General features: G+C 44.0%; 4 protein-coding genes across 5 annotated transcripts; 2 read left to right on the plus strand and 2 right to left on the minus strand.

Moving 5' to 3' along the window:
* Window positions 1–2,408: 2,408 nt before the first annotated feature.
* LOC148502697 (uncharacterized) lies at window positions 2,409–24,406 on the minus strand. The gene is made up of 3 exons (XM_088449438.1): window positions 24,377–24,406; window positions 3,041–3,129; window positions 2,409–2,855 (listed from the first exon to the last, which is right to left on the minus strand). The coding sequence occupies exon 3, from the start codon at window positions 2,775–2,777 to the stop codon at window positions 2,409–2,411; it is 369 nt and encodes a 122-aa protein (XP_088305564.1). The 5' UTR covers window positions 2,778–2,855; window positions 3,041–3,129; window positions 24,377–24,406.
* Window positions 24,407–24,454: 48 nt separating this feature from the next.
* Window positions 24,455–33,880, plus strand: TMEM97 (transmembrane protein 97). Its single transcript, XM_088449446.1, has 3 exons — window positions 24,455–24,691; window positions 28,966–29,110; window positions 29,908–33,880. Exons 1-3 carry the CDS (start codon window positions 24,572–24,574, stop codon window positions 30,156–30,158), a joined length of 516 nt encoding a protein of 171 aa, XP_088305572.1. The 5' UTR covers window positions 24,455–24,571; the 3' UTR covers window positions 30,159–33,880.
* A 4,734-nt stretch (window positions 33,881–38,614) lies between these two features.
* Window positions 38,615–57,637, minus strand: IFT20 (intraflagellar transport 20). The gene is made up of 5 exons (XM_088449447.1): window positions 57,546–57,637; window positions 51,379–51,506; window positions 48,678–48,763; window positions 42,846–42,949; window positions 38,615–40,330 (listed from the first exon to the last, which is right to left on the minus strand). The coding sequence occupies exons 2-5, from the start codon at window positions 51,503–51,505 to the stop codon at window positions 40,249–40,251; spliced, it is 399 nt and encodes a 132-aa protein (XP_088305573.1). The 5' UTR covers window position 51,506; window positions 57,546–57,637; the 3' UTR covers window positions 38,615–40,248.
* A 429-nt stretch (window positions 57,638–58,066) lies between these two features.
* On the plus strand, window positions 58,067–80,246 carry TNFAIP1 (TNF alpha induced protein 1). Of its 2 annotated transcripts, XM_088449448.1 has the most exons (8): window positions 58,071–58,152; window positions 65,035–65,185; window positions 65,983–66,324; window positions 68,891–69,060; window positions 72,287–72,376; window positions 76,089–76,141; window positions 77,366–77,561; window positions 78,903–80,246. In XM_088449448.1, the coding sequence occupies exons 3-8, from the start codon at window positions 66,111–66,113 to the stop codon at window positions 79,137–79,139; spliced, it is 960 nt and encodes a 319-aa protein (XP_088305574.1). In that variant the 5' UTR covers window positions 58,071–58,152; window positions 65,035–65,185; window positions 65,983–66,110; the 3' UTR covers window positions 79,140–80,246. The 2 variants fall into 2 exon arrangements, with proteins under 2 accessions (XP_088305575.1, XP_088305574.1); XM_088449449.1 differs by lacking the exon at window positions 65,035–65,185 and having other exon boundaries at window positions 58,067–58,152.
* The last annotated feature ends 63,933 nt before the right edge of the window (window positions 80,247–144,179 follow it).

Raw genomic sequence — 144,179 nt, forward strand, 5'->3', positions numbered from 1 at the left:
CGGGTAGCCACGTCTGTCTGAAAGGTACCTACTCGAGAACACGTTCCCGGGTAGCCGCCCCTGCAATCGACCAGGGTTTTTCCTGGGACTTAAGTCCCGGTAAATTACCCTGCTCTTGTGTGAATGGTGCTACCCGGGAATTTACTCCCGGACTTAACCAAAAAGCTCCTGATTGGCCTGGACGTGGCTGCCTGTTGATGAGATCATCAGCAGCAGCCGGACAGTGGAGGGCAGACGCACACATAGCAGCTGCAGAGAGACCCGCAACACTACGAGGTGACAGAGGAGAGAGTGCAGTACCAGGTGGTTGGAGAGTGGTGCCAGGTGTGTAAAATTACTGTTTTATTACCTTATTAAAAGAGCTTGTTTCTGTTATTATATATGGCATATATTTTAAAATACTGAAATACATTATTAATACACCATACAAGAGATTTATTTTTTATTCATTTGCTTATTTATTTATTATCTAAATTTTCTGGGTTTTCTTTAGCGCGGTAATCTTTCTTTTTTCTGTGTACAGGTGGTTGCTGACCATGGCACATTGGAAGGACGAGGAGGTCCGTGAGCTCTTACATGTGAGGGGAGAGGAGGAACTAAAAGCTCAAATCACAGTCACTGTTAAAGATGCCATGATCTATTGCAACATTGCCAAAATCCTGGCCAGCCGGAGTATTGTGAAGACACAGCAGCAAGTCCTTAATAAGCTAAAGAGCCTAAAGAAACAATACACAAAGGTCCATGACCACAATCGTAATCGCAGTGGTGTGGGAAGGATGGAGTGGCCCTTATACGATTTATGCACTTCTGCTTTTGGGCATACAGCACTATGCAACCCCATTGCTCTATCTTCTTCAAGTGATGCTGGCACACTGTCTGCCACAACGATAGGCATGCCTTCAACAACTCCTGAGAGCAGCCAGCCGAGCCCGGCATTATCGCAGGTCCTATTTGATGACGCAGATGAGGACTCATCTAATACCATCATCATTGAACCAAGCACTGGCACAGATGTGATCTCTCCAATGCAAAGGCAAAATTCTGAGTCTGAGCCACAGACCCAGGGAGACAAGCCCACCCTACGCAGTAACAGTAAGTTTAATTCAAATAACTTATGTTCTGCTGCATTAATCTATGTAATGTTGTAGTTCAATTTCTAGTATATAGTAGAAACCGTATTGTTTCTGCGTTTATCTTGTAGTGGAGGATGGGCACCGCATGCAAACAGATGTGCTGCTTTTTGAATTTGGACCATTTATTGTTTTGTATTTCAAATATTTTTTACATGTGTTGCTCAATGTTTTCTCTCTTTTACTTTCAGTTTTCACAGTGCCAACACCTAAAAAGTAGAGCAAAATTGAGGTTGCTACCAAAGCCATGACAAATATTCTATGTGAACAACTACGCGACCTAGATTCGGAATGGCAGACACAAGAGGATGCCAGACTGCAGCGGTTCATGGCCAATGAGAGAGAAATGCAGAGTAATTTGCTAAAGGAAATGATAGCTATGCAGGAAAGGCTTAGTCGCGATAACCACAAACTTTTTACTCAAATCTTGAGCACAATCCACTACAAAACACCACATGTTCCACCACCCACCCATTTTGGGAACCAAGCTAATTATCCAAACTCATTTGGGGAACCATCCCAATATGTGGAACAACCTCAGTCTCCCACCTCATTTGAGCATACATCACAGTATGACCAGCACGCTAATTTCCCCACAGCATTTGGGCAAACTACATACAAGTATGCTCAACAAGCAAAGCCCCCCCCCCCCCCCCCCCCCCCCCCCCAGCATTTGGCCAAACATCCCAGTATGCGCAACAACTAAAGTCCCCCACAGCATTTGGCCAAACTACATCCCATATATCCAAGCATCCGCAAACACCTCAGTCATCCTCAACATTTACAGATAATACATTAGATAATATACTCGAAGGTCAATTTAAAGATACTTTGCCAGCTAATACTCTGTCACAGGAACTTACTCTTGTCAAAAACCCAGAGTTTACAGTTTACTGAAATATTTAACTGTGGTAATCAAGTATACAGTATCTAGTGATGTTAACTAGACATATCCGCATCATGATGTTGAAAATGTTATGGTTACTGCTTGTCGTTTTTTTGTTTCAATGCCTCACAGCTATATGCGCACTTAACATTGTTCTCATTGTCTACGCTTCGACAATATCAATCCATACATACATATGGAGTACTTTGGGTTCTGAAGTAAATGTGCACTTTTATTTATTTTTATACTATTGTTTGGTTTTGGTTTTGGTGCAACATTATTTCCTATGTAAGAAATATGGAAATGCTTTCAAACTTCGTGTGCAACTTAAACAAAAGGCCTTTATTAAAATAAAAGATTTTTTGAACAATCCAAAAATTAAGTTTTTGTATTTATTTCAATAACACCATAGAAGTAATGTTTTTTGAAATGGTGGTTCTAATCAATTCTATGTCATTGGTTCGATAAGCAAGTGAGGTCGATGAAAGGGTAGAAGGATCACTCCCAACAGACTCCTCCACGATGTCCCACTCTGGCAGGTATTCTTCTCGCTGTATTTCACAGATGTTATGCAAGATACAGCATGCCGCTACAACATCAGTAATGAGCCGAATGTCCACATCATTTCTTTTTAACAAGCAGCGCCAACGTCCCTTCAGTCTCCCGCATGCATTTTCAACAACCATTCTAGCTGAACTGAGGGTATGGGTGTAGGCGATCTGCTCGTTCGAAAGCACAACCTGTTGGCTGTACCCTTTCATCAACCACCTCCGTAGTGGATACGCAGCATCCCCAATGATGTGGACTGGTATCTCCACTCTATCCGCAAGCTTGGACTTCTGCAAATGGAAACAAATATTACAGTTATTATTAAAGGCTTTACAGGTAACAGTGTTGTATGCAGATACGGTATATCAGAGCAAATTGCAGGTGACATCCCAAAAATCATGTTGTGGTTTGGTATGGAAGATAATACATATCGGTTTTGCAATAAAAAGCATGACATAAATGTGTGTATAGTTACCTCACGAGGAAACAGCCAACCATTCAGCCTCTCCTCCGCAATCTTGTACAGATCAGAATTGGCCAGAACACGAGCGTCATGAGCACGACCTGGCCAGCCAATGAAAACATCAATGAAGCTGTGAGAGCAAGATAATATCCAGTTAAAACTAGACATATAGACCATGTGAAGTAGAATCTGATTGGTTGCTAGGCCCAACATCTCCACTTCAAATAACCCTCACTTTATTAAATATACCCCTAACTTTTAAATACACTACAATATATACATTTATTTATTTCTGATAGAAAGCGTATATAAGATCCGGTTACAACTATACATATAAACTTTTTAAACACACAACATTTTAGATACTTTACTTTTAATGCAGGTCACAATATATATCTAATTAAAAGTAATAAATGTGGCTTACCAATACCGATGGTCAACGACGGCTTGCAGAATGATGGAATGCCATCCCTTTCTGTTATAGTAGTCTGCTGGGCTGTCTGTGGGAGCAATTATGGGGATGTGGGTGCCATCAATTGCCCCAGCACACTGTGGGTAACCGCGGCGCAGAAACCCGGACACTGTCTCATCCAGTCGCTGCCCATGGGGTAGGGCAATAAACCGGTGGTACAAGGTATCCAGGATGGCCTGGGTCACTTCACACACCAAAACACAAACCATGGAGATGCCTACACCAAACAAGCAGGATATTGTGCGGTACTTGCCAGGGGTAGCATACCACCACAAGACGATCGCAAGTCTTCTGCTCGGGGCAATGGGCTGTCTCCATCGAGTAGTGTGCCTGGTAAGTGACGGGGTCAGGAGTTCCAGGATGTAATTAAAGGTGCCTTGCGACATCCTAAAATTTGCAATCCATTGGTTCTCTGTAAACCCCTGTACCATAGCCCAGAAAGCCTCTCCATGTTGTCGATCTCGAGACCATATTGTGCGAGATGACCCTCCGGTCAGTCTCAATATGGATGAGACGCTGGACATTACCAAGGCCCCCCTCGGCGTAGGTAATGTTGGCGCTTGAATGCCCTCTCCACCACAAAATGCTCCCTTCTCCTCAGGATCTCACACTGTACGATTATGAACAGTGTGAGCAGCTACAGCCATGCCTCAGTTGCTGTGTAGCACACCAAATCCACCAGACAATACAAGGTGACCATGCTACACAGATGCTTGGAAATACAGTAATACCTTATAGGTGCCCCTCCCAGTCCCCTTATACCAAATCCCCATCTTTGCATTACCTCATTAATGTGTGCCAGCATAACGTCCACTTAAAATGACAAAACTGTGATTTTCTGTTTAAAAGTCTGAAAAACCCTGCTCTTGTCTGAAAGGGGTCTAACCGGGAATTTCCCGGGTAGACGTTGTAGTGTGAAAGGGGGGTCTTGACCAAATACCCGGGAATTTCCACAGGATAAATACCCGGGTCTGAGCAGGAAAATTCCCGGGTCGTATGTCTGAAAGGGGTATGAATCAGGCTTTAAAGGTTTAGCCTAAATATGACTTGCACCTGCGTGTAATTGGATTGAGCCAATAGCACCTGTTTATGGACTGAACTTTCCGATTCTGGCTGATTAATTCATTTGGAAACTGAACTATCTTCTTTCCCACGTGATTGATCACAATACGTTCTGTTCAGGACATTAGTTACAGTGTACACCACTCCTGAATCACTGTTACATATTTTACAAACACTCAGTATCAACATGTTGCTGTCCTCATTCACCCTAATCATTTGAGGTCAAGGTGACCAATTTCATCATTACTGTGCAATTTATGTTTATTTTATGTGTAATATATGTGTATTTATCTATTTTAATTTTTATATTAAATGTACATGAATTCTATCAGCATGTTTGTTGTTTTTCTTAGCACAGGATCTGTCTTAAGATCGATCCTGTGTCTCACAGGCTCATAAGGCAAACAGTAATTGAAATGACTTGAATTGCTGCACAATGGATCGCATAAACAAAATAAATGGCACGATCTGCACAAGATACGATGGACAAGATGTGCTGCAAGTCTGATCATAAGATCCGATTACACTGCACAACAATGAAAATGTTTCCGATGTGAAAATAGTTACTTCTAATTGATTTCAGCATGCAAAGAATGAATATGACATTTAAAACTCTCAGGTAGCTCTGAGTTCCGAGATATAGCCCATTTATGACGATGTAGGGGTATTCCTAGTGAAGTGGGCAGAATGGAGAGAATCTTACCAGCAATCTGCGTTCCGCGCAGAGGGGGCGGGGCCTAATGACCCAATTAAATGAATCAGTTATTTGTCCCCTCCCCTATTCAAATATATGTGATTCACGGGATTACCCACACAAGATAACTGCGGTGCACTGAGTGACAAGCATAGTGAGCGATTCCACCATGACATTTCAGCAATGGAACAAAGATATCAGGGTAGGTGATCACTACTGTTGGACAGTGACAAGAGATGCCCCAGAAGAGGAATACAAGCGACAAGCAAAGAGAAAGCACCCCCATGAATAGGCCACTATATTAGATAGTACTTTCGTATGCTGTATGTTTGTTTCATATGCTGTATGTTTGTTTCGTTTTGTGTTCTTATTTGTCACTGATTGAATTAAAACAACTGTTATTTATTTTCTATCAAGAAAATATCAATTATTTTAAAATAGCTTTTCACTATGACTATATTACTAATGTACATACAGTATAGTGCAAGTAGTGTAGCTCAAAACAGAGCTAGTAAAAACATTCTGAAATCATTTTAGTTTTTCTTCACCTCAAATTATTAATGTATGACTATTTTTAGAAAGGAAACAAATTAAAAGTATTAATTTGTTGTACAGTGTTATAAGAGCTGTGGGAGCGCGGATCTTATCTTAATAAAATAATACACGATCTTCACAAGATTCATCTTATGACTTATTGAAAATCGGGGCAAACCGGCCCGAAATCGTGCAGGTGTATGGCCAGATTAGTGAGATAAAAATCAATGTCTGGAGAGGGTTGTTTTGATTTTTATCTCATGAACACTGAGACTCTGCGTTAATATTGTCACCCAGCCATTTTTTACTAAGAAAATGTATTCTATATATTTCTTAGAAAGTGTCGTGTTAATTTCCTCATATTTTAACCATATCTGTTAAAGGTTATATTTTAGAGTATACAATTTCTTGTATCACACAAGCCATAAATAATAATCAAATAGTGCCCCCACCAAGGGTTCTTCCTGCTGTTGTTATAGATTCTCCTTTCTACAACTATTTTGCTGAGTATGTACATGTACTGTTGATTACCCAGGGGAGCACCACCAACATGAGTTATAGTGAATACCAAGTAGGTCTATACTAATCACTGAAGTTGGGTCATCTAATTACTTAATACACTTAATTCTTACCTACAAAAATTATTATTATTACCATTTTGTTCTGTGCAAGATACATTTGTTTCCATTGAGTTCCAAAACAAGTTTTCATAATTACAATAACAACCTATGATTTAATTTTTCCATGGTCTACAGAAATATAAATGTTAAAATTTTTATTGGATTATATTCTGTGAATTTATATTTTTTTCTGTTACCTTAATTTTTATAATTCTATTTATACTCTGTTACATAATCTTAGCAATCCTTATATTTTATTATGGGTCTTCTGAACCAGCTGAGAGATCTACTACAAAATTGAAAACCTTGAGCTGTGACATTTGTGATCAGAAACCTGAACCTTACTGTTTTTCAGGGAAGATTTGCTTGCACTGCTAATAAGCAGGTACAGCCAACCCCTCACATGGGTCAGCTTACTAAATGGATGAAGAGAACATTTGTGGATTCCTTCATTACTAAAGCTGGGCATACACATCCAGATAAATGACCTCATTCAGAGTCGGTCGTTGCGGCCGCACGGTCATACGCTACCGATGTTCGCTAAACTGCGCATGCGTAAAGTTCGCAACGCGCGTGCGCAAACTAGCTGCTACGATCAGAAATTTCTCTCTCCTTGAACACAGCCAGGTCGGTAGTTTGAGTGACAGAATGAGGCGTTTGTGGGTGGTAACAGGGGAAGGTGCTTGAAAACGGGGGAGTGGAGATCCGAACGCAGGCGTGCCTAATTATGGGAACGGCGTTTTATGGGAGTGCATACGGTTTATGGGAGTGCATAATTAACAAAGCAGTGTCATGGCACACGTGACATGGGTGGTTTATACACTGACCTGATCGTAGTGCTTAAGAGAGGGTATGGTCAACCTTAAGCTCTACGACCAGTTCCGATGGTTACCGATGGTCTCGATTAATCCTTATATGGCTGGAGATGACGTGTAATGCGTACGAGAAAGGGGCGTATTTTTGGTCTTACGGCCGCATCATCCCCTTGGTCGGCCAGCCAACGATCCGATCTTAAGGACGCAACTTGCGAGTGCATCATTTGCATATCTGGCCCCTTTTCACTTACGACCGTGCGGCCGCAACGACCGACTCTGAATGAGGTCCAAAATGTCTGTGAGACCGACAGACATTTTATCTGGCAGCTTGCCAGCCGCAGATGTCCGCGGCATACACTGTGAGATTACTCACAGTGTATTTGCCCGACATCTGCACTCCGTCCCCAGGGGAGGAGACATTTCCCTGTTCCTTCCATGGGAAGGAGCACAGGAAGTGTCTGTCTGTCGGCCATGGCTGGGCATACACTGCCCGATGCGGCAGACAGTTTACCCCTTAAATATTGCATCGGACCGACATGCTGGACAATCCGGCATGCCCGACCGAGCAATATTTAACACTCGGTCACCCCCCCACAATTATCGGGGCGATCCACGGATATCGAGCGGATAGCCCTGATAATTGTAGCGTGTATGGCCAGCTTAACAAAGATTGAAATCAATTTTTTTTTTAAACAGCGCTACCGGCCATTAGTCAGTGTTGACTAGAGAATGTGAGCCAGGTATACAGCATGTGGGTTCTAAATTAATCTGAATTGTCTGAGGGCTCAGTTCCAGCCTCAAAGGAGTCTAATTACAATGAAGATTTAATAGATAAAATGTTAGGAGATATCTAAAAAGTAATGGACACTGATGAAACTAGAGATGCACAGTCCTTGCAGGAAACGCTGTTTCAGGGATAAAGAAATGCACCCTGCTTGTTTACATTGACCGGTTTGTTAAAGGGATTATTGTGGAAGAGGAAAAACCCAGACAAACACCCCTTTAGCAGATTTGCAGCCATATAGTTGTACTTCACAATGTCTACACCATAGGTTCTCAAACTCAGGGCCTGATTCAGAGCCGGACGCTATTTGCGCTCGCTCGTTCAGAAAAAGGGGCCGTATATGTAAATAGAGTGCTCGCTCTTTGCGGTCTGTTGATGCCTCTATGTCTGAACGAGCGAACGAAACATGCGAACATGTATTTTTTAAAAACGCCCCCCTGGCCGCTCGCATCCTACGTCATCTCCGCTATTTATTAGATTAATCGAGTACATCGAAAGGCGTATGAACTGCTCGCAGTGCTTGTGGTAGGATTTTCCTACCGCAATCATGCGAGCAGTTCAGGCTAAAAGACAACCAAGTGACGTGGTCGATGATGCTGCTTTGTTAATTATACACACCCTTAAAACGCCCGTTTTGACCGTTTGGCACGCCTGCGTTCGGATCTCCACTCCCCGTTTTCAAGCACCTTCCCCTGTTACCACCCACAAACGCCTCATTCTGTCACTCAAATTAGCAGGTATTCGCTATTTTGCGAGCACACAATTTCTGACCGCAATGACTGGTTTGCGCATGCGTATTACAACCCATACGCATGCGCAGTTGTGCGAACATCGCTCAGAGCGAACGAGCGGCCGCTTACGAGCGGCTCTGAATCAGGCCCTCAGTCCTCAGGACCCCAAACAGTGCACATGTCCCAGATCTCCTCATAGAATCACAAGTGTAATAATTAGCTCCACCTGTGGATCTTTTAAAATGTGCCAGTGAGTAATGAGTACACCTGTGCACTTGCTGGGTGACCTGGAAAACGTGAACTGTGTAGGGTCCTGAGGACTCAGTTTGAGAAGCACTGGTCTACACTAATGTTGAATGGCTCTGATTGTCAACATTCAGAATAACTATATTATGAACATATCAGAGTAGTACCACTTTTATACCAATCTGGATCAGACCCGGAATTTACCCCTTTCATACTTTGCAAACACAACATTTAGTAAATCTTCAACTAGACGTATAGAAATCCTGGATTTAAAAAGCAGATAGTTTATATATTTTTAACATCAAAGTCTGCACAGATCCTATTGATCTGTACAGTGTTAAAATGTGCAGTTGATTGACAGCGAATTCTTGTTGGGTTGCAGAAGGAAACTGATGGGCAGCAACTGCGGATTTGTAAATGTCAGTCAAAACTGATGCTTAGTAAATACCATTACTTTAGACACTAAAGCGCCATTGATGCCCATCTGTATCGAGTTGATTGTAGGGAGGCCAATCCCACTTCATTAATCCCAGGATTCGGGATTGAAAAGAATTTCAATCCCGGGATACCCAGGAGTGAGTTAATCAATGCCAAGCGCCCACCACACACAGACTCCAGGGCGGGCGAGCTCAGCTGTACAAGGGGACAGGCTGGTTTGTGGCTGCACAGTGTGACCTCTATGATGTCACATGCAGCCGTGCAGTCACAGGAGGTCTGTGGGCAGCGTCTGAGCCGACGGAACTAGTTTTCAGCACTGCCCCTGGGCTGAAGACGAGCCACGCCAAGTCACACATTTTAATCCCAAAAATTCCAGGGTTTGAGGCACCAATCCTGGGATTGGCTTCCCTAATTGATAGCAAAATCAACACTTAGCAAATTTACCTCATGCTGTCAAAGAAACATAGAACAGAGCCTGACTCAAAAAAAATATCTGATCCACGTAAACCCCTCTTCTTTAGGGACAGTATAATTAGGCAATATTATACCCCTTTTGCACCGGCCTGAAAATCTCGGGTTGATGAACATCAACCCGGGAATTTTGTCACTGTGAATGTATCGACCCGGGGATCCAACTCGGGTAGTTTGCAGGGTTGGCCACCATTGTTCCTGTGCCACCCTGCAGTGTAAACTGCACGATCCGGGTCACTATTGACATCTACACCAAGTGTCCACTGCAATGCCGGAAGAGCCAGGTCACTGCAGACCCGGCTCCGGTGTGAACGGCGCGGACTCAGGAATATCCTAGGTTGGCGCCAAAGTCTGACAGGGGTAAAGCAGGGCATCCACTATACAATTTTCTGTCAGATATCTGTCCAATCTGGCTGGTTGGAATGAAAACCTGGTAATGTATGGGAGCAAGTGACAGTCGTCAACTGGAAAATAGCCAAAAATGGTTGTTCAGACAAATTAGTTAAAACACAAATGTAACCAACTTGAACAATTTTTTTTGTCCTTTTATCAGTGTTTAAAACCATATGATCGGCTGTCATTTGCTCCCATACATTACCAGGTTTTCATTCCAACCAGCCAGATTGGAGAGATATCTGACAGAAAATTGTATAATGGATGCCCAGCTTTAGTTCTGGGTCTGATCCGGAACTTTGATATAAAAGCGGTATTAGTTATATGGTTTTTTAGTTACTTATTTAGTACTTCAGTGAGCCTGTAGAGGGGGAAAATGAGCTGCAAAACACATCATCTGGTTTGTGGACCTGGTAACAAGGTGTTGTCTGAACATTAAAGAAGCATTCTGAGGAGATTGTTTTCCTAATGAAATTGGTCAGATTTATTGCATGATGAAGTAGTTTGTGTCTGAAGAGAATTTACAGTCTAATCAATAGGTTAAACATCTAGATTGCAACTATACTTATTGCTTAGATGTAGAAGCAGAACAGGAATTTCCTCCAGAAAGGTGTATGGATTCAGAGGAGGTGTCATCTCACAGTGAAGGAGAAGATTAAGGAAGAGGTTTTATTTGTAACCTAAAAATTGTTGAGACGTTAATTAAGCATATTAATAAAACTATGGGACACGCCTTCCATATTGATTGCTCAGGAAAATTACACTGGAGAAAAGCAACATAAACATAGTTATTATTCACAGTGATGAATGGTCTCTTAAGAGTGGATTTGACTGGGTAGAGGTCAGTCTAATTTTAAAAGATTGCATAATGGGTTTCCTTTTGCAGATAATGAGAATGCTAATAGGGATTATATACCCTGAGTAGCTTTAGTTGTAGTTTGACTATATATTATTTAAAACAGCTATATGCTTAGAAAGGCTAGAGGAATGTATAATAGTTGCATGTCTCTATTAAAGCAAGTGTGGCAATGAAATTAAGCAATCAGAATTTGGATGATTACCCAATATACTGACACAGTATGCGGTTAATATCCCTGCAATCGAGATGCCGACTGCCAAAATCCTGACCACCGAGAGAACACCGGCGATGGAATCCCGACATGACTAGGAATGCCGACGTCAGAATCCCGACAGCCGGCATCCCGATCGTAAGGAGACCGAGGCAAGGTAAGAATCAGCCGCCGGGGTGGGGGGGGGGGGGTGAGGTTTAGGCACCCAGGGGGACTTAGGGTTAGGCTGCGGGGAAGGGGAGGTTAGGGTTAGGCTCAAGATGGGGGGTTAGGTTTAGGCACCCAGGGGGACTTAGGGTCAGGCTGCGGGAGGGGGGAGGTTCAGGTACCACCGGGGGGAGGTTAGGGGGCGGGATAGGGAGGTTTAGAAAGAGGGTACAAAAAAGGAGAGTTAGGGGATAAATAGGACAAGGGAGCAATACTCACTGTTCTGTTGGGATTACAACCATTGAGATGCTGCTGTCAGTGTACTGACAGCCAACGTCTCCTCCGTCTGTATTTCATACCGATTCCACTGACACACAGGAACAGGGGGGTAGACAGAATCTAATTAAGGAAATGGAAGTTACAAGGTACAGAGTTGATGTTCTTTGAAAAGGTTCTAGTGCTACAATGATGTTGTCAAGAAAGTATATATCATCCGCAGTGATCGCCAGAAGAGGCTTATGGTTATGTTCCTGAAGCAATAACCCGGGTTGTTGCACTTGAACACTCAGCAATCCAGGTTACTGTGCAATGTGAAAGGGTCAGGTTGATATAACCTGGATAGTGCGACCCGGCATTTCAACCTTGGTAACGAGCAGGGTTGAACATGAGATGATCTCATCTCAAAGCACCGGCTCAGCACGTGACGGTGGTGACGTCAAGGGTCGCCAGTCTGAAAGGGGTGTCAGCCAGGTTGCACCCGGTATAGAACTGTGTACAAAATCCCAGGTGCCACCTTGTAATTCGATGTGAAAGGGGTATTAAGTAGCCTCTCTTTACTTCCCTTTGAAAATGGTTTCTATTTGGGAAAAAATACATAAAAAAGCTAATTTCCAGTGCTAATAAGATACCTGTGTTTGCCTCTTCTTCAAAGCAGCAATTCAAGGATGCCAGAACATACCACTCTGAGAAGACAGTATCAAAATAATCTGTCCAGATGTCCTTTCCAATCAAGTCTGATGCAAGAGAAACGCATCTTGAATGGTAAATAGCTATTATTCTGAAACTGATTTGGGTTAATGTCAATAGCTTGAACTCATCAGTTAAATGCACAATAGCCATCCAACATATAAAGTTGTAAGAATGTGGATATCATTCTGCTCTAGGAGACATAGGGCCTGATTCAGAGCCGGTCGCTATTTGCGGTCGTTCGTTCAACAAAAAGGGGTGGCTAATCAAATGAACCGTTTGCTCTTTGCGGTCTGTTGACGCCTCTATGTCTGAACGTTTCAGTTTTTTGTTTGGTGCTCAGCAGGAATAGACGCACCTTTTTTAACAGGGGACTGCTCAGGAAGTCCCAAGCTTTAACTTTTTTTTCATTCTACCTCCGCCGGTGCCGCAACACCAGTAACGTCTCTGGTGATTTCGGCGGGTCACAGCGGAGCTTAGCTAGCAGCGATGCTGGAGGCCTGGACTGCAATCAGACACACGGAGATATCAGATAAGGTGATTCCTTGTTTACAGGGAATCGCGCGTGGCAGTCCTGCAGTGAGGCCCGAGGCTCACTAGACCGTGGCCTTATCGTCTGATGCCGGGGATCGGCAATAGATGCATCTACTGCCATGTTCCTGGCCAGTTGATGCAGCCTAGGTGAGGTAGGCTCTCCCCCGGCAGCTGCTCCCCCGACCCAGAACCTACGGAAGTTTCCCGCGTCTCGGTTGCTCCTCCTGCCCGCCTCGTGTATATGAGATGCTCACAGTCCACTATCAGTGCTCTGCTAAAGCTGTTTTTCTCTTAGAAGGTTTGGGTTTGTCTCCCTGTATACCTCTCCCTTGGGTGTTGGTCAGTTGATTCAGAGGCCATTGCGATTAAATTGCATATGCATTGTATGTGACTTGTGCTAGCTGTTCTTTAATTCTACCTTTTACTTCTGACTGTCAGTTATAACTATCACTGTGTTTCTCCTCATCCCTCTGACAACATGTGCAGGGTTTTCTGTGTACTTCACAAATACTGGTACTTGTGAAGACTGTCGCATTGCATTTATATCTTGTACCTGTTATACATTGATATGTCAAAGGTTAAAGGGAAGCAGAAGGTTGAGGCTTCTGTGCTGGCTTCATGTAAATACTGTTTGGCGGGCCTGTCAGCTCACGATTTCATACAGGATGGTTTGTGTGCTGGCTGTTATAAAGAGCCACCTCTCCAATCCGGTACATCAGCTCCTACACAGGAGCCACCCTGGGTGTCCTGTTGGTCTCAGGTTATGATGCATTTAGTGGACCGGGCAGCAGCTCTAGTACTGCCTCCCACTATGGGGTACCCGTAGCAGTTACATCCTGCTATCTATATGCCGGCCATGCGTCCTTTCTGGATGGATGCCTATGCTCACTCAAGTCAGAGTATGGTTCAACAGTCTACCGCTGCTCAGCAAGTGGTGCAAGTGAATAGACCAGTTACCACCAAATATGGGCATAAGAGTATCCCATCAGGCACAGCCTGGGCATTCTAACACATCATCAGATGAGGATACACATAGTTCCTCTTCTGGGTCTCTCTCAGCTAGTGAAAACCACCAATCCTCCATAGATGTCCCCTCTCTGGTAGGAGCGGTAAGATCAGTCCTTAGCATAGAGGAAGAGGAGGTCCCACCTAAATCTAAGACTCTGGTTTTTAGGCATCAGAAAGTGGTAAAGGATTACTTTTCTCAGTCTGAGCAGCTGACGGACCTCATAGCTTAAGCATGGAGCACTTCAGATAGACGTTTCCATGCTACAAGGAAGTTAACATCTCTGTACCCATTTTCACCTGGTGAATGTACTAAGTGGGAGGTCCCTCCGACTGTAGATGCTCATGTGACACAGTTTATCAGGAGCTCTACATTATCTATTCCATCCGCATCCTCACTCAAGGATGTTACAGACAGAAAACTTGAAACATGTTTAAAATCAGTTTTCTCATTATCTGTAGCTATTACCCGGCTGGCTATGGCTGTAGCCTGGGTAGCCAAGGCTATGGAGGAATGGACGAGAGCACTGGAAGACAGTATGCCACAGACTACCAGAGAACAACTGTCCTATCTTTTCCAAATGCGAGATGCGGGGCTTCTAGAGTATCGGCAACTTTGGTTATTGCTTGCAGAACCCTTTGGTTAAGGTTCTGGAAGGCAGATGCGGGATCCAAGAAAGGTCTCAAATCTTTGCCTTTTGATGGAAAGATACTGTTTGGACCAGAATTGGATAACATAGTGGCTACTTTGGCAGTATCAAAATCTGCAGGATTACCATCTGCGACTACCTCTAAATATAGGCAGTCTTCATTTCAGACCTTTCGCCCGCAAGGATGGGCAAAGGGACAGTCTTTTTCCAGACAAGATAATTCTCGCAGGAAGGCCAAACTGCAAACCAAAAATCATGGTCGGTTAGACATCCAGCTTCCAAGCCAGATGATAAGCCTTCTGCCTGATGGGGTGGGCATCCCCCAGGGGGCTCTCAGGGTGGGAGGCCGACTTCTTCAGTTTTCTTATGCCTGGCATCAAACAATGGATGCTTGGGTTCGAGAAGTGGTCCCAAGGATATGCCCTCACGTTTCTGAGGCATCCCCCTCAGAAATTTTTTTGTACAGCTCCTCCATCAGACCCGATCAAAGCCCTGGCCCTCCAAGAGGCTATTCATGCCCTGCTGAGTTCAGGGGTAATAATCCCCATTCCTTTGGCCCAACAAGCAAGGGCTTATTATTCAAATGTATTCTTGATTCAGAAGCCAAATGTGTCTCATCACCCTATTCTGAATCTGAAATCTCTCAACAGGTTTATCCATGTGCCCAAGTTCAGTATGGAAACCCTACAATCAATTATGCTGGCAATGGAGCCTTGGGATTTTATGGTTTCCCTGGACATACAGAATGCGTATCTGCCACCAAAGGTTTCTGAGGTTTGCTATTTATCAGCAACATTACCAGTTTCAGGCTCTGCCCTTTGGTCTGTCCACAGCCCCTCGGGTGTTTACCAAGATAATGGCAGTCATGATCGCTCATCTCAGACGACAAGGAGTCAAGATACTGCCATATTTGGACAACCTCTTGATATTGGCGCAGCCTCTGGAGATTTTACAATGTCATCTCCAGCTGACCATTGTCTGTCTACAGGAGCATGGCTGGATAGTCAATTTGGAAGAAGTCTTCTCTTTCTCCCTCACAACACATGGTACATCTGGGGGTGCTACTGGATTTCCTGGCACAAAGGATCTTTCTACCGGGGGACAAGATTTCTGCTCTACAATTGCGGATGCGCAAATTGCTCCACAATCAAAGAATATCAGTTCACTCAGCAATGAAGGTCCTGGGGTCCATGGTATCTACCTCCGACATGGTGGCATATGCCCAGTTTCATTCCAGACCCCTGCAGCGATGGATTCTGTCTCAGTGGGATGGTCAGTATCATCCGATAAGATCTCAAACAATCCTCATCTCACCAGAGGTTCGGTTCTCCTTCTCATGGTGGCTACAGACAGCTCATCTGCACAAGGGTCGCCCATTATGGGTCCCGGCCGCATGTCTTAAAGGATGGGGCGTGGTGACAGGTCATCACACCTTTCAGGGAAGATGGACAGCTCAGGAAAGTCACCTGCCCATAAACATTTTGGAGCTTTGTGCAGTGCATAGGGCGCTCATTCTGGCACCGGCCTCTTTCACGGCAGGCCTGTCCAGATTCAGTGCGGCAAAGCGACTACTTTGGACTACATCAACCATCAGGGAGGCACACGAAGTCTGGCAGCCATGAGGGAAGTGGCAAACATTCTGGTTTGGGCAGAATGCCATAATCCAGCAATCTCAGCAATATTCATCCCAGGAGTCCTCAACTGGGAAGCCGACTTCCTAAGTCTTTCAGCTCCTAGTGGACAAGTGGGGACTACCGGACGTAGACCTCATGGCATAACGTCACAACCACAAGGTCCCAGGGTACGGGTCCAGGACAAGAGACCCCTCAGCCACCTTCGTGGACACTCTGGCAGTGAGGTGGGACTTCAGGTTGGCATACCTGTTTCCTCCAATCTCCCTCCTACCAAGGGTCTTCAGAAAATGCAAGCAAGAGGGCAGCAGGGTGATACTAGTAGCTACTGTTTGGCCCAGGCAACATTGGGTTACCGATCTGACATGTCTATACATAGAATCCACTTCCTCTACGGACGGATTTGTTAATGCAGGGTCCCTGCCTACATCCGGACCTACCTCGTCTGGCTCTGACTGCATGGCTCGAGTCTTCCGTCTTAAAAGCAAAAGGCTTTTCTACTTCTGTGATTCAGACGATGTTCAGGGCAAGAAAGTCTTTCTTTTCCCGCATCTATTACAGGATTTGGCATTCTTTTTTTCAATGGTGTTCCCACAGAGAGTATAACCCTAAAGTTTCCAGGATGGAGTAGTCCTTGGTCTTCGCCTGGCTACATTGAGGGTTCAGGTTTCTGTATTGTCAGTGTAGTTCCAGCATAGAATCACCCCCCTGCCAGATATTAGAACATTTTTGCAGGGTGTTCTCCACCTTCAACCACCATTTGTCCCTACGGTGGCACCGTGGGATTTATCCTTGGTTCTCAGGGCGCTGCAGGCTCCTCCCTTTGACCCTTTGGACACAGTTGACTTTAAATGGTTGACAGCAAAGACACTTTTTCTCCTCAGCTCGCAGAGTTTCTGGTTTGACAGCACTTTCGTGTCACTCCCCATTTTTGATTTTTCACCAGAATAGAGCTGTCCTCTGTACACGGGGGGGTTATCTTCTGAAGGTGGTATCCCATTTTCATATGAATGAAGAAATTGTAGTTCTGGCCTTTCAGTCTTCAGACCTTTCTGTAGATGAAGCTTCCCTGGATGTGGTTCGAGCCCTTCGTATCTATGTGGATCGTACCAACTCCATCAGGAAATCAGATGTGCTTTTTGTGTTATATGGTTTTCACAAGTGAGGCTGGCCAGCTAACAAGCACACTCTGGCTCGGTGGCTGCGTATGACTATAACTCAGGTGTATATACAGGCTGATCTCCCTGTTCCTAACATGGTGACAGCACATTAAACTCGGTCTGTGGGACCATCATGGGTGTTTATACATGGCGCCTCTGTGGAACAGTTGTGCCAGGCGGCCACTTGGTCTTCTGTCCACACTTTCATCAAATTTTATGCATTTGATACTTTTGCCTCCCAGGATGCTTCCTTTGGGTGGCGGATTCTCCTTTCTGCTCAGGAACGTCCCCACCCTTAATGGAACTGCTTTAGGACATCCCCAAGAGTTATGGTAGACTTACTTTTGTTAACTCTTTTTCTTCGCGGTCCCTAGGGTCCACAAGGCGCCCACCCTGACGCACCTGGCCTCAGTTGGGATTTGTTCCTTCTTGTCATTGATTCCCTCATCTTTGTGAGAGTGTTTCTAGTGTAATTTGTACTTCCTTCTCAACTTTCCTTCTCCTGCCATTGGGCTTATTTACCAACTGAATGCCTGTGGCTGGGGGTGGGGTATATATGGAGGAGGACCAGGGCATTCTGGGAGCTGAAGCTGTTTGGTGCCTGGATCACTCCAACCACATACCACAACATAGTTCCTGTGGACCCTACAGACCTCAAGAGAAAAAAAAGAGTTAACAAAGGTAAGTCTACCATAACTCTTATTATTGCATCAAGCTCACCAAAAGTTAATGATCACATTTGAACCATAGCTAGTACATTCTGAAGCTCACTCTACATCCTCACATTGATCAGTACTATTTTATAATTCATATTAAATTTAAAAAAAAAGATGATTGGCAACACAGGACCTGATTTGGAGATGGACGCTAGTGCGATCGCAGCGCGATTTTGCACGGAATGCAGCTGCGGAAATATGCTAATGCTTGCCAAAGCACAGCCGGCACAAAGACGCCCACTGCTGCCTTTGCACATGCGTACGATGTTGCTTGCCTGCGTAAATATTGGTAATATCGACGCACATCACGCGGCTGTTTTGTCCTTGCAGGCTAGGTCTGATCTGCCGCAGATTTGACAGCTCTCCTGACACGCAGTGCTCCGTAGGAGATTGCAAGGGCTAATTTATTCGCGCCCATGTAACAGCGTTGAGACGGCCAGACATGCCTGAGTTTTTCTGACCACTCCCTGTTACAATCCCAAATGCTGAGTATCTGTCACTCACTTTGCGATGTACTCGATCGCTGCGCACACGCAGTGCAGCTTAAACGCATGTGCAATACCAAACAATCGCTCGATTTGTGTGAAAATAGCATTGGCGTCCATCTGAATCAGGCCCACAGTCTCCATTTCCAATACCCCATTTATGGCCTCTTTCCCTGATATTTGGAGAGGATTTCTTTTTTTATGAGCACCCAATATTTCAATTGAAATATATATATTTTTATATTAATTGTTATCTTAAATAGTAGGCTTTTATGACAGATATGTCATTTTGTTGCCTAGAGACCTTCGAGCAATGTTCCTCTTTTATATGTCCAAACATTAGCTATCCTGAAATGAGGACTAAGGGGTGTGAGCAATGGCTTGTTAAGGAGAATGGCCACATCATAGTGGATGTGGCCACACCACCAGGAGATGTGCTTGACAGTGACAGAAGTATCTTCCAATCTCCCCTCAAATCTAGATGAAGGTCCTGATAATCGGTGTGTATACAGTGGTTTTTTTTATATATATTTTCTTTACAGTGGGGGTAGAGGTACCAGCGGCCTGCTGGCACTTGTGGTTCTAGAAGTGCCACAGGGCAGGATTGCTGGGACCTATAGTCCCACTGTAAAGAACAATATTATTTCTGTCTTCACCCCATTAACCCTGCAACCACCGCCACCAGGGGTGCGGGGATGAGCCATGGGCTTTTAGCCCAGGGTTGATTGATCCTCGGGAGGGGGGAGGGGTCCCCACTTTCTGAGGATTGCCAAGCCTGGGCTGACCAGTTTGGGGTTGGTGAATGTTTTGGCTAGGGGGACCCCACGTTGGATTTCCTCTTAGGCATTACCACCCTGGCTGGTTTATTTTAGGATGGTTATAAGAAAATAGGGGGAACCCCATGCCGGTCGACCCCCGTCCCCATCCCCGGATACTCGTACCAGAGCAGGCTCAGACGTCTATGGCTGGTTATGCTTTTTGTGGGGAGGGGGTGCGGGTATAGGCCGTTTAAAAAAAAAAAATATGTAACCTTACACCTATAACACAGAAGCACTGCATAGATCACACCGGCAGAACATGCAGCTCACAGGCACTTCTATTCATTTCTTCTCGGCTCTGTGTTGTATCGTGTTTTGAAACACGATTCTTAGTAAATCCGTTAGTTGTATTCCTGTCTATGGAAAGTACTTGCGTGTTGGTTCCATGGTCTATTCACTTCTATTTGCGTGTTTTGCCGTCTATTTCAGTGCGGAATTGTGTTTTTGCACGTGTGTTTCCCTTAGCAAATCTCTGAGTTTAAAAAAGGGAAAACTCGCACAGGAATGCAATCTCAGCCAGACAAGATTGTTAGTAAGTACACCCCTGGGACTTAAAAAATGCCACATATATTCAGAAATACATTATTGTTTCTTAGGTTCACTATGTTACGTGTAGAGTTATTATAGGACTGCAGTATAACAGTGCAGGATCTGCAGTTATCAAACGTTCAGCAAAGCCTAGTAGCAGAGATTTCAAAATAGATATATTTTCATGGTACAAGGTTAGTGTGAAGCCAAAGCTCAACCTCTGACCATGGACCATGAACTGCACCTACAGCCTTTCAAATATATCTCCCAACATTTGGCATAATAAGTGATTACGAGACCTTGTAATGTTTGCACGTTAGATAATAAAGGTTAAACCACGTAAGTGGTTAAAAAGTAACTATAGTCCAAGTGATATTCAAATATTCACTTAAGCTTTTGAAAAATGAGCAGTTTAATATAAACAAAACTTAAAATAGTAAGTAGATGTCATTTCAGTTAAATTGCTTGAGGCTGTGAAATAGTAGCGCACATATAGAAATATGTATGTTATGAATGTAACAAAGAGAAGCAGGCAGCACAGTCATGGCCTGGGGCACAGTGGAGTTACAGAGCTAGCAGGAAATATTCCCAGGAATAAGGGAATTACATTTTTATAAAATTAGAGACCACTAACCTTACACGTCTATTGTCAACTTTTTGAGTTATTAACATGAAACCAAAAGTAAAGAAACACACGTAGAATTACTTTTAATGCTATATATTATGCCTGACCATAGTCCCAAAATTTTAAGTAGCCTACTCAAAATAGTTGTAGCTTGGGTGGATGAAAAACATGTCTTAGGAGGCCTAATTTAAAATACCTCCCAACTGTCTTTAGGAGGTGTCAGTACTGATTTGAGGGCATTGATATGCCTGCTGTTCTCAGACATCCTTCTCTTGACGCCTGGAAAGTTGGGAGGTCTGCATAGCAAAGCCGAAGTGATCGGGTGCAGCATCCATTTGCCAAGTGATGGGCAAAAGCCGTCCCTGGGGCTGCATGCGGCCCTCTAAACCTTAACTTGCAGCTGCTTTCTACTTTGTTGTCCTATTTGTTTGTTATAGTTTTGTAATGCTTGTAGGTGTGTAGGTGGGAGGAACAATTAGTGGAACTGATCTATGCTGTTGGTATCTTGTTGTCTTTGTATATTAGGACTATATTAGGACTCCCCATGTGTAATTTGTAGTGATCCTAAGATGGCTGCCTAGCCTGGTACTTTTGTAAGTGGGATGAATAATCCATGGGACTGATGAGTCTGTGGCCTCTTGTATGTGAATTTCAGATCTTGTATTCACCGGGATGTAGTCATAATCCAAGCTGTCGGGATGCCAGTGTTCAGAATACCGGCGCCAGAATCCCGTTACCAGTCAGAATCATGGTGCCAGCATCCCAATGGTAAGTAGTGGGGTTAGGCATTAGGGGGGGGGGGGGGGTGTTAGGTTTAGGCATTGGGTGGGAGGGGGAGGGAGAGGTGGAGGGTTGGGATAGCTACTGACGGGTGTCGGTATCCTAACCCTGACAGGATGTTGGCATTGGGATTCTGACCGCCGGGATCCCGAACGCAGGCATCCTGTACCCAGCCAGTATACACCCACTGTAACTCTTGTAGCGTGACCAAGATGTCTGCCCCTTTGTAACACGATGTCTTTACAGGAAATGTGATTTGGGGCATATTCAATTGGGCACGTTTTTTTTTCCCCCACGACGCAAGAAATTTTATCTCACTGCAAGTTTTTTTCTATTCAATCTATAAATCAGTTATTTCTATATGAATTAACACAGCTTTTATCTAGCAGCTTCAGAACAGATGTAAAGTTGGGAAAAATAAATATTTTGAGGTAAAAATGGTGGGACTTGGGCCCTGATTCAGAACCGCTCGCTGCCGCAGGCAGCTTGCAGGGTCTGTGGGCGTTTTCTGTTTTGTCTCCAGGCCGCTCGCAAAGCTGTGGGTGTCCACCCACAGCTTGTGCGAGCGTGCTGGAGACCGTCACGATTTTCGCGCCCATCGGGTTTGCGATGCACCCTGGGGTAGGGTCTCGGCTGCCGCAAGCCCGAGTGGACTCCATGCTGTGATAGAGCTAGTGATGTCAGTAGGTCCTCCCACAAACGCCAGGCGTTCCTAAGGGAACGCCTGCATTTGTCAGGCCACCCCCCTACCCGCCTACAAAACGGGGCGTGCTGTCACTCTACATCGACAGCCGCCCTGTCTTGTAGCGAGCCCCGCAGCGACTGAAGTTCAGTCGATCTGCGAGGCTCGCGCATGCGCACGCCGGACGTGGCGAATGCGCAGTGGCCAAACATCGAGCCGCTTGCAAGCGCTGTGCACTCGCGAGCGGCTCTGAATCAGGCCCTTGGTTGAGAACCCCTGGGACACCCTCCTAATGATCAATTAGACATTTTAAATTTGCTTGATTGGGCCAATAATGCTATGTCATTATCGAGGTAAAATTCTGCAAAGTGCACAATAATGGGTTAAAAAATGTGGGACAGGTATATGGGGGTGCTGTATTGATGGGAGTTACAGGTTTTGATTTTTTTTAATTGCTTCAAATTATTAAAAAATCTACTTGTTTGGCATTTTTTTTCACCCCAAATTTAATTATAGCATTTATTTTCACAAAAAATAGGGTTTCTATAATTTTTTTCACTGCTATTAAAAAAATGCACCATTTTAAAAGCACTAAAAGTTTTTCTTAGGGACAGTAATCCAATATTTGTGATTTTTTTTTTAGGATACAGGCTTTCTCCCCATTTTGTTCCTTTTTTCATGCAGGTTTATGTCTCAAAATTTTTTTTCAATTGGTTAGCGCAAGAAACGGGAGCACGCATAGCCATGGTAATCAGAAATTGGTTGTGATAGCCGAGTTTATTTTTGCGGCCAATTGAATATGCCTCTTTGAGTACTCTTGAAATGTGCTATATAAATAAATATTACTATTTTTATTATAATAAAAGACCTGCGGATATATTATTATAGATAGTTGTCTCTTGTATTGATTAAATGTATTCAATTAACTTACTGCTGATATCAAGTGTATCGTGTAGCTCTGTTGAAGGTTAGGGTCATGCAATGTGGCCCCCCTGAGGTGTATTAGGTTGCCTGTACCTGCACATGCCACTGTAGACTGGTGCAGTATCCGGATAGAAAATTGACAATTAATTTGTTTGAAGGTTAATAGGTCGACACCAGATGGTCAGAAGGCAAAAGGTCGACAGATAAATGTTTGGTCGATTGGGTTAAAAGGTCAACATACAAATGGTTGACACGTTTTTTTCAACATTTTTAGGATTAGGCACTGGGGGGGGGTTAGGGTTATCACAAAAAGATGTCAACCATTTTTGTGTTGACCTATTAAACCTGTTGACCTTTGCACCTGCCAACCACCTGGTGTCGACTAATACCCCTTTTACACCGGAGCTAAAACCCGGGTTTTTGAAGGGTTAACCCGGGCAGCTCCCTGGTGTAAAAGGGGAGAGGGTTGGATCGCCGGGTCAAGTGACCCGGCAATCCAAACCAGGTAACTAGCAGGGTTTAACACGGTCACAGCTGTGAAACCCTGCTGTGAGAACAGTGCACTCCAGGTCACGATTACCTGGAGTGCGCTGCTAGCCGGCCGATTGGTCCGGCTTCAGTGGCGCTTGGAGATGACGTTATCTACAAGCGACCACTTTCACTCCGCAAAAGCCGGGTCTATGCAGACCCGACTGTGGTGTGAGCGGCACTGACTCGGGAATATCCCGAGTCGGCGCCGGCAAAGTTCCGGGTCTGATCCGGATAGGAACTTTGTTCCAACTCCGGGTCAGACCCGGAATTTAGGTGGAAAAGGGGTATTATTGACTGTCGAGGGTCGACCTATTTATTGTCATTTGCACCACACCCAGTGGTGCACTTGGTAATGAACTGGTGTTTGGAGGCACTGGGGGAAATGTTCCCAAACTTGGTCCTCAAGGCACCCCAACAGTCAAAGTTTTAAGTATATCCATGCTTGACCACCGGTGACTTAATTAGTATCTCACTCAATTTGATTTAACCAGCTGTACTCAAACATGGATATCTCTAAAACCTGTACTGTTAGGGAGCCTTGAGGACCGCGTTTGGGAACCTCTGCACTGGGGTAAAGTGCAGTCTAGTGCACACCCCCGTGCCCCGCCTCGGATTCAAGGTGCAAAAAAACTGGCAAGGTGTGATGTGATAAGAAATAATGTTTTGCTATGGTTAAAGCGCTTTGTACTGTAGACCTCTACACAGAAACAGTTTTCATAAATGTCTCACAGCCAGCAGCCAGGTTACATAGAATAACTGACAGGCACGGAGGGACTGACAAACGGCAGCTGTTAAAGCTCGAAATTTCCATAATAAAAAGGGAAATAGCTATTTACCTGTCTTAATATTATTTCCTGATTGCCCACAAGAAACATGTCGGAGAAGGGACTGTACCGCGTGATCACGTGATCATCGCGAGCTGCCTGGCCGTGACGTGATTGGCTGGCGGGAGTTAGTGGAGGAGCTTGCAGCCTGGTGTGAGCTTGGTCTTGGTACCTCCCCGCAGTCACTGCTCAGCTCTGCTGGCTGCCATGGCTTCCCTGACTCGGCTGCTGGAGTGGGTCTTCTTCTTGTACTTCTTCTCCCACATTCCCATCACGCTGCTGGTGGACCTGCAAGCCGTGCTCCCCGACAGCTGGTACCCGCAGGAGGTCAGTATCATATCCTACAGGTGCTGCCTGCCCCACTGTGTACTGTACATACCTCCTCACCTATCCTACCATATGGGATACTTACCCACCGAGCCGCCATCTAGTCTATATTATAGCATTCTTATGGATTGATTAGCTACTTTTTCAGGCTGACACTTGATTTATACAACACACATCATTAGTAATGAGTGACTAGAATGATAACTACAGACCTGCACTTTATTATGGTGGTCTGTACTATAAGAAAAATTACATGCCTACTGCAGGTATACAATCGGGGAAACCGGCTGCCTTAATACCGACAGCTGGCTTCCCGACTGTCATATCCTGGCAAGGGTGAAATGCCGGGCGTCTAGATGTAGACGCCTGACATTTCCCCGATGCAGGGCGCCCGGCATCCCGATCGAAGGGATGTCGGGCACGGCGAATGGAGGGTTAGGGTTAGGGTTAGGCTAGGGGGAGGGAGGGTTATGGTTAGGCACCCTCAGGAGGGACTTAGGGTTAGGCAGCGGGGAAGGGGGGGGGGGTTAGGCACTTAGAGGTGGTATTAGGGTTAGGCACTTGGGGGGGAGGTTAGGGTTAGGCACCCCTAAGGAGGGTTAGGGGGTTAGGTTAGTTTATACTTACCTTAGCGACGATCAGGATTTCCAGCGCTGTCGGGCTTCCGCTGCCGGGAACTCTGCATTTGTCGGCCAGGCGCTGTCCGGAATCGAACCGCCGTCCATGTGGCCGGGGAATTTTTTAATACCAATTCCCTACTGCATTCTAATACATATACAGCATTACCATAGACCAGTGGTTCCCAAACTTTTTTGAATCACAGCGCACTAGAGTATCGGGATTGTTTTCACGGCACCTCTAAGCCAAAAGTTTGTCATTGAGAAATTCAGAGAAAACTGTAGTGAAGTAAATTGTGCTTATCTGTCATCCTTAGGTTTGGATATATAGCGGTAGACATGTTTGTGCTTTTGTTTGTGCACATATTTACATTACAGTGACCATAAAGAATTTGATTTGGTGCTGGACCACCAACCTGAGGCACCCCTTGGTGCCGCGGTGCAGTTTGGGAACCACTGCCATAAACATTAACTTCTTGGAAAGCGGGGATGAGAGGTATAAAGAAGACTTTTCCCCTGTCCATGGTCTTGGAATAGTTAATGACTAAACTCTAGTCTGAACTAGAGTCCAGGGGTCTTCAAACTTGGCCCTCCAGCTGCTGTGGAACTACACATCCCAGCATGCACTGCCACCTTTTTGATATAACAGCATGCTAAAACTATGTGCAGTGCATGCTGGGATGGGTAGTTCCACAGCATCTGGAGGGCCAAGTTTGAAGACCCCTGAACTAGACTGTGAGTACTCCTATTCCTGTATAAAGCTGCACTAACACTTAGGGACAGAGAGACACATCAGTAAGATCTTTCACCTAACTTAATGATGGGGAACATTATTATTATAAGGTACAGGATCAGTCTAAAAAAAGATTTGCCTTTATCAAGCATTAAAATGACAGCATAAACTGGGTAGGACCGATAACAGCGGCATCGGTAGGCAGTCGCTGAAGCTAGCAGGAGCACACATTGTCGAGTCATATGTGGGGATTAATTTAGTACACAGTGATCCTGTACCCAGCTTATGGGTGAGCTAACAAAGTCTGAGTTGCTGAAGCAGACAAGGGGTTGGAGCACTGGAAATAAGGATAGTGATAGGGGGAGAATAAGAGGGAAGAGAGCCCTGCTTGTGAGAGAATACATACTTGTGGCCCCCCTGACCTACAGCTGTGGCCCCTGACTACTTTGTACTTTGTATTGAGATTTGTTTGTTATAGTGTGAAAGGCTTGTTTAAAATAGCTGCTAAAATGTCATTATAGATCAGTGTCTTTCTTTGATGAAATATATTGTGTTGACTTATTACTAGTGATTAGGCCATGCACTCTCTGACGCACTGTGCCACCACACACAGCCTGAGTCTGGGGGGAGCAAAATGCTGGGCGCCCAGGCCCCAGGAGGCGTACACTATTTAACCACTTGCCTGGCATGGTCTCATCAGATGTGACCTCACCAGGCTGGGCTGTCCCTGACATGGTGGCATCTGATGCGGCCAGTCAGAAATGCCCAGTGGGTGGCTGTTGGAAGATAATCTTCCAGCAGCCACCCATCTCACAGGGACCTCCTGGCCCCTTTGCACCACCATGTGTGCCGATCATTGCTGGTCACAGTGATCGGCAGCCCCCCACCCGCAGGCAAATCTAGGCTGCCCTCTCACTGTATACCCGATGGCTCCAGAGAGAAGCAGCTGCCAGGTAACAGAACTGACAGCGGCGCCTATCCCAATCACTCTGTACCAAGGGGCAGCCGCCGGGTAAGCCAGACCACTTCCTCTGTGCATAAACATAGTAGTAGTGCCTCTTTCACCCAGTCAGTCCCGATCATTGTTACTATCGATTTTTCTGATACATCAGGAAAATCGGTTTCGTATGGAACGCAATCATTGATGGTTAAACAATCAATGGTTTTATAGCGATGGTTTAAAACCATCACTGATTGATAGTATAGCAGTCGAAAGCCATCTCTACCGTATACCATAAAAATTGCTAGTTTTATGATATCTTTAAAAAAAATATATACACATTTTTTAAAATAAAATTGTGTCGGATAAGTTCTATATAGATGTCCTTGACCTAATTCAATCATGAAAAAAACCCATCAATTTCTGAGTGGTTTTTGGAAAAAAAAAAAAATATTAGCCAGTTAAGTGGTTAAAGACAAAAGGGAGGACTCCTGGAATCCCACACAATGTTGCCGGCAGCACGCCAACTGTGATCCCACACAAGCCAGGAGTCAGAGTCACTGCTGCAATGTAACTGTCAAAAAAGAGTGGGCACACATCATACCCACTGCATTCTTCTATAAAGTATGTACTACTGTATGGCATAGTGTGAATAAGGCTCATTACTCTGTGGCATCCTGTAAATAGTGGGCACTACTGTGCGGTGTAATGTGAATAAAGGGTACGACTGCGGCATAATGTGAATATGGGGCACTACTGTGTGAGTAATGTAATTTGGAAATATGTGGCCTAATGTGATTTGTAGACACTATTGTATGGCATGTGAGTTTTGAGCACTATGAGGAAGATTTATCAAAGCTCGGAGAGAGCTAAAGTACCAACCAATCAGCTCCTGTCATTTTTTGAACACAGCCGTGAAGTGACAGTTGGGAGCTGATTAGTTAGTACTTTATCTCTCTCCAAGCTTTGATAAATCTCCCCCTGTGTGTAATATAATGTGAATTAGGGCATTATATTACAGTACATATAATGTAACATTGATTATATTAATGTTTATGTTCTATCACTGATGTATATGTAACTGTATACATCAACTTTAACAATGTTAATGTGCCCTCAGTGGTCAGCACCCTGCCCAAAAATATCCTTGAGTGAACACTATACAGAGATTATAGATAATTTGCAGCCCACTTGAAGGTTCAGCTCTTAATGTGCTATGTTGCCCATCACTGTCTCAACGGCAGCCTTTGTTCCTGGGACCCTGATGGTTCTGTAACACTGAATTAAGATAACCAGTCAGCAGGAGTATCAGTGCAGTGTGTGATGGGGTCTCCAGCCTTAAAATAAAAAAAAGCACTAAATATAGAACATGGAGTGTTTCGACAGAACCTTAAATGTTTGATGTATTTAACAAATTACTAACAATTGTGAAGTTAAAAAGTTAATAACATAATTGGATACAATAACCCACAGCCACCAATCAGCAACTAGGTTTTATTTATCCATATCAGTTTATATTAAAATGTGTTAAATATATGATTATACAAATACATATAGTGATAATTTGCAGAGTTCTGATTGGCAAGATCATCTTGGGAACTTCCCATTTTGGGGAGTAATGGTGTCTGGCCACATATGTGCCCCTGAAAGTTTCTTTATTCTGACATATACTGTAACAAAGAGCCCTGTTGCCAACAAAATTGGTATTTTTGGTAGCAATTGACTCATTATGGGATCTGAGCATGTCGACAAGCACCATGTCGACATGTTCAGTATTGACATCGGAAATGTCGACATTCTCAGAATTCTGATAGGGTGCGGGGGGAGTTTGGGGTTAGACACTGGGGGGAGGTAGTTATAACCATTATATTTCATACTATGTTAACTTGATATTAGTTAACCCCTTGTGTTTCGCAAGAACTGTAGATGGTTTTCCTTCCTAATTCTGTCCAAATTAACACTTTCTTTTTGTCCTGATCCTCAGTTGCTGGATTTGATGGAGTGGTACACTGTCAGTTTTAAGGACCATCTTATGATGGACCCCCCTCCTTGGTTCAAGAGTTTTGCATATTGTGAAGCCATATTACAACTTCCATTCTTCCCATTTGCTGCATACGCTTTCTATAAAGGTGGGTATTAACTGCACTGAAAATTATTACTGGTTTTATTCAGTTTCCTGGCATGTTTGCATACATTCACAACATTTCTTTCCTACCTAACCTGTACATAAGGCTGAATATACAGGGCCTCCACAGCAGGGGAGTATGAAAGGTACGACAGAAAGGGGCCTGGATTTAAAGGGTCTCTACCAGCTGCAGCCCCATGTCCCCCTTCTCTCAGGTGGCTCGTCTAGCCTCACCTCAGTTTCTATCTGGAGCTATGTACATCCCAGTGTCTTTCTGTGTCCTCCTCTCTTATGGTGCATACACACGGAACGACACATTGTTACGATCTTAACGATATTGTTCAACGATATATCGTTCAGTGTATGCAATGAACAACTAACGATGCGTGCTTCTGCTGGACGATAACGATATAGTCCATCGGGCATGCATGCAGGCCAATCTGGACGATATCATGCATTTTCCATAGGGGTTTGTGGTCATCGTTGGTGATCTTTGGTGTGTGGATGAACATCCAACACACCAGGAATTTCAAGGGAGATCGTTCAGCGATATCATTCGTTGAACAGATCGTCTTACATTTTTGGTTTTATTTCCAAGATGACGTCCTGTACTCTGTGTGCAGACCATGATCAGTATATAGACTTTGATATGGATTTAATGTGTATCTTAGTTTACTGTTTAGTAGGGCAAGTGATATATTTTGCACATTGAACTACCTGCAATTACTTGCTGATGGTAATCAGTGTTTGACTTTGTACTAATAAAGATTAATTCTCGGATGCTCTTTCTGCTGTGTGTAGGTGGCTGCCGGTGGATAAGAATTCCTGCCATTGTCTACTCATCTCATGTAGCTACCACAGTGGTTCCCATCCTCGCACATTTTCTTTATGGCGACTTTCCAAAAACAAACCAATTTGAGCCTCCCACCCTGCAGGAGCGTCTGACTCTAGTATCCGTCTATGCCCCATACCTGGTGATTCCCCTACTTATCCTACTCACCATGTTATTTAGTCCTCTGTATTATAAAGAAGATAAGCGCAAGAAGAAGTAAATTTATGGCATTGAAGACCATGGAATGCACTAAACTGTTCAACTACAACTTAATTTTAGACAATTATAAGTAATGACTGTAAATAAAACAAATGTGATTTATTTTTATTTTTTTTAAAGTTGTGTAAGAAAATAAGTTTTGGGTTTTTTGTTTCCTTCAGGACCAACTTGCAGCCTTTGCTGATCTACGCAGTAATAGAACTCATTGTCCTGTTGTTTTGTAGATCTGTGAGAAAGATGTCACTAGTAAGTAATGTATATAATAATTGTACCAGGTCTGTCCCATCTCCTCAATGCGCGTGCAGCAGAAGCCTGGACATGCAGCCTAATAGCTCCTACCATGAGGGAAACGGGACAGCCTTAGGAGAGGAGGACCGTCTGCCTGGGTTGGTATGGTGGAGGGGTGTAGGATGGATAAGGCAAAGTGGGGGGCAGAGACTGGGATGATCTGGCATATGCCAGCTCCATTATACCAGTTATAGCTTAATTATTTGGTTGGAGAGGTATAGACTAAATGCAATGTGCTACGTTTTTGCTCACTGTGCTCTGTAAATAGAAATAAAATATAAGGGTGGCACCATAAAGTTAGAAAATATCATTCACACGTCTTTATGGACCTTTCCTTCCCGTTATAGGGCCGTATTCAATTTGAAGCGAAAAGCTGTTTTCGCGTGTTTTTGGCAAAAGCTTTTCGGCGATGACGTAATTTTCGCCTGTTTGGGTTTTACTCTGTATTCAATTTGAATAGGCGGAAAGTCAATGCAACATGATAGGCGTAAACGTTTTGCCTATGAATAGCAGGTGGAAAAAAGTGCAGAATTGGGGTTTTGGGGTGCAACATTGCAGGAACCCCTGTGCAGCCTTCAGACAGTCCCCCAAAGGTAATCTGTGTCAAAAAAAACAAAACACTTAAGGACACTCCAAAAAATCAGTTGGAATTTGGGGGCGAAAAAAAAAAATTTGGGAGGACAAAGTTAAAAACTAGCGAACTTGACTCTGGGGGGGTCCCCAAGTATGCCCCAAGTGTTTTTTTGATTGCAGGTGCATGCGGCAGGTGGATTTTTCACAATTTTTTCAACTTAACTTTAAAATATGCTGGCCCCCATTTTCAAGTACCCCAAATTTGCTGGGAAAAATACTCCTGAATGCTATTCTTCACCACGTATACAAAAACGTGATTTAGCAGCTATTGAGCCTGTTTAAAAACATTAAATACCTTCAGCAAGTCAAATGTCAGTGAACCCCCATGTCAGAGCATCTTTTGGGGGGTATCAGGCTGATTTCCCCAAATCTGACAGTACTTTCCGCCTGTTCAAGTTTCACCGGGTCTCGTTTTCGCGTACTTCCATATTGAATACGGAGTTTATCGCGCACGGCCGCAATACTTTTCCGCCTACAAAAAACGCGATGTAGGCGAAAAGTCTGGGAGGTGGAAAAGTATTGCGGATCCGTTCTAATTGAATACGGCTCATAGTGGTAGATTGTACTGCTTGGCTGTCATGCTGTAATGGAAAATGTACATTGAGTTTCTGTCTTCAGGAACAGGCTTTGGCAAAAGTTTTACTGCATGTCCAATAAAGGGTAGGAGTGGAATGGCAGTGTGTGATGAGCATCATTGTCGCACTGTAACATTGTCTCTCTGTGGGGGAAATGTATCAAACCATCTATAAAATGACAGAAGCTGATTAGTTGCTATGGGCAACTTCAACACCATCTCTCAAAGGTTTGATATATCTAACCCCCCTTACCCTGTGTGACTTTCCATCCAACCCCACGAATGGAGGAAAAACAGATCTTTAGCAGCGTACACACTTGGCGATTAGTAAAGACAGTACGATTATAACATCGTAATCGTACAGTCATTCCTGATCCCCTGTAGTGCCTACACTGAACGATTAGTTATTCAGTGTAGGCACCCTCATCCCTGAAGATGGCCAATCTGTCATTATCGGCATATTGACCTGTATGTTCAGGCGATGATAGATGTCGGAAACGAACAGTGGGAGCTGGTCGTTTCCGACATAGTGCACGATTAATGAGCGATTGCGATGTCGCAATCGTTCATTAATATCGGCAAGTGTGTACGCTGCTTTACACCTCGGTACACAGCCCATAGTAACCGATATAGATTGCCATATGTGATTTTTCATTATACCTGATTAGATCAGACAAGAAATCCATCTTAAGCCCATCCATGGATAAGACTTTTTTTTTTTTTTAAATAGCAAAATACATGTGTGGCTTCCTTTAGTGTCTTAAATAAAAAGAACATGTAACATACATAATCATGATTTAACTGATCTTTTCCTAGGCATCTGTTCCTATGGAGCTGCTAATGTATATTTATCTGCTATATTAGCAAGTATGACACACTTTATTGTATGTAACACACATTAACCTCTAAGTACTGCAGTGACCTGTAACACAATCTAGCCTCATAACTACCTATACTAGGATGTATTTTGTGTAAACCGGAGACTTTTTACAACAATTAATGGGACTTATTTAATAACAAGGTGTAATATGCATAACTGTGCAATAACCTATATCAACCAATCCAATTATAGCTGAAAATTTACTAACAGATTAAAGAACAATGAAAGCCATCATGTGATTGGTGATATGCTTTACAGTACATTCGTGCACACCACACTATTAAAACAGAATGTGTGATATAAATAAATATGACTTCATTGTGGTAAAATGCATAACTGAAAGAGATTGCCTTAATTTTTCAAAACCTGTGAGCACTGTGCTGGTTTTTCCTGCTAATGATGTTTTACCACATTGGAGTCTACATTGCCCGGCAAGGTCACCCAGGTTGATGCATTGTTGTGAGTGCTGAACCTTCTTGTGTGTGTGTGTGTGTGTGTATATATATATATATATATATATGTGTGTATATATATGTGTGTATATATATATATAAACTAGCAACAATGGACCGGCACTTCAGTGTATAAACAGCGACTACTTGGTTGCCTTCAGCGGTATAGAGGACAGTAGAACAAAAAAGCTGCGGCACTCCAAGATTGATGAAGTAAGTAATGCTGTATTAAAGCCGACGTTTCAAAGCCTTCAGGCCTTTTTATCAAGGCACATACAGTGTATTTGTTCTACTATATATATATACGTATGTATGCATGTCTGTGTGTGAGATAGATATATATCTATCTCTCATATTCACCTTATTAATAGTTATCACAATTGTATAATAGTCTGCTCAGAGCATTATCTGTGTGAAACTAATTTATCCATCAAGAAGTCACCTAATGAAAGATGTACTGCAAATTTATACCAATGCTGTGATGACCATTAGTAAATATACTCTCTATGTGTAGTCCCACTGTATCTGAGACTTTCTCCTGCTAAGAACAGACCTTTATTTTTATTTTTAAACTGCTTGTGTTATTATCAAGGACTCTCCTGTTATCCCAATGGGGGAGTCACTGACAACCCTGAGGGAGTTTTGAAAAAAAGCAAGTTTAGATCTTTTAACTACAATAAGACATTTCCAAGACATATTTGTCTGTACTTACATATACTATGAAACAAAATATTTCTGTAATTATTTTTAATGCATAGTCTTTTAAAGAAAGTTTTCAATTTATATAGGAACTGTTTCAGATTCTCTTACCTACAAAGTACTTTGTAATTGGTCAGTTTTTAGTCATTTATGATATTTACAAAAATGTTATTGTACCAATCACTTGATCTTTCATACAACTCAATAAATAAATGTATTTTTCAAATACTGAAACGTGTAATACTTGAAAGTTAAATTTATAGGTCACTCCATCTGTCCAAATCTAAACTCTGTTCCTGTTACACACAAACAAGTGTGGGTCACACAAAGAATGGCAGTTGTGGAGTTGCTTATTATCAAAAATGACCATAGAACCGTTGGCCAAACATATTCTTCTGTGATGAAAGGGTTAGGCAACCCCCTGCCACATGTCGCTGTGTACCCTGCTGCAGCCAGGACACTTGCCTGTTCAAAGACGTAAAGCCAGGTACACATTTCATGGTGTGTACCCAGTGACGGCAGATGCGACAACACAATATATATCGGGTGGTCCATAAACACTGCACGATCTGGTGTACGACCACCCGATATGTTGTTCCCCCGCCACATCCAGAACCATGGTGTCGTTCATCAAATCTTCAGATTGGCCTGCACTGGACGATAAGTCCTTCCGATTCATCGGAAATTGGCAAATAGTCAAATATATCGTCTAATGTATACCCAGCTGTGAGCATTACATGATCTGCTCAGATCTGGGCCGATCTAGTCAGCCAGTTATCTCCCACTGCTGCAAGGTCTCCCAGCTATCTTGTATGGATGGTATATTAGCGTTGGAAGTGGTTCTCTTTAAATCTATAGGCCTAAACATGTATAACTGCAAAATACAACATGGTTCTTGTCTAATATTGTTTTGGTTAGAGTTGTTGCTATATATTATTGTCTGACCTATCCCATCCCAATTCATTAGGTCTTCCCTTCTCTGTTCAGGCAAGCTTCAAAGACTAACTAGTTAAACCAGGCAGCTTTGTGCTCCCAGTTTATTGCGGTATATAGTTATTTTTTTGTCAAAGTCCAGAAAGTCAACATGGGCTGACTTGTGTCAACAGTACAAGTTAGTATAATGCTGGGTACACAATTGTCGCTATATCGCTCTCAATTGAAGAACAATTATATATTTAGATATATATAGCGAGTGCATCGGTGGGTGTGTACACAGGATATGCCTGTGAACGTCGTCATTCAGACATATCTGGTCGGCCCATCACCACAGCCAATGCAGATATCTGTGTATGGGTGTCCCACCAACTGCCTATACACTTGCTGCAGGAAACACAGACCCAGATATCTCAACTGGGCAGGCAAATGCCCGCCCAGTTGTGATGTCAGCCCAGACATGTCAAATGGCAGGTTGGTAAGTGTGTATAGCTTACCATTCGGCCACTGTGACGGCAGATCAGTCTGCTGACTGATCCTTTGTATCAGTGTGTACCCAGCATAAGGCTGTAGATACAGTTGAAATACTGTGTACATGCTGCCGTCATTCACAATGTCGAAATGATGACCATATTGACATTCAGACAATGACAACATTCTGGCACTGACATTTTGTAGTATACCCCATTTAGTGCTATTATAATGCACTAAATGGGTGTATAATGGGTATAATGCAATATAAGGTAGATGTAGATCTCTGCCACAACCATTGCACACACGAGGTCAGCCTTCCCCACCAGAACTGTTCTGACCCATTTTTAGCTATGTACTGAAGGGTGAGTTACGCCATTGGCAGGTAAAAGTTATTTCTCTAATTTAAATATTTAAAAACATAATGCAGTGGTCTCCAACATTAATTGAGGTGTGAGCTACTTTAGAAAATGAAACCTCCTGAAGAGTTACTAAAATTGTAGAAAAGAAAAAATCTGGCTAATAACCGAACAATTGAAGGTAATTTAATGAAAAAAAAAAAAAATGTTTAATAGAAAATAAAAATGCATTTAATTATCGCAGTGATCTTGTGTAGTTTGTAAATAACATTTAAGCACAGGCACATTTTACTGTTAATTACTGGCTCCAAGGAGGTACTTGCAGTAGAGGAGCATAAGATATAGGCAGGGCTGCTGTGTGATTTTCTGTCAGGGCTGTGGCTGGAGTCACTCGTTCCGCCATAGTGTAGGCGTGGTGGGTGGAACCATGGAGAAGCACATCCGGTGATAGCTGTAGAGGCTGCGGAAATCACCTGACGTGCTTCCCTGTGGCTCCACCCATGGCGTCGATGCCATGGGGGAGCACACAGCAGAGGTCACTTCCTCCTAATTGACTTGGCAGTACTGCAGCTTGGTGAGCTACCAAAATTAAGACTGCGAGCTAACGGTAGCTGGCGAGCTACAGGTTGGAGACCACTGACAATGGTTATTTAATAAAGCATTGCAAAACATATAAAATACATAGGTATGCCAGACAGGAAGCCCTGGATTCAGAGAAACACCTACAAAAGATATTTCAGGTGTCCCTATAATAAAACTAACAACGCACGTTATCTTACAATCAGTGGCAAAACTAAACTGCAGCAGTATTATATACTATATATATATATATATATATATATATATATATATATATATATAAATAAAAAGAAATAAAACAATGGGATGGATCCGCAACACTATAATTTTTATAGTGTTTCAGCCAGAGTACACTTCATGATCCATAATATTTTCGCTGTACAATTAGGTAATAGACAACCTGAACTAAAACTGTTATACAAACCAATACGTTTGATGACGTAAAATACACAATGGCTCAATTTGAAGATTTCAACCGATGCAACTTTATGAAGTCAAATCAGAGAAAAACAAAACAATTACACACATAAGGCACTCTGTTATAAAATATAATGAAATGCACAAACCATGGTTTAAATCTAAAGGCGGGTATCCACTACTACATATACAAATGAGAGCACGATTACGACATTGCAATCGTGCTCTCGTTTGTATATCTAGTGATGTGCCTAGACTGAACGTTCACTCATTCAGTCTAGGCAGATCAAGGCACGGACCTCTCTGCCTCTCTTGCTGCCGCCGGACCTCTCTGCAATACACGGGAAGGGAAACAAACAGTCACAGCCTGATGACACTGGACACTCACGTGTTGTGACTGTTTCCTTTCCCGTGTCTTGCAGAGAGCACAAGACGGCAGCAACAGTAGGTGCTCTCTATTGCTCCCCGTACATGTTGAACCCGACGGAATCGTCAGGTTGACCAGCATGTACGGGCGATGATATATGGCAAAAACGACCAGCGGGCACGCGCATCACTGGTCGTTTTTGTTATTTACATGCCCGATTTGTGGGCGATTGTACGCTAAAGATGTCGTTCTCATGCAATTGCCTGTCAAATCGCCTAGTGGATACCCCCCTTTACTGTGGTTGTCAGAAATGTCTGTGTCACTCTCAGCTTACATAAATTAAACTTTACCTTGAAAACAATAAAAACAAGCAGGTTTGACTGGGAAGATATTGTTAATACATTAAAGCAAAACATATAGTTGTGTTGTGGCTAGAGTGGAGCAATGGAGCAATGTACAAGTAAACACTCCACCACAATAATAAAAATTGTCACAAGCAATATAAACCATAAGAAAAAAAAAAAAAAGTACAATGCTACATAATTCAACATTTTGCTTGGATAAAGCAATTGAGGCCAAATGGAATAGCTTCCATACATGCCAACTTTTTCGGCTGCATTTAAAGCTGCAATTGGGTTGGTTTAGCGTTTAAAAAACAAACAAAACCCCACATCATCGCTGCTTTCAAATTCTGCATAAAAATCAGCACTTTGGGTAAATCAGATACTTACATTTGGTTCTTTCAATAACCTTGAAACAGTAACTTGTATGTGCGAGAATGAATAATGACTTACTGTACACATACTACATTACTATAATTCCATCTATGGAATATAAACACAATAAGCATGGTAACATGAATGCTATACAGTATAACACTGGCTGGGGCACAGGGAATGTTATGTATTTCCCTTATCGTTAGAAAGAAGTGATGAGATATAAATAAGAATATTGAAATTAAATTGTGGAATTGATTGTACAAGATATCAGCTTCTAGCTATCATTTATCAAGCTCAGTCTATAAAATTACAGAAGCTAATTGGTTGCTATAGGCAACTTCTCCCCTTGTCCACTCCTTATAAGGTTTAATACATTTCCCCCTTAGTCATTGCTAGTGAGGGACTGAGCAGGGAAAGGCTGAATGATATGGTAGGTAAAGATGCATTAGTGCACTATAAGAAAGCATTATTAGGTTGTTGGATTATGAAGGCTGTATACACAGGGGGTGCTCCATATCACAGGAATGCCAGTCCCAATTACCGTATGATAGGGATCTCTCACATGCAGCAGTGTATGTATGATCATACAATAGAATCCAGCAGAATGGCCAAGTGTGGCCGTACCGGAAATCAGTCCGGTCCCTTGGAGCCTGGGGCACGTGGCTGGATCCACTTCTGGATGAGCGCCATAAATCAGTTTATAGATGCATTTCCTTTTTTAGATTACATGCCCGATGTTGATAGTATTGTAAGCCATTAATATTTAAATATCTGAAATGTTTCCTTTACACTGACTATTTCACTTTTTAGTTTCATTCTGTATTGTAATTTAAAGCCACATGAAGGACAATCTCCAATACATATCTTAGGACAGGGGTTCTCAACTGTTTTACTCTTTGGCTGGCTACATATACAGGGATCTATGTACTAAGCAGTGATAAGTGACAGTGACAGAGTGAAAAGTGATACGTATGTGATAAGTGCCAACCAATCAGCTCCCAACTGTCATTATTCAAACACAGCCTGTGAGATGGCAGTTGGGAGCTGATTGGCTGGCACTTATCTCAGACTTATCACTTTTCACTCTGTCACTTATCGCTGCTTAGTACATAGACCCCTTAGAGAATGGATTGGTCAGCAGAACGTTCTGCCTTCAGAGTGGGCGATTGGTAAGCTATACACACTTGCCAATCAGCCTCTCGATATGTCTGGGCTGGCATCTAAATTTGCCCGCCCAGTTGAGAGGTCAGTGTCTGTTTCCTTGCAGCAAGTGTACGGTGGGTTGGCGGACCGCCCGTACACACAAGCACAGATATATATATTTTTAGTTATATCGGCATCACCTGTGCTGCAAGGCTAACCCGATATGTCTGTGTGTCAGGTGTACACACCCGCCAATGCACCTGCGATATATATCGCTTGTCGATACAACGAGCGATAACGCCAAATGTGTACCCAGCATTAGGCTCCCCAAATCTGTACAACAGTAACTTGTTTGCTATATTGAGATACGTTTAGTATCCCAGTACAGGGGATGCTAGCGCTTAGCATACGGACGCCGGAATCCCAACGTGTCAGAAACCCGGCGCCGGCACCCCCGAATGTAAATAACGGTGTTAGGTGGGCGCGGGAGGCATAAGGTGCGGGGAGGGTGGAGGTTAGGTTCAGGCACCAGGGAGGGAGGGTTAGTGTAGGCTGAAGGGGAGGGTTAGGATTACTACCGACATGTGTCGGTATCCTAACCCTGTCGGGATGCGGATGTTGGGATTTTGACATCCGGTACCCGTCCCCCTATGCTTACAGTTTTACAAGCTTATAATTATGTATTTAACCACATATACATCCACAGATTTTCATACATACTTGAAAACATGTTATTCCATCCATGATGGAAACTTATACAGACCAAATTTGTTCCCAGTCCTTTCCCCCCACTTCATCCCCACCCATACCATTGACTATAAAAGTAGGATATTTATTGGCATACACTGTTCATTAGCAACAAGAGAAGAATGATGACCTACAGACATTTCCCAGTTGAGAACCGCTGCCTTAAGCTATATTACTGCAGCTCTATGTATGAAATGTAAGCGGGTATAAAAAGGCAGTGAATTAACACATTTGAAATCAATAATAGCAACTTTGTAACTGCCTCCGCCAAAAGCTAAAAGTGCAGTTATTGGTGGAACCTGGTTAGTGAGGTCCACCATGAACACTATCTGGAAGGACCCCGACATGTCGCGCACGTGTCCAACATGCTGCCTGTCTAAATAAATTTGAGGTCACCAGGAGAAATGAGAGGGTTGGAGACATCCCTGGACCCCCCCACTCCTGTCCTGCAGCCTTTCTTCTTAGTATAGAACACCAAAATACACACTTTCTCCTAATTTACCTTCCAGCTGAGCGATTCCAAATTCAGAAACACCTCAATATTTTCAAATATTTGATAAATTAATGGCTTTTAGCAGGTGTATAACATATATTTCTTAAAATGAAAATCTAAAACAGCACTTGCAGAATGTAATCTTTACATACAAACAGGTCTGTGTAGATGTAAATTACAAATGGGTCCTAAGAGGTTTGTTTCCCCCAATGGAGATTCTGAAGATGAGTCAGGAATCCTGCATCATCCCAGTGTGGGAGAGATGGGAGGGGTCTGCAGGGAAATCCATAGTACAAAATCGCTCTCCCTTTGGGGATTATCCATAAAATGTAACTATTTATTTCTGTAGGGTGAACTGGTCGATAAATTCATTTTGCTCAGCTTCTACTTTACAAAGAGCATCATACTCTATTCGGTATCTGAAAAACAAAAAATAATGAATGTTTATGCAATGAACAATATCTCCTACAATTGCAAACCTGAAATTAGACATAGAGGGAAAGATTTAATGATATGGGATATGCAGTACTGTCTGGATGCATAGAATTATGGATCTTCCTAAAAGCAGCTCCCTAGTTATACAGTGCTGTGATTAACACCCGTTATACAGTGAATGTAGCTCTGATTAGCACTAAGCGGCACCCTCAGGAATCTCAGCATTCAAGAATAAGAATAAATAATGGGTCTCCTCAATTCCTCCTCCTATTGAACCCCACATAAAGAAGGGAAGTGACGGCTGACACATACAGTAGCGAGGACGAAAGAACAAAAGCACAGGGAAGTCAGTGTTCCTCAGAGACTTTGGAGGAAAGAATTATATCAGTAAGTTAAAATAATAAAGACAAAAATAAATCCCCTTTTCTCCATCAGTCACATGGGCAACGCTGACTAACTGAGATATTACCCCCAGAAAAGTAGGCAGGTCAGAGTTAGCACAGAAGTAGATCAGCACCTGCAAATTGTGGCACAGCATTTACACTGTAAAGCTGATCTGTGAGATAGAAGAAAGGGACAGAGCTAGGAGAGCAACCTACAGCCTCCAAATGTTACCCCTTAAACTAGAAACCAGACATCATCATGCTAGTATGTCCAAGCGGCAAGGACTGATAAGTGGCACACATTCTGGCAGCTACGCCTGGCTGGGGGTATGATACTCCAAGAAGGAAGACGATCTTAAAACTGCATTATGAGATCCCAGAGACAGGGTTAGGATGAATCATATCCTGAGGCTCTAGAGCAGTGATGGGCAAGAGGAAAAACCTAAGCATGGGCAAGATGAAGATAATCTAGGTTTATAAACTGTATGATTGTCAGTATATTGCCCACTATTGAAAATAATTATTGCACAGATTCTACCATAGAAAAATAACACATGTGGAGGTGCCCCCCTGAGAGTACAATTGTTCACAAAGATCAGAAGGAGAGAAAGAGAAGAACTTTTTTCTGGGGGGCACTCATTATAAAAAAATCATTTTGGGGGGCACTATATATCAGAGTATTAAAGTATCTTTCTCCATGCGCTAGTAGCCAATTTAGGACCCATCGGAGGATTCTCTGGTGTGTTTAATGAGTACTGATACACGGCACCTTATAAAAGTATATACGAGCCCCCTGAAGGCAACAGCAGAGAGAAGTAATTTTAAGGACAGAGCACAACCCAGAATTGTTACTGATGGGAGCAATGTTTGCAAGCACTGTACAGTTAGGGAAGAACCACAGATGGTGTCTGACTAGTAAATGCAAGAATGTAAAAAGGCTGAGGATCACAGAAACTTTTTGCGAGGATAAAAATGCACTTTATGGTGAACAAAATAACTTGCATCTTGTTAAAGGACATGTCCATCAGAAAGTATCAACGCTTTATTCTCAATTAATTATTTTTTCTTAAAAAAATGTATTTGTTGATTTATGTATGAAAAACTAGCTCCCCCCAAATAAAAAAACGGTTAGAATTTTATAATGCAGATTCAAAATAAAGTCGGTGTAAAAATAAACTTACCGTACTCAAATATGCCTACTAATAACAGAGTCATACTATTTCACTTCTACATTTTTTTTTCTTGTTGACTTTTTTTTTGTCACTCCAAATAGATCTGCACCCGCTGAATAATGGCAGCTTTGAGGGGTCTACACTAAAATGACTGGACTCAGGGGGTCATTCAGACCCGCTCGCGAGCGGCAGGACGCTTGCAAGCGGGTCGATGTTCCCCACTGCGCATGTGCACGACGGAGGGAGCTCCGTCGTGCGCATGCGCGAGACCTGGCTAGCGACGGGCTCACCATCGCTCCGGGTCTCGCACCAAAGGGGGCGTGCTGTCGATGTTGATTGACAGCACGCCCCCTTTGGTGGGCGTGCCTTCCAGACGGAGGCGTTCCCATGGGAACGCCTACCGTCTCAAGCCGGCCCCACTGACATCACTAGTGATGTCAGTGGGAGTGATTTTGGCTCTGATAGAGCCAAAATCACTGCAGGGCTTGCGGCAGAGAGACCCTACCGCAGGGTCTCCGTCGCAAGCCCGATGGTCAAGACCTACGCGACCATCATCATAGACGCACAGCTATGCGACACTCCAAAAAAGGGTAGGAGGGCCCTGATTCAGAGCGAGCGCTCTGGTCAGAGCGTTCAGCTCTGAATCAGGCCCTCAGTTGATGTGCAATCTGCATGTGCCAAACGTTTATCCCAGGAGGCGTCTATCCAAGTCTCGCAAACACAACAGGATATGTAAATGTTAGCGGTTCTGGTAAACACTCTAGAGTGCAGTTCTCATGCACAGGTTCCCTCCATAATGGTGGGGGAAGTAACAGGATTACAAAATAATTTCTATTGCTTGCACCGGCAACTGGTCATTATCATTATCACCCTATATCCACACCTCCAGGAGTCGGGCTGTAGTGTTAATGGGACGATTGTTCACCACCCTCCAGCAATCATACCTTTCTAACTGCATCTTCTTCTCTGCTATCAATGCGTGCAGCTGCTGCTGCTGTGCCTCTCGTTGTTTAGCAATGGACTGTAACAGATTACGGGCTCCGATGGCCTAGAGAAGCACAAACGAAAAATATTCACATTATGGCAAGTAAAAATGTCAAAAGAAATGAATACTTGCATCTTGAAACGATGCTGATTATTGCACCAGTAACATATGTTGGGGTAAATAGCTCCAACGTGTGTTACCTGTGTTACTGGGTTGTAGAGATTTTACAAACAAGCCTTTCTCCTGTGTGACTGTACCGGATGCTCCAATAAAAGCCATTATTACTAGCACCAGTAATATATGCCGTTAATTACTGTCAGGAATGTTTCTGTACAAATGAATAAAAGATAAATAAAGCTAAGCCAGCTGTATTAAACAAGCTATAAATGAAAATCAATAAAAATTAAGGTGCGTCTTATCAAACAAATGATTTCTGTACTCTCCTAACATAACACCATACTCAGATAAATGTATCACTGCAGGCACTCCAGAGTCCATGGATAAAAGGTTATTAATGGATGTTATACTGCTGTGTATATTTAGCGTTATCCTATATATATATATGGCGCCACAAGGGGTCCGCAGCGCCGTACAAAGTGCAGAAACAGAAACCGTTACTGTATGAACAAAAGCATAGTGCTCCATGAAATACCATCAAAGAGAGATGTTCAGATACATAAGATGACTTCAATCACTTTCTGACTTTTTTTTCAGGGTCACTGTAAGTTTTCAATCTGCCCCTGCATATCCCCCCTTCATGTTGGCAGTTAGTGCATGTTCACATAACTATTCTTGTTGACTAATTGCATTGCACTATATATGTATATCTGTATAGGGATCATTGATCCCTTAGTCTGCAAAATATTCCACTACATTAAGCACTTCAGACCGGGATGGAAGCGATGGCAATTTTTATGCAATTCTGCTGCAGGATTTAAAGTGGTGATTTATTTTTAAAGACAAAACCAATCAGTTCCAGTGTTCTCCCCAGAAAATTTTGCCAGCCGGGTGGGATCAATAGGTAGCCGGGTGGGGGCCTTCAAAATAAACAGTGCCCAGATACTGCCCAATTTTTAGAGGGACTTTTTTTTTTTTTTTTTAACAGTACTCAGCTGCTGGCTACACAGGAGGGTGCTCAGTTACAGGTGGCCACAGACACAGAGTGGATGCAAGAGGACCACTCTCTTTACTGTTCGCCGGCGACTGTCAGTCACTGTTCCCGCTGGCGACTGCAGCACCCTATTGGCCAGTGTCAGTAAGAGCAGGGGGAGATAATGGTCATTGTTAGTATGAGAAGGGGGAGATATTAATCAGTGATAGTAAGGGGGATAATAGTCAGTGTCAGTAAGGGGAAGGGTGAGGATACTGGCTAGCTGGAGGAGGTTATCGTGATGCTGCCGGGTGTCAGCGCTGAAGTCCCTTATGTGGCCAGCCAGCTGATCGTTGGGACAGTTGGCATGGTGATGCCTCACATGGAGCTGATCTTAAAGGATGGCGGCAGGCTGGACACTCTCTCGTAGCGTGATGGTAAATATCACACTGCAAAAGACAAAGCCGTTTCCTAGTGGCCACTGGGAGTAATGCTGCTGCTGCCTGCGTGACCCGGCTGTTACATGGCGTCCGGCGGCTCACACTCTGGCCCTCATTCAGAGGCGGTCGCAAGAAGCGAGCGCTCGCTCTGAATGAGGACGGGCACTTGTCTAATCAAGTGCGGCCTCCTGGTAGCTAGCTAAGCTGTGGATTACCACCCACAGCTTTAGCGACCGACCAGGTTGATGGCTGCGATGGTCAAGACAACTGCAAGCCCCAGGGAGCTTCCTGCTCTGATTGAGCAGGGAGCTCCCCACTGACATCACTGCTGATGTCAGTTCGGCCGCCCACAAAACGGCAGGCATTTCTTAAGGAACGCCTCAGTTTGTGAAACCACCCCCCCGCCCACAGAACGGGGCGAGCTGTCTATCAACATCGACAGCCGCCCCTTTTGTAGAGAGGTCCGTAGCGAGAGAATTTCTCTCTCGCTCCAGGGCTTGCGCACGCGCAGCGCGGCCACTGCGCGTGCCTAAACATCGACCCGGTTGCGAGCGCTCTGCGCTTGCGACCGGGTCTGAATGAGGTCCTCTGTCCCGTGTGTTACTCCCAATCCTCCTCTTATACAAGGGGAGAGATCTTCTCTGCCCTGCTGTCTGACACCGCCTGCCACTGTGACTTTTGGCCGCATCACAGTGACAGGCGGCAGTGCTCAGTGCAGCTCCACTCTCAGGATGTTACAGTGCCGGGCACTGGGGGATTCTTACCGGGCACACCACCCGAAAAATAAAGCGTGGGGAGAACACTGAGCTCTAAATAACGATGAAAAATTGCTACATTTGCCAAATCAGGAGCCATTAGATTCTGGCCCAAGTCTATTTACATAAAACAAGCCTTTAAACTCAGAATGTTAAAGGGAAAGTGTCACAAACATCCAAACTAAGGGCCTGATTCAGAGCCGAACGCTCTGACCAGAGCGCTCGCTGAATCAGGGCCCTCCTCCTTGAAAATGGAGCGGCCTCCTCGCCACTCGCATAGCTGTGGGTGACCACCCACAGCATATGCGAGCGTCCATGATGATGGTCGCGATGGTCTTGACCATCGCGACCATCGGGCTTGCGACGGAGACCCTGCGTTAGGGTCTCGCTGCCGCAAGCCCTGGAGTGATTTTGGCTTTATCAGAGCCAAAATCACTCCCACTGACATCACTAGTGATGTCAGTGGGGCCGGCTTCAGACGGTAGGCGTTCCCATGGGAACGCCTCCGTCTGGAAGGCACGCCCACCAAAGGGGGCGTGCTGTCAATCAACATCGACAGCACGCCCCCTTTGGTGCGAGACCCGGAGCGATGGAAAGCCCGTCGCTCGCCGGGTCTCACACATGAGCAGTGGGGGAACATCGACCCGCTTGCGAGCGGGTCTGAATGACCCCCTAAATCCTTTCATATAATTTCAAGTGAACCAAAATTCCATACACCTGACACCTACTAATGCATTCCCTTTCCAACATATTCCTATTTTCTGATGCAATACAGGACTTTCTCTGACCCCATTATTTATTTGCAATACAATGCTCAGTATATTTGGTGCCTATTTCATTCACCTATCTGCAGGCAGTGCAGTACATGATGCCAGTTTATTTGTGGTGAGAACATATTCGGTGTATTACCATAGAAGTAAACACATGAAGGACAGTTGAGTGTTGCCTGTACATGGTAGGTTTTGCAATAGAGAACAAATACACAAAATATCAGATTTTATCAAACATCTATAATCATTCTGTCGTCAGCAATATTAAAAAATAAAATAGATTCATCTTGCATTGTACAGTTTAATTCAGACACTAAAAGTAAATAAAACTACAGCTGTGATACAAGATCGCTGATATTCTTTTGTTCAGGTGTGTTGAAGCTCCCATCTGTACACAGCATAGGAAAGAATTTACCTACAGTATGTGGGGAAGATGCTGGTGATATTAAATGTGTCGAGTTATGACGGGCAGTAAGATCTCTTCTGGACTATTGCCGAGACATCAGAATCCTCTTATTCATTAACATTTATTTATCAAGCACCAGAATATTATGTGGAGCTTTACAAATGGATTGGCAGTACCTGATGTATAATCTATGGATGGGAATCGAGTGATAAAACATCGCAGATATCAATGTTTCACTTACGATGTTCTATGTTTTTTTGCCATTGAGAGCGAGATTGCAATGTTTGCACACCATTGATGGTTTTCCTCCGATGTCTTCATGTCTTAGGAAGCAAGCTGCTCATTGTATCTTTCATACATTAACTTCAGCACTCCCAGGCCGAGGCGATGGAGATGTGCTGCAGCATCAGTTGGTTACGCTGTACAAGTCGCCAGTGTCCTGTGTATGTGGAGTGAGACTCAACCACTGCCTGCAGCAGTTCTTCACAGGCTCTCCACAACAAGGAGACACCCAGCTGAGCACTGTAATAATCTATATACCCATACAGAACCAGACATGTCACTCGTCTTTACTCACTGTGCACTGAGAATAAAGGGAAATGCCATCTCCTAAGCATCATTTACACTTGTACCTGGTCTATTTGCTGAGGTTTAAAGGTCTCCTGAGAGGGAGGTATATGACCAGTACTGTAGGTGCTGCTTCCGGTACTAACTTAGTTGTAGAGAACCCCTGTGTATGTCCATTCCAGTGTCACCAGGTATACATAGCACAACATTAATTCCATAACTTCAACCTGCTTCTGCTCCTGTCAGATCAGCTGTAATGATTATACTTGGGAGCTCTCCGAGTTTATGGATTAATCACGGGTCACTCATGCCAATGCCCTTTATTACATGTTGTTTGTTAGCTTTCTGCAGTTAGCGTCACATAATAAATGCTTTGTTTGCATCTTGCAGGTTTCATACTCAATGTTGATGATTTTCTTATGAACAGAAGAAAAATGATTTATGCTGTGAGTTTCTGTATACTCTGTGATGCTGCCCTAGTTATGTACCATTGCTTCTAGAAATCTCAGGTCTTTGTTTCATTATATGGCTTTTCTACGATAACCAATAAAACTGAAGGATGATAATGACTGAGGATACAGGCCCTGATTCAGAGCCGGACGCTCTGACAGAGCGCTCGCTCTGAATCAGGGCCGTCCCTCCTACTTTTTGGAGCGGCCTCCTGTGTGACCACCCACAGCTATAGCGAGCAGCCAAAATGATGGTCGCGATGGTCAAGACCATCACGACCATCGGGCTTGCAACGAGACCCTTGCGGTAGGGTCTCGCTGCCGCAAGCCCTGGAGTGCTTTTGGCTCTATCAGAGCCAAAAGCACTCCCACTGACATCACTAGTGATGTCAGTGGGGCCGGCCCCAGACGGTAGGCGTTCCCATGGGAACGCCTCCGTCTGGGCAGCCAAACCCACGGCACGCCCACCAAAGGGGGCGTGCTGTCAATCACCATCGACAGCACGCCCCCTTTGGTGCGAGACCCATAACGACGGCTTGGCCGTTTGGCTCTATCAGAGCCAAAAGCACCCCCACTGACATCACTAGTGATGTCAGTGGGGCCGGCCCCAGACGGTAGGCGTTCCCATGGGAACGCCTCCGTCTGGGCAGCCAAACCCACGGCACGCCCACCAAAGGGGGCGTGCTGTCAATCACCATCGACAGCACGCCCCCTTTGGTGCGAGACCCATAACGACGGCTTGGCCGTTTGGCTCTATCAGAGCCAAAAGCACTCCCACTGACATCACTAGTGATGTCAGTGGGGCCGGCCCCAGACGGTAGGCGTTCCCATGGGAACGCCTCCGTCTGGGCAGCCAAACCCACGGCACGACCACCAAAGGGGGTGTGCTGTCAATCACCATCGACAGCACGCCCCCTTTGGGGCGAGACCCATAACGACCGCTTGGCCGTCGTTATTCGGGTCTTGCGCATGCGCACTTGGGCAACATCGACCCGCTTGCGAGCGCTCAGCGCTCGCGAGCGGGTCTGAATCAGGCCCACAGTTCTAAGGCTGGAGCCATAACCTGCATCTTCTCTGCTCAGGCTATAAGATCACTTTCATGATGTCTTCTAGCTGTTTTTATACTACAATTTCTATTACAATGTATGTAAGACTGTGGTGTAGGGATGGGAATTGAATGATGAAACATCGGTAACATTGATGTGGCATCAATGTTTTGTGGTCAATGGGTAAAACATTGGTAATATTTAGATGTCCCATCCCTAGTATAATTGTTTGCGGTTTAAAACCCTGATAATAAGAAAACCATCTTACCTTCATCTTCTCATTCTCTGTTTCTTTAGCCAGTTGATCAACAAGATCAATCAAACCTCCAACTATTCTCTGAAAGTCGCCTATTTCTGAAATTGGAGAGAAATAATGTGTTCTAGTATTATCTCAAATATCAGTACCAATAATATATACACAGACACCACTACATACGCAAGCAGCTTGGTGATAAAAATGTCACATGGGAAAGCCAGATACCTGTATGTTTAGTTACGCTTTAGGGGTTGCAATGGATGATGGGAAGTGTAGTTTATTGTCACAATCATTGTACACAGAGATATGATTAAACTGTAGGCTGCCCTTCCTCCTGCAGAACTGCATTTCAAGTGACTAAAAGCCAGAAAGAAATACTGGGGTATAAAGGGGCTCCTACAAAAGATTTGTCTACAGATGCGTCCTCAGACACTATTGGCGTAGTCGCGTCAAACAGGCCTTCTCTGCGTGCCAGGTCCACATGACACGGTTTGCAGCAAACATCTTTTTTGCTCGAAAAAGCGTCATAGTCGCATTGCAATACAACAAAACACCTTAACAAGACAGCACTAATTCATTTCATATGCAACACTTGTATATCTGTGTGTGACTGAGTCTGAATCTGTATATAAAGTGCTACCATGCAGCGGCCGCTGCTTTTTTTTCACAAGTCGTCCCAGTGTGCGTCATCTGCAACTTTGTACATATTTAAAACTGATCCTGTGCTGTATTAGTCGCAGCCCAGCAGCTCTGGTACAGGTTGAGTGATGTTTTGCTGCCTCTGTGGTGCACACAAGGCGCAAATTTAAAGAAAAAGTTGCTATGCTACCCCGCTCAGAGTGCCTGACTCATGTCAGACGCCTCACACCTCATGGCGTATTGAGGCTAGGGGGTATCTCCACGTCTATAAACCCGCACTTTAGTAAATATACCCTTAGGTGCATGCTCAACATCTGTATGCTCAAATTAAAAAGCAGACACAGTCCTTGTAAAAATATACAATTTACCACATCACATTACCCTTAATTATGCGATAAAAATGATCTGGCTGTTACAGGTGAACAACCATAATTGTAAAAAAAAAGCATATAATGCCAAGTACACATACATTTTTGTGTGATTGATTTAATGTGTTTTAGCTCAGTATGTGTAACAGGAAACAGTAACTTGCCTCCTAGATCATGTTACTCTCACACATCGCACCCTGGCGGCCTGAATATTTACACAAGATTCTCTACCTGAGCTGGACTACCTGGCCGTAGCACCCCTGAGTTATTTATTACCAGTTATTTATATAGTGCATACACTTTACAGGCAATATTTGGCTTTACACATCAGGCCCTGCCCCAATGGAGCTTACAATCTATATTCCCTACCACATGTGTACACACGTACACTCTAGGGTAAATTTTTGTTGTGAGCCAATTAACTTACCTGTATATTTTTGAATTGAGGGAGGGAAACTACACAAGCACGGGAAGAATATAAAACCTCCACACAGGTTAAGGTCATGGTCTCAGTGCTGTGAGACAGTAATGCTAACCATTACACCAACCGTGGTGAAAAATGTTGCTTCTTTTCAAATTTGTTACATTTGCAAGTTTTTAATAAACACCATGCATAGTTACCAGGACTCTAAGTGCAGAAGCACACTATTTCAATTGTCTCTTTTTGTGACACCAGTTTCACCAGGAGCGGATGCAGACTAGAATGCAAGTCACCCATAACTGCCCCCGAGTTGTGTGCACAGAACTCAATAATATAGGGCCTGATTCAGAAGTGGACGCTATGCCGATGTTTGCAGAATTGAGCGATTATTTTTGTACTGCGCATGCGTCCCAATGGAGGACTTACGGGGAGATGTATTAACCGCCGAAGAGGCATCAGCGCACGTTATGTGCGCTGATGCCTCTTCTCCCCCATGTATGATTGGGGGTCTGGGCGGTAAATGACAGGGGCGCGTTATCGGCGCTGCTATCTTCAAGATAGTAGCGCCGATAGCCTGGGCTATGTATGAACAGTCAGTTCGCCTGACCGTTCCCTATCGACAGCTGCAGCCCGGCGATGCCCAACCCCCAAAGCAGGGACAGCGCTGTCCCTGCTGCTGCCGGCTCCAGGGCTGCACACGGGATCTTGCGATACTTGCGAGATTCCGCGCATGCTCAGTGGAGCCGGCCGGGACTGAGACATAGTGCAGCAGCAGGGACGCATTGTGCAGTGCATCCGACAGGGAGTTATCACTCTCCCACTCCGGCTGATGCGATGTTCATACATTGTTAGTGCTTCCTGCTTCGCAGTGTTTGTGTTCACAGTTGCAGAGCCTATGGAGGCTTCCATCCAATGGACATTCTGAGCAAACAGAGTTGCTCAGAGGATTGATGGTGCGGCCTTCTACGCAAGCTTCGGATTAACGCAGCCGGTGGGAGTCTCTGTACAAATCCTAGAAGCTGCGGCATTAGCATATTTTTGTAGAAGTGCTGCATACGAAATTACAATCGCGATGGGATTTCAGTGCACCTCTGAATCAGGCCCATAATGATCAGGGCCTCAGCTGAGCAACCAACACTGGCAAAATTAAGTGACAATTGTCTAATGATTTTCCATAATTCAAGGAACTAAATCCTGTCCTGTACTGTGCATACAAATGAGAAGAGGATGATTGTCTGAGTGACCTCTTCTCATTTCCATGAGTCCATGTGAGAAGGTGACTTACTGTCTACAAACTCCCTGCATTCCTCTTTCAACTCTACTGTTTGCTGAGAGACCTCTGGATCCAAGATGCGCAGCTTGTTGAGTTCATCAAAGTGCATCCCAGCTTCCGACAGGGAGTCTTTGGCCATTCTATTCAAACACAGAACATATACATTACACACACGCATGTAAAAGGAATAAATGGACATATCTAGCTTTGGGAACAGACCGTAACCTGCCCTGAATGTTTTATACAGTTCTGGACATAGAAGAGATTTATAATGATAAACGATTATGATTACTTGGCATATGTGATTGCTCTTATTCAGTACGCCTCTAATTATACTTTGCCACACACTGGCTGTCTGATGATAAAGGATGCACCGTGTAGTGCGACTGCCGATCCGTCAGCAGACGGATCGTGCTGTCACTGCCGGCATTCGTGCAGTCCCTGCAGACCGCACGATATGCCGGCTCTCACCTCCACAATTTGAATGGGATCGTACATCGCATCCAAGGTCAGATGGTTTTGCAGGAAGACCTGGGGATGCGATGTACGACCCCGCAGCACGATATCAGGTACGATATCGTGCCCATACACGGCACGATATAGCACCTATATCGTGCTGATCCGTCGGATCGGCACGTATATCGTGCAGTGTATGGCCACCTTTACACTTTCATGAATAAGACAAAGTGGCGGCTTCTAGATCTAGTATACACAAAAGGCTTGGAAATACATGACCGTGGGGTCAGCTTATCTCTATACTCAGCAGGAAATAAGATATAGTTACTATAAGTATATCTGTCACTAATACACTGATATAAAACATTTTACTCTCAGAATGAGCACAGCTTTACAAATTCTCACCATTCTCATGGACATGTGTATAAATCTAATGTATCATGGACATGTGTATAAATCTAATGTATCATGGACATGTGTATTAATCTAATGTATCATGGACATGTGTATTAATCTAATGTAGTATGGACATGTGTATAAATAATGTATCATGGACATGTGTATAAATCTAATGTAGTATGGACATGTGTATAAATAATGTATCATGGACATGTGTATAAATCTAATGTATCATGGACATGTGTATAAATCTAATGTATCATGGACGTGTATAAATCTAATGTATCATGGACGTGTGTAAATCTAATGTATCATGGACATGTGTATAAATCTAATGTATCATGGACATGTGTATAAATCTAATGTATCATGGACATGTGTATAAATAATGTATCATGGACATGTGTATAAATAATGTATCATGGACATGTGTGTAAATCTAATGTATCATGGACATGTGTATAAATCTAATGCATCATGGACATGTGTATAAATCTAATGCATCATGGACATGTGTATAAATCTAATGTATCATGGACATGTGTGTAAATCTAATGTAGTATGGACATGTGTATAAATCTAATGTAGTATGGACATGTGTATAAATAATGTATCATGGACATGTGTGTAAATCTAATGTATCATGGACATGTGTGTAAATCTAATGTATCATGGACATGTGTGTAAATCTAATGTATCATGGACATGTGTGTAAATCTAATGTATCATGGACGTGTGTATAAATCTAATGTATCATGGACATGTGTATAAATCTAATGTATCATGGACATGTGTGTAAATCTAATGTATCATGGACATGTGTGTAAATCTAATGTATCATGGACGTGTGTGTAAATCTAATGTATCATGGACGTGTGTAAATCTAATGTATCATGGACGTGTGTAAATCTAATGTATCATGGACGTGTGTAAATCTAATGTATCATGGACGTGTGTAAATCTAATGTATCATGGACGTGTGTAAATCTAATGTATCATGGACGTGTATAAATCTAATGTATCATGGACGTGTATAAATCTAATGTATCATGGACGTGTATAAATCTAATGTATCATGGACGTGTGTATAAATAATGTATCATGGACATGTGTGTAAATCTAATGTATCATGGACATGTGTGTAAATCTAATGTATCATGGACATGTGTATAAATCTAATGTATCATGGACATGTGTATAAATCTAATGCATCATGGACATGTGTATAAATCTAATGCATCATGGACATGTGTATAAATCTAATGCATCATGGACATGTGTATAAATCTAATGCATCATGGACATGTGTATAAATCTAATGCATCATGGACATGTGTATAAATCTAATGTATCATGGACATGTGTATAAATAATGTATCATGGATATGTGTATAAATAATGTATCATGGACATGTGTGTAAATCTAATGTATCATGGACATGTGTGTAAATCTAATGTATCATGGACATGTGTATAAATCTAGCACAAATGTAGTTTTAGAACAGTAGAGGTGGTAAACAAACACTGCATTCCTGGAAATATACACATATTTATAAAATTAAGTGGGGGTTCTATATTTGGTCAATAGACTGTTTTCATGTCTATTTTTCTTAGAACACGAGATATAAGAGGAAATGGAGAGTATACAGTATATAGGCTTGCTGAAATACATGGACTGTTAATTTATTTTATTATTTATTACCAGTTATTTATATCACACAAATATTCCTCAGCACTATACAGAGAATATTTGTCCATTCACATTAGTCCCTGCCCCAGTGGAGCTTACAATCTATATTCCCTACCACATGCTCACACACATACACACTAGGGTTAATTTTTGTTGGGACCCAATTAACCTACCAGTATATTTTTGGAATGGGGGAGGAAACCAGAGCACCCAGAGGAAACCCACGCAAGCACAGGGAGAATATCCAAACTCCACACAGAGGGCCATAGTGGGAATCAAACCCACAACCTCAGTGCAGTGTGGCAGTAATGCTAACCATTACACTGTGCCACTTTCTATGTCCCTGACACTTTGTGCCAAGAGAAGCTGCCCTGACCTCGGCTACGTCCCTGGAAATGCACTGTCTGCCGCCTGTTCACAACTTGGCTACATCCCAGGAGATGCACTGTCTGCCGCCTGCCCCAACCTCTGCTACGTCCCTGGAGATGCATTGTCTGCCGCGACCTCGGCTAGGTCCCAGGAGACGCACTGTCTGCCACCTGCTCGACCACGTCCCTGGAGATGTACTGTTTGCCGCCTGTTCAACCTCGGCTACATCCCAGGAGATGCACTGTCTGCCGCCTGCCCCGACCAACGGTACGTCCCTGGAGATGCACTGTCTGCCGCCTGCCCTGACCTCGGCTATGTCCCTGGAGATGCACTGTCTGCGGCCTGCCCTGACCTCGGCTATGTCCCTGGAGATGCACTGTCTGCCGCCTGCTCAACCTTGGCTACGTCCCTGGAGATGCACGGTCTGCCGCCTGTTTGACCTTGGCTACATCCCAAGAGATGCACTTTCTGCAGCCTGCCCCGACCTCTGCTACTTCCCTGGAGAAGCACTGTATGCCGCCTGCCCTGACCTCAGCTACATCCCAGGAGAAGCACTGTGTGCCGCCTGCTCCAACCTCGGCTACATCCCAGGAGAAGCCCTGTGTGCTGCCTGCTCCGACGTTGGCTACATCCCAGGAAATGCACTATTGATTCTTCTATATTGCTCAATTAATAAAATAATGTTTAAAAAATAAATAAAGGTGTCTTGCTTAACAGGAACTGTGTAAGGAATAAGGGCAAGGCATAGTAGGGCTAAAAAAAGCTTTATCCCTAAAAGGTCAACAGAGATGAGTTTAGAAATGGTGTATATTATATAATATATAGGAAAACATAGATGGCCCGATTGAGAGGGGCACTTAATGTTGATGCCACACACAAGCAGCCTATGTTTTAAGTTTGTGCATATAAATAAATTGGGGTCCCCCTCCTGAGGATTAACACAGCCAGACCTGGCAACAGTAAACTACATGTACAGGTGCCTTTTTACTTTAACTGGTATGTGCACCCTGACCACAAATCTATAAAATACCATGCAAGGCATCTGGTCAAATAGGTCATGAAAATATGAATGGGTATGTATACATTTACAGTATATGCACTATGCAGCGAAATCATCAATACATCGTGCACATGGAATATCTGGGGCTGGACATCTGAGACAGAAGAAGCTGAACTCACAGCTCAGTGATCCAGAGGCACAGGGGAGACTGGCTTCCTGGCTGTGGACAGATTAAGGCCCACATGGGCCTGGAGCTGAAATTTACAAAGGGCCTATTGTGTGCCGCCTCAGCGGGTGTGACTAGTGATGCGGTGGGGCATGACCAGTGCTGTGGGGGTGTGATAAATAGGTAGAACACCTGCGCTTAAACCACATATAATATAACACTGATAGACAGTTAATCCAGATTTTAAAAAATGGTTTTAATACATCAATAAAAAAATGTATACATAAAACATGAATGATTTGCTCTGAATGAGCTGATAAATGCTCTTAGAACAAAGGCACAAACCTAGGTGCAATAAAGTACATAGACTATAGAGATCCACTTAATCCGCTCCTGGTTAAATGATAGCTACAGTCAATGGTATTAGGACTGATTCTCATTGAAATGGTAAATTCATCACTCCTGGTGAAGCTGAGCGACCATTGCTCAGGGAAACGTGTTGAGACACAAATCACACTTATTTCCGGACTCCAGTGCTACTTTGGATTACATTGGACTATTTCTCTTTACCTTGGAACTGTATGCAGCCTTTTGGAGGATTCCTTATATTTGTGCTTCAACTCCATCCTTGATGGTCTGGATGCCAGAGGATTTCCCCAGGAACTACTCATCCATTATTGATAAAGTTCTGCTGCCCTGACACAATTTACCATTTCAATGAGAATCAGTCCTAATACCATTGACTGTAGCTATCATTTAACCAGGAGCGGATTAAGTGGTTCTCTATAATCTATGTACTTTATTGCACCTAGGTTTGTGTCTTTGTTCTCAGAGCATTTATCAGCTCATTCAGAGCAAATCATTCATGTTTTATATATAATTTTTTTTTATTGATGTATTAAAACCATTTTTTAAAATCTGGATTAACTGTCTATCAGTGTTATATTATATGTGGTTTAAGCGCAGGTGTTCTACCTATTTATTACTACTGTACTTTAGAGGGTCTGACAACCCTATACACCTGCAGCTTCAGGTCAGCGCATTAGAATTGTTTTTCATTTAGTGTTTTTTGCTGTGGGGGTGTGGTATGCATCACGGGGTGTGGCTAGTGCCTTCCTTTAATCTCCTCCACTCTACTTATATCAAAAATGTGATGTGAAAGTGTACAAACAAAAAAAGAAAAATGGCACTTACTGATCACATGAATTTGAACCCTCTCTACAAAAGAGCATGTGGGTCAATTAGTGACGTCATGAATGTGACATCTCTCTATATAAAAAGGACCTAATCTTATTACTAGTTATTCCAAGAAAATATTGGATCTATATCCCATAGTGAGAACAAAAATAGTGGCTCAGCGAAGCTTATACCGGTATACATATACAGTATATGTACACACACACATACATTATGTATTTAATAGCAGACAGATGCGGCACACCAGGGACTGGCACAATGTAAAAAAAATATGTGGTGACAAGTTCTACATTGTGCCAGTCCCTTTATGGTTTGGTTTTGGAAGGCACCAGGGCATCATATACAGAACTGACTGACTTACATAAGTGTTCGGCGGCAGCAGTATGAGGTGACAGTCTCCTGTGGGCCTATTTTCAATGGGGGGCAGCACCACCCGTCCCATTGGTTATCTGGCCCTTCCAAGTAATATGGCCTGTGTACCCGCCATGCTGTGCCAGACCACACTGCTCCACCATGAGAAGGAATACACGGGCAGGAGCAGAGGGACAGATATGTAAAAGCTACACCCCGTGGTCCTCATCTGCACAGATGGGGTGAGTACACAGTGCAAGGCTGCAGTAGAATAAGAGCAATGCCTGCAACTGAATTTAAAATCATTATAAAGAAATATCAAGTTGTAAGTTCTAAAATGGTTTTCTAGCTATTATGGAACTGCAACTCCCAGAAAGACCCTAGAGGCTGTCATAGTAATAGACAAAGTGTGTGCATAACACTTGCTCCATCTTTATAGGGGTCTAGAAATTCACTATAACAGGTCACACACATCTTAGGGAGAAACGGACAATATATAGCCTGTGATGACCGGACACAGGGAAGAGGCGATGGTCCCTGCACGATATTACCTGCTGTCACGGTTGCTGCTGCTGGGCCGCTAGGTCCGTCTCCCTCTCCCAGCTCTGGCTGCCACGGCGACAGCCGGCTATTGTTTACCGACGTGTTTCCCTGGAACGCATCAGGTACCATAGAGACAAGGCGGAAGTGGCATCCTCTGGTAGCCATGTTTAGTGAGGGCAATATGCCCGACTTGTCAGCTAGTCAGCGATTGTATTAGAAATAAATGACACAGATGTAGGTGATATAGCGATAGGTACACGGCTGGCGGGCAAAGGTAAAGCGAGTCGGAGGAGCTGGGCCCCGCCCGGGCTGTTACCAGGGATTCTGGGACGTGTGAAGTCATGCTTCCTAATGACGACGTGTGATCGGAAGGGAAATTACGGATAATAATGGATTAATAGATCATTATAAACTATCACACAGGAAGAGAGCGTTGAATGTCCCAGAGGGCAGCAGTGTTACACGGGGCACGGCGGGCACGGAGGAGGGCAGGGCAGCTAATGGGTGCACCGGTTACCGGAAGTGACCTCATTCTCCTGGAAAAAGATGGGAGAAACTGAGGGGATCTGAGCGAGAAAGACGGTGCGGAGTGGGCGGCAGAGTCCCTGGCGGCAGGTGGGTCTATAAACATGGGGAACCTAGAGAGGCTGACACTGTATATAGTGAGAGAGAAAGACATACATGGTGATACTGACACTGTTGGTATATACAGAGAGGCTGATACCGCTACTGTACTGTATTTAGGAGAGGCTGACACTGCTGTAGGCTATACAAAGTGAGAGGCTAACACTGCTCCAGTAGTCAGTGAGGGGCTGACACTGCTGTGTTCAAAGAAGTCTATTTACTAAGCCTTGGATGGAGAAAAAGTCCCAACCAGTCAGCTGACACCGCTGCTGCATTCAGAGAGAGAGGCTGACTGCTGTATTCTGAGAGAGAGACTGACACTGCTCCTGTTTTCAGAGAGGCTGACAATGCGGCACACAAAGGGCGGAATTCAATTCTTTCCAGCCCCTATCGCGCCCGACGGAGCTATTCTATTCTTGCTCCTGTCGGGCGTGATTAGCTGCCAAGAGCTACATTTCAGCTCGCAGCCCCTGGGGGATGAGAGCTGAAATGTGCGAAAAGTGACATGTTTGGACGCCCAAACATCACTTTTCGCGATCGCGCCCAGCACTTTGGTCGGGTTTAGCTGCTTTACGCGGCTAAACCTGATCTCTATGGGCGCGATCAGCGTGAAAAGCTGGCACAATTGCATAGTGGCCCGCGATCTCCTGTCACTTTAGACGGGAGATGCGGGCCGAGAAATCAATTGAATTCCGCCCAATGAGTGAGGGAGAAGTTGACGCTGCTGCATACAAAGAGAGGCTGACACTGCTGCTGTAAACTATGCAAAGTGAGAGGCTAACTGCTGCTGTATGCAGAAGAAAGTCTGACACAGCTGCTGTATTCAGAGAGAGGGTGACACAGAATAAGGGAGAGACAGACGCTGCTGCTGTATACAAAGAGAGGCTAGCACTGCTGCTGTACTCAGAAAGAGAGAGGCTGATTCTGCTCCTGTATACAGAGAGGCTGACAATGCTGCACACAGAGAATAAGGGAGAGACAGACGCTTCTGCTGTATACAAAGAGAGGCAGCCTGACACTGCTGCTGTATACAAAGAGAGGCTGACAATGCTGCACACAGAGAATAAGGGAGAGACAGACGCTGCTGCTGTATACAAAGAGAGGCTAGCACTGCTGCTGTACTCAGAAAGAGAGAGGCTGATTCTGCTCCTGTATACAGAGAGGCTGACAATGCTGCACACAGAGAATAAGGGAGAGACAGACGCTGCTGCTGTATACAAAGAGAGGCAGCCTGACACTGCTGCTGTATTCAGAGATAGAGACAGACATTGCTCCTATATACAGAGAGAAAAAAGCTGACAATGCTGCGCACAGAGAGTGACGCAGAGGCTGACACTGCTATTGTATACAAAGTAACACCGCTGCTGCATTCAGAGAGAGAGGCTGACTGCTGTATTCTGAGAGAGAGACTGACACTGCTCCTGTTTTCAGAGAGGCTGACAATGCGGCACACAAAGGGCGGAATTCAATTCTTTCCAGCCCCTATCGCGCCCGACGGAGCTATTCTATTCTTGCTCCTGTCGGGCGTGATTAGCTTCCAAGAGCTACATTTCAGCTCGCAGCCCCTGGGGGATGAGAGCTGAAATGTGCGAAAAGTGACATGTTTGGACGCCCAAACATCACTTTTCGCGATCGCGCCCAGCACTTTGGTCGGGTTTAGCTGCTTTACGCGGCTAAACCTGACCTCTATGGGCGCGATCAGCGTGAAAAGCTGGCACAATTGCATAGTGGCCCGCGATCTCCTGTCACTTTAGACAGGAGATGCGGGCCGCGAAATCAATTGAATTCCGCCCAATGAGTGAGGGAGAAGTTGACGCTGCTGCATACAAAGAGAGGCTGACACTGCTGCTGTAAACTATGCAAAGTGAGAGGCTAACTGCTGCTGTATGCAGAAGAAAGTCTGACACAGCTGCTGTATTCAGAGAGAGGGTGACACAGAATAAGGGAGAGACAGACGCTGCTGCTGTATACAAAGAGAGGCTAGCACTGCTGCTGTACTCAGAAAGAGAGAGGCTGATTCTGCTCCTGTATACAGAGAGGCTGACAATGCTGCACACAGAGAATAAGGGAGAGACAGACGCTTCTGCTGTATACAAAGAGAGGCAGCCTGACACTGCTGCTGTATACAAAGAGAGGCTGACAATGCTGCACACAGAGAATAAGGGAGAGACAGACGCTGCTGCTGTATACAAAGAGAGGCTAGCACTGCTGCTGTACTCAGAAAGAGAGAGGCTGATTCTGCTCCTGTATACAGAGAGGCTGACAATGCTGCACACAGAGAATAAGGGAGAGACAGACGCTGCTGCTGTATACAAAGAGAGGCAGCCTGACACTGCTGCTGTATTCAGAGATAGAGACAGACATTGCTCCTATATACAGAGAGAAAAAAGCTGACAATGCTGCGCACAGAGAGTGACGCAGAGGCTGACACTGCTACTGTATACAAAGTAACACCGCTGCTGCATTCAGAGAGAGAGGCTGACTGCTGTATTCTGAGAGAGAGACTGACACTGCTCCTGTTTTCAGAGAGGCTGACAATGCGGCACACAAAGGGCGGAATTCAATTCTTTCCAGCCCCTATCGCGCCCGACGGAGCTATTCTATTCTTGCTCCTGTCGGGCGTGATTAGCTGCCAAGAGCTACATTTCAGCTCGCAGCCCCTGGGGGATGAGAGCTGAAATGTGCGAAAAGTGACATGTTTGGACGCCCAAACATCACTTTTTGCGATCGCGCCCAGCACTTTGGTCGGGTTTAGCTGCTTTACGCGGCTAAACCTGACCTCTATGGGCGCGATCAGCGTGAAAAGCTGGCACAATTGCATAGTGGCCCGCGATCTCCTGTCACTTTAGACGGGAGATGCGGGCCGCGAAATCAATTGAATTCCGCCCAATGAGTGAGGGAGAAGTTGACGCTGCTGCATACAAAGAGAGGCTGACACAGCTGCTGTAAACTATGCAAAATGAGAGGCTAACTGCTGCTGTATGCAGAAGAAAGTCTGACACAGCTGCTGTATTCAGAGAGAGGGTGACACTGCTGCTGTATACAAAGAGTGGCTAACACTGCTGCTGTATTCAAAATGAGAGAGGCTGATTCTGCTCCTGTATACAGAGAGAATAAGGGAGAGGCACACTCTGCTGCTGTACACAGAGAGGTTGACACTACTGATGTATATAAAGAGAGGCTGACACTGCTGCTGTATACAAAGAGAGACAGGCTGACACTGCTTTTGTAGGCTATGCAAAGTGTGAGAGGCTAACAATGCTGCCGTATTCAGACTCTCTCTCTCTCCCAGCAATGTCAGCCTCACTCTCTGTATACAACAGCAGTTCCAGCCTCTCTCACCGTAGACACTAACAGTATCAGCCTCTCTTACACTAGCAGCTCCAGCCTCTCACTCACTCTCTGTATGCAGTAGTGCAAGCCTCTCACTCTCTTGCCCTCATTCAGAGGCGCTCGCAAAATGCGAGCGGCCGCTTGGGTTTTGAAGTGCGGCCTCCTGGTCGCTAGCTAAGCTGTGGGTTACCACCCACAGCTTTAGCGACCGTCCAGGTTGATGGGACGCGATGGTCAAGACCATCGCGACCATAGGGGCTTGCGACGAGACCCTTAGGTTGGGTCTCGGCAACCGCAAGCCCCAAGGAGCTTCCTGCTCTGATCGAGCAGGAAGCTCCCTACTGACATCACTGCTGATGTCAGTGTGGCTGCCCACAAAACGGCAGGTGTTCCTTAAGGAACGCCTCCGTTTGTGAAACCACCCCCACGCCACGCCTACAAAACGGGGCGAACTGTTGATCAACATCGACAGCTGCCCCTTTTGTAGTGAGCTCCGGAGCAGTGCGGCTGCTGCGCGTGGCCTAAACATCGACCCGCTTGCTAGCGGGTCTGAATGAGGTCCTCTGTGTGCAGCCCTGTCAGCCTTTCTCTCTCTGTATACAGGAGCAGTGTCAGCCTCTCTTCTCTCGATACAGTAGCAGTGTTAGCATCTCTGTGTACAGCAGCAGTTATAAGCACGGAAACAGTATGTAATACCGGCGGCCGCATGGTTCGCAGCCTGGCAAGGGTGAAAATCCTGATCGTCAATTAAGGTAAGTATCGCTAACCTAAACCCCCCCCCCCCCCTAACCCTCTCTTAGGGTTGCCTAATCCTAACCTCCCCCCAAGTGCCTAACCCCCCTATAAGTGCGTAAACCTAACCCCCCCCCCCTTCCCCGCTGCCTAACCCTAACCTCCCCCTGGGGGTGCCTAACCCTAACCTCCCGGGGGTGTCTAACCCTAAGTCCCCCCCGGGAGCCCCTAACCTAACCCTCCTCTCCCCCGCGGCTGTTAGCACCCGACTTACATTCGATCGGTAATCCGAATGTCGTGCTCCCGTCGTAAATCTAATGATTCGACGTCTGTCATTAGACACTTGCCGGGATTAGACAGTCGGGAAGCCGGTGGTCGGGATTTCCCATAAGCACAATGGAATTGAATTTGCACTAGAACATACTCAGATAATTGAAACACTGATTAGAAAGATAATCACTGTCTAACCAACATTTTGACTGGTCTAGGAATCAACTCTGCATATAGTTGGTGGTGTTTAAAAATGGTTTTGCAAAAATGAAAGAAAAATATATTTTACTGGGACACACTTTGTAACAAGATAATCATGATATGATTGTACAGTATTAAAACATCTTTTAATAGGTAATAATCCTACAAAAAGAGAGAACCTCAGGTTTTAGAACAAATGAAAATATTTTAAGATACCAATAAAAACGTATTAAATCTGTGATCAAGCTAATAGGCAAAACGTACTGCCCGATAAGCAGTGACCGGCAGCATGGCAGATACTAGGGAAGGGGGCAGGGATGTAGATGGGACGGGAGGTCCATTTGCCATTGGCAGATGCTAGAAGATTATCTTCCAGCAGTCTCCCAGTGAGCGTTTCTGACTGGTGGCATCATTTGCAATCATGTCAGGTAACGCACAGGCTGGTGTGGTCACAAATGATGCCACCACACCAGGCAAGTGGTTAAAGGCATTATCCTTTTCTTAGCTTTGGGTGTGCAGTGTGACCTGAGTCATTCATATAAAATTTACGGAAACAGGATGAGCAACAAATCCCAACAGCGATTTCCAAAGCTTTATTTTAGTATGGGATCCCTCCCGCAGGAGTATGAAGGAAATGTGGTTTCAGTGAAAAGAAATGATATCGCTGCTTCCTGAGCCTTGGTGGAAAATCTGTATATATTGTAGCATAAGATGAAGATAATGTATAAATTGGCATTGTAGTAAATGGCTCAAGCTTCTGTTTTGGCTATGATTTCTAAACTGATCTCCTATATTAATCTTTTTAAATTGCCATTCGTTTTATTTTTAACAAATTGAAATTCAGCAGTAAGTTATCATTTTGTGATTCACTCATATGTGAAACATTATGGCCTGATATAGAGTTGCTCGCAATTCCGTCTTCATGCGGTCTTGCAATTTTTAGCAAACGGCGAATGCGCCAGAGTCTGAGTAAGCAATTGCAGCAAATTCATATATTGGCTTGGGACTGATTGGGTGCATGAGGATAAGTTTACCAAGGGCATATACTGTATATGGAATTGCGAGGCGAGCTTCTGCTTAAATCTGTCCCAGGTCAGTCCCATCTCTTGCACCAAGGATAGTGTTGATGCAAATGTGTGCTAATGATGATGACTGCTTTCACCATCCATTGGATGGAGGCGCGGCGGTTGTGTAGATTCTGCCAATTCTGAAAACAGACGGAAATACACATTAATTTCACATATATGGAAAGTGTCCGCTACTTGTGCAACTCTGGATCTGGCCTAAATCTATATTATTCCAGAAATATAAAAATGTTTAATTTTTATAGTGCGTTTGGTTAATTTCGGAGCTCCCCTATTGCACTTAACAGTGGCGTAACTACCATAGGTGCAGTGTGTGCGGCTGCTAAGGGGCCCGGACCAACTCGGGGCCCGGCCCTCCCATCTCCCTGCACCTAAGGTGCCAGGCCACAGTCCCCTCCCCTTCCCTCTGTACTCACTCCCCTATCCTTGACGTTCCCATGTGAACGCCTCCATTTGGGGGCGGCCCCACTGACATCACGAGTGATGTCAGTGGGAGAGATTTCGGCTCTGTGAGAGCCGAAATGTCTCTGGGGCTTGTGGCAACGAGACCCTACCACAAGAGTCTCCTCGCAAGCCGATGGTCGCGATGGTCTTGACCATCGCGACCATCTTTTTGGCCGCTCGCTATAGCTGTGTGTGGTCACCCACAGCTATGCGAGTGGCCAGGAGGCCGCTCTAAAAAACAAGAAGGCTGGCACTGATTCAGAGCGAGCGCTCTGTCAGAGCGTCCGGCTCTAAATCAGGGCCTATGTTCTGGTCTTGTGTGGGCATTGATCTGTCCACTCATGATTATGTTAGTGGGGAAAGGACCAGCGCACGGAGGGCTTGATTCAGAGGTGGAGACAGTTGCAGCCATGGTTGCGATTTTTTTTTTTGGGGGGGGAATTGCAGTGGTGGTAATATGCAAATGCTAGTTTCAGCCTTCCCCCTTGTGCACTAGCATGCGCCAGAGTGTCAAGACCATCGCGATTACAGGACTTTTCTGCGCATTAGCAATCACTCGACACACAGTGACATTGCGTCCTCCTCTGAATCAGGCCCAGAGATGTGATATAAAATCCTCCAGGCTTGTTAGAGCAAATGAGTTTATTTCACATTTCTGTGCACAGCTTCTGTTTCTTTTAGCAAGTCTACTAATGAAGGACCCATGGCAGTGGTTTGGTCACTGGCTAGCACCAAATTTTATACATTCAGTTTATTTTTTCAGTCTTTCTTTGATGGCCTCTTTTTTTTTTTTTTTTTCCCTGTAAAGATCAAATTTAGAAGACAGCATTGGGCAGAGCGGTTGATAGTGTGTACATGCTTCCAGGTTTGTCCATCATTGTACGATCATATCAGATGAATAATAGGACGCTCATAAAACCTGATCTTCAGATGCTCTCTGTTTTAAAACATGGTTTCAGGTGCGTACAAGCTCTTGAGATATCTCACAAACGGGAGATCTGCCAGACGATTGTATAGATGTGTACCTAGGTTAAGACTAATAGGGAGATGTGTAAACCCTTTTAAGGAGGACAAGTTACCCATAGCAACCAATCGGCTTCTAGCTAACATTTTTTTTTTAGATCGTACTAGATCAGGGGGTAAGCTACCTGTGCACTCCAGCTGCAGGAGACCTACTAATCCCTAGCATGCCCTAGCAGCAAAACTGTGGCAAGGCAAGTTGGCATGTGTAGTTCTATAGCATCTGGGGTGCCCAGGTTGCCTACCACTGTACTAGATTAGTGATAGTTAGAAGCTGATTGGTTGCTATGATGAGGTCATTTCTCCACTTGCCCTTTTTAGAAGGTTGATACATTTCCCCCTAAGAATTGTAGCAATTGCTTATTTGATGATCAGTGGTTAGGTGGACCTGTCGCACTACGTCGGCCACCTATTTGTAGACTTAACTGATCTTCATGCCAATGTAACGGTAGGAACGAGACACTTGTTTGATGATACAGATTATGCTGTAATGTGGGGATACCAATGCCAGTAAAGTGTGTTTCCATTGCGGTAATTATGGTGACCTATTCTACTAATAGCTATGCATTATCTTCAGTTCTTTTATTTTATATATATATATATATATATATATATATATATATATATATATATACTGTATATATGTGTGTGTGTGTGTGTGTATATATATATATATATATATATATATATATATAATCTCTCTCATATAGTGGTTTTCTTTTGATTTCCTTTGCAGCGTTTAAACTTAGTTAGCAGGCTCCCAATTCCTGCTAACTAGGACTTGTCTTCCACGTTCACCCTCCCACCACGGCGGCACACGTGAAGCCCACTGTGTGCAGAGTCATCGTCTATTTGCAACGTGAGATGTCTGGCGACACTTGTCTGACGGCAATGTGCCCTGCTTCAGGCGCCAAACCTAAAACCTACAGCATTAAAGGGGGATGCCTTGGAAACAAGTATGTGCGGCTGAATGTTGGAGGATCATTGTACTATACCACGGTGCAGGTCCTCACAAGGCACGACACCATGCTTAAAGCGATGTTTAGTGGCCGCATGGAGGTCCTCACTGACAAAGAAGGTGAGAATACCTTATTTACAGGAAAAGTATTGGCGTTAATTGTCTGCTTTCATCTTTACACACAAAATAATGTGGAATTAAGAAGCCAGCCAAGTAAATTTAGGGTATTCTCTTTTTATTGTTCCCAGGTATCAGTATCTATTGATCGAAAAAAGATAATCACCCAAATGAGCTATGCACCCAGCTGTCTTTATCTGGGTGCATTACCTGGCTTCTGGGATTTGTCTAGCCCTAAAGTGCTACATAAACAGCATGTAATGTAAATGAACTAATAATAATATAATTGTAAGTTATATGGCAGTGCCAGGTGCAGCCCAGAGCTGGAAACAATGATTGGCCTAATTATAGGCAATGTAAGAGTAATTGTTTTGTAAGTGGAAGACGCTTCCTAAGACATTCCTTTTACATGACTCCATCTGTTCCCGCATGACTTCGATGTTTCACAGGTTTCTATTTTCTAAAAAGAAAAAGCTAATTTAACTGTAATTTCGATATTGCTGTCATTTAGGATATGACAATCAACAGTGTACGTGTGTGTGCATGTGAGATATATATATATCTATCATATCCAAGGAAGGTCAGCAGCCAAATAGTACTGCCTGGGGTGACCATTCAATGTTGCTTGAAAGGTACCAAAATACATTGTGAATCATAAAGAATGCACTCACCAGGGCTTCTCTTCAGGTTTCAAAAAGTTTATAAAAAACCTACTTTAATGTTTACAACATGGTTAAAATGTCAGGAAGTCGACGTGTCAACCGCACAAACGCGGTCTTCTTCAGGACACCACAGGTGAAACACAGGACATACATACACCTTCCAAAATAGCCACATTATATACCCATATCAATTAGCATTAGCTCAACCCCCAACATCCCTCCGGGACCGGAAGTGATACTTGCGGGACGGATAGAGCATTTAGAAACAAACAACAACCAATTGTATACCAAGGGAGAGCCCAGTGATATACAATTGGTTATTGTATGTTTCTGAATAAAAAAAAAAAAAAAATATATATATATATATCTCCTTAAACGGCAGCACTCCACGGATTTTCAAACAGAGAAAAGAGTCACTCCGGACTCGCACTAGGGTAAAGCAACGTTTCAGATTTATTGCAAATCTTTCGTCAAGCTAAGTATAACAAACAAGTCTTACCTTAAATACTATAAGCACCCAAGTGTACACAGCGCCGGGCGGGCATCCTTCCCCCTCCGTCGGCGTGCGGCGTGACGCCACACGTCCAACGTCAGGTCGGGTGGGCGCCTGTTACCAAGGAAATAGGTGAAACCCATCACCATAGGTAGCCATAGAAACAACAGTGTAAACATAAACAAAGCGCTGAAAACCTGTCATTTGTAAATATGGGTATGAATACCACAATATCTATCAGATATAATCCATATAGCTTCTAATCCCTGATAAAGTTCCAAATGGTACAACTTTAAATGTCACAAATAGAACAATTACATAAAGATAGGAAAAATATCAAAAACATCAATTTAAATAAAACAAGACAAATTAAGTTGTTCATTGAGACCAGCAGGAGCCACCATATTTAATCGGTGTATCCACATAGCTTCTAGTCTCAAAAGATTCTTTGCTCGATCACCACCCCTCACTGATGGCAAATTTGGGACTCAGGGTAGACAAGCCATGTTTGGCCGCTATAAAATGTTTAGCGACCAGCTGGTCACTTTCTCTGCCTTCCAAGGCTAATCTGATAGATGACCTATGTTGTGCCGCTCGTTCCCTAAACGTACATGTGGTTTTGCCCACATAGGCTAATCCACAGGGGCACTTAATAAGGTAGATGACATATCTACTCATACAAGATATATGTATGTATATATATATATATATATATATATATATATATACACATACATACATACAAGTGATGCCCTGAAGCGGCCCAGCCCCAAAACCCACCCGCAACTGACATACTATCTAAATTTATTAAGGTCTTACCTGTTAGCTTCATACATTTTAGCAATATCTGTGCAGAAAGTGGAAGAGCGATAGCATAATCCAGTGGTTCCCAAACTGTGTGCCGTGGCACCCTGGGGTGCCTTGGGACACTTGCAGGGGTGCCTCAGGTTGGTGGTCCAGCACCAAATCAAATTGTTTATGGTCAATGATATGTAAATATGTGGACAAACAGAAGTGCAAACCTGTCACCCACTACATAACTGACCCTGAGGATGACATGGAAGCACAATTTACTTCACTTTATACAAATTTTTTTCTTTTTCTCTGAATTTCTCAATAACAAACTTTTGCCTTAGGTGTGCCGCGAAAACAATGCTGATACTCTAGGGCGCCGTGGTTCAAAACAGTTTGGGAACCACTGGCATAACCATTTCTTTATTTATTCGTATTTTTTATTTGTGCATTGTTGTAGTCAGTCAAAAAACATTAAAAATAATTTAATTGTGTTATTGAAGCTTTTAAAGTGCTCCTCTTGAACAAACAAAATAACAGCTTTAATTTTTACGTGCATGTTTATGGCAAAGTTTAGAAAACTCACAGGACAGTTACATATGAACGGTCTTCCCTCTTACAGGCTGGATTCTTATTGACCGATGTGGAAAGCATTTTGGGAGCATCTTAAACTATCTACGAGATGAAAGCATTGTACTTCCAAAGAACAGACACGAGATCAAGGAATTAATGGCAGAAGCTAAATACTACCTCATTCAGGGCTTGGTAGACAAATGCCAGACAGCATTACAGGTGAGAGAACTCCCTGAGTCACACATCCTGTCTGTGACACGTCATCATTGTTCATTGTTTTTAAGGTGGTTTCCGAACGTGCTTGATACCTGGAAAAAAAATATTCTTTGACGCTAACGGAAACCGGTTCTGTTTCCTTACAGTGCAGTACTAAATCTGCGTAGACTGCCATGTCATGTTTAATTGATGCAAAAAAAATATGGATGTACTTTTTTATATGTATTACGCTAACGTAGGAGCAATGTGTTTTCGGATTGAGACTTATAAGAGACCTTTAAAAATACAACAAAAAAACAAAACAGAAAAGGGAATTGATACATGGGATAGCTTTGAAGTCTTTCTGGCAGGAGAATAACTCAGTAAAGGAATTTTAAAATAAATAGATAGTGTTGGCATGGCTTGGGCCGCCTAGTCTAGCACCTCTCACTGAGGCCACATTATGGGGTACATTCCAAAACAGGGAAAAGGAGAAAAGTACCACTGTATTAGCAACTAGATATGTCAAAAAAGACCCCAATTCAATATATTTAAATCCAAATGTTGTTCGGTGGGGGTACTGCCATCATTATGAAGAACCATGTACAGGAAATTCCAAGAGAGAAAAGAAAGAAATGTCCTATAATGGCGCGTGGCATTGAAAAATCACAATAATAATAATAATATAGAGGGAACTCTTTATTTTATATTTTACAAACTCATTGACAGTAATCATTGTGCACTTGGATGAATTGATGTTTATGCATATGAATGTACTCTCACATTATTATATCCTGGAGGATCTTTAAGGTGATGATCTCATCAGCAATTTACTGATAAATGACATGTAAACCATTGACAGTGGGATTTATTGCCTATCACAATTATATAAACGTGGATCAAGTAATGAGTCATGGATAACGCATAATATAACATAAGTATTACAAATAGCAGCATGCAGTGCGTCAGCGTAAGCTTTTACTCTATCACTTTTCTAAACTTTATTTTCACTATCCTTAAATCTTCCTATTTGTTTTAAATTTTTCACTGAACAAGGTTTTATAAGAGATACTAATAATGGTTATATTTTATTTCAAGGAATTTCTTCCTATTTGTGCGCCATTATAGGACACTTCTTTCTTTCCTCTTTTGGAATTTCGTGCACATTATGGGGTAGATGTATCAAGCTTTGGAGAGAGAGAAACTACCACCAATCAGCTCCTAACTGCAATTTTTCAAGCACAGCCTGTAAAATGACTTTCTCTCTCTCCAACGCTTGATACATTTCCCCTTCTCTCCCCTTCTCTCCCCTTGGGATATCAAGTAAGCATGGGAGAAGGTAAAAAGTCGCCCCTTGACCTTACCCATTTACTTACTTCCCCTCCCCTTCTTCATATTTCACAGCCAAAATGTGTTTGCAAGCTCTAGTGTTATTACATATTATCAGGTCGTCTTATTATTCAGACTTCTAGAACTTTTTCATGAGGCGTGCTATGCTGGACTACTTTTATATCCTGCCCTGGATAGCCAAGCCCAGTGGTTGCCAATATTTTCATCCTACCATAGTCCTACAATGCACTTATAGCATAACCTTTTCAAACTTTGATGGCTCATCACTGAGTGCTGTCCTCCTCCATCACTTTAGATCCCTGTTTCCATCTTGCTCTGAATATCTGAATAGATTTACATAGTCCAATCCCACAAAGTTCTTATTGCATTTTAATCATTTTCCCTTTAGTTAGTGATGGAAATACATATATATATATATATATATATATATAGTGGATTTGCTCAAGGCTCACTTAATTTCTAGCCCCCCCATCCTCACTTTTATTGTTGTATCACTTCAATCCTTTTGCAAAGCAAAAACCATTGACATAGGCATTTAATTTCAGTGTAATAAATATTTTCAAAAACAAAAATTCAGCTCTAAGGGGTCCATGTACGAAGCCTTGGTGAGAGATAAGTGGACGGAGATAAAGTACCAACCAATCAGCTCCCAACTGTCAATTTACAGGATGTGTTTGAAAAATGACAGGAGCTGATTGGTTGGTACTTTACCTCCGTACACACACACACACTCTCCCTCTCCTTCTGACACTTGCAGATTGCTGTGATCAAAAAAACTCACCATCACTTACACAACATACACCAATCAGCCATAACATTAAACTCACTGTCAGTGGGTGGGATATATATTCGACAGGAAGTGAAAACTCAGGTGGTGGAAGCTAGAAAAATGGGCAAGTGTAAGGATTTCAGCCAAATAGTTATGGCTATATTACTGGGCCAGAGCATCTCCAAAATGGCAGGTCTTGTGGTGTGTTCCCGGTATGCTGTGGTTAGTACCTACCAAAAGTGGTCCAAGTTTGCGAACCACTTAGATGAAGGACAGTGGTGGGAACTATATGCAAGACACCTACTTTAAGTACTTCATTACTCCTGATTGGATTTCCATATCACTGTGGAATGTATTATTATTACCCGTTATTTATATAGCACACACATTCCGCAGCACTTTACAGAGAATATCTGAACACTCACATCAGACCCTGCCCCTTTGGAGCTTATTTATACGCGCGGAGAGAATATACAAACTCAACACAGTTAGGGCCGTGGTGGGAATAAAATATGTTTATTAATGTTATAAAGTATGTATAGTACTGTAAGACGTGATGTCATTGTTTTTAATAGGTGAGTTCTGATGTCATGACTTCATTAGCAAAACTTCTACATTACAAAGACTAGAATACCCCATACTAGAACGTATGTTGGTTATTAGGAGTCCTCTTTCTTTGTGACTTGTGTAGAAGTCCCTTTGTGACATGTATAATAGCACTTTTATATGATCGTAGAATTTCTCAATGACTTGTAATAGTTTTACAGTTTTAATTAGGGAACACATTATTACTCCATATAATGCTACTTATATTATATTATTTTGTCTTGTTAGCAAAGGGCTTCGCTTCTTGATAGATAAAATATAAAGATTATTTCATGTAGCCATAGAAGGAGATCTGTAAGTAATTGAGTAACTTTCCTCAGCACATCAATACTGTAGAAATATCTCTCCTAGAGCTTCCTACAGTACTTGTGTAAACCCCCCAGCTGTTTCCAGCAGGCTCTCCTACTATGTTCAAAACCTATCCCTGTGCCTTTATTTTCTAGGACTCTATAAGGTTTCTGGTCATACACAATTGCCACCACTACAGCAGATCTGCTCATTTTTTCCTTTCATCAATTCTTTCAGGATAAGAATGAGTCATATGAAGCTATATGTAACATCCCAATCATCACGTCTCCAAAAGAAGAAGAGAAGCTGATTGAATCATCCGCCAAGGTACGCACTCCACTTGTGAGTTCAAGTCCGCAATTACATTACATTTCTGCTGGCCTAGTATTGCAGCAAGTGTTATTCTCAGTCTGTATTTACTATGGGGGCAATGCCTGATCTAGCAATGAGTTATAGAATAATGCTGTGCTTACTAGCCAATTATACTTCATTTCATATAGGATGTCTGAGGTAAATGTCTGTGTAAATATATACATATGAGGTATTGTGTTTTAGTTGAAATACTTTCCAATTTGTGGAATAAAACAATATTCACAAGATTATAAACTGATCAATCCACAATGGTACCACGGTTATGTCATGGCATGCCTTAAGGCCGGTACACGACGATGTCTAGTGTGCCCGACCTCGTCAGCGATGGGACCTGGCGAGGGAGCCAACATCGGCAGCAAGCTAACGATATCGCATGTCGGACCTGCATGCAGTGCCAACAGAGGACTTCACTGACGATGCATGGGAGCACGCATCGTCAGCAACATAGCGGGTACACAATAGACAATGTGCCCGATATGTCGCTCTGATCCGCCGGATGGGACGACATACACTCTGCTTTGGAAATGTCACTGAATTCTGGCAAATAGTTTGCGTTCTCATTATTATTGGTTAAATGTCCAAAATGATTGCCTTCAATGTGTGTGCGCAATGACTTTCTGGGACTATGCAATCAGAAATATTGGGGATATTGTCAGATTTTGCTGGTGATAACCTGGCCCAGTGCCAGACTGGTACAAAGGGGACACTTGTACTGTGTTCCAAGATTGCGAGGGGTACTGGCCCCTCAGGAATCTCAGGAGCCCAGTTCATGTGTCCCCCTTACCTCTGCTGTATTCTGCAGGGCACAGAGATAAAGTTAGAGAGGGAGGCCAGCAGCCGGCAACCTAGAACAATAAAGTATTTGTTTTTTTTGCCCTGGCGCACCACGCGTAACGTCATGACGTCACGCCGCTGGGTCAGTGAGGAGCCGGGTCCGAGCTGCCAGGGAACAGGAACAGCAGGCAAGTTTTGGCTGAGGCGGAGAGACACGGATCGGGCGGTGGTTTTGGGGAGCTAGGGAGACGGAATGTAGTGAACATGTCTGCGGACAGGATGCCGGCCATCGATATACCAACGCCGGAATCCTGCTGCCTGGCAAACTTATCCTGAGGGGAATTCCGAAGGAAGTATCCGGGGTAAGTATGCGAGTTAGCCCATTAGGGAGTGAGAAGGTTAGGTTACTTACCATCACTGTTGGGATTCTACACCTTCAGGCTTCCAGCGTCAGTATTTGAACCGGCTAGTCAGCCGCCACTATTTCATACCCATCCCAAGAAGACACGGTTCTGTCGGTGGTTGGGGAAGCTGGAGATGATGTGGATGAAGACACAGGGCTGGATAGGCACAAGGTCTGGGGCTGTGAGATGCTGGGGCTGAGGTTGTGAGGCACATCGGCTGTGACAGTGGGGCTGGGGTTGAAAACACAGGGGCTAGTGCTGTGAGACACAGGTGCTGAGGCTGAGAGACAGTGGCCACCCTGCATGTGCCTACTGGGAGCGAACAGGGGGTCCCAAAAATATGAGTGTGCCGGGCCCCAAGATTTCTGTTGCCGGCCCCGGTGATAACAGAGCATGTGTAGCCAGCCCAGATTTACATTCTCTTCCTATTTCGCCTTTCTGTGATCTGATTTCACTAGAACATTTTGGGTGAGATGTATCAAGTGTTGGAGAGAGATAAAGTGGAGTAGTTGCCTAAAGCAACCAATCAGCTTCTGTCATTTATGTAGCACAGTCATTGAAATGACAGAGGCTGAATGGTTGCTTTGGGCAACTACTCCACTTTATCTCTCTCCAAGACTTGATACATCTCACCTTTTATGTATTAAACTGCTTGTTTTCCCCTACCTGTAATATTCATTGCAAACCCAGTTGAGGAATAATATATCCTACAATTGTTTTATTAATGGAAATTAATTTCCTTGTACCCAGTCGTTTAATTGTAAATCAGTGGCATACATACGAATGCCTCCTGCCACGCTTTTCAATGAAAGCAGGATTAGAATAGTTGGTAAAAAGCCAGGTATAAATCACATGTCGGAGAAGCCTGGTGACATTTTATTGTATAAACACAGTCTAAGCTCATTTCAGTTACTCCGCAAATCTTTTCTCAGATGTTTTAAAATGATTTTTATAATGTGAGATTTCAAATTGTGAGGCAGATCGGTTTCAGGTGACCGTCTTAGCAGTAATAATATACACAGGTCAGTATTCCTGCTTGTCTCAGTGTGTCTGCAGTTGCACTCAGTAATAGAAGCCGTTTTGTTTTCTGATCCAATACCATGAGAATGCATCTTGTGATATCACTGAGGCATGAATGGTGGTTCAGCTATTTGTAAACAGCAGGGGCCTTTTCATTAAAATGGACCTTTAGGGTACAGTTGGATTTAAGCATACAGTATGTGTAAATGTGGTATATGGAGAAGGGTTCTAGCCTGCACACCCTGAATATATATAATGGGAGGTGCTATCTGTTGAGACTAATGTTGCAGACACAAAAGGAAAAATTAGAAGTGCACAACTCCAACATTACTAATTACATATACAGTATATAATACCTTATTGCAATAAATAGGTTTTAGCATAATCATGGCCAAGGTTATGGGCCTACCCACTATGTCAAGGTAACCTCTTAGGGTAGGTCCCTAACATACTGGGGTTAAAGTCCAGGGTGCGGGATACCCCCAACCCAGCCCAGCTGAGCCACCCCAGGGCATCACACTATAGTGAGAAAGGCGAAGTGTAAAAGAGTGTTAGATAAATAGGAGCAGCTACTGCATATGTTAGAAGTGAGGTGAAAAATAGTTGAATGAAAATGTTACATATACTGTATAATAAATGTGCAAAAAAGGAAAAATGTGTTATATTGCGATGTCCTGAAACAGCCCAACCAAAGCAGTCCAGGGGATATGCCCCTAATAGTTTAGGCCAGTGGTTCCCAGACTCTCTTGAATCATGGTGCTCTGGAGTATCAGCATTTTGTTTCACCCCTTGGACAAAAGTTTTCTTATTCAATAAGTCAGAAAAAGTTCTTAAATTGAGTAAACTATGCTTACTTGCCATCAGTAGGTTCCGCTATGTGGTGGTGGACAGGGTTCCACTTCTGTTTGTCCACATATTTTATAAATGACAGCCACCAGCACTGGTTTTGCCTATCACATTTACCATATAAGTGATTTGATTTGGTCCTGGACCTCCAACCCACCGCACCCCTGCAAGTGCCCTGCGGCACCCAGTTTGAGAACCACTGGCTTAAGCTGCCTCTCTGTAATCACTTAGGGCCGGATTCAGAGTTGGGAATAGAAAGAGAGATGGCACTTCACTGTGTACCTGGACAAACCATGTTGCAATGCGAGGGGTGTATATACATTTTTTTTTTTTTGCATGTAGGGTAAATACTGGCTGCTTTTACATGTAGCCCACAAATACTGCACAGCTTTATTATTAGTCTACAATTTAGATGTCAGTTTGGACACCTCCCTCCCAAACCTAAATCTCTCTGCACATTTTACATCTGCCCCGCCTGCAGTGCAGCATGGTTTCACCAAGATGATCAGTTGAGAGCGATATCTCACTCTATTCCCAACTCTGAATCAGGCCCTTAATTCTCTATTTGTGGATACATGTACTTTCTTGTGGATAACATGTCATTTTATTTGTGTTTCCATCAGCCTGTGGTCAAACTGCTGTATAACAGGAGCAACAACAAATACTCTTACACCAGGTGCGTTATTTTGTATTTGCTGTAACTGCAATATCCGTAAGTGAATCAGTGTAATAAAGTAGTTTGTTTGGTTCCTATGTCACAGAGAGATAAGGGGACTTCTCTATGTTGGTCTATTTCCTTCATAGCTAATGAAGTCCTCTCTTGTAAGATGGTCACAGTTCAGATTACAACACTAGTGCATATGATGGAAGTTGAGAGCCTAGTTTATCATGAACGGCAAGCCCGAAAGATGATCATTATATTCTTTCAGAATGTGATCACAAAAATCATCGTGTTAAAAAAAAAAAAAAAGTCCTACATTTTGAATGTATGGAAAATATTTTAGGAAATTAAATTATTCCTATCAGTGTAGTGCTTTTTAGTTATTAATATTCAGTTGTCTCATTTTATGGCCATTAGAAATCTATCTGAGCTGCTTGTTAGGTAGATGTTAGAGTAGTGGTTCTTCGCTCCAGTCCTCAAGGACAATTATGCCACCTGCTTCCACAGACAGAATTCCTCAAAACATAACCTGTTGGGAAAACTAGAGGGTTCATGTTGAGAACCACTGACGGTAACTAATGTCTGGAAAGAATAAGCTGAGATACATTGATGCCTGTTTTTCAGAACATGAAATTATAAAATGCTCTGGGTAACATGGGATTACAGTTCATTGTATAGGTGCATATGTAATGTAAGATTTTATTTTTATTATGTGACCTTCAATTTGAAAGCAATAAAGAAATAGTTATTGGGGGGGGGGTTTGTTTGGTTTTATCTTTTATATATTTAAACTTTTAGTTAATAGAATGAGCATGATGCAACTACCCCTTGTATTAATTATTTACAGAAAATCAAGGTAAATGGTTAGAATGTTCCTCTAATAGTGTTTTTCAACCACTGTGCCATGGCACCCTAGTGTGCCGCGAGCGGTTGTCAAGTGTGCCGTGACGGTCAGCTCAGCACACTTGTACTATAGTGTGTTTTATTCCTGTGGAGGCCAATGTAGTGTGTTTTATTCCTGTGGAGGCCAATGTAGTGTGTTTTATTCCTGTGGAGGCCAATAGGTGTGTATTTTTTTATGTAGGAGCCAATGTATGTTTTTTCATAGGTCACGCATACCGCATAGCCGGATAGTGTGCCTTGGCAATTTTAAAATCTTGTATAGTGTACCTCTAGTTGAAAAGGTTGTAAAAAATCACTGCACTAATACAAATGTTTTCTTTAATATGACCATTTTAGCAACTCTGACGACAACCTTCTGAAAAATATTGAGCTATTTGACAAACTTTCTCTGCGCTTCAATGGCCGTGTCTTATTTATGAAGGATGTGATTGGAGATGAGATCTGCTGCTGGTCCTTCTATGGCCAGGGACGGAAGCTAGCAGAAGTCTGCTGCACCTCTATTGTTTATGCCACCGAAAAGAAGCAGACAAAGGTACTCCCAAACCAGTCATGTGACCAGTGTAGAGGCTTTGCACTTTATCTAACCATTGTTTTCTGAATGCACTCATTGTAACACCCATTCTATTTAAGGCTCAGAATGGTTGATTAGTCAATCCATCCAGGGCCATTTACACAGACATGGAATACATCTCTCCACATGAGGTCTAGTTGGACGCAGTTGGTGGCTATATACATACATATATCTTTTCAAATATTTGTCAGCCAGTTTTGTTGATTTTCGACAAATTAGGCTGCTGTCATTATATGCATGACCATTACAGAAGTCCATCCTATACAATTAAAATCTGATTCAAATGCTTGGTACTTGATTGCAATGTATGAAAGATCAAGGTCACCAATTAGTGTTTATGAATGACCAGAAGTTCCTTGCAGCCGTGATAGGTCCAGACTCCTATGCTGGTTACACACTAGGCCAAACCGTTGCCCAATCGTTTGGGCGATGTGTCAGCACTGACATCACAACTGGGCCGGCTTGAGTTGTTAATCACCGCTAAAACCCCTGCAGCATGTGTACGGGCGATCGGCGGCTCAATGTACACACCAGTAGATGCACAGATTATTTTTGCAGATTTACCGGGCATCTGCTGTGCTGCAGGGCCGTTCCAGTATGTCTGTGAATGACGTCCTTCACAGAAATATCGGAGGTACACACTCGCTGACATGCTCGCTATATAGCGGCAATTCCATTGAACGACCGATATTTATCTCCTTCGCCCACTGTGTACCCAGCGTTAGCTGGTGGTTCTGGTGTGAACCACCAGACGTGACTGATCTGGCCACATTCTGTGTGACCATTCATTCCACACATTTATCACTCAGGTCACACATCTGTAGCTAATCGTGTAAGCGCAACTTTACAGAAAATGTCTGTAATATTTTGAATGGGCACTAAAGCAACCCAAAGTGAAGAAAAGTCCTCAGTATGGGATGGATAAAGGTTTGCACACCATAACATTTGTGTAGAAATATCGTATTAAGTGAAAACCTGCTCTGCTTCTGAGTTTAGAATTAATATTTTTTTTAAAGTCTCCAATTTCTTTACATATCAGTCAGGGACCACGATCACATAGCATCCGCATAGAAAGGTTTTGAGCGATGTTTGAGACTCATGGGACGTATTGGAAGCTTGCAAAGAAATCTCTATATCAGTCTTATGACTCTTCCGTTATGGAACACCAGACAACTTATTGCTTCAGTGGGGGTTGCCACATTTACACATATAATATATATATATATATAAAATCTCTGCCGTCACTCTTGCTAACATTGTATTTCTTAAAATAACATGCATTTCTCCTGCCCTGATGATTAGGTTGAGTTTCCCGAAGCACGCATTTATGAAGAGACCCTAAATGTTTTACTCTATGAGACCCCTCGAGTCCCCGACAACTCCTTGCTGGAAGCTACAAGCCGCACCCGCAGCCAAGCATCTCACAGTGAAGAAGATGAGGGCTTGGAACTCAGAGACCGCGTTCGCCGTATTCACGTGAAGAGATACAGCACCTATGACGACCGACAACTCGGGCACCAGTCCGCGTACAGGGACTGACTCTGTATTGAGCGGAAATGTTTCATAAGGACAGTGTGAAGTTCTCTTTGACAAGAGACTTTTATGACCAAAAACCTATTTGTATGAGGATCTTGTTATGCCTTCCTCACATCCCAGCTATTATACGTTCTGTCATCTAGTCTATAGCTTCTAATGGATGAGTTTAACATTGTTTGGATAGCAGAGCGGATTGTGTTTTAGCTCCATAAATCTAGCAGAGGGGCATGTCTGTAAGGTTTGGCTTGGTGCTGAGGTACAGTCTGTCTACTATCTAGAGTATGTATAGCTGTTATTAAAGTGGTTTTATTAGTCACATAACACGTATCTCACTAATGGACGAGTCTCTAGATCTCTTTACCTACAATGTTAGAACGCTACAGAGGATACACACTCATCACTTACTGCGAGGGTGGATCTCTAGTCTACTGACAACAAAAAACTGATTCATTGAACAGTAAGGGTGATGAGTTATGTTTTACAGTAGCTGATTATTACTGATATTTTTGTGTTTGACAATCCGCATTTTATGTTCTATGTAGGTTTTTACAGTAGTGACCAATCCACACCAGCCGTGCCTTATTCACATGTACCTGGCTGGGAGTGAGGGTTTCCTTTGCGCCTCATAAAATCAAGGAGACCTTTATTCTAATTTATAGCACCTGTCACATATTGGAGTCACCAATGTGATTTCTAACATTCATTATTCAGATTGTACAATTTTTAAGATTTTTTTTTTAACATTTTTTAATAATTTTTCTGTAGTTCACCAACATAGCAAACTGTGCAGTAATCTAGAAATCAGAAGTGTGTTTCCAGAGGAGAAAACCACTTGTGTTACTTGGCTCGCTCCTAGACCTCTTCCAGCCTTTCTATCACAAGACTTATCGAAGCTTAAAGAGATATAGAACCAACCAATCCGCTTCTGTCATGTTACAGGCTGTGTCTGAAAAAATTAGTTAGGAACTGATTGGTTGGTACTTTATATCTCGCCACTAGTTTACCTTTCTCCAACCTTTGATAAATCTCCACCAGAGCCTGATCGGAGCCCATTTATTTACTATGCAGAGAAAGCAGCCAGCTACTGTATATTTATGGTTTAAACCAGGCCTGGCCAAACTGTGGCTCTCCAGCTGTTGTGAAACTACAAGTCCCAGCATGCCTTGCCAGAGTTTTAGCATTCCCTAATAGCAAAACTGTGGCAAAGCATGCTCGGACTTGTAGTTTCACAACAGCTGGAGAGCCACAGTTTGGCCAGTCCTGGTTTAAACTATGTTTTAGTGTAAAATGTGGATCAGAAATGAACTCTGAGTAATGCTGTTTCACAATGCTTTTTATATAAGATGGACCAGCTAGCTGTGAAGATGTTGTGTATTAAAGTTGCACAGTTGCATATGTGGATGAAAATCAAACTGTTTACTATATAATTTGCTGATTTAAGTCTTCCAAATGCTAAGATACAGTAGGTCTTCTGGTTAACTTTCAGTATGTATTACATATACAATGCTGTATACACTTCAGGGTTCAGGTGGCTGACTACCTTACCATGAGACCACCTATCACTATCAAGGATTTATTATTTTCATTCAAAATGCCTAACCAGTGTCATAGACCTTTTACAAGTAGCTCACGTATCAGTAGCTTTGTGGCTGTCAAATCAGCTAGAACCGATGACACAGAGGACACTTACAGCCATTATTAACATAAATGCTACATATCCATGTTTGTGATTTAGATGAATAAGGAGGTTTAGTCATGGTAGAAGCGTGGCCAAAATATTGTCAGCCCTGATTTCAATGACTCAACATAGAGTTATTACTTCAGCCAGCTCAATATGTAGGTAATGTTCCTCTGTATAAGTATTTTATATTTATCAAAATCTTAAAGAATGGATTTGACACTTTACATGTGATTCCTAAAATAAGGGTTATTCACATGTACCCTCCTGATTTAGATGATCAATTTCTCTTATCTGATTATTGTGCTCAAGGCTACTATACTTCTCCACTAGCCTGGCATCATTCATTTCATAAATCTATTACTTTTCATGGCTGTGCTATTAAAATGACATCTACAATACCTCTCTATGTAAGGAAATGACAGTTATTACCAAATCACTGTCTTTATAGCCAAAGAGCCTGTAATAAATGGAACAGTTTATACCGTATACGGTTTAAAAACTCAGTCTTAATTTTGTACAGAACTGGGCACAGAGCCTAATAATTAGTCTTAACTTTTATTCTTTTGTATCCAAATTTGCAATACATTGTTTTTAAAGGGGCTATTTATCTGACCGCATTAAAGCCATCTGCCATAATTGACATGTTTTTATATATTTGTATACCCCCAAAATACTCTCCCATGTGTTCTGTATAGTTAAATATAATTGCACTTTTCCCAGCTGGGTTCTGATTTGGAACCTTGATAAGGATGTGGCGTCACCAAGTTTTTTTGTTTGCTTTTTTTTTTAACTGCGGTATGTTACTGCGTTTTGGGTTCTATATTTTCCTAAACTATGTTACCTCCTGGCTGCACGACAGACTATCAAATAGTGCCCTTAGCTGCTATTCTGTTGCAGAGGTGAGAACATTGTTAGGGATTTCTAGCCATGTTGATTCTTTAATTATTAATAAATAGTAAATTTGTGTGACAGATCTGATTAGTCTTCCTATCGACGTACAGAAATCCCTAGCAACCCTATATATATATTTTATTTAATCTTAGTTACAGCTGCCCTATAACTTACTGCATAGTAGTAATTTTATACGTCAGATTGCACAATTTTTGTTATTTTGTGATGATTGCTTTCATAGATATGTTTTACGGTTTCATTATTTTCTTAATTTTTTGTTTGTTTAGTAACTAGTCTATTACATGTACCTGCTTTGACTAGGTTTAGTAGTAGTACAGTAGGTGGAGAAACGTGCTGCGTGGACAATGAATCCTGGGAATATTACCTTCCTTCTGCTTCCAGTTTGCAGTATGTATCCCTTGCTTGTATAGGAAATGTTTATGTATCCACCAGACTTGGACCTTAACTGTATTTAAAACATAATGCACAGTCTATATGAAATGATTGAAAAAACAAGGAAAACCACTATTTAATATGACCATATAGCAAAGGCTGTGTTTTATTCAGATGAATAATATGCATGAAATACCTGCAGTATTTACACTTAAATATGTCCAACCTGCTCTATTTCACTCTTCTGCGGTAGGGTTGCCATGTTATGAGCGAGGTCTTCTCTTACTAAACAGGCAGAGTATGAGTGACAGCTTTGCAGAGTTGCTGTGCAGAAACGGGCAGTGCGGATTGGTGGATTCATAAACGGGGGCAGGGCCAGTGATGTCACAGCAACTGGCATAACTTCATTCTCATCTTTTTACCTGTATGTGATCTGTCCTGCAGATGAGGGGGGCAGAGGTGGTCATGTGTAACGTTTCATCAGTGCTGCAGTGGGAAGTCTTCTTAACACTGAACAATGCATTCTGTTTTGGTTTTATATCTGAACATTTCATTTGAATAGTTTTTAATAATGGAACACATAAACATGACTACAGTTTGGGAAAAATGCATTGATCAAAACAAGTAGACAAAAATATGCATTGACTTATTGTACTCCCTATTTAATATATTTATTGATTATTAATTATAATTTTGTTCTCTTATTTGGCAATGTTGTATTTGCACATTTTAGAACTGCCACTATTGTCCAATGAAAATAGCCTTTATGTTTGTCCATTTTAAATTCAAAATGTCTTATTATGTAAACACCAAAAGTTTCAAGTGTGAGGTGACAAAGTGCAGTACAGGATTTTAGCTTTCCCAGAATATGCTCAGCAATACAGTTGGCTTTGGTTGCGGTAGTATGCGCTACAGTGAGCATCCAGGATTGACATAGAAAATGACTGACGATATTTCATGCCAATAACAGTTTTGCTGTCAGATTACCTTTATTGCGCCACTACTTTTGGGGCTGATTTAAAGCACCATTATTAATGTGAATATCTGCCTAACTTTTGCATCGGTGGAGAATGTTTTTTGCAGCGTTTATATTAAAAATGTAAACTATATACTTCTATAAGCCTGGATTTAAAAAAACGTCACTTGCAGATTTGTATATAGGACATTCAGAGTAGATTACTTAATAAGAGATAAAGGTGTCTATTTACTAAGCAGTGTTAGGAGACAGAGTGAAAAGTGATAAGGTGGCAGCCAATCAGCTCCTAACTGTCATCTCACAGGCTGTATTTGAAAAATGACAGTTAGGAGCTGATTGGCTGGCACTTTATCACTTTTCACTCTGTCGCCTAACACTGCTTAGTAAATAAACCCCTAAACCACTCCTTAGGACTTGCTGCTTTCTGCAGTCACAACTTTGTGTATGGAATAGTGTCTCTTGAACCGTACTACAGAAATACATGGCCCAAAGGAATGGAATTACTAGAGAGATATATGGGATTATTTACTTGGATATTCCATCAGTAGTTGCAGAACTCCCAAATAACATAGCGCAGTTCTCTGCCTGCTATGAGTCATTGGTGCCCCAGAGCAAGAAAAGCTGATGTAAAAGGTTATAGTGTTCATTCTAGCACTCTGCTCTGCACATGTCACAACCCGTGCAGTTCTGCTTTCCCGCTATGGTGCTTTTAGCACACTCAGCTGATGCAACAAACTGCTCAGTTACAGACCAGAGTGTGCTAGAAGCACCAAAGCAGAGAGTGACACCCCAGGCAGGAAAGAGGAACTGCACGGGTTGTGACAGGTGCAGGGTGCTAGAATTAACACTAGGTTACAACAGAAACTGCCACTTCCATTTGCTCCCAGGCATTCAGTTTTATGGCATCGATGTCATAGTTGAAGTTCAGCTCGTAGGCATTCAGCGGCACATTTAGTCACAGAGGAGGTCTATGAAACGTAGGTTAAATAGCAAATCTTTCTATATGAATTTAAAAATAAAAAAACAGTATTACATATCACATTCATTGTTGATACCATTTCATGATTTTGAATTAAAATATTAAATATTTGTTTTTTCACTGGTTTGTCTTCTAACTTATTTAACCATAGAATTATTTCTGTAATTATAGGAAGTTTGACTGGAAAATGAAATTTTTTAATGACAATAAAAATGACTCATTATTAGATGTGGCATTTGTGAGTTTATTTTTTTTATCATTGCTTATTTGATTTTGTTTTTTGTTTATTAAATAAAATAGCATATACAATTGTATTGTTTTTTTTATTTCTTTTTATAAAGATACCTCTGATCATCTGTAGGAAGGTCTCTTATGCTGTGCATACATTATACAATTATCTGGCTGGTTGGAATGAAAACCTGGTAATGTATGGTAGCAAATGACAATCGACCACTTGCTCACAAATACTGGAAAAAAGACAAACATGGTCGTTCAATCTAACTGGTTAAATCAAACGAATTTAACCAATTTGAACAAACATTTTTGTCCGTTTTCCAGTGTTTGGAGTTGGACTAAATGGTTGAATGTCATTTGCTCCCATACACTACCAGATTTTTATTCCAACCAGCCAGATTGGACAGATGTCTGACAGATAATTGTATAGTGTATGCCAAGCATAAATCTAGTCATGTGTGAACCTAGCCTGTAAATGAAAACACTGCTATTCTAACCTCTTTCAACAATGACAGTGCTATTGTTTGCCTCTGATCAGTTGTAAAACAATTACCTTAATGGATTATACAGATTATCTGTTAAAGAAGAATAATTAGTTCAAGCAACAATGAACATTGTGTACTTCAGTTTTTGCTGTGGTCCCATCAAGTCAAATTAGTGGTTTCATTGTATGCATTTGCTGCCATCTAGTGGTGTAATGTGATAACAAAACAAAGAAAGCATTTCAGTAGAACAAATTTGTTGCAGAGACAGAAATTGTGTGTCACTTTTCTTTTCCTGTACTACAACATGGCAGCAATTACTGATGGATTAAGAGCGCCTTTCATGTAGAGGGCATGTGTTAGAGAGTTTTCTGACATTTTATGTCCTAGTCACAGAAATCCCAAACTGAAAGTAGTTAATATGTAAAAACTGAGTGATTGCTGTCAATGAGACATCTACCTTGATTAATTATCTTCATTGGCTTCTATCGGTTACTTTACTTGGTAGGATAGTCCATTGCTATGGATACCAATCATTATTGATTTTATGACCTTTTGAGAAGGAGACCAAAGTAATGATCTGTATATATTTTTAGCTAGCTGCATGTATGATGGCCGTTTTGAATACAATTAGCAGTGCTCTATAAGATAAAGGAAAGCCTTTACTTGTACTAGACCAGACTCTGACTTATTTCAGTCCTGATTTCTCTCTAATATATCCCCACATCCAATTTGTGCCAGAAAACCATTCTCTTCAGTTAGTGGTGGAAGGGAAGAAAAATGCATGCAAAGGTATATTGTAACACACTAAGGGGCCTATGTATCAATAATCGTGGAACTGCCGCGATTATCAAGGTTTCATATCGTGACGGATATTTACATTTTTTTATGAAAATATCTCAGCTAGGTACCAAGGGGAACTCGCAGGGACAGCATTTGCAGTAACTGCTGTCCCTGCAAGTTATATCCCAAGCATTTAGAAGTCATCCACTTTTGTGAAAGACCTGTGGAAGCTGAGACTGCACATGCACACTGTGTCAGCTTCCTCCGCCGGCCAGACGCTGCGGGAAAGGGATCGAAAGACAGCCCTCATATCCTCCCAGTCAAACAGCCCCCATCAACTCTTTTCAAGTCAACTAGCTTACCTGCCTACATACAATACAACAACCTCCTCTTCTTCCGATCTAGTGGTAGAAAATATACTATCCCATGGTTACTTCTCCTAGGAGTGACCAGAGGATAGTATATTTTCCACCACCAGTTTGGGTCTAAAGTACTTCCAGCCTTACAACACCCGGGTTTAATCTACACTGTTGGCTCCTTTGTTCAAGATCCTGTTTACATCTATCTGGTACGGGAATTAGTACCCATTTGGTGTATGATTTAATAAATTGTGTTTTAGTTTGGATATTCTCCACCTATGATAAATGTTTATTCTTATCCCTATGAATGTGCCTGCATCAGCCATGTGCATGTAAGCTATTTTATTTGTGCAGTTAATATTCATTCTATTGTGAAAGAAACCTTGATGTGAATATCACCTACTTACCTTATGTAAGCTGGAATGTGAACATTCAGGCATTTTACTTCACATCTCGTGGTGCTGTCTATTGGGATTGAGGTGTGTTCTGATGACTACCACAGATGACCATATGTAATCACACACAAAATACCCCTCTTCATTTATTGTGGGATTGGCGCTTTTTCAGTTTCTACACGAGGTGCATCTAAGGATCCAGTATCATCCCTAATACATTGTTTTTTTTATTTTTTATTACATACCTTCCTTATTGAGGACTATCGTTTTTCTGGGAAGTGAGATTCTATATATTGGAAGGAATCGCTGGATCCATATGTTTGGAACAGGATTGGCGCAATAATTCATTACCTCAATATTGCTGTATATGTTTGTTGTAGCAGGATTTGGTGACGTGCAGTGCGGTCATTTTATGCTGCCTTTCTAGTAGCGCCAGAGTGCTCTTTCATCCACCTGATTAGTAGGAGTGGTGGTAAACATTAAGCTGGGCAGAGTGACAGCGTGGGCTGCCGCGGTTGTCACAGTGATGGTTTGGAGGTCTTTTCCCTGCTCCTCATGCCCCTGCCCAGCTCTTTTTTAACCGGGCACTGGGGAACGCTGACTAGTGGGGGACTCTGCATCCCGTGAAAACCTTTTATACCGGGCATTTCAGTGGGCCAATAGCGATTATTACATGGCTGTTTTTTTCTGTATATGAGTGTCCATGTTGGGGACAGGGCTTAGCGTTTGCGCACATGGTCTCTCATTAAGGACGCTATGGCCCGTCCCTAGTTAGTTCCTTCTGGCGAATTCTGCTCACACAAAGTGGCACCATTTTAGTGAGCAGCTCTCTTGTGCCCTGCTGCAAGCCAGAGACAGACCCACAAGGACTGTGGGTTCTTGGAGGTGGTAGGGGGCCATATAATAGATATATAGATAGATGGATATATCTATCTATCAGTACCTTGCAAAAGTATTCACCCCCCTTGGCTTTTTCCCTTTTTTGTTACATTACAACCTGTCATTTATTTATTTTTTAATCTGAATTTTATGTGATGGATCTGCACAAAATAGTCTAATTTGATGAAATGAAATGAGAAATTTATATTTAAAAAAGAATCTTTATAAATAAAATTCTGAAAATTGGCATGTGCATATGTAATCACCCCCTTTGCTATGAAACCCCTCAAAAGTTTTGGTGCAACCAATTACCTTCAGAAGTCACATAATTAGTGCAATGAAGTCCACCTGTGTGAAATCTAAGTGTCACATAATCTGTCAGTACAAACACACCTTTTCTGAAAGGCCCCAGAGGCTGCAACACCACTAAGCAAGAGGCATCACACCATGAAGACCAAGGAGCTCTCCAAACAAGTCAGGGGACAAAGTTGTTGAGAAGTATAATTCTGGGTTGGGTTATAAATAAAATATCCAAATCTTTGATGATCCCCCGGAGCACCATCAACTCCATCATCAAATGGAAAGAACATGGTACCACAACAAACCTGCCAAGAGAGGGCTACCAACCAAAACTCACAGACCGGGCAAGGAGGGCATTAATCAGAGAGGCAGCACAGAGACCAAAGGTATCAATGAAGGATCTGCAGAGTTCCACAGCAGAGACTGGTGTATCTGTGCATGTGACCACAATAAGCTGTACACTCCATAGAGCTGGGCTTTATGGAAGAGTGGCCAGAAAAAAATGACTACTAAAGCTGCATATACACACAACGATTTAGTAAATGAACAATTTTAGTAAACTATTTTCGTTCATTTTTTCAAGGGAAAAATGAACGAAAATCGTTTACTAAACTCGTTCATTTACTAACTGTAATGAACGATTTTTTTGAACTACAAACAATTTTTGCATATTCCCTTACTGAAAATCGTTGAGTTGGTCAGCCTGACTAAACTACAAACGTGAACGCGCATGAACGATAAACGTTCATCATTTTAACTCAGAAAGTGAACGATTTTTTCAACGATTTAATGATAAACAATAGTTATCGATAATCGTTCAAAAAATCATTGTGTGTGTGTATGCACCTTTAGTGATAAAAATAAGAAGACACGATTTCAGTTTGCCAAAAGGCATGTGGGCGACTCCCCAAATGTATGGAGGAAGGTGCTCTGGTCAGATGAGACTAAAATTTTACTTTTCGTCCACCAAGGAAAACGCTATGTCTGGCGCAAACCCAACACATCCCATCACCCCAAGAAAACCATCCCCACAGTGAAACATGGTGGTGGTAGCATCATGCTGTGGGGATGTTTTTCAGCAGCAGGGACTGGGAAACTGTTTCGATTTGAGGGAAAGATGGTTGGTGCTAAATGCAGGGATATTTTTGAGCAAAACCTGTTTCAGTCTGCCTGTGATTTGAAACTCGGACGGAGGTTCACCTTCCAGCAGGACTATGACCCGAAGCATACTGCTAAAGCAACACTCGAGTGGTTTAAGGGGAAGCATTTAAATGTGTTGGAATGGCCCAGTCAAAGCCCAGATCTCAATCCAATTGAGAATCAGTGGTCAGACTTGAAGATTGCTGTTCACAAGTGGAAACCATCCAACATGAAGGAGCTGGAGCAGTTATGCCTTGAGGAATGGGCAAAAATCCCAGGGGCAAGATGTGGCAAGCTCATAGAGACTTATCCAAAGCTACTTGCAGCTGTAATTGCCGCAAAAGGTGGCTCGACAAAGTACTGACTTTAGGGGGGTGAATAGTTATGCACGCTGAAGTTTTCTGTTCTGTTATCCTAAATGTTGTTTGATTCACTGTATGTATATATATATATATATATATATATATATATATATATATATATAGAAGTTCAAATCCCAGTAGCACTCATTAAAAGAGTCATTGAGGGAGTGCACGGTACATATGGTAATGGTAGATAGCAGATACAAAGAACCAGCACATCCAGTAAATTAATGCAAAGAAAATCTGTATTCAGATAGCAGCAAAGAGCGGCAGCATGATTGATAACAGTCACTGATAGAGTCCAAGCAGGGTGAAGTATAATTAAATGGTATACTTAATAGAAACCAGGGTGGTCACCAAACTGTCAGTATGCATCTCACCGGACCCTAGAGCAGCAAGCCTAATCTCGACAGCTGTTTCGGCGCTGCATGCGCCTTTATCAAGAGCAGAGAAGACTACAGCACAAGGAGCCATGTATATAGCCACACACATTAATGAACTCACCCACAGGTGCGCGCGTCCACCCCCTTGTACACAACGGTTCCAGGAAGTGGCTAGGCGCACACGTGGGCAACAGCGTGTAGCCGAACCACGTGACAAACTCGATCACATGATCGGGGATGACGTGACGGTAACCTAGACAACACAGAAGCGGTAACCACGGAGCCGCATAGTCATAATAAAGCCAAAGAATAGGCAAGGCAATATAGCCAATAATGCGTGCTAGGGGAAATATAGTGACCCCAAACAGGTCATATCAATCCGCTAAATTCAGTGGCTACAATGGCTCAAGTGCATTACAATCATATCAGAATGCCAGTAATAAACACAATATGACACACCAACGATACATGACAATAGACAACACATATCAATATAACAATACCCAAAAAAACAAAAAAATAACAAAAGACATGTACAAAAAGACATATGGTGGAGAGCACAGGATATATAGAAAGACAGGAGCTTAATTCTAGGCACTCACTTTTTGGATCCTAAAAGTAACATCAGTTATGAAATTCGTCATCACTTGGACTGTAATAGTCGGTTTGTGGTCTATCTAATTAAATGCCCTTGCAACTTGCTCTATGTGGGTAAGACTATCCGTACGCTCAGGGAGAGAATTGCCCTCCACCGTTCCTCAATTAAGAAAGCCCTGCATTTGGTCGATACTAATACGCCACCAGTTGCGAGACATTTTGTCACAGCTAAACACCTCATCAAGGATTTCAAATGTATGCCGATTGATTGCATTCTTCCCCTAAGACGAGGTGGTGACAGGAATAAGCTCCTATTACAGAGGGAAAGCTTTTGGATTGACCGATTGAACACTGTTGTACCCAATGGGCTTAATGAGGGTCAATATTTGAGCTGTTTTCTTTGACTTTTCTAATTAAGCTCCTGTCTTTCTATATATCCTGTGCTCTCCACCATATGTCTTTTTGTACATGTCTTTTGTTATTTTTTTGTTTTTTTGGGTATTGTAATATTGATATGTGTTGTCTATTGTCATGTATCGTTGGTGTGTCATATTGTTTTTATTACTGGCATTCTGATATGATTGTAATGCACTTGAGCCATTGTAGCCACAGAATTTAGCGGATTGATATGACCTGTTTGGGGTCACTATATTTCCCCTAGCACGCATTATTGGCTATATTGCCTTGCCTATTCTTTGGCTTTATTATGACTATGCGGCTCCGTGGTTACCGCTTCTGTGTTGTCTAGGTTACCGTCACGTCATCCCCGATCATGTGATCGAGTTTGTCACGTGGTTCGGCTACACGCTGTTGCCCACGTGTGCGCCTAGCCACTTCCTGGAACCGTTGTGTACAGGGGGGTGGATGCGCGCACCTGTGGGTGAGTTCATTAATGTGTGTGGCTATATACATGGCTCCTTGTGCTGTAGTCTTCTCTGCTCTTGATAAAGGCGCATGCAGCGCCGAAACAGCTGTCGAGATTAGGCTTGCTGCTCTAGGGTCCGGTGAGATGCATACTGACAGTTTGGTGACCACCCTGGTTTCTATTAAGTATACCATTTAATTATACTTCACCCTGCTTGGACTCTATCAGTGACTGTTATCAATCATGCTGCCGCTCTTTGCTGCTATCTGAATAGAGATTTTTTTTGCATTAATTTACTGGATGTGCTGGTTCTTTGTATCTGCTATATATATATATATATATTTGTAATCTGCTCCTCTTCAGGCTCTGTCTTCTCAATTTTCCATTGATGATGATTCGTGTGCTGCAATGATGGTCAAATAGATCAACCAGTCGCCAAACATTTTAAGGAGGCTGGACATAGTCTAGTGTCTCTATGCTATTTTACTGTCGATCATGTGCCAGTCTCCCTGAGACGTGGTGATCGGGCTAAATCGTTACTTATCAAGGAATCCAGGTGGATCATGAGTCTAAGGATCATTGCTCCAATGGGATTTAATGAAAAGTTAAATTGGAATAGCTTAACGTAAATCAGCATCCTGTGGATATGTGATATTTTGTAATATTGCCTGGCTAGGACTGTAATATTGTTTAGTTCTGTTTGCATATTTTTCACTTCTACAAATATTCATGGTGCAATATCTCTTGTCTAGCAGTTTGATTTCTGCTGTGTTGTAGTTTTGTTAATAGTGTTTGCATGTTTTTAGTATATGTGTGTGTACTTTTCTTTCCCCTCCGTATAGGTCCTCCTGTGGTTGGAGCACAATCCAATGGCTTCCGTGGAACGCATGCCGTCTGGGCACCATGGTACAGAGCCCTGCAACACCCGGAAGTGAAGTGACACACACACACACAGTGCATCCGGAACGTATTCACAGCGCTTCACTTTTTCCACATTTTTTTTATGTTACAGCGTTATTCCAAAATGGAATAAATTAATTTTTGTCCTCAAAATTCTACACACAATACCCCATAATGACGACAACGTGTAAAAAGGTTTTTTTTTTATTTTTGCACGACTGAATTTGGGGGGCATGGCCTAATTACCATAGGCCATGCCCCCTGTGTGACGTTATTTTGAGGCATGCCTACATGGCACGCCTCCAAATAACGTAAGGCTGGGGGTAAAGCCCAGCACTCCGTCACTGGCTGGGCTTCCCCCAGCCCTCTCAGTCAGTGAATGGTTGCCGTGCGTGTGCGGCTTCCATTCACACTTTGGGGGTCCGGCACCGCCGCGGCGGTGGGGGTCCCCAACCTCCCGATTTGACCACCCGCACGCCACTTCAGCCTGCACGTGAAACAGCGGGGCAGTACTGTCCCGCTGAAATGGGGATGCTAGGGAGTGGTGCCGCCCCTCTACGGGTGGCGCCCCTGTGCGACCGCACTGGTTGAACACCCTAGAGCCGGCCCTGGTGGCTATATATATATATATATATATATAATATGGAACACTAAGAGAGCCGCACCCACTTGGAAAATAGTAGGGTGCCAGGTCAAATATTTACCATATATACATGTTCTATATGACATAGAGATAGACCAGCACTCCATATTAATGCAAAGTTAAGAGAAAGTTTTAATGTGCCATAAAGAAGTCAGTATAAATATCTTAAACAGCTCAATAAAAAATATATATTACACAGCGTCAGACAGGGTATCACAGCGTCATGTCCGTGCGTCTGAGCATATCAAGAGGCAATGCTGTACCCCGACAGCTGTTTCGGTAATCCCGTTATCAAGAGGCAGCAAGTTTTAATAATAGTTTATGTCGATCCCCTCCCCTGTTTGATGGAGGGACATGATCGATAGGCATGAACTTAAAATCTTTAAGTTTGTGTCCACAATTGGCAAAATCCTGGCTACTGGCGGAGTGGTAGATTCAATTTTGGTGAAGGCTTTTTTAATCGATGATCTATGCATAGCAATCCTTTCCTTCAGCATGCGTATAGTTTTTCCAATATAAAGCAACTGGCAGGGACAAACAATCGCATACACCACGTATTTTGTTTCACACATCATACGAAATCCCTGTCTGTACTCTTTGTAGGTTTTCGGATGCAAAAAAGTACCACCGGTAATAAGATGTATGCAGTTGACGCATCCAGAACATTTAAGCGCGCCCTCCTGTAATGTAAGCCAATTGGTATTAGAAGTGGCCTTGGGGCTAATGTCAGAGGAGCTAATGAGCTGTTTTAAATTTTTACTTCTTTTATAACTGAATAATGGCACATTCTGGCAAAATTTACCTATACTGGGATCCATAGAGATAATATGCCAGAGTTTCAGGATAGATTTGCGTAAAAATCCTGAAGGAATGGATAGGTGCTGCAAAACACCATCCTCTCCTTTTTCTCCTCTTGCCGGTCAGAATTCAAAATTTCATCTCTCTTTAATTTTAGGCATTTGTCCACAGCCTTCTGTACTTCACTGGGTTTATAGCCTCTTTCAATAAAATTATTTGCCATATTCTTTAAAGTTCCCGGCAATTTATCCGGATCCGAGGTGATGCGAACTGCCCTAACCAGTTGCGAAAAGGGAAGTCCGTTCTTCAATGGCTTTGGGTGAAAACTGAATGCTGACAGGATCGTATTTTTATCAGTGGGTTTTTTAAAAATGATCGTCGAAAAGCCTTCATCAGTAACCAAAATCGTAACATCCAAAAAATCTATGGAGCTCGAGCTAGATGTGCTAGAGAATCTGATTGACTCTGGAATCAGATTAAGGTATTCCACAAACTCCCTTAGCCTATCCTTGCCTCCAGTCCACACCATGAACAGGTCATCGATGTACCTAACATAAAATGCAATAAATCTTGAAAAAATAGGATGGACCATGATATGTACTCTTTCAAATGCGTACATGTAAAGGTTGGCATACGATGGGGCCATATTTGACCCCATCGCAGTCCCTTTCAATTGTAAATAAAACGCATTATCAAATAAAAAGTAATTTTTATGAAGTATGACCTCAATCAATAATAGTAAAAATTCAATAGGAGGACCTTCATAGTGTGGAGCCTATAACATCACGGACAGCCTGTACACCTTTCTCATGCTCAATATTAGTGTATAAGCTGGCGACATCCAGTGTCACCAGCAAACATCCTAAAGGTGGTTGACCAAACGCAGTTAACTTTTTTAGAAAATCAGATGTGTCCCTCAGAAAAAACGGAGTATTCTGGACTACCGCCTGCAGATGGTAATCTACAAATTGGGAAAGAGTCTGTCCCACTGAACCAATAGACGAAATGATTGGTCGCCCAGGGGGCCGTGTCAAGGATTTGTGTATCTTGGGCAGGATATACAACAAAGGTATCCTAGGAAAATCTTGGATCAAAAATTTGACAGTGCTCTTTGATCCAACCATTAGTGGCACCCATCTGTATGATGGAATCTATCTCTTTTATATCGTTCAGTAGGATTATGAGGCAATTATTTATAACATTCATGATCAGATAGCTGGCGCATCACTTCTTCCACATAGTCAACATGATTAAGGATAACAATTCCCCCGCCCTTATCTGCGAGGCGAATAACAATGTGTGTATATATATATATATATATGTCACTGCATATACTGTATGTATGCGTATATTGAAGGTGTGTAACTGTGTGCATGTGTATGACTATATGATTGTATCTGTGTGACTGTATATATGTGTGTGACTGTATGTACCTATGTGTGACTGCATGTGTATAAAAGTGTGACCTCATTAATTTATATGTTGAAATGTTTGTGTTTTTTAAGGTTTATATTGTTCACTTTACATCATGTTTTTTTATGTATAAACATTGATTTTGTTGAAAGTACCAATAAATCTAAAGGATTCATTTTATTGTCTGTCCACATTTTTATTCCCATGAATGTGTGGGTGGAGGACCCAGTGCATTGCTTTGCCCAGGACCTACAATGCTGATGCTGTGGCCCCTCCTTAAATCCCTGGGATCCTTAATATTTACAGTTATTACCTGAAACCTACAGATTTTTAGGGATATCCTGCAAATATCATACAGAAAATATGCCCCATCGTGTAGTATGTATAAACTGGCATTTATACATCTTTAAGTGAGATGGAAACCAGAATGTGAAGGGTTAAACAAGACCACTGGATAAACTGTGCAGGGTTACAATATATCCCTTACAGGTATTACACTTACTAAAGTTCCATACATTAAAGCACCTTAAATTAATCTTTTCTTTCTCTAATTAGGGAGATGTACAGTATATCACTCTTTCTCCAGAGTTGCTCATACTGTTTATGGATAATGACTCAAAAAGATGAAAATAGACACTACATAGTACAAATTATATTACAATGTATTAAAGTACAGCAGCTGTAAAAGAAAAACAAGAAATAACATTTTGCCACGACGGCCCCCTACTGGATAGAATGGAAATGAGGCTTCTCAACACAGGGCCTGATTCAGACCCAGACGCTAAGCCGTGGACGCATGCTATGGGCGATTGTTGCCCGTCTGCGCATGCATATGCATCGCAGTGCGCGTGTGCGAACCAGTCATTGGGATCGGGAATCGTGCGCTCTTAACACAAAGACTGAGCGCTACTTTGAGTGACAGTGCCATTTGTGGGTGGTAACAGGGGAAGGTGCTTGTGAATGCAGGCGTGTCTGGGCATCAAAATGGCGTTTTATGGGTATGCATAATTAGCATGGAGGTGTTATTGTACACATCACTTGGTTGTATTTCAGCCTGCAGTGATAGCAGTGCTTGCAGTGGGGTAGGGTCTACCTCAAGCGCTGCGTGCAGCTCCGATGGCTCTCGATGGTTCTGATTAATCACACACTTCCTGGAGATGACGTGTGCTAAGAAAGACATAGAGGGCGTCCTTACACAGTGCGATCGGGGAATTTGCATACCCAGACCCTTTTGGCAGCGAGAGAGCGCAGCTTAGCGTCCAGGTCTGAATCGACCTCACAGTTTTTTCCCTCGGGAGGGCCGCTTATTGCCCACCCCTGCTCTAGATGGAAACAGCCCATGATAACAGGAATGGCAGGGGCTGTTTAAGACAGGAGGGGACCCATCTGCAGCCTCCATGTGTAGTGCTGACCGGATGGGGTTCGGTCTGCCCTACACAGTAACAAACACACAGCCGCCGCCGGCTGCATAGTGGGGGACTACTACTGGGGGGGCTACTACTGGGGGCACTGCATCGGGTGGGGCACTACTGGGGGGGGGAGTACTACTGGAGGAACTGCATCAGGGTACCACTACTGGGGGGGACTACTACTGGGGGCACTATATAAGGGGGACTGCATAGAGGGGATCATTACTGGGGGCACTGTATAAGATGTACTACGGGCAGGGCCGGCCCAAGCCTAAATTTTTTGGTAAGCGAATATAGATTTTGGCGCCCCTTGCATGATAATTGTGCGATTTAAATTTAGCTTAAATATTTGTCCCGTACTCCAGGCACACCTGATATTAATAATTGTATAGTTTGTAATAATCTAGTTCTATATGGAATACAAATAGATGTATTTTTTTCATTTTATGAAGATTTACAATAAGGCCAGATGTAGCCAAAGCCATTTTGGGTGACAGACAGGTAAAGCTGAGAAAATTAGAAAATTTTACTTCATGTAAATGAGGTGAGGATAAATGTGGGGTCTGGCACTACATTCACCCTAAACCTAACACCCCCTCCCTGATGCCTAAACCTAACCTCCTCCCCTAGTGCCTAAACCTAACCTCCCCCTCCCCCCACACTCTAATCCTAACCCTCCTCCTAGTGCCTAATCCTAAAATCTCTAGCTAATACTACCCTACCACTGCACCCTGATACTTACTTCTGGGATGCCGACCTGTCTGGATTTCGGCGCCGGTATTAAGACCATCGGCATCGCACACGCCGGGATGCCAGCTACATCTATATATATATATATATATATATATATATATAAATCAAAAATTGAGGTGGCACTCCAAGACTTGTTACTTATTGTTACTTATTCAACAACGGTGCTTTATTGCTACGTTTCGGGGTCCAGCGCCCCTTCCTGACGAAGGGGTGCCGGAAACCGAAACGTAGCAATAAAGCACCGTTGATTAAATAACAAGTCTTGGAGTGCCACCTCAATTTTTGATTTATATGCATCAGAGGGGTGTATCCCACCGGGGAAGGCACCCAAGCAAGGAGATATTGGCTACAGCAGCCGACTGAGTGCCGGATATTGGTATATATATAAAATACACACATACATACATAGAACTCAGGAGGCATTCAAATAAAATTAAAATGGTCCTTTATTAGCTTTCCAACGTTTCCAGAGTCACCCTGTCATTAGAGACAAGCAATGCATACATATACACACACATACATTTACAGTGTATGTATGTATGTATATATATATATATATATATATTACATACATGCAAACACACACACACACACATATATATATATATATATATATATCAAAGAACATGCATCAACGCTTATTGCAGTGATAGAACCTTTCCTATGGCCACAAATAACATAGCCAAACAAACTCGTCATGGCAGCCAAGCGATGCTGGCAGGTGCAGTAAGGGCGGCTGAGCTTGCCACTTTGCCATACGCCAGTGTGAAGACATATACACTCCTATGCATGAATGTGTGAGATATATATATATATATATATATATATATCTATTACACACACACTATATATATATATATATATATATATATATATAAAAATACACCTAACATTTTTGTTTATTAAATCCCAGATGGCCTCACTACAGCTAAATCTATCTACAAATATAGATATATATATATGTTGTATATCCTCACCAAAAAGAATATGCCTCTAGCCTATCATATAGCTGTATCTATATGTAGGGCTTAAACATGCTAATGGTGTGGTTTTATAGATATAGCTAGCCTATAGCTATATCTATAAAACCACACCATTACCATGTTTAAGCCCTATGGATAGATATATCTTTATGCTATGATAGCCTAGGGGTCAAATTATTTTTGGAGATATATATGTTATATGTTATAGATAGATATATATCTATAAATCAACACCATATGCAGGTTTATTCCCTGCTCCAGGGCCAGGCCAGCACCTCATCTGGAGACCCGGGTGGGTGGTTCAGCTGCTCCAGCCCACAAAACAATACTGCTTACATAGAGCTGGGTCCTGGCGCTGCGGCGTCAATATAACTACTCTGTCAGACTCCCAGGCCTTTCCAAGCGCAGGCCGCGGCTCCCATCCCAGCCTTCACCTATGGTTGGCTGTATTTCCCCTTCGCTCTAGGGACCTGGAAGTGATGTGAGTGAGAGCGGAAGTGCAGTTCCTGCCCATGACAGCCAGCTAAAGAGGTACTTTGTCCCCACTTACACAAGTTTGTTGTCCGCTCGCCACATGGTTATATTCCCCCTCTATGCCCACTTGGATGGCAGGGAATGACGCTGGACACTGGCTGATGACGTCAGGGTTCTCTCGGTGAAGGGGATTTAGACATTGCCCTTCACCTATGCGCTCCCGCACTTGCGCGATATCCCTGCGATCTTGCGGCGTGACGTCATGACGCCACGTCGCCGCATACAAGGCATCTGACGGCTGCCCATTCGAACCGTGGTGCAGCTGTGTCACAGTGACACAGTCTGCACCGCGGTAAGCATCTCCGCTGCTGGCTAAGTAAATTAATAAATCTGCATGGTCTGCGTACCATGCGTAATCTGCGTACCATGCGTAATCATAGAACCGGCCCTGACTACGGGGGACCACTACTGGGGGGCACTGCATAGGGGGGATCTCTACTGGGGGCCTGCATAAGGGTGACCACTACTGGGGGCACACTATAAGGGCACTACTGGGGGCCTGCATAAGGGGGACCACTCCTGGGGGCACTGTATAAGGGGCACTGCATAGGGGGGGCCCACTACTGGGGGCACTGCATAGGGGATCACTACTGGAGGCCTGCATAAGGGGGACCACTACTGGGGGCATGCATAAGAGGGACCACAACTGGGGGCATTGCATACTGGGGGTACTGTATAAGGGGCACTACTGGGAGCCTGCATACGAGGGACCACTACTGGGGGCACTGCATAGGGGGGACTGTATAAGGGGCACTGCATTAAGGTGCATATGGAATGGAAAGGAATGTTCCCAGAGTGACGAGAAAGGGCTGTGTGTCATGTTGACATGCCCCATTTTCATGCTTCAGTTTCCAGTTGCCACGCCCCTTGAGACCATGCCCATTTTTCAATTTACCTTGGGCTCCAAATACCCTTCTGTCATCTTGTAGCTATCAGCCATTCAGCCGCTCGGGTCCACGGTCTGTGTGCGGCTAGCCTCCGCCGTGTGACCTGCCGGCTCTTTGGTCTGGGGTGATAGATTACTCCCAGAGTGCATAAATAACATTACCGCTGCAGTGGCTTGTAGGACGATGAGCTGCTCGGGACCAAGGTCTGTAAGCAGTTTGTTTCCACAGCAAGATGTCCTGCCTCCGACAGCATCAAAAGGTAGTCTCTATGTAGGTGAGGCTGATTAATGAAATTACTCAGCAAGTTGAACACCGGTTCCTATTGTAGCGGATGAATGGACACTGGAAATAGATAATGTAGCAGGCAGCAACAAGAAAAAAACATGAATTTCATATACATATTATCCTAAATAACATATAATATTAGGAACCCTTAAATTATAACATATATTGGTATATATTCTATAAAAATATTTTAAACACTTGGCTGATTAGACATTAGACAAATAAAAGGTAAATAATCGTAAATTAATTTCTCTCAATAAAAGAATTGAGCCAAGTGATTTTTGTACTGAAATGCATGTTCACTTTAGTTGTTAAATATAAACTAACAAACTGACCATAGCATTTTAAATATAGGCCAAAAGCCTATATTAGTTACAGATTATTACATTTTAATCACATGCAGGACCCTCTCCCTCTGCTGTTACTGTGGGAGCAGCAAATAGAAAACCCTGACCAGCTATATGTAGTACAGGGGCTGATTGGGATGGAAAACCAGCCCAGGAAATTTCTGGAAGCAGCCCTAATGGAGGCAGGGTCTGTTGAGGGCGGGATTGATCCTCATAGGGCCTGATTCTGATGTGGAGGCAGTCACGACCCTCCTTGCCTCTTTTGCAGCAGTTGTGTCTATTAGGGATGGGCAGATCGATTCACAGCACTGAGTTGAGCCTCATGGCTCAACTCAGTGAAGTGTCTCGAGACACGGCTCTTTAGATAGAGCAAACGCTGGAGCCAGCAGGGGACAGCTCCGTCCCCTGCAGCCCAGCACTACAGCTCAGGGTTCTCACTGACTCTCAGTGAGTCGCTGACAGCTCCGCCCCCCGCGGCCCAGCTCAAGCCTCTGTACTGACTAAGCTGGCCACACATCTAAAGATTATCTGTCCAACTAGTTGATTGGCTGGAATGAAAATCTGGTAAGGAATTAAAGCAAATGACAATCAGCAATTTGCTCCCAAACGCTGGAAAATGGACAAATACTGTTGTTTGAACAAATTGTTTAGATCGAACATTTAACAAACTTGTCTGATGACCATTTTCATCTGTTTTCTGGCATTTAGGAGCAAATTGCTGATCATCAGTTACTCCCATACGTTACCAGATTTTCATCCCAACCAATCAAGTAGTTGGCTGGTTGGACAGATAATCTTTAGATGTGTGGCCAGCTTTCGTGCACTGCCCTGAACCCTGGCAGTAGCTGCATGACTCAGAGAGAGTCGCTGATAGCTCCGCCCCCTACATTGCCGATCTGACTCAGAGGAAAAGTATGATCAGGTCGGATCAGCAGTGTAGGGGGCAGAGCTGCCATTCACTAGCTACCACTGACAGAGAGGCTAGGGGAGGTGGTTGTCTCGACTCACCAAACACTGAGTGACTTGAATCACTCACTCATTTGAATGATTCGAGTCAGTGTGTTGAGACACTCACTCACTAGCCATCTTTAGTGTCTATGACTTTATGCAAATGCAGCTACAAAGCCCTTCTCTGGTGTACAGCCATGCATCTGAATGTGCAAACACTGAGATGCTGGCTGTCAGTGTCTAAAATCACTGCAGTCTTGCTTTGTGTGTCTTTAGATGCCACCATCGGTCGCACCATTGAAACTTTCACCGGCCCTATGCTAGGTGCAGATCATCCATCTGAATATGGCCTCCTATGTCAGCTTCTCTGTACACAACCACTTTCAGCAACACGCCTGTGTCACTACTATAACACATCCATACTATGGTGTATCTGCCTCTGATTAGCCAAACCCCTGCAATCGCCCAGAGATGCCCAACACATTTCTAATACACTTCTTTGTGCATGCGTCTGAATCTGTGCTGCGGCTCTATACAAACACCACTGGGACGCATGTGCGGTGCAACCCATACGCATGCGCAGATGAAAAACATTGCACAAGAAAACAATAAAACACATTGGCCCACACAGGAAAAACAAACGCATACATTGGCTCCTACAAGAAAACAATAAAACACATACATTGGCCTCGATAGGAAAAAAAATAAAACAAGGTAAAATATTGCATGAACAAATTAGCTTGATAAAATAAAACGTAAATAGCCCATTATTTTAGTCAGACATTTTCGGACAACATGAACCCCGAGCTCTGTGCCATCAGGTTAGTTAGATTAGATATAGGCCCTCATTCAGAGTCTCTTGCAAGATACGATTGGTCTCTTGCAAAAAGGGGCCGGGTATGCAAATCACGCGATCGCTCTTTGCGCTGTAAGGATGCCCTCTATGTCTTAGTGAGCGACGGCATTTAGCGTACGCCGGGCTATAAAACCTCCCACCTGTCACTCGCAGCACACCATCTCCAGGTAGAGTCTGATTAATCGTGAACATCGAGGGCTATCGGAGCTGCTCGCAGCGCTTGGGGTTGACCTAACCTACCCCAAGCACTGCGAGCAGTTCAGGCTAAAAAACAACCAAGTCACGTGTGCAATGATGCTACTTTGCTAATTATGCACACCCATTAAACGCCTGTGTTCGCACATCCACACCCCCATTCACAAGCACCTTCCCCTGTTACCACCCACAAACGGCACTATCTGCTAGCAAAATCAGATCGCAACGAATGACTTGTGCATGTGCACTGCGAATTATATGCATGCGCAGATGTGCGATTATCGCTCCCAGAGAGTGAGCTTGCCCTAGCGAGAGACTGAATGAGGTCCATAGACTTATGCATGCTATATAAATGATAGAAATTCAGCATATAGTACTGTACTGCAGATACAGATGGGGGCTGGGGTGTTGGGTATTGTTAGGGAACACCCTGGCTCCATGGACAGGCAGTGAAGGGAGAGTGATGCTCAGCAGAGGTGTATAGTGCAGCATTAGAGGACAACAACTATCTCACCTCCAGGCTCCTGGTATGAACTTACGCCCTGGCTGAAAAGTAAAAGATCCTGCGTTAAGTTTACCCAGGATATACTTGGGTTGGATATAAAGGGAAGAAGATCAAAAGCAATTCATGCGAGTATTATTTAGTCCTCCTCATAACACATACTCAGGACCTGACAGAGATGGACGCAGTGCTGATAGTTATGCAGGTGAGTGATATTTTGCTGCTGCGCATGTGCAAAATGTCTAGAAAACCATTACTGCGCATGTGCGAGCCAATGTGTGCGATGGTGTTCACAATTGTATACGGTATTGCTAACACTTAAAAGGGGTTTGCGATCCCTGGTCGTATCAGGGTGGAGACTGGGAGGTGACAGAAAGTAATTGCAAAATGGGTCCGTCCCATGGGCATGTTATTCAGTGTCACAGGGGCGTTTTTAAACACTGCTGCGTTCCCAATCGCAAATCCAGTGCTTCAAAAGCCAGGTTTAGTTGTATTAGAGGAGAGTAACTAGAGTGGACCCTAGGCTACCACAAATGTCAACGGTGCAACCAATGTTCCGTCGATGTTGGTGTGTTTACAATCTCCTTCGTAAATGCACAGAGCATGCAGCCTGAGAGTTGACGTCTTACTGCTCGTACACTATCGCTTAGTGGAGCACAAAGGGAAGGCTGAGATTAGCATTTGCATATTCCCACAACAACCACTATTTCGAGAGCGGCTGCAACCACGGCTGAGTTACCAATCATCTCTGAATTCGGCCCTCAATACCTCGGACCCTTTGCCTACTCTCTCACCCAGTTCATCCTACTGGTTACATCCCTCCCACTTAGACTGAGCCCTAGTTTTCTCCTCCTAGCACTATACCTGTGCCTTAGTTCTCCTATCTCCCATCCCCCACCAGCAGTGTCGTTCTGGGACATGAAGTGCCCACCAGGGGAATGCAATGTTAGAGGCCTGCTGAAAAACTGCCAATCGAACGCAGAACATATTTTATTGTCCCCTAATAGAGACCTCTAAGTACCAGCTGCATGAGCCATGTAGTTAGTACAGACACAGCATGGAACACAGAGCCTGATTCAGACCCGCCCGCGAGAGCATAGCGCTCGCAAGCGGGTCGATGGTCGGCCAGTGCGCACGAGCGAGCTGCGAAACGAGTGGTCATCCACAGCTATGCGAGCGGCCTGGAGGCGGATTTAAAAAAAAAATCTGCCCTGATTCAGAGTGAGCGCTCGCAAATAGCGAGCGCCTCTGAATCAGGCCGACAGACAGGACAGGCAGACACCAAATATGGAACACAGACAGGACAGGCAGATGCAGGATACAGAACACAGACAGGACAGGGAGATGCAGGCTATAGAATACAGGCAGACACCAATGATATAGAACACAGACAGGACAGGCAGACACCAGATATGGAACACAGACAGGACAGGCAGATGCAGGATACAGAACACAGACAGGACAGGGAGAAGCATGATACAGAACACAGACAGGACAGGGAGATGCAGGCTATAGAATACAGGCAGACACCAATGATATAGAACACAGACAGGACAGGCAGACGCAGGATATGGAGCATCGGACTGGCAAACACTGGATATGGAACACAAACGTTGAAAACATCTGACATCATACATCTGACCACTTAGCACTTGCATTTGCTGTGCTGCTACAATGGTCACTAGTGCTGGCAGCTGGATGGATCCCTGCGAAGCAGAGAGGAAGGAGGGCTGCAGGCGTGAGAGCACCACACTCCAAATTCTTCCTCCTATTCCATCTGTGTTGAAGCCCTGAAGGACAGCCACAGTGCATCTGCGTTTTTCTAACCACCCCCTGTAACCACCCCCAAACTCTAGTGGGTCTGACCTGCCGCAGCCTTGGGTGCTCTTCAGACACGCAGAGCTGCGTATGCAATCGCAGTAGCTAATTTATGCACGCCCGTGTAACAGCGTTTAAACGGACAGACACGCCTGCGTTTTTGTGACCACTCCCCATTACCACCCCCCTCTGTCACTCACTTAGCGATGGATTGCTCTGTGCGTGCGTAATCGCACTGCGATCGCAGCGCACACGCAGTGTGGTGCATACGTATGCGCAATGGCAAACAATCGCTCGATCTGCGGAAAAATTGCATTGGCGTCCGTCTCTGAATCAGACTCTGAATTCGGCCCTAAGAGAGAAAAAAAATATATAGAGTAACACCTTATAAAATAAGCAACAACATTTATAAAATCTTATATATAAATGACATTAGTAAAAACATGGACAAAATTATGTAACTCTGTCAGATGGTATAGTAACATATTGATCTTTAGATCCAAACAGAAGATACAGCGCCTGATTCAGCAAGGATCGCAGTTGCAAAGACGCACGCAATCAGTTGATCAATTCCCATTGCGCATGAGTGAACTAGCAATTGCGATGGGAAATGCGTTTGTAGAGGCTACGCAGACCCAGAGCACAGTGATTGACAGGAGATGCCGTTTGTGGGTGGTGACAGGTAGGTGGTCGAGCGAACGCAGACATGCCAGTGCAGTTCAACGCCGTTGCAATTCCATACTCAGCCTGAGGCCTCATAGCGTGACCTGAAGTTAGCAATTCCTGAGTGAGGTCTGACCTGCCTTAACTGTGCATATGGGTCTGTTGTTACTCGATGTTACCAATTATTTTGCTATGTTGCCCATACGGTTGTGTGTAAGGGGAAGTGGGCGTCCTTATGCTAAGCTGTGATCGCAATGCGATTGCAAACATTTGCATTTCACCGCTAATATTAGCAACTGCGGTGCGTGCGTTCTAGCAGAATAGCGATCCTTGCTGAATCAGGCCCACAATTTAGTATCAAATAATCATCTGTATATGAATATATATACCAATATATCAGAATATTAGAGATAACCAAACTAAAAGAAAAAGGAACATAGACAAATATTCGATATAGTAAAGGAGAAAAGTTTAAAAAAAAATAGAGAAATATAAATATAGTGTGAGGGGCGCGAGTGCGGTGCAATGCCTGCTGCCGTGCAGGTGTACGTCTGTTACTTACCTTGCGTCGCACCCTCTCACCTTCAGGCCGTGTGTTGAGCAGACGGTCCTGGAACCTCCGAATAGAACACGGACACGATGACCTAGGGGGAAGGAGACGAGGTGAGTACCGTCCTTCCTCACGTCGACCGACGCGCACTACTACACCGGGGGATAAATTCAGGTTTTAAGTGAAGATCATCATTGGCACTTTTGGCCTCAGATCCCGAATTTTCACCTATCGGTACTCACGCACCAGGTGAAGATCCGTCCTTGCACCGGGTTGCAAGGTTCACTGTCCGCCCAGAAGGAAGGAGATAGGTAGTGACAAACAAACAGGGAGAGACAGTACACACAGATATTTCTCACCGTGTCCACTCTTGCTCTTCGTCCGCTCACTCGCCTACAGGTCCCTGTAAGGAGATACACAACACAGCCGTGCAGGGCCTAAACCTATGTCAAGCAACTACACATACTAAAACGGCATCACCCTCAACCTACAGTGTGTGTAGTGCGACAGATATAACAAAACTAAACATTTGCCCCGCACGGAACACCAAACACAGACTAAATACACAAGAGCAAAACACAGTGCTGTCCCTTTAAATGTCTGCTACCTATCCAGAGCTGGCCAGCTCCTCTTCTCGGTGACTGGGGAAACCACTACCTCATGGGTGGAAGCCGCACAGCTTTCCACCACTGCTCACACCTCTAATCATCTATGCGGGGGCTACCTAATGGGCTCAGGGCCCTGGACCTAACGCCCAGGGTCTTACCAGCGGCTCAGGGCTTATGCCTGCCTACTGTGGGGTACTCAAGGAACTTGGGCCTACTGCCCAGAGTCCCGCTCTATTTTGCAGCTCAGGCCTAGTGGCCTGCCTACCGGTGGGCTCTGGTAGTGGCCTGGGCCTAATGTCCAGACCACTTTTATTGGGGCTCAAATATAGGGCCTAGTGCCCTCCTGTATGGGTACAGGCCTACGCCTGGTTTATGGCCACGGGCCTAGTGCCCGCCTACTCGATCATTTAGTGGCCTGAGCCTAATACCCAGGCCACTCACACCTTATTACGGGCCAATCCCTTTATAGGGCCTAATGCCCACTATAGTGCCCCGGGCCTTGTGCCCGCCTAATTACCCACGGGCCTAGTGCCCGACAACGCTCCACGGGCCTAACGCCCGACAATCCTGGCGGTCTAGGGAGGGGGTATATGGTGGGCCTCACGGAGGGCCTACCTGCTACGTTGGAAGAGACTGCGGGGGGGAGCTTCGTGACGCTCTTTCACTTCCCACCCCCGCAATCCTCTCCGGTCCTCAGCCGCATTCTTCTGCCGCTGGCCCGTCCTGGCCAGCGGTGCCGCCTCTTCTCTTCCTCCAGCCGGCGCCGCCTGTCTTCTCTCTTGACAGCGGCGTCTTCTGGCCTCTTCCGCGGCCGCCGCCCCTGTTGCCGCGCCGATCTTCCACTCTTCGGGAGGTCTTCTCTCCTCCCTCTCCGCCGTCGAACTGACTTTTCCCGCTCTGCGCCGTCTAATACAAGACGGCGCGAGTGGGCGGGGCTATGACGCGGCGAGCCGCGATTGGCTCGTCGCGTCCGCCTCTGATTGGCTGCTGGCCCGCGAGCCAGATTTGGCTCGCGGCCAGAGCCAAACGCCCGCCGCGCCCAACGCCTGACCGGCGCTGGGAGCAAGTACTCTCTCCCAGCGCCGGCTACCCGCCGCCTCTTGGCTGCCGGGCGCCAAGCTCCGCTGAGCTTGCGCCCGGAGCCAAGCTTCTCCCGGCGCCACAGTACCGCCGGCACTGGTGAAAGGGACCAGGCGGTCCCTTCACCAGGTGCCCGCGGTATCTTCACCGACGCTAGGGACATTACTGTCCCAGCGCCGGCAACGGATGTGTCCCGCAGAGGACACATCCCTCCTGCCTGCCCCTGCACCTCGGCTGATGCTGGGATCAAACACGTGATCCCAGCACAGCCTTCCACAATAGCAATATCAACCAGTGCCTACCCAAAACCATGAGCCATCGATCCAGCCGTGGAAATATCCATACATAAAGGAGAGAAGACAGGAAAAAAGAAAAAAGGCAAAGGGGGAGATGAGATAAAGGAGAGTCTAGATCAGTGGTTCTCAAACTCGGTCCTCAGGACCCCACACAGGTCACATTTCCATTTCACCCAGCAGGTGCACAGGTGTAGTCATTACTCACTGACATATTTTAAAAAGGTCCACAGGTGGAGCTAGTTATTTCACTTATGTTTCTGTGAGGGGACATGGAAAACATGCACTGTTTGGGGTCCCGAGGACCGAGTTTGAGAACCTATGGTCTAGATGGAATATAGGGGAAAAGATATATAAAGAGACAAATCGGTGAAGAAGCAAAAAGGAATTAGGGTTTTTATTATATAAAAGCTAATGAGTACCAGGAAGTGAGTTGATAACAGCGCTGTATTGCCAATTTAGTTGAGGAGGGTAATGTTGGAATGTATTTATCCTAGCAATGAAATAAAGCAGGGATTAAAGTCTCTTGGTCCAAGGACACCTCCAGCCAGTCCATAGTGGATAGGAAGAATAATCGAGATGTTGCCATGGAAATGGTAGGTGCTGAGTCATGGATACATTGTTGTAGAATAGCAGGGCTATTTTAATGTATGGGCACACTGGGCAGCTACCCTGGGCCTTTGAGCAGGGAAGGGTTGGGTCGGGGGGCATCTACATGGAGTGTGCGGCCACTCACTCCGTGTATAGGGAAGAGGGCTGAGAAGCAGGTAGAGAAAGATGCTCCCCACCTGCTGTAATCGTGAATGACACATAATCAGAGTTGCCAAGCAGCATTCTCTACCTGCCATCCAGTCTACAGAGCCGGATTAATGGGGGGCATGTCCCCATGGGCGCCCCTCTTTCAAGGGACCCCTCCCCCGTACTTTAATCACAGCTGCAGTGTAGAGCAGGAACTTCCTTTTGCATACTGCACTAAAGACGAGGCAGGGGGTGGGGCTACATGGCACTGTGCCAGCACCATCGTGGGAGAGAGGAGAGGGAGAAGCTGCTACAGTTACCAGAGTGATAAATACTATCCAGCAGCCAGCCTACAAGGCAAGAGGCCAGGGAGAACTTCTGCTGCACTGTGTGTGGAGCTGGCTCCAGACCTGCAGCTGAAGCCGGTTTGATGGGAGCCAGCAGCTGGATCCTGGCACAGTGATCAGACCTGGCTGCACAGGGATGTGGAGGCTTGAATTGTGCACCGGAGAAGAATAGCTGCAGCGGGGACAAAAAGATATAAGAATCCAGTTTCGAATGCGTAGATTGGAATGTCCACATGAAATGTTTAGTAGTGTTGATGAATTTCTAGTGTGTGGACAGGAGAGCCCAGCTTCCAAAATTAAGACATAAACCAAAATTAAATGACAGTAGTCAAAGCATTAGTTTTTGAGGGCAATGAGACAGTTTACACAGAAGTATGGGAAAGCAACTAAAGTAAACATCCTATAATCATCATTTAAACATCATCTAACAAATACTATTGCTATGACACAAATGGGTGTGGCCTGTTTTTCAAGTATATATAGACAAATGGGATGTAGTTAGCAGACCGGTGGACGGGATGCCACTGGTCTAAATCACAATGGTGCAAGCCCAACACCGGACTTAAGATAGGAGTCGAAACACTGCCTATTATCTTAATCCCGACGCCGGAATCTAGACAGACGCCATCCCGAACGTGGTAAGCCGGGGTGCCTTAGCTGTTAGCTGCAGGGTGAGGGGGGGGGGAGTGTTATGTTTAGGCAGCATAGAGGGTTTTTAGGGTTAGGTTGTTTTTGGGGGGGAGGTTAGGGTTAGGCACCACTGGGAGGGTAGGGTTATGCATGAAGGGGAGAGACTTTGGTTTAGGCACTAACGGGGAGCGTAAGGGTGCGGGTGCAGGGTGGGGTGGGTTAGGCTACAAGAAAGGAGGGTAAGGGGGAGAAAGGGGGAGGGTTAGTATACTTACCCGACCCCTGCCGGGATACCGGCCATTGGGATGCCGCTGTCGGTATTTTGACAGGAGGCATCCCGACTGCTCATTCCTAGACAAACAAACCATTCAGGTGATTTGTGTGTGGTGTTGTGGCACATCTAAGCAAATTATAGCAAAAATATAATGTTATTATGAGTTGATTCTATGTGTGACTTTACTCAAGATAAATATTATATATGTATTATCTAACCTTTTCATTTTTTAGGCATCTGCTAAACTTTTCTTCCAATATACAAAGCTAACTTAAAAAGTGAAAGTAAACAAAGCCAAACAACAGAAAAATAATGAGAAATAAATTGTTTTCACTGCAGTAAAATTCCATCTCTGTCTGGTAAAATCTAATAATTGCTACTCTCAGCCACCGCACAGATTTGTAATAGAAGCACATTGGTAATAAAAAAATTTTTAATGCCTGAAGGCAAAGTAATTTATAAGATTTACTTAGCGCTGTCTTATTCAATATTCTTATAGGGAAAGAGCCATAATGTTTTATTTTTAATAAGATGAGGTCTGTATAGGCACAAAGCAATATAAGTGGCCTAACTTTTTGTAATTGGTTAGAGGTTAGGAAACTGTTGCTAGGTAGATTAATTGGTTCGTTGGTATTGATTGGTCATAGGATTTGGCCTATGAGTAGGTTTTGGGGCGTATACCTTTGAAGTGGCTATTTAAGGAGAGATTTGAATATGGTTCAGCCTCTTTTCAGTTTGGAAGTCCCACCCACCCCCCAAAGCTTTTAAAGTTATCTGTTTGTTTGTCTTACTAACCTTTAGGTAAAGTTAAGCGGTGTCAGAAGGCGGGAAGGCGCTACTAGCCAGCGGCCACAGGTGGCATAAGTGGGGCACTTACCCTTTTGAAAGACGGCGGGTATGTTCTACCCCTGTGGGAGGACAGCGAGCGTTTCCTTATGAAGCGTCCACACTGTGCCATAGTAAAGGGTGGTGAGTCCTGCACAGCGCAGGTTATGCTGTTATAGAGGGGGGCATTTTAGTCGTCCCCCAATTTTTTAAGAGAGTCAATTGGCTGGAGCTGGTGTGTGGTAGCGTCCTTCTTTGCCACCCCTTATTGAATAAAAAATTAATTATAATAAATAAATAACGTTGATCTTTAAACCAATGCAGTGGTGTCTTTGTCGTTATTTATTAGTATAATAATAACTACCTTAATGGGTTACTGTATATACAAGTGTTAATTGCAATAAATTAATGGACAGCTTAATGCTGCTAAGTTTATTTTTAACAATACAGAAAGAACCAATAAATATTACACAGCCAAAATGTATATTTATATATACATATTCTTGGGGGTATATTTGCTAAAGGTCAGTTTTGGGTTTAGGGGCGATTTACTGTCGGTTTTGCAAACCGACCATTTACTAAAGTCAAAACCAATTGTAAACCGACCAAAAACCTGACTTTAAATAATTTTAGAACATTGGACCAACAATCAATTATTTAACATAGAACAGAATAGGATCTGCTTATTTACTAATGGTGTGTTTTAAAACTGACCAAAACCTGTCATAAAAAACAATGGCAAACCTGCCCAAACGTTAGACCTGCCTGTGCAGGCTTTGTTAGGTTAAAATGTAAAAAAAAAGGGTTAAAGAAAAAATGTAAATGTATGGGCCCACTTCCTCCCCAAATCAATAATTATCCCCAGACCTCTCAGTCTGGGCTGGTATTGGAAAATTGGGGGGAAAAACAAAGTGAGGTTCCCTTTATTTTCCAATAACTAGCACCAGGCTGAACCAGCTGGGGAGATAACTGATCAGCTCAGGGCTGGAATTCCCCCCCTCCCCCCCAAAAAATGTGGTCCCTAATTTTCTGAGGAATTCCAGCCCTGAGCTGACCAGTTTGAGGCTGTTAAATGTTATGGCAGAGGGACCCCACGCTGTGTGTCTCCCTGCTATTGCATTATCCCTCTGGCTGGTTCAGCCTTGTGCTGGTTATTAGAAAATAAGTGGAACTCCACTCCGTTTTTCCCCCTATTTTCCAATACCAGCGCAGGTTGAGATATATCCGGGGCAGGTTACTGATTTGAGGAGGACCCCATACATTGTGTTTTCAATTTCAACCCTTTTTTAACATTTTAAGCTAACAAAATCTACACAGATCATAGTGATCTGTGCAGTGCTTCACCCCCCGCAGCAGATTGACGGTGGGTTTGACATTGGATCTGTTGTGGTACAAGGGTACAGAGCCGGATTAAGGGGTGGGCAAGGTCCCCATCTCTCAGGGGGCCTTCCAGCCATTGATAACCGCTGCAGTGCAGATCAGGACTGCACTTCGAGGCTTCAGGCTGTAGAAGAGGAGACTGAAAGGGTTGTAGAGTCAATGCAGGGGAGAAAGGAGAGGAGGTGCTCCTAACAAAAGTGTACCCTGAGGAATGAGGATTTTCCAGTCTGTAAGGTGAGGGGGAACTCTATATTGTTTGTATGTGTGTGACCGTATGTATGTGAGTCTGCAGGGGTGCCAAGATGGGGGCGGGTACTAATTACCCGTCACTGGGATTGCCGGAGGACTCAGGGTCTGATGCAGCCCCTCCTCCCTCTTACCTGTCAGCAGCCCAGCACACGCTGCTGTGTGCTGGGCTGCAGAGGGAGACTGCAGCAGTAGTCTCCCCTGCCTGTGGGGGGAGCGATCACAATGATCGTGCCCACCCTGGATTTGCGCTGGGCTGAGGGGCTCACAGCACCCCCTCTCCAGCCCGAAGCGCAGCTGCTAAAATATTTTAAGTTTTGAATGAGATGTAGCCACACCCCCCGTGATTAGGCCATGCCCCCTTCCCCTGGGCCGGCTCTCTATGGTCCTGTGTGTCTGTGACTGTATTTATGTATGTGTATAACTATATATGTGTTTGTATAAGAGTGGCTCTACGTGTATGTGTATAACTGTATATGTGTGCATAAGAGGGGCATTTATTAAAAATCCCATTTACAATCCGATCTGGGCGCAATGTTATCGCCCAAGATCGTATTGCAAAATGCAATTTTACCATTGCCATGTATCATCCAGCACCCTCAGGGACAGGGGCTCCAGAAGGAGCCCGTCCCTGCAATGTGCTCGGAGTGCTGCCGGGGTCTTCTGCACATGTGCAGTCCTGCTGACTAGGGAAGGGTTCCAGGGGAACCATCCGCCGGCTAAAATTGTGATGTGTAGCCCATAGACTACTGTGGTCTACAGCCATCTTCAGATGTTAGTAGCTGCGGGGGCCAATCTCCGGAATGCATCATTAGTAAATACGGCAGCATCACATCACATATGGGGTTTGCGGCTGCCGGCAGGAATAGAGGGATCGCAGCAGGTATCAGAGATATCTGTTGCGGTCCCTCTGTCATATATTTTGGGTATACTTAATATTTGCAGTTATCCCCATGAAAACGGGTGTTTTCGGGGAATAAGCATGAAATATTTATTCAGTGTGCTGTCCATCCAGCGGTGTGCTGTCCATTCAGGGGTGTGCTGTGCATCCAGTGTGTTGTCCATTCAGGGGTGTGCTGTCAGTCCAGGGGCTGTAAAAAAAAGTCAAGAAAAGTAAAAAAAAATAAGTTAAAAAGTAGATTTTTTCGTGCTGTTCCCCAGTGTATCCATATAAGCACTGTGCTGCTGCAGGCCATACCCCCCCAGTGTATCCATATAAGCACTGTGCTGCTGCAGGCCATACCCCCCAGTGTATCCATATAAGCACTGTGACACTGCTGGCTGTACCCCAGTGTATGTTTCCATACCTCAGTGTATCCATATAAGCATTATGACGCTGCAGGCTGTACCATACATGCCTACCCTCCCGGTTTTCGCGGGAGGCTCCCGATTTTTCGGGTAACCCTCCGCACCCCCGGAAGGGTAGGCATTTCTCCCGCATTCTACCCACTTCCTAGTGAAGTGGGCAGAATGAGGAGAATAACCGCAGCGATCGCGGGTCTCCGTGAAGGGGGCGGGGCTTAGGATGTGATTCTGCATGAATCACAGCATTAGGCCCCGCCCCCTATGTAAATTTTACCCAATCGCGGCAGTTTTGCTTAATGACGCGAATCGTTAGGCCCCGCCCCCATCGGCCCCTTGCTGCTTCTCTTACCCGGGCTTCTCCCGGGAAGAGATTGTTGAAAGTAGGTAACTATGGGCTGTACCCCAGTGTATCCATATAAGTACTGTGATGCTGCAGGCCGTACCCCAGTGTGAAAAAACTTTTATATATATTTAAACTGAGGTTAATCAGAATACACTAAGTACCCCAGTGTATCCATGCAAATACTGTGATGCTGCAGGCCGTTACCCAGTGTATCCATACAAATACTGTGACGCTGCAGGCTGTACCCCAGTGTATCCATACAAATACTGTGACGCTGCAGGCCGTTACCCAGTGTATCCATACAAATACTGTGATGCTGCAGGCCGTTACCCAGTGTATCCATACAAATACTGTGACGCTGCAGGCCGTTACCCAGTGTATCCATACAAATACTGTGATGCTGCAGGCCGTTACCCAGTGTATCCATACAAATACTGTGACGCTGCAGGCTGTACCCCAGTGTATCCATATAAGTATTGTGACACTGCTGGCCTACCCCAGTGTATCCAGAATCCATATAAGTACTGTGATGCTGCTGGCGTACCCTAGTGTATCCAGATTCCATACACTGTAAGTATTGTGACACTGCTGGCCTACCCCAGTGTATCCAGATTCCATATAAGTATTGTGACACTGCTGGCGTACAATAGTGTATCCAGATTACATATACTGTAAGTACTGTGACGCTGCAGGCCCTACCCCAGTGTATCCATACAAATACTATGATGTTGCAGGCTGTACCCCAGTGTATCCACTGGCCGTACCTCAGTATATTCGTATAAGCACTGTGACTCTGCAGTCCCGTACCCCAGTGTTTCCGTATAAGCACTGTGACGTTGCAGGATGTACCCCAGTGTATGCTTCTGTACCTCAGTGTATCCATATAAGCACTGTGATGTTGAAGGCCGTACCCCAGTGTATCCATATAAGCACTGTGACACTGCAGGCCGTACCCCAGTGTATCCATATAAGCAGTGTGACGCTGCAGGCCGTACCCCAGTGTATCCATATAAGCACTGTGACTCTGCAGGCCGTACCCCAGTGTATCCATATAAGCACGTTCCAGAATCGAAATGGGCAGGTGCGACACCGGCGTTACTCCCGTAGGTGGGAGGGCCCAAGGACAATTCCATCTTGCACCTCTTTTCTTTGCATTATGCACTGTTTGAGGCATTGCAGACTGTCTTTTTGCGTAGATGACAAACATTATTGTTATAGTTTATTAAACTGCATTCCTGTCTGCCACAGCAGTGCCATTCTCTTTCCTAGATGTGCCATGCTGTTCCATTGAACTGCCACAGCCGCTGAAGTATTCGACATGTGGTTGCTAAATGCCAATAATGTCCAGAAATGTTTATGGCCACAGATACCATCTCCTGCATGCCCCTTTCATTTTGATGATCCAAATATTATTTTATAAATGCCTCCCCTCCTCCGTCATAAATTTGCTTCGGAATCTAAAACTTCAATAAAATTTACTACAAATCAACCCTTCTTTTCCCTGTCTTCAACTTCAACTTCCTCAGGCCTCTTTATTAATAAAAACATTTGTTTCCTGATATGCCATGTTGGAAGTTGAACTGCCATAGCCGCTGAAGTCTTCTACATGTGGTTGCTGAATGCCAAAAATGTCCAGACATTTTTATGGCCACAGACAGCAGCCCCTATATGCCCCTTGCATTTAAAAAAATTCTGAACCACCAAGTTAATTAGGTGTGCAAAACATGGTGGAGTTTTTTCATTGCTCCCCCCCCAACCCCAACCGGTTGCCCCAGGACCCTGGTGAATTGATAGACGGTTCAGCTCAATAAACACCTGCCTCCTTTGTATGTAGGTGAATCTAAGCGGAATAACTGGATAATGTAGATGGTGGGTGTCATGCGAGAGACAAGAAATATGAGCAGCAGCACAGATCATCTTCCTGCCAGGATGCGTGCAATAAAGTGCAAATACGTTTAATACGAAAATTAGTTGTATAGATTGGTCACATACATACATATTTAAATGGTACATACCGTGCGTAAAGTAGGCTGAGGTGACAAATAACTTCCAGCAGGCCTGGCAAACAGCCGCAGAGCTACCATTTAGCAGCACTTCCACAAGCAAGGCCACTACATTAGATGTATAAAAAACCTCCTCCAGATCAAAGATTTCCATCAGAAACTGAAGAACTTGATCCTACATTGATCCTCCCTCATACATTTTCTTCAGAATCAAAACATTAAAATAAATACATTTACAAACCATACAATACTTCAGCTCCCTTGGGCCTCTCACCTAGTTCTTGATTAATGAAAACATTCTTGGCTTTTAAACTTCCTATGGGGTCATATAGTTTATTAAACTATCATCCTGTCTACCACTGCAGTGCCACTCTGTGCCATGGTGGAAGCTGAACTGCCACATGTTTGTGCCGCCTGCTGCTGTCGCTTAGCTTAGTCAGTCAGCTAGCTCGATGCAACTTTTTGGCCTAAACTGGATGAAATACTAGGGTTCAAATCCAGAGCGCAGGACACCCCTAAATCGGCGCATCCTTTGTATGCTATAGACTGCTTTCAAGAGCCAAGTTTTCAGCCTCTTGTTATTCTGACTTCCAGCAAATCTTCTGATTGCAACTCTCCTGCTTATTACGAGTTCAAGTGGCCTATTCCTGTATTTGCACTTTAGACTGTATTACAGCTCAGTGAGACTACTATCTCAGCATTGCAGTTCCAAATCTACCTCTGGCACTCTCTGCTCTTCATACCATTGGTATCACTATCAATGGTCATTGTTCTCTAGAGGGGCCTCGCTCTCAGTGTTGGGGTTTGTGCTGAGTTTCCATTAGAGTGGTCAACTCCGGACTGGTTACTGGATCTATATCCCTCTTTAATGGTGTAGGCTCCAGGCACCCAGCTTTGGTAATCAGTTTGCACTATCTTTAGTGGATTCCAGGTGGGCTATTGATTATTATCTGTATTACTCACTGTTCTGATCCCTGAGTTCTCAAACATGGCTTCCAGCCCCTTCCTCCTGTCTTCAGAACTAGAGGTTAAGCTCCACTCAAATAGATCCAGCGGCAGACTGGGAGCCTTTCAATGATCTCTGACCTTTTATAAGACACTAGACTACATACCATATGGGTCCTACCCATGAGTCGACATCTAATCCAGCCTCCACAAATCCTGTATACTTTGTCAGCCCAGTCCACAGGTCCTGACTCTGATCTGACTACTCAAACCATGACAGGAGGCACTGACTCTGTGCTTTTTTGTTGTAGATGGCTTGTCCATATCTTCACTATTTAGCTACGACCCCTCCAGTACCTGACCTGGTCCCCGCTCTCTACGGCCTTGGGTAAGTTTACTTAGTTTCTCACCAGGCACAATACATTATTTTGATAGGCACGCTTTGGCTGAATATTGTTTAACATCATACTTACCTACTTTTGAAAAAGCATTTCAGGGAGATTGTGACAGTAACACTTATGAGTGCGGCAATAAAGTGGGTGTATATACTGCTACATCTGAGAGGTGTTTCCCAAAATTTACTACAAATGTAAATGAGCCCCAAAGCAGTTAGTAAGATCTACTTGTTGATGAAAAAAAGACACTGATACTTTTCACATAATGCATGTAGCCATAGGGATCATTGTGCCTTATTACCAATGCAGGGAAATGATACTAATAACTTTAATCCCATTGGAATGTATACATCTCTGGGTTATTTTCTATATAACAGCTTCATATTGGGGGTAAGGTGCAATCAGGGAGATTACTAGACTCTTCAGGGAGTCAGGGAGATTGCTACTATTTCAGGGTGTCTCCCCGACAATCAGGGAGAGTTGGCAAGTAAGCTTAACATGGGTAAAGAACTTGTGGCTTTGGGGCCTATTCATCATCACTTAATTTCTATAAAAGTAGATGAAAATTAGGATTTTCACCTATTTTTGTATAAATCATTTTATTTGCACTTTAGATTGTATTGCTGCTCAGTGAGACTACTACCTATCTCAGCATCACACTTCCAAACCTACCTCTGTCTTCTCTTGTCTCCTGCTGCTTCACTTTACAGTCTCTTTGCAGCCTGTCTTCAAGCTGCACATGTGCAGCTTCAAGACAGGCCGCGATGAGTCCACGCAGCAGGAAAACGTGCCCTATTTCTGAAAATCTGTCTCCGCAAAAAGAGCAGCTTTTCATAAGTGATAATTAAGTACAGGAGGCATGATGAATGTCTCAGATACTTGGATTGTACTTGCAGTGAATTCGATCCTTAATTATTACGGGATAAATTTAGCATAATGAATATGGCGTTCACTGGTTGCTGTCAGTACTACGGCTATTGGTCTGCTAACCTCACCAACGTTTGCTCTTGGCCATGCCCATTTTATTAAATTTTTTCAGGGACACTTTAAATTCCCAAAGAGCCCCTACATGGATATCATGGAGTTTGATGTCTTATCGTCCAGGGGCATGGAGGAGCTCTGTGATGCAACACTCTGGGATGACCACTACTAATGGTTGTCTTAGAGAACTGTCCCAGAGAACTGTCTTGTGACCTCAAGTTCATGCACCTTCTGTAATGAATTAACCCTCTCTGATGGCATCCTCCTGCGTGGTGAATGTTTTGTGATATTTTTTGAATTGCAAGGCTTCTATGCTCAGCAGGCCCACCAGAGACATCCCCATGCATGAGGCCACCATATTGCAGGCTAAGGATGCCCTGTTTTGGCTGTCTATGGCTGCCTACATTAAGTGAGTTTTTCCTGACTGTGTATTGCTTATGAGCCCATCATGCCAAAGAGCCATTCACTCTCCATGAGATTTTAGACCTCCCTTGGTCCATCGTTGCAGCACATATTTTTGAATGGACAGAGAAGAAGCACCATTTGTTAGTGGATTCATATTATATTTGGTTCGATATAGATTATCTTCCCAAACTTACAAGTGCCACAGTCATCAAGAAAATTAAAATACACTTTTCTGCATATGGCATACCATGCAAGCTACTGTCACAACTCTTGGATGGATTACGTGAATGCTTACCATACTCATGGAATTGGTGAATACCCAGTACTGGGGAGCAGAGGCTAACGTGTCAGTGGTGTTCACCAGAGACCCTCACAAGGGGGTATGGACTTCGCTGCACCCGACATGCAGGTTGTGATCCTCAGAATAGGTTCCAATGTATGGGCTGGCGGTAAGATAGAACTCAGACAGGTAAAGGCTGGTCGCTGGAGCGAATAGAAGCGTGGTCATCTGGAATGGGTCAGGAGGGCAGTGTAGTACCAGGGGAGAGCTAAAATTAGGTCAGGGAGTAGCAGAAATCAAAAACAGGAAACACTAGGAACAGTACCAGGAGTTAGATTAAATCAAGTTAAATGGAATAGTTGAGGTCAGGGAAGGGTAACCAATGGTAGTTTTCACAGGGAATACAGAGGAGTATACACTGGAGCTAGGTTTAGTAGCCTAATACTCTGCCACTGTGCAGTGACAGAGACTCTAATATAGGGAGCAGTTTCAAATTTAGAGTTTACTCTTGGTGTGTCTTCCCCTTTGACTCACAAGGAGAGCGGCAGACACCCTCCTATGGGAGCCACGGTCACCTGAATTCACAGCCGCCCACTGCAGCCAGGAGGGAAGAAGAACCAGGAGCCACCAGCAAAGACCCCTTCACTGCGGAGGCCACCAACAAGCATTGGCTCACACAAGACTTACCGCAGCCCTGTGGAACCAGTGTCACTAGACCCGGTAAGTAAGTACCGGGCTATGGCACACCATGATATTATTCCCCCCCCCTCTTTGGGTGGGCACTGAACACCCCACAAATTGTTTATGGGATTCTTTTGGTGAAATTTACACAGAAGCTGAGGAGCATGAACATCTGAAGACTTATATGTGTAGAAAAGCAGCTAGTGAATCTGGTACGCTATGATATTATTCCCCCCCTCTTTGGGCGGGCACTGAACACCCCACAAATTGTTTATGGGATTATTTTGGTGAAATTTACACAGAAGCTGAAGAGCATGAAAATCTGAAGACTTAACCCAACAGCGTTTTCTGGGCCACACCCCTTCCAATCGACCAGGAATTGAATGGGTCCACGAGAGAACCTGGAGATTTATCTTATCTCATATGCCTCCTGATGGTCAACTAAATGTCAGCAGGATAAGATCCAGATGATGCAAACTAGTTTAAAATCAGGGGTTTAAGGAGGAAAACATGGAATACATTAGGAACTTTGAGTGTTGCCGGGAGTTTCATACAGAATGCCACTAGATTAATTGCTTGAAGAATTTTGAAAGACTAATGTACCTAGAAGCCAGTTTCATAGTGAGAACCTTCAGCCACAGATGGCAAGTAGATAACCAAACCTTGTCTCATGGTTTCAACAGAGGAGTTTTCCTTTTCCTCCTAGCGGAGAAGAACTTGTAATTTACAGAAGTATTGCCCAGATTCTTCTTCACCTCATTCCAAATTTTGATAAAATGCTTAATAGTGTCACGGACTGCTGGAAGAGGGACTGATTTACAAGAGGGTAGCTCAGGTAGGATAGGATGGAATACATTTTGAAGTTAAAAAACTTTTACAAATCTTGGTTAACTTGTTCGTCAGCCCATTGCTCTGTGGATGGTAGGCTGAGGAAAAGCTCATGTTTACATTAAAATGCTTGCATACAACTCTCCAGAATTTGGAGGTAAACTGTGCAAAGTATATTTAATGCATCAGCCTTTATGGTTTTGTTTCCTGGGCAGTAACAAATGACCAGGTTCAACCGGTCGAAGAACAATGACCATCTGGACGGATGATACTTCAAACAGTGGGCTGTCTTGAGTTACAATAGATTTTTATGGTCTGTGAAGACCGTCACCATGAATTTTGCTCCCTCCAACAGGTGTCATTATAGTCTTGCAAAGCCAGTTTAATAGCTAGTAACTCTTTGTCCCCTACAGCATAATTCCTCTCAGGAGCTGAAAACTTTCAGGAAAATAAGCCACAGGAGTACCGCTTCCCTGCTGTATATCTCTGTGACAACACCACCTCAACTCCAACTGTAGAGGCATCCACCTCCATGAGTGCAGTAATTGGGGACATTATAGACAAGTAATTCCTGATGAACTACCTATAGAAATTGCAGAACCCCAAGAAATGTTGAATTGCTTTCAATCCAGTTGGGCAGGGCCAATCAAGCTTCTCTGGGTCCATCCATAGACTGGATCCTGAGATGATGTACACATCTCAAAAGATGCACTTCTTCAACTTACAATATTGCTGGTTGGCTAGAAGTCAGGACAAGACTTTGCATACATGCTTATGGTGACTTGCTACGTCTTTATTTATAGAGAAGATCTCAGAAGATATTTTTCATGTACTTCTGAAAAAAATGGCTGGTGCATTACTTAACCCAAATGGTATAGCCAAATACTCATAGTGCCCGTCATTAGTGTTGAAAGCCATCTTCCATTTGTCTTCAGACCTGATTCTGATTAGGTTGTATGCCCTGTGAAGAGCTAATTTAGTGAAGACTTTTGCCTCCTTAATCCTATCATAAAGCAAGGAATTCAATAGTAAGAGGTAATGATTTTTTATGGTGAAGGCATTCAAGCCCTGCTAGTCAATACAGTATATAAGACCGACACCTCTTTTAAGAAAAAAGAGCCGAGCTCCTGGCGGTTATTTAGATTCCCTAATAACCACCCTTTGTCTCTGAAAGTGACAGGGGGAAGAATCTTCCTTGAGGAAGCACCTTCCCAGGTAACAGGTCAATGGGACAGTCACATTCCCAGTGAATAGGCAGTGTTTCTGCAGGTTTCATGCTAATCACATCTCAGAAGGAATGATAAGAAATTGGCATAGAATCATCTGGAGAGATTGTGGCACTCTGAATGACTCGATGTGGAGGAATGATTGCAGGTAGACATTTCTGAAGGCAACAAGGTCCCCAGAACAGAATTTTAGGTTTGCTCCAATCTAGGATGGAAGCGTGTACCGTAGCCATGGAAGGCCCAAAATAATAAGTCTTTCAGCTGATTGAAACATGTAGAGATCAACTCCCTATGGACGGTGCCAACCTGCATGGTCAGACTCTGTGTATGGTATACACACTACCATAATACTTACGGAGGACTTCAGGGGCACATTTAATATCCCAAGCTCTTGAACTTTCCTGATATGTGAAACTGAAGATTTATTCAGCAGTAAGGGCACTTTGATAGTGAATTGTGATGAAACATCTTTTTTTGGGGTGTGTTGAATTGCATCTAATCTGACCCCCATGCATCAGTTAGGCTTACACATTTCCCGGACACTTGGAGCAACTAGAAGGAAGGTGTCCTGGATCTCCACAATGCAGGCAAAGCTTGTTTCTGAACCTCTTTTTTCTCTCTACAGCAGGGAGTTGTACTTTCCCGACCTGCATGGGTTCTTCAGGATACAAGAGGAACTGAAAACCGAGGAGCCAACTTGAAATTTGTTTGAAACTGTTCCCTTTCCTGGGATCTCTCTCTATGGCGAAGATCCATTTAATGCAAAGATATATTAACTCCTCCAAGGATGATGGCAGTTCCCTGGATGCCAACTTGTTCTTAACTCATTCTGACAATCCTTGTCCAAAAGAGCTTGGAGGTGAGAGTTTTGGAGTGTACAGCGTACTGTCCTACAGTTGAATCCCTTGTCTCAGATGCAAAACGGCAGACGCTGCTGACATTAACCTTCTTAAAAGCATGCAAGAAAACCGCAGTTTTACACTAGAGGGTAATTTCTTTCCCACAGGGGAGAAGTTCATGCCAAGGCCTCTCCTGACAACAAGGAGATAACGTAGGCCAACCTTTGTTCTTTCAGTGGGGAAATTAGCAGCATCTATTTCGAACTGTGGGCCTGATTCAGACATGGACGGTATTGCACAGCTGCAAAGAAGTGGAATCTATAGAAAATAGACACCTTCTGCATACTTCTGCGATGTACATTAAGTGCTCATTCCAATATAGCACTGCATACCTTACCATTTTATTCCCTTGACTCTGAAGAAGTTGGTGGAATGTAATGAGGTCTCAGGGTTTATGGTTAAAATATCAATAAAACGGAGGCCATGGATTTTTCTGTGTAAGGAAAAAAAAGGTTGGAGAAACACATTCCCATTTACCTGGGCAGCCAAAACACTGAGGGGCTTATTCATTAAATGATAAATTGCCCAGTAACCATGCGTAAACGGGCTATTCATCATCAGAGGTCCGATAGGGCCCCCTTGGTATTCCGAAACCTCAGAAATGGAAAGTTTTTGGAGTTTGCTGCCGAGAACAAGCACCATCTTCAGACGGCGCTTGCTCTCATAGCTTCGGGGATGCGAAGAGGGATCCGAGCGGATCCCTCCGCCGCCTCCTCACTACCTTCTCAACGGCTGGTCGCGCGTGCGTAGCCGGTACAACAGGGAGTGTCAGGTTTCGGCCTAGGATCGGCTGTTACTCACCGCTGCGCTGACTTCCCCTGACTTCCCGTGCGGTCAGACGTCTGGTACAGTGGCGGGGTAACGAGCTGAGGATTATGCTTTAGGTGCATTATTGTCTGGGTCTGCTCTGTGATTTGGTTTCCGTGGTTTACTTCATGGACACAGCCATGACAGTCTGTATCACCTGGCTGACCCTCCATCCAATGGTAGCTTGGTTGTTTTTAGCTGACGCTGTCCTCCAATGACCTTCTACCTCTGGGTATATAACTAGGCTCTGGACACCAGGAAGTTGCCTGTGCAATATTGTTGTTACTTCTGTCTACTTGCTGTCACTACATTCCAGGTTCCCTTGTCGTTATACCCTCGAGTTTCTAAGTGCCTTTACAAGTGCCCTCTCCTTGTGCAGCAGTGCGTCAGAACACCTTGCCTGCATGCCTTTACAAATGCCATCTCCTTGTGCAGCAGTGCATCAGAACACCTTGTCTGCGTGCGTTTACAAGTGCCATCTCCTTGTGCAGCAGTGCATCAGAACACCTTGCCTGTATGCCTTTACAAGTGCCATCTCCTTGTGCAGCAGTGCGTCAGAACACCTTGCCTGCATGCCTTTACAAGTGCCATCTCCTTGTGCAGCAGTGCGTCAGAACACTTTGCCTGTGTGCCATTACAAGTGCCATCTCCTTGTGCAGCAGTGCATCGGAACACCTTGCCTGTGTGCCATTACAAGTGCCATCTCCTTGTGCAGCAGTGCGTCAGAACACCTTGCCTGCGTGCCTTTACAAGTGCCATCACCTTGTGCAGCAGTGCATCAGAACACCTTGACTGTGTGCTTTACAAGTATCCTCTCCTGGTGCAGCAGTGCGTCAATACATCTTGCCTACGTGCAAACCCTAGTGCCCACTCCTAGTGCAGCAGTACTTCTTTCTGAAGTATGTCACTCGGGCCATCGTTTGTGTTGTCTCTATTCCCACGGATATCGGATGCCTGACCAATGGACTGCGACCTGCCTGCTGGGTGCAGCTTAAACCCATATCCCGCTTGGAGGGGTCACTGGTGAACACCTCCCAGCAGGTTAGACTCTGCGCCTTTGGCCAGGTCTCGCCAAGATTCGATATTTGTGGATGAGGAGATCATACATCCAGGCCCCTCGTCTCCGATTCCTCCCTCAACTCCGGACCTCAGCTTTCAACCCCTCAGTAGGGGTTCCCTTAGTGCCAAGCCTGACAAGAATTAGGTAAGTAATGCAGCTACATTTGTAGCTGCGATACTGAGGGGACAGCTGCTTTTCAGAGCAGTTGTCCCCTCACCGGAGCAATGATGAATTGCTCCAGTGTCACGTTTCCCCCACTGCAAGTTGGATACTTAAGTATCAGCCTTTGATGATGAATAGGTCCCTGAAACACTTAAGGATTAAGGGCCTGATTCGGATGTGGACGTTATTGAACAGCTGCAGGGAAGCGGATGTGCAATAATGTCCAATTAAAATGCAAATGCAGCAGGAGGTGTCTGTAGGAAATAGACACCTCCTGCATGCATCTGTGATCCCAGTGCAGCGTCCATAGACATCATCTGGCACAATGGTCGCTGCCCTCGGCCAGTCTGCTTAAGCTGAAGCTCACTCAGCCTAGCCGTTGGAACCCCACTGCCGAGTCCAGGAAGACTGCGTCTGCTAACGCAGACCCTGGGCTCGGCACTCCTGCCAAACGGGAGCGACACATCCCTGTTTTGTAGAATAGTTCTGGTCACCATCCCCACTATGCTCACCAAACGCCGCAGCTTGTCTATCATGCTGGGGCTAAGGGGGAGCACTGCGAGCGATCCCACAAGACCGGTTCTGCACATGCACAGAACAGGTTCTGTGCCAACACAGACCCACAACCATTGGATTTGCACTTAAACCATCTGGATGAGCTGCTAAACTAACATACATTAGACTTCCAATAGTGCTTTGATAAGATACATCTCTCATGTCCCCTAACTCTGCTTCTCTTGTGGGTGACAAGGCTTTAATAATTTAGTGCTTTTGTCAATGGGAGTAGACATTGGATAGCTTATATTTCTCAAGTATTGCTTTAATCAGTGCCAGATTAAGGTCCTAATGGGCCTGGAGCTGAAATTTATGAAGGGCCTATTGTGTGCTGTTGCAGGGGGTGCGACTACTGATATGGGGGTGTGGTCTGTGCCGTGATGTGTGGCTAGCATCATGGAGCATAGCTACCCACATACATTCAACCATCCTCGAAAGACTCATCCTAAGACTGTGACACTGCTCATGTGCACATTGCCAATTATCAGTGATGGACGGATAATGCAGAAAAGGGACCGTAAGATTCCTTTTCCACTAATATATATATATATATATATATATATATATATATATATATACACAAACAGGTGCAACACAGACACCGCTTCGTCGCACGTGATGACTTCACAGGTCTCACGAGACTCAGTGACACAGAGCATCAACACCACAAGTGAGCTGTAAACAAAGAATGTGATTGGGATCCTGCCATGCCATTGTTGGCCCAATGTGGGTATTTAGCTTGGTAATTATTATGTTTGTATGCACCCTGACAAAAAATTTAATCTTGCACCTGCCCCTTCCTATCTCATTCAAATATTGCACTTTTATCTGCCATTGATTCAAACTTAAAAATCAAACATGCTGAATCGCATCATCGTGACCCCACCCCTGCTTCACAATTACATTAATAACTGCATTGTGAAAAGGGGGCGGGGCCACGATGATGCGCTCGCTCAGTCACGTCACCATGCTCCGCCCCCAAATATGTGTAATCGCCGGGCCACACCCCCTTTTTTACCACGAACCGCCCCCCGCAGAGAAAACCCGACAGCTCCCTCCCGGAAGGAGGGAGAGAAATGTAGGCAAGTATGAGATATATATAAATACACACACACACATAGCAATTACGGCCGGCACTCTAAAGGGCTAAGAGTGGAATGTGCGCCTGGTGCCCTCCTTAAATACCTGTCCCTGTGATGGCAAGGAAAACAATGTATGCAGCAATGGGCGGCACTCCCAGCGACCTCCCAAAAGATACAAACACTCGTAGTAGTAAATCAACGTTCCTTCCTCAGGATACAATCTAATATATATATATACATGTATATATATATATATATATATATATATATATATATAGCAATCAAATGGTCCAGCACTCACACACAACTTCAAGTAACTTATGGAGGTGCCCTAAACATTGATATAATGCGCCAGTTGTTATTAAGGAACGTGCCGCACCTTTGACTGTGGGCCTGATTCAGACCCGCTCGCGAGCACACATCGCTCGCAAGCGAGTTGATGGTCCCCCACTGCGCATGCGCACGCCGGATCTGACACCGGTGTGCGCATGCGCGAGACCCGGCCAGCGATGGGCGCTCCATCGCTACGTGTCTCGCACCAAAGCGGGGCAACTGTCGATGGTGATTGACAGCTTGCCCCGTTTTGGAGGGGGGGGGTGGCTGGGCAAACAGCTCTGAAGCAGGCCCAGTGTGTGTATATACATATATCCATATAATGATAGGCGGCACTCCGAGACTTAGCAAATCGATAAAGCTGTATTAAGGCATGTCACAGCGTCCAACGTTTCAGAGAACCACTGTGCTCTTTTTTTCGAGGTAACATGTTAAAGAAAAAAAAAAAAAAGAGCACAGTAGTTCTTTGAAACGTTGGACGCTGTGACATGCCTTAATAAGGGTAGTGTGACATGCCTTAATACAGCTTTATCTATTTGCTAAGTCTCAGTTTGACGACTATCATTATTTATATTACAATTACAGAGGAGGGCACCCGGGCAGTCGATTCATTGGAGATAAAGTTCCGGTTCGAGTCTCAGTCTCTCTCTCAGTCTCTCTCTCTCTCTCTCTCTCTCTCTCTCTATACACACAGTGTATATAATATATCAGTTGATCTGCGTACCATTGGCCGGCCGCGGTGACCCATGGGGTCCTGCAGCCGGCCGTCGCAGTTTAGAGGAAGAGGCCAGGAACTCTCCGTCACCCGACGGAGATCCTGGCTTCTTCCCTCCCCTGCAACGGCGGCGACACGACCAAACGGTAGCAGACCTACAATCAGGGGCACCGAGAGGGGGGGGGGTGCGGGTACAGATTACCCGGGCCCGGGCTTCCTGAGGGGCCCGGTGGGGGCCCGGGTCCGGCGCCGCTCCCCCTCCCTCACAGCAGCCCAGCACACAGCGTGTGCTGAGCTGCAGTGGAGACTGCTCGTGGCTGCTGAGCAGCAGCCACAGCAGTCTCCTAAGCCTGTAGAGGGAGCGATCACACTGATCGTGCCCGCCCTGGCTTTGCGCCGGGCTGAGGGGGCTCAGAGCGCCCCCTCTCCCCAGCGCGCAGCGCAGCATAGCTTTTTTTTTTTGGGAAGGGGGCGTGGCCACGCCTCCAGCGATTAGGCCACGCCCCGGGCCCGCCGCAGCTCTCAGCGGGCCTGCCTACAATCACTGACAGTCTGCTGCCATTGTGCAAGCGAGTTAGCAGGACCCATTCTGCAAACTTTCAGAATGGGTCCTGCGCCTGAACAGATTCCTACACATTGGGAACCTGCGTTCAGCAGTGCACGCTGAATGAGGCCCATAGTTGGTATACATGCTCTCTATATTTAGATATTTAGAATATATACACAATATTATATATATTGACTTTTAAACATTTTTTAGAAAATGTATTATTATTATGTATAGATATGCATATATATATATATATATATATATATATAAATATGCACACACACACGTACTATATATATACTACATATATATAGCTATATATACACACATATACGGTGTATACGGTCACAGTATTTATATACACATTATACAAAATGTGTCTGTGTGTATGTATATATATATATTCCTATAATATATATTCTCTCTCCCCCCACTCAGGCTGCAGTATACTACTATACAGCAGCAGCCTGGCCACCTCACCTCGGGGGACTCATCAGACACCATTCTGCTGCAGCCAACCTTCACGGAGCTGATGTGTCTGAGCCTATGTTGCAGTACTGGTGGACATAGTCGCCAGCTGGGCTGCTTGAGGGTGCTTGCTGTGCGGTGGTGGTGAGCAGCACTTGTGATGTCACACGCAGTGACGCGGAGACGGTGCTGCTGCCGAATCACTGTGTTAGCGGCGCTTGGAGGGCTAGTGAAGCCCAGCCCTCCACTGCGCCATCATTATATTTATGTAGTTTCTCCTGCTGGCGCCTCTTGTTCATCCATCGGCGCCGCAGCCGGGCAGGAGACGGGGAAGGGGGCCGGCCCTCGGACTGGATGTGATGGACACTGGCAGGCTGCCGTAGAAGGGAAAAAAATCCTCTCTACACAGCAGATGTCTGTGGGCCAATTCTAATGGTGGGCCTGGAGCTGAAGCTCCGTCAGCCCCATTATTAATCCGGCCCTGGCTATAATGTATGTTTGAAGCTCAATAGTGATTGTTCCTGTCTCTGGACCTGATTCAGCTTGGATCGCAGTTGCTAATACGCACGCAATTGGGCGATTGTTGTATTCTGTGCATGCGTACGCATCGCAGTGCACGCGCGTGAACCGGCCACTGCGATGAGGATTGCGATCGCAGAGGCTTCACTGACCCATCGCAGAGTGATTGACAGGAAGTGATGTTTGTGAGTGATAATGGACTGGTGGTCGTCCGAAAGCAGGCGTGACAATGCATTCATATGCTGCTGCAGGGGCGTTCATAAATGTTCCACTGCGTTCCCATACACAGTGTGAGATCTCATAGCATGCGTGACTGTTAGCAATTCCTGAGTAAGGTCAGGGCTTGTGCAAGTGCGCGTATGGGTCCGATGGCACTCCGCTATTTTGCTAAGTATTACGGATGCGCGTATGGTAAAGTGGCCATCCTTATCTGGTGCTGAGATTGTATTGCAATCACAGTGGTTTAATTTCTATATAGTAAGGCTTTCAATAGAGCGCTCTCAAATCACTGCTGCTGCTCCTGACACCTGCACCCATCAGCAAACAATAAACACACTGTGTCAGTCATTTATGATACAAAACATCGTTTTTAAGAAGTTTTCTTTTATCTTATCTTATTTTTATGAAAGACAATATTTTGATAAACTGCTATTATTTCTGGAATGATTATATATTCATTTGATATTTTGCCATTTTTCACTATCCCCCTTTTTTTTGTTGGATAATTTTTTTCCTGATGCATCTATTAAAAAGGATTTTTTGTCTATGTATATAATGTTATTTAAGAAAACTCGGACATTAGGATCACAGCGCTGCAAGACTGACACAGTATGTATATTGCTAATCACAGTGATTTGGCTTGCTATCGCAGTTGAACTGTGTGCGTACGCAGTATTGCGATCCATAGTGAATCAGGACCTCTATTCTTTGTGAAATTCTTAGGCCTAACAGGTGATTTACAGGTCCTAGGTCTTTCAGGTCTTTCAGTTTAAGTTTTTGGGCCTGATTCAGACCCGGTCGCTAGCGTGTCGATGGTGGGCCAGCGCGCTTGCGCACGATGGAGCCGGCTCCGTCATGCGCGAGACCCGGATAGCGACGGGCACTCCGTCGCTCCGGGTCTTGCAACAAAGTGGGCGAGCTGTCGATGTTGAGTGACAGCTCGCCCCCTTTGGTTGGCAGGCAGGGGGGGTGGCTGCCCAAACGGAAGCGTTCCCATGAGAGCTCCTGTCATTTGGGGGCGGCCCCACTGACATCACAAGTGATGTCAGTGAAGAGCTTCTGGCTCTGTTAGAGCCGAAAGCTCTGTCAAAGCTGGATAATTGACAAGATCAGCTTAAAATTAGATCGAAACGACGCCATCTTGCGAATGGCCGCAAGACACCATCTTGAAAATGAGATCTGCAAGACGCCATTTTGCGAATGGCCGCCCAGCGCCATTTTAGCTAAACTCACACTTAAGTACATATGGCGATGCTATCATTAGCATCAGGCGATCGCATATTTTACCATACCCCATACACACATTAATACTCACAGTTGCGCTGTTAACATGTCACACATTAGCGAATGCATAATACCCCACATGCGAACGCTATTTACTAGCTTCATGCGTATGCATCTGCCCCTAGTTAACTAGCGTCTTTTCCCATACCCCTAATACTTACATAATGCACACTCACATAAAAGGTTCCATAGCTTTAAAGTGTAAGATTCAAGTTTTATTCATTTATTACAAATGCTATGAAATAAAGGCTATTTGGTATCTAAGGTTTAATACATGGTAAGTAAGCCGTGTTTGGTGTTATACTGATCTGCACTTTCTCAACAGCTTTCCGGTATCATTGGTGTGAAGATCGCAACATGCATTCTCAACTTATGGACCGTAGAAAGTTAAAGCACTAAAATGTACTTTGTAAAACCAACAGCCTAGATTTGCATGAGGCAGGAAAACAGAGATAACCAGCTGTCAGAGGCTGGTCTGTGTCCATTTGAATCAACCTGTTAAATGTCCTGTAACAGAAGCACCGTGATGGGGAACCAATGGGACCGCAACAAACCTCTCTATTGAATAGTCTATTTCTGTGGGGGTATAAATATGTGTGTTCTGACCCCTGTCTTTAGTCTTCATGCTGATGCTGTTGATGGAGGTTTCTTGTTGATGCCGGAATCTGGTCCCAGAGCGCATGTGTATGTATAACTGTATCTTGGGTCTGTATAATTTCTTTGCGCTAAATTGTACTTAGACCACAGCGTGTAACTATCTGTACTTTGCTTGAATAATAATTTGTGCTTTGGAAACACATGTTCAAGGTCTGAAGTCTTTATTTTACTGTATGACTGCGTACGCAAATAGCGTAAATTTTAGAAGGTATAGGCAGGTTTTTAGAAGGTATAGGCAGGAGCGTATAAAGGTTTAAATTCAGTATCCTTAGTTGGGGGCTCGTAGAGTGAGGTCACTTACCTATTCACACGATATACATACGGTTATCGATATCTCACCAAAGGGTGGATAGTGGCCACACACAGTTTACCTGCAACCACTCGATGCTGAGAAATCGCTACCCGTTATTGTGTGAGTCAGGGTACGGACAAGAAAGGAAAAAGTTGTTTTCCTTTGTTAATAGAATTTCACGCTAAAAAAGGGTGCAGCAGTATTGTGTACGTGGCTGAGTCACATTTTTGTGTGCGCAGTAGAGACACACTTTTGCGTACGCAGCTAAGGGTAAGTCATATGGTTGTGTAGTAGTCACATTATTGTGTATGCGACTAGTCGCACAATAGCATATACATACTTCCGGTTGTGCTGCCACGTGTTTAAACAAAGCCGTTGAGTTTACATTATCAATTGTTTTCATAACTGGGTTAACGTGTATTTTTCTGCGCAGGAAAAAAGTGTGTAACTGTGAGTACTTGTTTAGGGTGTAACACGGGTTCTAAATGTTTAGGCTATTGTATGATCCTTAAGGGCTAGGTGCAGGAGTTAGCCTAGCTGCTCGGTAGTAGCTACCATTCTATACACATCAGCAGGTGTACATGTTGTCTTTGTTGTAGGGACCGGCTCTCAGTGTGATTGCAGTGTTTAGTAATTAGGTTGAGTTACTGGAGCATTGTAATTGAGCCGCACTGGAAACTTGTGATTGTAAACTGAGACATAATAGGTGAGTGGGAGCATCTAGAAATTTCTTCCATAGGTGAGTGGGAGCATCTAGAAATTTCTTCCATAGGTGAGTGGGAGCATCTAGAAATAACTTCCATAGGTAAGTGAGAGTATCTAGACTATCTTTCACCAGTTTAAATCTTTATTAAAAAACTTAGGGTTTTCCCAGGATGGGGGCCAAGCAAACAGTAGAGATGTTAAATGATTTGCTGCTGTTGGAAGCACCACTTGGGTCGGCACGACATATTATGCATATTAAGTATGGTGCCAATGCAACCAGGTATTGTGATTTATGGTTTAATATGACGAGGAAGAGTGTTAGGCCGTTTCCTAGAATTTGTAGAGATATTGAATAATGTCTGAGCTCACATCTGTTTGGTGCGTTCTCGAGTGAAAACAGTAAAATATTACGAATGTTTAAAATTGTGGCAGCATGAAGCGGATGCATGGTTTAAAAATGTGCAAGCAATGCAAACTAGCGTTGCGAACGCATTACCAGAGAATACACCCGCGGCGCTAGATTGCAATACGTGCGAGCCACAAAACAGCGTGCTAGTGCAGCAAGGTAGCGTTGCGGAATGTATTGCCAGTAGTTCACGCGCACCACCACCACCTTATGTGGATGGGGGTGCAAGTACAGTTTTTGAAAAAACCCATAAAAATGTAACAAGTAATTTGTACCCTCTCTTAAGTAACCATAAGGAAAATGTTAATGATGTGGATAATGAGCCTATTGTCATGTCTGCTATTTCAAACCTCCAGCCAGGTAATAAGGTCAAAGAAAGCAGTGCGGCCGGTCTGCATCCCATCCGGACAATAACTGTTCCGAATGGGAATGCGGATGCGAATGGAGTAGTGCCCACAAGGGATGTGGTAATGCATTGTCCTTGGACAAGAGCAGAGCTAAATTCCATCATGAATGATTTCCCCGATCCCAAAAAGGAACTAACCAAATGTCAAGATTTTTTAGAAATTTGGGTAGTTCTCACAAGCCAACCAATAAAGATTGGCGAGTGGTGTTAAGGACCTGTCTACCATGCAATATCGACGTGACAAAATTTATCACGGAATGTGTATTGGATGGTTACGTTCCCTTAACAGGCCAAGTAAACCAAGGTAACATTTCCCGTATTATAACTCAATTGGGTATATATTTTCCAGTACTAGTTAACTGGAACTAAATTTTCACTATAAAACAAAAAGAGAGTGAATCTGCAGAAGACTATTGCGACCGGGCTCTGAAGGCTATCACCAAGTACACTGGGTTGGAAGATATTAAAGATAGCACTCACCATAGGGGTATGATTGTCACAATACTCATGGATGGCCTTAAAGAAGACCTAAAGACCCGGGTCCAGACCTCACAGCCTGGCTGGAGGGGAGTCACAATAGATACCCTGATAGAATCCGCCATTGAACATGACAAAAATATCTCTAAAAAGAGAGAGACCCAGAGCGAGAAACTAATGGCTGTCAGTATTCAAGCTCTAGAAGGAATGACGGTAACATCACAGCCAGCAGACACACCTGCACCCACATCTACACCTGCACCTACACCTGAACAGTTACACATCCTCACTAATCCCACAACACTACAAACACAGCCCTACCCCACTTATCCAATACAGCCACAGGTCCCATACTACCCACAAACCTGATATCTTCCACAATATCCTTGCCCTCAATATCCTTACCCATACCCACCACCTTTCCCTCTGCTCAACCCCCACAACAATCCTTTCATCCACCCCGCTCACATAAATGTTTTAACTGCAACCAAGTGGGACATCTAAGTAAGTACTGCAAAGTGAAGAATGTAGGACTCCCAAACCAGACAGTACCTGTATACCCTCATAAGGGATATACACAGAATACAGGAAACCTCCAACAGGCACCAGCTCCAATTGTGGCCGTTAATGCTTTATTGGAGAGTGGGAGCCAACGCTAGGAGTCGGGTCATACTGGTGGTCTGCAGATAGACAGGTTGACGGGAAGTACTAGGGAAAAACTGGTAATGGTAATTGACATAACTGATGCCCAATCTCTGTTCTTCTTTCTTCCCTGTGTCCTAACACCCTGACTGTCAGTATCTTTTTACTTTCACATAAGGGGAGGTGTACACTACACATGGACACGGGTGTCCCATGGGTTCATAGACAACCCCAGTATTTTCTCCCAGGCCTTATATGACTGTTTTCAATCTTTCCAACCTGCCAATAGATCTGTGCTTTGATGCAATATGTGGACAATTTATTGTTATGCCCTGTTCCATTTATACCATGTTTAAATTATACTAAGCTGTTGTGCTTCATCTCTCACACACAGGACACAAGGTTGCTAAGGACAAATTGCAGCCATGGCAGGCTAAGGTCAAGTACTTGGGAAACTGTCCAAACCCAGGGGCTGAGACACTACCTAGAGAAGTAACTGTTAATAACAGGGTTTATACAGATACAGATGACCCTAGAGTATAGGAATACTCATTTCACAGGTGTGGTCATCCAGAAGCATGTGTAAGTTGATGAGTAATAGTAGCACCAGGATCACACCCAGGCCCCCTCTAAATCTGTCCCCCTTTGAAATACTGTTTGGTAGACAACCTCATTTGATTATAAGTACGCAGGAAGATTCGAAAGGTAACAACGAGGTAAGTGTAAAGTATCTTATATCAATGAGTAAGCAGTTAAAACAGCAGCAGCAGAAACTGAAATTAGTGTCACCTGATATGCCAGAAGCAAATTGTCAGGATGCCAAACCTGGAGAATTTGCTATGATCCAAAAATTTCTTATGCTCAGGTTGTCCGGTAGATTGGTGGGAAGGTCCGTATCAGGTGTTGCTGAAGGTGACTGAGAGAAATACCTGGGTCCATTCCACTCACTGTAGAAAGGTCAACCAACCGGTGGAGATACGGGGCGGAGTCAAGGCAGATAATGTGAACCTGTCAATTGCGAGGCTGTTCCGGAAGGGTTAAAAGGTGCGGTGAGATACCTGAGCTATAGAAATGTGTAGATCAGTGCTTCCAGCAATGGAGTGGTCTGCTGTGGTCATCCTAGTTCTTTCTTCCAGAGTTTCTGTCATGATGATCTGTTTGGGGATACCCAGTTTCTGTGATGGAGGACAGAGGACGGAGAGGGGAGCTGATAGTGATATCAATGAAGTGGAGTCGAGGGGAGGAGTACTATGCCAAATCAGGGGAGTGTCTGACCAATCTTAGTACGGTAATTGTTATGTTATTTGGGAAGAACTTCCAGAAATTATGACCCTCACACATGTTGAAATGCTTGGTATTCATAAAAACACACCATCACCATATCTTCACACGCAGTATGAACACAGAGGCAAAAGAAATATGATACCTGGTGATGTGTATAAAGCCACTCAGTTAATTAGTGAGACAACTGGCTTTCAAGTTTTAGTAGCACTGGATCCCACCAGGATCGCTCGGGGTACATTAAATTTTAGGTATATTCAGGACCTTGCTAAATTGATAGATAATATCACCGAGATGTATGATGACACCTTCAGGTATACAGGTAGGGAATTGCAAGCGTACAAGAAAGAACTGGTGCAACACAGGCTAGTGTTAAATTATTTAACCACTGTCACTGGAGGATACTGCGTAACTTTGGCCACCCAATTTGGAGTGAAGTGTTACACCTATGTCACCAATGATACCAGCGACCCTAAGGAGGTGATAGACCAAAAGATGGATGAAATTCTGCAGCTAAAATGGGAATTTCAGAAGAACCACAATGCTTCAGTGGCTGAAGTAGAGGTGAAGGTAGAGGAATGGGTTTCATGGTTGAACCCAGTGAAGTGGTTCTCAGGTCTAGGGGAGTGGGTCCAGGAAATGATCGCAAGCATAGGTAAACTCCTGACCCTCATACTGGTTGTCATCATAGTGATTGGCATATGTGTCCAGTATGTTCCTACTGTGGTGAAGTGTGGAAAATGTAAAGATAAGATAAAACAAAAGAACGAAATTATGATGGTGGTCAGTAATAACAATATGAATACTGAGGTAAATATCGAACTGCATTACAACCCTGAACTAGGTAATACCATCATATAATGTACTATATTTAGACATGCACAAAATGTATTATCAAAATGTTATTTTAAAAACACCTCAAATAATGTAAGTCCCTATTCCCCTCAAGACTGCCTTTATAGGATTGATGCATCCCTACATCATTCCCATGATCTTCCAAGATCCACGGTGTGTTATAATGGTAGTTTTATGTCCCCTCCCAGAGACACATTATTGATTGATTAAGAATCACCTTGTGCCATCCCATAATAACATTAAATAATATATATAAACGTAAGCCTAAATTAAATTTTAAAATCAGAGTGTGATAGCATGTTGTTCGCTATCAAAGGGTGGACTGTCGAAGATGGATAATTGGCTGAGACAAGATCAGCTTAAAATTAGATCGAAACGATGCCATCTTGCGAATGGCCTCAAGACACCATCTTGAAAATGAGATCTGCAAGATGCCATTTTGCGAATGGCCACCCAGCGCCATTTTAGCTAAACTCACACTTAAGTACATATGGCAATGCTATTATTAGCATCAGGCAATCGCATATTTTACCATACCCCATACACACATTAATTATTATTATTATTATTATTATTAGCATTTATTTATATGGCGCCACAAGTGTTCCGCAGCGCCTTACAAAGTACAAAAACAAATTGTATACAAGTGACTTACAGAACAATACAATACAGGACATGGATAATATATATTGCTACATTAGTGACCATATCACCCAGATAAGCAACAGAGCATAAGCAACCAAGTGTTAGGTGCCCTAGTGGTGAGTAAGAAGTAAATGACACTATAGTAAGGAGAAGCACAAGAGGGTAGATGGCCCTGCTCGTGAGAGCTTACATTCTAAAAAGGTGGGGGAAGACAAACTGGGTTGACACAGATGGGGTAGATGGGGACGAATGAGCATGTAGCAAGGAGTTAGAATGATAGCTGGAAGGCTTTGATGAAGTAGAGGGTTTTGAAAGCCCGTTTGAAGGATTGCAAACAGGTGGAGAGTCTGATGTGGAGTGGGAGAGAGTTCCAGAGGTGGGGAGCAGTGCAGGCAAAATCTTGGAGGCGGGAGTGGGAGGAAGTAATCAGCTGGCATGAAAGGCGGCATGCATTAGTTGAGCGAAGAGGGCGGAGAGGAGCGTGAAGGGAGATGAGATCAGAGATGTATATGGGAGAAGATTTGGTGAGGGCTTTGTGAGCGAGCGTGAGAACCTTAAATTGGACTCTGAAAGGGAAGGGGAGCCAGTGTAGGGCTTGTAGGAGAGGGGAGGCAGATGCAGAATGTTTGGAGAGGAAGATAAGCCGTGCAGCAGCATTGAGGACAGACTGGAGAGGAGAGAGATGGGATTTGGGGAGGCCAGATAGGAGGAGGTTACAATAGTCCAATCTGGAGATGACCAGTGAGTGTATGAGGGTTTTAGTAGCATCCTGGGTGAGATAGGGTCTGATCTTAGAAATATTTTTGAGATGGAAACGACAGGACTGTGAAAGGTTCTGGATATGTGGTTTGAAGGAGAGGGATGAGTCCAGGATAACTCCAAGACAGCGCACCTTGGGACTAGATGAGATAGTTATTCCATCAATTGATAAAGAAATAGTGGGAAGTGAGGTGATGTGGGAGGGTGGGAAGATGATTAGCTCTGTCTTAGACATATTAAGTTTAAGAAATCGCTGGGACAACCAGGAAGAGACAGCAGAGAGACAGTTAATACACACAGTTGCGCTGTTAACATGTCGCACATTAGCGAATGCATAATACCCCACATGCGAACGCTGTTTATTAGCTTCGTGCGTACGCATCTGCCCCTAGCTAACTAGCGTCTTTTCCCAAACCCCTAATACTTACACAATGCACACTCGCATAAAAGGTTCCATAGCTTTAAAGTGTAAGATTCAAGTTTTATTCATTTATTACAAATGCTGTGAAATAAAGGCTATTTGGTATCTAAGGTTTAATACATGGTAAGTAAGCCGTGTTTGGTGTTATACTAATCTGCACTTTCTCAACAGCTTTCCGGTATCATTGGTGTGAAGATTGCATGCATTCTCAACTTATGGACCGTAGAAAGTTAAAGCACCAAAATGTACTTTGTAAAACCAACAGCGTAGATTTGCATGAGGCGGGAAAACGGAGATAACCAGCTGTCGGAGGCTGGTCTGTGTCCATTTGAATCAACCCGTTAAATGTCCTGTAACAGAAGCACCGTGATGGGGAATCAATGGGATTGCAACGAACCTCTCTATTGTATAGTCTATTTCTATGGGGGTATAAATATGTGTGTTCTGGCCCCAGTCTTCAGTCTTCATGCTGATGCTGTTGATGGAGGTTTCTTGTTGATGCCGGAATCTGATCCCAGAGCGCGTGAATATGTATAACTGTATCTTGGGTCTGTATAATTTCTTTGCTCTACATTGTACTTAGATCACAGCGTGTAACTATCTGTACTTTGCTTGAATAATACTTTGTGCTTTGGAAACACATGTTCAAGGTCTGAAGTCTTTATTTTACTGTATGACTGCATACGCAAATAGCATCAATTTTAGAAGGTATAGGCAGGTTTTTAGAAGGTATAAGCAGGAGCATATAGAGGTTTATATTCAGTAGCCTTAGCTCTCTGGGGCTTGCGGCCTCGAGACCCTACCACAAGGGTCTCGACGCAAGCCCGATGGTCGCAATGGTCTTGACCATCGCGACCATCATCATGGCCGCTCGCTGTAGCTGTGGGTGGTCACCCACAGCTATGTGAGCGGCCAGAAGGCCGTTCTAATAAAGAAAAAAGCCTGGCCCTGATTCACAGAGAGCGCTCTGTCAGAGCGAACGGGTCTGAATCAGGGCCTCTGTTCTAACAGCTGCTTAACACTGGTTATGTGCTGCTCTTGGCCTGCTATTAACAGATCATTCATGTTCCCTACAATGATAAACAATTTCTGTTCTATGTACTTTTCATACAGACTATTGCCCTGATTCATTATGGATCGCTATTGCGATTGCGGCTTCGATTATGCACACAGGTCTGCTGTTAAAATATGTTAATGAATTCAACTGCAAAGCCATCGCAATTTCAGCATAGAGATGCCCACTACCACTATCTCACATCCGTAATACCTTGCAGTCATGTGTATACATCGGGAACATAGAGTAACATCAGCCCCTCATGTACAATTACAACAGGCCTGACCTTACTCAGAAATTGCTAACCTCATCGCATGCAGTGAGTACTCAAGCTGCGTATGCCATCGCAGTGGCTAAGTTATGCACGCCCATGCAATGGTGTTCAAACAGACGTTTCTCCTACCACTCTCCCGTCACCATCCCCCAAACACTGACGTCCCGTCACTCACTCTGTGATTGCTTTGTATCTACGTAGGTGATAGCAATATCAAATCACGCACGCGCTCTGCAATGCATATGCATGCGCAGTACGCACCTTCGGCTGATCTGCGTACGCTGTTGCAGTTGTGATCTGTAATTAATCAGGCCCCAATGACCAGTCTTTGAATGTATAAAGCCCATTTCAGTAAGTACTGCATCTAGCTTAATGTATCAACAACGACCACTTTGCTTTAAGCCATACAAAGTTTTCTTTTGTAAACACGTTTCTCCCTCTTAGAACATAGGACCTGATTTAGACCCTCTCGCTAGGATGCGTTCGCTCGTAGCCAGCCGATTTTCGCATTGTGCACATGCGTATGCATCGCAGTGCACGTGCAGGAATTAGTGCGAGAGATAGACTGCCCAGCAGAGTGAGTGACAGGAGAAGCCATTTGTGGGTGGTGACAGAGGCTGGCCGATAGAATCGGGGGAGTGGAGGTGCGAACGCAGGTGTGGCTGAGCATCTCAATGCCGTTTCAGAGGCGTGCATAATTTAGAGACAGCGTCATAGTACACATCACCTGGCTGGATTTTACACTGAAGTGCTTGCGGTAGGGTATGGTCAGCCACAAGCACTGCAATTGCATCCAATGGTACTCGAGGGTACAGATGGTTGAAATACACTTTCTGGAGATGACGTGCGCAAGTGGGCATCTTAAGACAGGCTGGTGGGCATCTGCATATACTATGCGATCGCACGGCAAGACATAGTGGGCGTGCTAATGCCTTGCTGTGTGATTGCCTGCCTTCCCAAATTTCCATATGCATCAAGCGAGCGAATGCATCTAGCGAGCAGGTCTGAATGAGGTCCATATTCTCACAGTAGTGTTCCGGGGGTTCAATGTAAATTTCTTCTAGCAATTTTCCATTTAAGAAAGCTGAGTTGAAGTCTAATAGGCAATAAGTCATGCATGACTGATATGGCAATGACTAAACAAAACGTACTGTACATCACCACTAGAGAGAAGATCTCCCTGTAATTAGTCCCAGATTTCTGTGAATATCCCTAGCCACCAGATGGGCTTTGCTTTCCTCTGCATATGCGCCATCTTCCTGAATAACAGTGGAAAAATGGTGCCAGCCACAGGCAGTAGGAGGTGGGTGCTGCTACATAGAGCAGGGAGGCACCGTTGCACATGCCCCCCCAAGCATTAATATGCCCCTGCTGCCTCTCTGGTATCTTTGGCCAGGATGAATAAGCCTTAGAACTGATGACACCTTACTGTTTACTTATTATTAAGTTACCATATCCAGGGCCGCCATCAGGGGGGATTGCCGGGACTAGAGTCCAACCGGCTCCTACCACCCAGCCGCCTGCTACTACTATCCACTTGAAAGTAACAGGCCCACTCCTACCAGTGCTCCGCCTGCTATGACCCCCCCCCACTGCACAATAAAAGTGAGTGACAGGCCCAGTGCCGCCCTCCCGCTCTGCCTCCTACCTATGTCGCGGCCAGCCCATGCAATAAAGTTTTTCTTGTGGGCCAGCGCTCATCATGCTGTGTTGCTGAAAGAGAGAGGAGCCACAGCATGTGACGAATGAGGAGCAGCCAGAACAGAAGGAGGTAAGGTTAGTATCTGACTTTTCTTGCATTATTGCATGTCAGATGCCATGTTGTGGATGTGGGGAGTGGGACTGGCTATGGCTGCTTTGGTTAGTTTCTCTCATTGATTCAGACAGAGCATGATGGGTGAACCTCTGTCCCTGCTCTGTGGAATTCTCCCCAATGTCCCTGTTAGGATCTGGGTTTGTTGTGGACCCGGGGTGGTAATAGGAGCAGACACCTGAACAGATTTAAATTGAAAAGTGGGTTTTTTAATGGGTGAACTTGCAGAAATGTACATGGATAAAATAAAGTCCAGAATATTAAGAGGATGGTGATGATTAGAACTTGTAGTGAAGTAAGAATAAATAATGTCTGGGTAGTGGCAGATCTAATAAAAAGTCTTTGTAATCCAAAAGGTCACTGCAAGGCTGCAGACATGATAACAGTTACTGATTGATACTGGTGAGATGAAATCCAGAGAGGTTATAGAGTAATTGGATTAGCAGCAGCTGATGAATTGAATGGAGAGTTGGACTGAGATGGATCAGTATAGAATCAGAGAGCTAGGTAAATGGAGGCAGTGTAGGTACAGGGTTAACTGCACCCTCAGGTCCTTTGGCAGGGAAAGGGTAGATAGAAGGTGTAGGATGGTTCCAGCAGGAGACTCTGAGCAGGCTGGGCAATGTAGGCTTCTGGGAAGCTGGGATTCAGCAAAAGCACAGGTGAACACTCAAACAGACGGGTTTTCAGGAGCACAGGAACTCTCACAGCATGCGCTGTGAAACATGTTGCACTGGCAATTATGGGAAGCTTTGAACTCCCTTAAGTACCCAGTGCAGAATTGTGATAGGTCAGAGAGAGCATGTGACATGCCAGGACTGGAGCAGCTAAGTCACATGACCAGAGGCAAGATGGTGGCGCCCATACCAGAGCAGAATGGAAATACCACCAGGCTTACCCCAGCCAGAATGACACAGTGCCCGTGGTACACTTCGCACAGCCAATGCCCACCACCAGACACCAGCCCCTCCGCTAGAAGGACCATGCCACAGCGCCCTCACAGGCAATACCCGTTGTCCCCTATGCCGAGAAACTCTGGTCGTGACACTACCAGCCTCCTTACGGGTGGCCTCAGGACACTTACCAGGCTTCTCTGGATGGGCAGAGTGAAGCTTCATGATGAGTGTAGGAGCATGAATGTCTTGGGCATTAGTCCAGCAGCATTCTTCCGGGCCATAGCCTCTCCAATCCAGAAGTAACTGTAACAGACCCATTCGGACATGGGAATCCAAGACTTGGGACACTTCAAACTCCACACCTCTCTCAGTTTGGACATGGGGAGGAACTGGAAGAACTTTGAGAAACTTGTTGAGAATCAATGGCTTGAGTAGGGATATGTGGATGAATCAGGAATTCAAGTTAGAGACAGTAGGAAACTGGATTAATTACTTCAGTAATGGAAAAGGGACCAATGAATCGTCGGGCGAACTTCATTGATGGAACTCTGAGGCGCAAATTACAGGTGGAGAGCCAAACTTGATCCCTGATTTGCATTTGAGGCACTTTCCTTTGCTTCCTGTCCACCTGAATTTTGTAACGTGAAGAGGTCTTCTCCAAATTTGTGCATACTTGAGCCCACATTGAGACGAACCTCTGTACAGTGTCATCCACAGCTGGTACGTCAAAGACAGGCAGACTCCGGAATTCAGGGATTCGAGGGTGAAGGCCGTACACAATAAAAAATGGAGCTGGATTGGTGGAGAAATGGTAAGAAGCGTTGTCCACAAACTCAGCCCAGGGAAGAAAATCAACCCAATTATTCTGGGAAGAGGACATGAAGATTCTTAAAAAGGTTTTGAGATTCTAGTTTACTCTCTCAGTAGATCCATTACTTTGCGGGTGATAGGCCATAGAGAAATTCAATTTCACTTGTAAAACAGAACAGAGCGCTCTCCAAAATTCGCTACAAATTGGACACCACGAATTGAGACAGTCTCGGCAGGAAGTCCATGGAGACGAAATATATGTTGAACAAAAAGATGAGCCAGATCCGATGCAGAAGGTAATTTCTTCAGAGGTACATAGTGAACCATTTTTGAAAATCGGTCTATCACGACCCAGATGGTGGTATAGCCATCAGAATGTGGTAAATCTGTTATAAAATCCATGGAGGTGTGTCCAGGGGTGAGATGGAATGGGCAGAGGTAAAAGTTTTTCTTGGCTGGAGAGAACTTCTTAGAAAAAAAAAATGCATGGATGGATTCGATTATCCTCAAATCGTTTTGAAAGAACAGCTCCCACTGACTCTGAAGATGCATCCACTTCTAACAGGAAGAGTCTATCCAAGTCAGGCTGTCTTAGGACTGGAGCTGTTATGAAAGCCTGCTTCAGAAGTTGAAAGGTTGTTTCTGCCTCAGGAGGCCACAGAGTGGGGTTGACATTTTTGTGGGTCAAGTATGTAATGGGAGCCATTAGAGATGAAAATCCCTTGATGAAACATCTATAATAGTTGGCGAATCCGAAAAGTCTTTGAACAGCCTTCAATGTCTGAGCTCGAGACCAATCCAAAATTGCCTGAACTTTTTTGGGATCCATTTCTAGACTAGAACCGGAGATGATATAGCCAAGGAATGGTACACTAGGAACGCTGAAGAAACATTTTTCCAATTTACAGTAGAGATGGTTCTTTCTCAGACGAGACAGGACTTCTTTTACATGTTTGTGGTGTTCCTCTAGGGATGAAGAAATGTCATCTAAATAGACAACAGAAACGTATAACAGATCTCTGAAACTTTAATTGACAAAGCCTTGGAAAACAGCAGGTGCGTTGCACAACCCAAAGGGCATGACAAGATATTCAAAGTGTCCATCTCTTGTATTGAAAGCGGTCTTCCACTCATCTCCTGCGTGGATACAGATAAGATTATAGGCCCCTCGTAAGTCTAACTTGGAGAATATGGTAGATCCTTTGACTTTATCAAATAATTCCATAATCAATGGAAGTGGATATCTGTTTTTAACTGTAATATCATTAAGGCCTCTGTACTCTATACACGGTCTTAGCCCACCATATTTTTTAGCAACAAAAAAGAAGCCTGCTCCAGCAGGAGAAGTGGAAGGTCGAATGAATCCTTTCTCCAGATTCTCCTGGATATACTCCGTCATGACTTTGGTCTCTGGCAGGGACAAAGTATGACCACGAGGCGGTATCTTGTCAGGCAGTAGACTGACTGGGCAGTCCCATTTTCTGTGAAGAGGTAAGAGATTAGCTTGTTTTTCAGAAAAGACGTCAGCGAAGGGTTGATATTCTTTAGGAATTGCTGGAGGTACTAATGATGCTATTTTCCTCACAGGTCATACTTTGGGAAGACAAGATTCCTGACAACTTGTACTCCATGAGAGAACCTGCATACTGGGGTTGTGCTGACATAACCATGGTAATCCTAGAATAACTTAATGGGAAGCTTTGGGTATCACTATGAACTTAAGATGCTCATAATGGAGTGCTCCAATACGAACCAAGACTGGCTGAGTCTCCTTAGTGACAGTTCCATTTAACAGAGGTTGTCCATCTACAGAGGTCAGGAAGATAGAGTGATCAAGAGATGTACAAGAAATTTGTAGCTTGTCAACAAAACTAGAGGTCACAAAGTTTCCTGCTGCTCCAGAGTCTAACAGAGCAGTGACAAAAACAGGTTTAGGCTTAAGATCTACAGCTAAGATCAAGATAGAATCTTTACATTTTGGAGACGGGACTTGATGTCCCC

The sequence above is a fragment of the Taudactylus pleione genome, unplaced genomic scaffold (genome assembly GCF_031769625.1).
Source record: "Taudactylus pleione unplaced genomic scaffold, aTauple2 ptg000485l, whole genome shotgun sequence".
NCBI lineage: Eukaryota > Metazoa > Chordata > Amphibia > Anura > Myobatrachidae > Taudactylus > Taudactylus pleione.

What these genes read in the sequence shown, in the direction of transcription:
- LOC148502697 (XM_088449438.1), bottom strand. Translation starts at nt 2,777, where the DNA reads ATGAAAGGGTACAGCCAACAGGTTGTGCTTTCGAACGAGCAGATCGCC.
- TNFAIP1 (XM_088449449.1), top strand. Translation starts at nt 66,111, where the DNA reads ATGTCTGGCGACACTTGTCTGACGGCAATGTGCCCTGCTTCAGGCGCC. An exon ending in GGTCCTCACTGACAAAGAAG is followed by an intron (nt 66,325 to 68,890) that starts GTGAGAATACCT and finishes TCCCTCTTACAG; the next exon opens with GCTGGATTCTTATTGACCGA. An exon ending in CCGAAAAGAAGCAGACAAAG is followed by an intron (nt 77,562 to 78,902) that starts GTACTCCCAAAC and finishes CCTGATGATTAG; the next exon opens with GTTGAGTTTCCCGAAGCACG.
- IFT20 (XM_088449447.1), bottom strand. Translation starts at nt 51,505, where the DNA reads ATGGCCAAAGACTCCCTGTCGGAAGCTGGGATGCACTTTGATGAACTC. An exon ending in ATGCAGGGAGTTTGTAGACA is followed by an intron (nt 48,764 to 51,378) that starts GTAAGTCACCTT and finishes CTCCAATTTCAG; the next exon opens with AAATAGGCGACTTTCAGAGA. An exon ending in AAGAAGATGCAGTTAGAAAG is followed by an intron (nt 40,331 to 42,845) that starts GTATGATTGCTG and finishes TTTGTTTTTCAG; the next exon opens with ATACCGAATAGAGTATGATG.
- TMEM97 (XM_088449446.1), top strand. Translation starts at nt 24,572, where the DNA reads ATGGCTTCCCTGACTCGGCTGCTGGAGTGGGTCTTCTTCTTGTACTTC. An exon ending in ACAGCTGGTACCCGCAGGAG is followed by an intron (nt 24,692 to 28,965) that starts GTCAGTATCATA and finishes CCTGATCCTCAG; the next exon opens with TTGCTGGATTTGATGGAGTG. An exon ending in TGCATACGCTTTCTATAAAG is followed by an intron (nt 29,111 to 29,907) that starts GTGGGTATTAAC and finishes TGCTGTGTGTAG; the next exon opens with GTGGCTGCCGGTGGATAAGA.